Source organism: Phoca vitulina, unplaced genomic scaffold (assembly GCF_004348235.1).
Source record: "Phoca vitulina isolate PV1807 unplaced genomic scaffold, GSC_HSeal_1.0 scaffold42, whole genome shotgun sequence".
Lineage (NCBI taxonomy): Eukaryota > Metazoa > Chordata > Mammalia > Carnivora > Phocidae > Phoca > Phoca vitulina.
The window spans coordinates 14,553,119-14,697,297 of record NW_022589745.1 but is presented as its reverse complement, the minus strand read 5'-3'; the positions used below and the strand labels follow the sequence as shown (position 1 = coordinate 14,697,297).

Here is a 144,179-nt window from a genome sequence, read left to right as displayed (position 1 = left end):
AGAGAGTTGTGAGGTTAAACAAGTTGACATAGGCAAAATGCTGAGATCAGGGTCTGGAACATCGAAAATATTAAATAGAAAGCTATGGCTACACACCGGCCTTGGCCTCACTTTGCTAATGACAACAGCGAACACTGACAGGGTGCTCCCCGTCGACACAGGTGCTACACGCTCTGCCTGCATCGGCTCATTCAACCCTCGCAGCCCTACATGGTAGGTCATGTTGGATCTCTTTTGTAGGCTGCTCCAAGGTATACCGCTAGTAAGTGGCAGAGCCGGGAGTTAAAGCAACTCTCTGGACATCAGAGCTGGAGTCTGCAACCATCATGCAGTATTGCCTTATCCAGGTAAACACTGGGCTCTACCCGGGGCCGGAGATGGCGACCTGCTGTAATTTGAAAACCCCCCTGGGCTAGCGCAAGACAGTATGTTGATTGAGAAAGTAACAAGCAAATACCATCTGTAGGACTGTTCCACACTATTCCTACGTCCTTAATGGTTCTAAGTTATGCATCTCCTAAGAGTCACTTTCCCCCTTTAACATCAACTTATTGATTGTCTCTGTGTTTCTGCTCATTTTTTGCCCCAGCGAGTTGCGGTCCTCTAGTTAAATTCAGCCAGCTACTCAAAGACATACCATTGTGGATAAGGGAGAACACAGTAGCATTTTTTATAGTAGCAAAACCCAAACAAACAAACTGAACCCAGAACACAATCTTAAATAAATAAAAGTATATCCACAATATGTCTTTTGGGATCCTGTTGAAAATCAAGAGGTAGCTTTTATATATCTATATATTTCTTAACCACACATAAGAAAGACCATTCTTTGGGTATCTTTAGGCATGAGCACAGGCTCCTTTTGTCTTTCTCTTTAGCCTCTCATCTCATGCCACCTGTGGAATTCCCCTCTCTTTAGACTTCAGTCACATGACCTTTCAGTCCCTCAAACAAGCCACACAGCTTCCTACCCCAGGGCCTTTGCACATATGTCTGCCCCTCCACTCTGCCCAAATTTCCTCTCACCTTTGCTCTTTGCCTTATGAATGTCTATTAATTTTCCAAAGGTCAGCTCATACTGCCCTTTTCCAGGAAGGCTGGACAGAGGTCCCCTGGTGCACACTCTCATAGCACCTATGTAATTAATGGTTTCATGTTAGTCAACCTGCTGGAAGGTAAGCTCCTTAAAGTCTGGAACCTACTTTTCTGTCATTTTTACCATTGTATCCCCTGTGACAGGTATAATAATTTGTAAGCTCAATAATGAATAAAAAGCTCAGACGTTCCTTAAAGGTAAATATTGTATTTTACCCCTAGAACTTGGTACAACTCAAACATTAGTGCTTAGAAAGATGACCAGGTGAGAGTTTGAGTTTGGAGTCCAGGGATCTGCCTTTCCGACATTAACCCCATTTGGGCCACACAAACAGATAATATCTTGAGCACCATGATAAAACAAAGAGAATGTGTGTTTTAGAGTCGAGATCTGATTTCAAATCCCACTTACTTATTAATTCAAAAAGGTTTTTTGGGTGCCAGACCCTGGACTGGGTGTGAAGAGACAGCAGCAAACAGTATGCGTGCGTCTTCAAGAACTTGACATTTGGAAGGGGGCATCTCTGGAGGCAGTGAACCTCCTTCATGGTAGGCATTCTAGATGGTTCACAAAATTCTAAGACGTTTCTGTATTCTCTCTCTTAGACATGCAGAGAGTGGTTGATGGTGCCCTCTCTCTCCTGCCTCCTTAAGACTCCTCCTGAACTTGGACACACATGCTTTTTTCTGTATGTTAATGAAATTGCAAAGATCGGAGATTAGTCCCTCATGATATGGCAAGGGCTCAGCAAACACTAAAGCAATAAAGCTGAGAAAGCGGGTGACAGCACAGAGTTTCATAAGTATTAAACGTTAATTTGGGGCTTTTATATGAAACCCCCAAAGGTCCTGATAATAAATTCTCATTCTCTTTTCCGCAGCCACTCCTCCTTCCCCATCCCAAACTCTTCTGCACTTCAAAGCTCCCTGGGCCCCCAGAGCAGCTCTCTGGCCATGAGCAGGGCAGTGAGTATGGGAACTGGCAGATTTAGAGCCCTGTCCTCTCCCCTTTCAGTGTGAGACCGCCTGTCAACTTGGGTCACTGTCCTCTGGATGAAGGCACATTTTAAAAACACCCTGAGCCAATGACTCTAGACATGTTGGTCTCCTGTTAATATAGGATAATAAATTTCTAAATTCGGCAATGACAAATAGCCCTTTGCAAGTTACTAATACTTCATAAAACAAAATATTTCAACTTTTGTTTCATTCCTGGCTTTCTCTTGCCCTCTTCCTTCCATTGTTCTGTCGTTCTCCCAGTTTTTCTGGTCCCTTTTTACATCTGTCTTTTCTCAGGCTCTCTTCAAAGTGGTAAGCCTGGTTGTTAAAATGTTGTGCCAACTATTCAGTTGGCTAATTGATACTCTGATAACCTCTTGAAATTCCAAATGGGGTTTTAAAAAATTGCTTGTCTTTGTTGTGACCATTGTGGCTTTGCTTTGCCGAGTTAAAGGGGGCTTTGTAATCTGTAATTTTTTTCTCGAAGGCTATGTTTTATTTGCTTGCTCCTTCCTTTTTGTCCTTTGTTCCTCTCCTAAGCTTTTTCCCCACCTCTTTTCCTTTCCCATTTATTCTGAAGCTTCTCCCCTGCTGCTCACTCTCCCTTCTCTTCTGTTTGTCTCCATCTTCCCCTCCTCTCTCTTTCTGGTGTTGATTTTCTCATTGGTGAGCTTTCATATTACAGGAGGAAAAAAGGGTTCTGCTATTTCATTGGAACCCCTACCAGACCAGCTGTGGCTAGAAGCTATCAGGGTTTCCATGAAAGGTTCTTTTAAAGTTTGTTTAATGTGACTGAAGGAAAAAAAAAAAAAGAAAGAAAAGGAAAAACCTTTACAAGAGAGGACAGTCTGGAATCCTTAAAAGAAGCATGTAAAAATCGCTTATGCAAATGTACATTTCCTTTATACAGCTAATGTCAGCCTAAATGCTTCTCTCTGTTGTCCTGATTCAAGTTCCCTGTACGTGTGAGTTCAAGGACACATGCTACATTTAAACTCCAGTCTCTCCTTTTTGAACGTATGCATCCTACAAGTCCTAGCATTTGCTCTTTTAAGCAGACGTCACTAGCACTTTCCTGCCTCTTCTTAATTTTCCGTGTTTTATAGCCTTCCAGGGAGAGAGGAGCCTGACTGCTTAAGTACCCCTCAAGGCAGGATGGACAGCGTCTCCAAATATCTAACAGATGTCACGCCGTATCTCAGGATGAATCCATTATGGATTCGGAACTCTCGCTATGGGAACTTCGGTCAGGTTTCCTTTCATACTTGTGAGGAGGAAATGGACTGAGCATCGGTGAGGGGACAAGACAATAACAATAAACAGACCCGGGCTTAAAGTGAGGCAGCAATAACAAAAACCCTCCCAAGCCCCCTTGACGGTGGCAATCCCTCCAGCGCCAGGTTGCAAATCACTTTCTGTTTCCTTCTCCCTGAGCTCACACACATTCAGAGTCACAGGATCTGAAAATGTGCCCGTTTGCATTCTTGTTCAGGGAAATATTTGGATAAGAGAGGCAGGACTACAGAAATTCCAAGTCATCTTGGAGGAAGTTCTCAAAAGTGACGGTAGGTTGGGCTGGGAAGCGAGAGGGGCGAGTGAAATCTTTGGTCCTGTCTGATCCGAGCCACTCACAGCCTCGAAAGCAGGCCCTCATGGCAACAGGCACCAGAAGCGTAGTTTCCATGTTCGAAGCAGAATCCATTGCCTCTCCCCCTCCTTCCAAACCTGCAGTCTCCCATCCAGTTTACCGAATCCATCACTGTCATATGCATTATTCTAAAGCTCTTTACTCTCTCCACTGCCTTGGATATTTTCAGGAAGTTGGTGTGATAAAAATAGAGGAATTAGTTTATCCAACATTACGTTTCGAATGCCTGCCTGAGGACTACAGAGAACAGTGAGCAATGGTGGTGCCCAGTGCAGCAGGAAAATGGTCATGCAAACGAATACAAGGAAATGTGAGAAGTGCCGTCACAGAACTCTTATGTGGTGCTATCATGGAGAAGAAGAGACGAAGTATTAACTCAATAGGAGGGGTGAGGGTAGGGAGTCTCAGGGAAGGCTTCATGGAAGAGGTGACATTTGAGCTAAATTCTCAAGGGTCGGTAGTGTTTTCTCAGATGAGGAGGCTACTCACCCAAACATAGACGTATGAGAAATCGTGGTATTTAATGAAACGGTGATGAATTCTAGGTCAAAGCACAGAGGGTACAGCGTAAGTGTATTTGTGGAGTTTACGGGTAAAGTTCAGAAGATGACAGGCTTTGTACACCATGCTGAGGGTTCGGATGTTATCCTACAGGAGAGAGAAGCCTACTGTTCGGTGGTCTCTCCTGACTTACTAAACGAAGTTGCAAATATTTAGCCTGATATTCTGCATGCTCCAGAATTGGGATCCAATCTGTTTTTCTGACTTGATTTCCCAACATTCCTTTGCTGGGAGAACACATCAAGGAATGCTAATTGCTCTCCCTGTTTTCCCAATTCTCTCTCATGGCTCAAGCTTTCTGGTCTGCATTGACAAGCCTCTTAACACTTCTGGTCCAAAGTCTCCCGTGGCCCAACTACTCCGTGCTCCTTGGTCATCACCCGAATTGAGTAGACTCTCTTTGTTCTTGGAGATTTCATATGATCCGGAATTTATTTCTGTTATTTCATGTATTTCTACAGTACGCTCTATTTGTTTGCTAGTCTTCTCTCCCTTCCAGTCTCTTTATTAACTAAGAGGTAATCTTATTGAGAGCTGAGATTCTCTTATTCGTATTTCTATCCCCATTCATACCTCTCATTATAGTTGTAAAGTAAGTTTATTTTTTTCAAATTAAAGATTTTTACCTCGGCTGAATTTCCCTAATTACATGAAATAAAGTGGATACTTAGAGCACATAAGTGGAGAATCCAAACCAAAGTGTCTGTTTTGACCATGATATACGGCCATTGCTAAGTAAAATCTCATGACAGTATTAACTTAGATGAGATTTACTAATTGAACAAAGGAAAACACATATAAAGTTTTATGCTCCCAAATATCATATCCATCAGTAAATCTTGGTTATGTTTGGCACATCTCAAAGAGCTCAGTGGATTGTAAAGATATTATCGATAAGATTCTATAAGCTTATATCCTGCTATTAATTTTTATACCAAATTCCTATCAGCTTTAATGAGAATTCTGATTTTTTAAAAAAGACTATGACTCCATAAAAGTTTTAAGTGATTTTGTTTTTAGTTCTCTGGTGAGGTATGTGTACGTGCAACAGAGAAAAGTACTTTTGGACATATTTATGGACCATATGTATTTATTCATCTAGAGACATTTGAGTGAAAACTTCCCTCAAAGACCACAAACATGAAACATTTGTGGTCTTTTATATTACATGAATGTTTGCACCATTAACATTTTATTCCTCAGTGTGACTATCATTATGATTTTATATGGTGTTTGAGCTAAAATGAGGACATCTATTAAAAAATAGAATTGTTTCAACTCTACATGGTTCTTAAGGATCAAAGTTATAGCCATTTGACTAATGTGGAACCAAACGATGAAGAGGTGAAGCTAATTGCTTGAGAGCACACAAGGTAATTTGGGGAATGTCTTTATCTGGAAAGACTCTAGCACAGCCCTCAATAGTGGTTCAGTCCCACTTCCAGTTGGTTTGCCTGGCCATCCCGAGCCCCACTGATCCTCCTGACTCTATATTGCCTCTCTGGCTCTGTGTCTCTTTTCTGTTTTGTGGACACTGGTCATCTCCCCATCTAGACTGTAAGTTCCTTTAGAGATATGAAAAGTGCTCATGTTCTTTGAGCACTTAATATGTGCCAGCTGCCAGGGATGGTGGATGGAATAACCCGGTACAGTACCCTCGCAAAGTCTGTTGGCGAGACAGGAAGGTGAACCAACAGCTGTAGTCTGGAGGGAAGAGTGCTTTGTGGAGAAAAGCATGGGGTGTCGCTGGCTCGCAGAGAGGAGTCTGCTCACACGCACAAGCTATTTCCATGGATGCAGCAGAAGCTCACAGAGGGCAAGTAACTTGTCCAATGTCATGGCCCAGTAAATGGCACTTGCAGGAATTGAACCCCAATGGCAAAACCCCAGATCCTAGGCTTTTCTCTCTATCAAGTTACCCACCTTGTATACGTAAGGTGTCTTCAGTGGGCATTCAGCACATAAACAGCAGTCAGCGGTACATAGGAAATGGGTGTTTTATGGAGTTACTGAATAGGAGGTGACGTGGTTTCTTACTGTATTTCATACCAAATATTAAAGTAATGCTAAATGACTCACCAAAGCATTTGCATGTTTTCAAAAGGTGAAAACTACCCCAGAGGCATAATTTTCTAGAATGAGGGAGGTTGGGAGAAGGTTAGGACAGGCTATTACTCTATTTTTCTTGTGCCAATAAAATCGAAAGAAAGAAACAAACAAGGCCACTGTTACCCCACAGGGATGGAAGTGGGGCAGAACCGGAGTCTTGCAATGAGTGATGGGGAGAAGGCCATTGCAAAATTAGCATGGGGTCGGCTGCTTCTATCTCTATCAATTTCAGCTCTGTTTTTGTGGGTATCGGGGAAGATTCCAGTGCAGGGTGCATTTTGGACATAAGTGGCCCATTTTTTTTTATGGCCATTGCTCCATCATTAACCCTCCCACTTAGTCCTGGAAATGCAAAGCCCAGCATCTTCCATCTGCTCCACGTTATTTATGATGATGCCTCCAATTATGTCCAATTGAGTTGCTGTCGATGATTAAAGGTAATAGGTAATAATAACTTGGCCTCATCATTACCACCATTATTATTAGGTCATTGATTGCAATAATTTCTAAAATTACCCCTTGGAATAAAATATGTTAAGCACCTGGTTTATCCTTTTTAGGAACATCTGCTCTAAATGTGTGATAGTGTAGGACTGAACGTGTCTCTCTCAGAAAGGAAAGCAAACAGTGTTGACATTGGGAGTCTTGTCTGTGCTGGTATGAATATATTGAGAGATGATGAGAGGACGAAATAATGATCAGTCTCAAGTTCAGTGCTGGAATTAGAGCTATTTAAGAAAAGGGGGAAGAAATACATGCGCGAACACACATGCACGCACGCTCACACACACACACACACACACACACACACACACACAATTCCGAATATTCTGCAGCTACTGCAAACTTTGCTCCTTTAGAAAATTCACATCTTCGCAGTGGCCCAAACTGGGCCATGTCTCTCCTGGCCAGAATAAGCAGGCCATCGGGTGTGTGGTGAGTGGGAGGGATGAGGAGGCAGGAGAGATGACAGAGCCATATATGGAGGTGGGGAGAGAGGTGGTCTATAGTAAATCCTTTGAGGAGGATTCTTTTCCTAACACCGTGTTCCTGCCTAGGTTCTGGAAATCTCACCACTGGCTTTTCATTCCTTTTGATTAAGTGTTGCCTTCTTGAGGCTCCTCTTTGGGAGTGAGTGTCTGCCATGAGAATGGGGAGGTGCACTGTGTGTTTATAATGCTCACGCTTTAATTCAAGACATACTTCCCATCTTTAAGGGTTGGAAGTCACTGTGGAGACAGACACTGCATCTTGGTGGTGCAAACTACTAGGGATATATAAGCTCTGGAATAGTACTTAAAATATAGCTATTTCAAGCTTTTAGCCTGCCTACCCTCTCCAGTGTGGTAGCTACATGTGGCTATTTGTAGTTAAATTAAGGAAAATGAAATAAAATGAAAAACTCATTTTGTCAGTTGCACTGATCCATTTCAAAAGTTCAGCATCCAGTTGTATCTAGTGCTACCATTTTGGTCAGTAAAGATGTAGAACATTTCCTTCATAGTAAGTGCTATGGAACAGTGCTGATAGAAAATTAGAAATATTTATTAAGTAAGGATTGAGCGTGGTGAACATCTGCTAGGTGCTAATTGCTGACTTGCCATAGGAGCCCCAGAAAAGTTTGGGTAACTGAATCACGGATAACCCATCACAGCTCTGTAAGACTCTTAAAAAAAAATCTTAAAAAAAAAAAAAAGGCGAACAGGATATACGCCTCTGTTACCAATATATAACTAAATGAGTGTTTAAGAGTGATCTGCTCTCATATTCGTTATCTCATTTACTACTCATAATAGCACTGAGAGAATGGATAACGCCCATTTTATAAATGAATAAACAGGCCCAGAGAGGTTAGATAATTTATCCAAAGCCACACAGACTACCAGTGGCAGTTAGCTTGCCATAATAAGGCTAGAGCCAGTCAGCCCTTTAAAATCCTATTTCAGTGCCTTCTCCAAAATATCCTACATACCTACATGGAAATATATACACACACATATGTATGTATTTACATTATATATGTATTTGTATGTGATATTTTATACATGTATTATATATGTATTTATATATTTCACAGATAATATATGTTACATATCTAAAAATGTAAATATGTACTCTTTTCAAAGGAAGTATTATGCCTCAAATGAACTCAGTTATATCATGAGCGGACCACATGCAAATTAAATCTGGAAAATGAAGAGAAAAAATTCTGTAATTTTAAAAATTCTGAATTTAGTTGCTCTGCCAAATCTCTGACACTGGGTCAACAAAATGCAATTCAACAGCTATTGATCAAATGGTGATTTAAAAATATTCATTGAGTTCAACACAAAATAGACTTTCTAATTTCATAAGTGTTACCACATTTTGGAATCACAGCGGTGGAAGTTTAACTTCCTTTTTCATTTAAATCTTTAAGTTTTTCTCTTGACTTTGACCAGCATCAGTTCTCTGCCATCAAGCATGGCTGTGAACTGCTCTGCCCAGATACGGGTGGCTCCCGGACCCCGGGGCCATGATGCCTCTGGTTTTTCAGGGGCTTTGCGTATAAACCTTCTGATTGCATTCACAGAAACCAAGGAATATATATGTCATTGGTATACAAGTACTTGTGGAACTTCTATGTGACTCCAGGGGTATGATTTGGCCCTGGCATCCAGTCCCTTTAATACTTTCAGGGTCTCCGAAGAATGTCATATTTCAGGAAAGAGCTCTAGTCACGTTGTATCATTAACTTTATATGGAGTGTTGTGGAATAACATTTAGTTTGATTCTGATAGAATAAAGGTGTAAATCCACATGCATAATTTAAAAGTAAAAAATCCCTTTTCTGGTGCCACATAAATACATGCCAGGTGTGAAAGGAGAACTGAAATGGTCTCCAAGGATGTTCTCAAGAAGGCGGCTGAGCTTTCTCCAGCAGCTACTCCCAGCCCCTGGGGCACCCCTGTGAGTGGCCGCCCCTTCTCACAGTGCATCTGATGCTGCTCCTAGGGATTTTTCAGAGATCCCCTTCATTCTCCTCACCCGCTCATTCTCAACCAAAAGTGAAAATCGAAAGTGAATTTCTGGAGGCTCAAACTGGGACACCTTGCCGTCTTTATTGGGTTGTGATGCAGAAAGGACAGAGAAGATAGTTACAAAAGTTCTCTATTAGCTTCTGTGCTAGGCTGGTTTACGGGAATCATTTCCTTATTTGCAAAAGAGTTTAAGCTTCAGCTAAGAGTGGAATGCTAAGAAAGTCAATGATAAGATGGAGATTTCTGGACTATCATTCTAAAACAGTGGATGAGTAGTTTGGCCGACGTGGAACCATGGGATACAGGTGTATCAGAAAGCATCTGTGTCCACATCCTCTTCCTCTGTCCTCCGTCAGGCATCCTTGTCTTTGACATGGATTTCTATTTCTTCTAGCCACGTACAGAGGCAGTTCACTGCGTACTTGGGCCTACCCTCAAGAAGTATGATGGGTAAAGTTCCCTCTGGCTCCTCCAGACTCTCCCTTCTGGACCCTCTTTCCCCCTTCTTAGGGTCCTCACCTTCTTTCTTACCTCACTGTCTTTCTACTTCTCTCGGTCACCCCTGTCATAGAAGGCAAGAATATAAGGATTTCTTCATAGTGAAGTGTTAGGGACTTACCAGGGCCTTTACCTGGGAATGTCAGCATTTAAAGGGATAAACCAGCAAGGGAAATGATTTGTTGAAAGCAATGAGTAAAGTCAGGGTTTCAGGAACTGTATAGACCATGAATATGAGAGAAGCTGTGGGTGAGGATGTTGGCCAATATTGGGAAGCTCCCATAAATGAGATTGCTGTCTTCTAAGCCATTGTCTGGCTGAGGGGAGGGGGCTTCTGTGGGGCCCAAGCATCAGTCAGGAGGACCTGGATGAAAAGTCTGGAGTGGGGGAGGCCCACAGCCACAGAGCACTTGGAAGAAGAATAGGAACATGTGGTCCGCTTGTGATCTGTGTTTACTCGTCTGTCTGGTGTGTCTGAAGAGAAGGCACAGGACAGCCAGAGGTCGGCGAGTCAAAACCCTTTGAAGACAGACCCAGCTTCTGAAATGGATCTGGCATTCCTTCGCTGGCTCAGTGTCCCACAGTAGTCTGCATCCTTCCCAGCCCATCACCTTCTACATGTGTCCCTGGTAGAAATGCAGGTGTGCAAAACTGTGATGTTCTTGAAGTTTCTGGAGGCAAACACTTACTCTCTTGAGCCCCTTTCTGCCCAGTAGCAGGAACTTTAGTCACTTCTTGGCAGGCTTAAATTGAAGCCCAGTCATTCAGTGTTCTTCCCCTCATCCTTTGTAAACTCAGAGTGGCACCTAAGTGTTTTTGGAGGGGTTGGTATGCAGATGATGGCATTAGGGCAAGGGGCTGGCATAGTTGTCCTTGACTTTTGTGGTCACCAATGAGGTTTACCTCATGCACAATGACATTGACCTGTGTCTCTCCTGCTGGTGTCCGGGATCTATCCAGGATCTATCCATGGCCTCAGGTTTGTCCCACCCATCACTGCTGCTGATGGCCCCTTACCAGTCTTCCCTCAAGGACACAGGGTATGTTTGGATGCTCTCCTGCCTCCCTAGGGCTGGAGGACATTCAGAAGATGGTCTTAGTCTCCTTCTTTCTGACTGGTCCCAACTTTCCCTCCTAGTTCACTGCACTGAGGTTGGACAGGTCACATCGGAGAGGCTCTCCACTCAGCCTGCTGGACAGGAAGTGAGATTCCATTCCCCTGTGGTTACATTTTATATCTAGTTACAGTTTTTATCAGCTTCCTCTGGGGCTAGGCCGGGCCATATATGAAGGGAAGATGGAAATATGCATCCTTCCTCTGAGATCTGCAACAACTACTAAATCTTGCCCCCTTTTCCAACTCAATTCTCTTGTTCCTCCAGCAGTTCAAAGCTATGTAATTTCTGGAGAGAAATCTGTCTTCTCCCTTATACTACTATTTATAGTATAAGACTTGTATTCTGATTCTATCCAAGTTGTTGAAGACTCAGAAAACCTTTTCTCTAGCATAAAAGTCTGGCTCTCACAATGAAAACCTTGGCTCTCAAGGTTATGCTCTGTTTCTAGAGTATATTTTAGAAATATAAAGTCAACATCTGATTCTTTCATTCTCTGCATTTTCTCCTTCCCTAGAGCACTGGGTTCAGTTCAAAAACAAAAGTCTAGGTTTCTAGGGATTGATGCTATGAAGAAAAGTTTGTAATAATGCATTGGTTACTATTTCAGAGAATTACCCTGCTATGCTCAGAATTGCTACAATTTACTTTGCTCATTTTAGCACTGATCAGATTTTCATGAGCATTGGGAAAGGAAGGTAGACCATTAGGAGTACCAAGGAGATAAAAAAAAAAAGGAAGATTCCAAAAAATGGATAGTGAGTAGACATTGAAATTATCTTTATGACTATGGATCTTTGTAAAGAGCATCATGAAAAAAATGGGAGGCAAACTAACCCTACCATTTAGTGTCCATATCACATTGACAAGACTTACTAGTTTCTTCATCCATGAAATGGGTATAATACTTACCTGCCTTGGGGCATAAGTCGCTCAGTTGGTTAAGCATCTACCTTCAGCTCAGGTCATGATCTCAGGGTCCTGGGATTGAGCCCTGAGTTGGGCTCCCTGCTCAGTGGGGAGCCTGCTTCTCCCCACCACCCCCCCACTGTTCGTGCTCTCTCTCTCTCAAATAAATAAATAAAATCTTAAAAAATAATACCTGCCTTGTCTTCAGAAGTACATGTGCACATAGAAATCTGAGGAGGTATTATTTTTTAATAAGTGTTGTTCTGTGTAGAGCAGACATAACTAGGCCTAACAATGGTTGTATGAAACATGATAATTAAGGAGGACCATGTTCCTTAAATGATGGTTGATCTCATTTTCAACTTTAAGGACAGTTACTTTCTTGACAATCTCAATATATCTTTTTCTCTCTCTTTCTCTTTCCTTCTTTTCTTTCTTCCCCCAGGAAGAATTTAGCAATGCCCACTGTAATATGGTCATTGCATGGTATTTGTCTCCAAAGCTGACATGCAGCTAGAGTCTGTTGTGTTGGACTTCTGGCTGACTTATCAGTTACTGGGCACTAGAGAATGATGAGAGCTTGGTAAAGAGGATGTACCCCACAGTGGATTGTGGGGAGTAAAAATAAGAGGGTAATAATATGGTCCTTGCCCTTGAGAGGTTCCAGGTTCTACTAGGGAGACATTGTTTAATCATTTATTCATTCAACAAATATTTATCAAGTCCTCTCATGTGCCAAGCACTATTCTAGGTGCTAAGAATACAGCAGCAAACAAAATTTGCATTTCAGGGAGACTTGACCAAAATGCATAAACAAGAGTATTCAAAATATAATTAATGGCTATTATATGGTCTGAAGGATCACTGCTATAGGAATGACTGTGGAGGTATTGTTTCCAGAATACAAACTTCAAGGAATTACATTTTGAACTGGAGTTTGAAGTTTGGGAGAAATCCTTCAAATGGTAGGCAGGAAGAAATAGAAGGAAAAGACTCAAGAGTAAACATGGTTATTTTGGAGACATGCGGGAGCCTTTCTTTTTTTTTTATATATATATATTAACATATAATGTATTATTTGTTTCAGGGGTACAGGTCTGTGATTCATCAGTCTTACACAATTCACAGCACTCACCATAGCACATACCCTCCCCAATGTCCATCACCCAGCCACCCCATCCCTCCCACCTCCAGCAACCGTCAGTTTTTTCCCTGAGATTAAGAGTCTCTTATGGTTTGTCTCCCTCTCTGGTTTCATCTTGTTTCATTTTTCCCTCCCTTTCCCTATGATCCTCTGCCTTGTTTGTCAAATTCCACATATCAGTGAGATCATATGATACTTGTCTTTCTCTCATTGACTTATTTCACTTAGCATAATACCCTCTAGTTCCATCCATTGTTGTTGGAAATGGCAAGATTTCATTTTTTTTTGATGGCTGCATCATATTCCATTGTATATATATATGCCACATCTTCTTTAAATTCATCTGTTGTTGGACATCTAGGCTCTTTCTATAGTTTGACTATTGTGGACATTGCTGCTATAAACATTGGGGTGCAGGTGCCCCTTTGGATCACTAAATTTGTATCTTTGGGGTAAATGCCCAGTAGTGCAATTGCTGGGTCATAGGGTAGCTCTATTTTAAACTTTTTGAGGAACCTCCATACTGTTTTCCAGAGTGGCTGCACTAGCTTGCATTTGGGGGAGACTTTGGAGAAGATTGGGACATTTGACTAGAGAAAAAATGTGGAAGATGGAGAAGTTTAATTTTAATGGGTTGGGAGTAAAGGACCATGGAATGTTTTGGGTGTGGTGGCAATAGGGTGTTGGGGATACAAGGGTGATGTGATGAATATTGTTGTTAAAGAATATGGATTTGGTGTATTAAAGATTCAGGCCACAGAAAGGATTGCCCATATGTTGTCATTCCCAAAGGTCTACTGCATGCCATGAAAAAGATTGGAAATTACCAGGACAATTGTTTATTTGTATAATGGTGATAAGTCTGGATAAAAAAATGTAAATAAATCCCCTGACATCCAGATTATTTAATTAATTGGACAATCTCATTGTTAGCCCCATCTAGTTTATACAGATACATTTAGCTCTGTACAACCACGTTCATGACATTCATATGTGGGTCAGTTGATGTGGATTTAATGAACTGATTTATGATTTTTTACTTAGAGTTACCAAGTCATGTTTCCATAGAACACCAGGGACTAACAATAGGAACTTCAACTTCTTAGGAAAAGTCTCACCACACACAGAGTAAAAGGGCTTGTGGTATCAACTTGGAAGCTTTTCTTTTGCTTGATCCAGTGGCCAAGGGCAAACTGGTGAGCAGGCATTATTTTTCAGAGACCCTTAAGGAACTTATCATTGAAAAGCTAATCACCCTTCTATTGAGAATGTAGACCACAGCAGCCATGGTGTTTATAAAGCCTTCATTGTATTCAGGGAGGAGGTTTCCTTTGCCACTAAAAACTAGGACTTGGTTAGGGATAATGTGGTTCAGGTTTTCCCATAATTGTATGGAAATTCCCTGGGTGACATGTATGGGTCTGGGAAAGATCAGAACTGACAATGCTCGATGACTTCTGATTTTCCAGTCCATCAGAATGGCTGGTGGTGTCTCCTTGGCTATCTGCTCATCAAGCTTTAAGTTGGTAAAATCCTTAGCAGATAAAACAGTGCTTCTCACTGTGTGCTGTCATTGAAATCTAAAAGGAGTAGAATGTGTGTTTGGTCAATGGAATTGGCAAACAGAGCAGGCTTCTGGGGCATCTGGACATTGTTCATACTGAAACCTTTTATTTGTTCATTTGGAAACGAACAACCAGGAAAGCTTCTGCATTTGGGAGATATTTGCAAAACGAGTTCTTTCAGGTTGGGTTTGGCTACAGTCCCATGTGAAGCAGTCACACTTCTTACTTCTTACTCAACGGATTGTGGATAAACCAGGAAAGCTTTGGCTCCTCAAATTGTTTGATCTTTGTTGCATTGCCCGTTTTTGCAGATTCTGACATCTGGAATGAAAATTAGAACAACACATTTAATATTTCTGTTTAATGTTCATTATTGGTCTCCCCTGAAGATTGTTATTCAGGATTGGCTGCCAAAGGCCTGCTATTCTAATTGACAGAATTCTTATCCAGCATTCTGGTTATTCTTTTCTCTCCCTGAGTAGACCAAGAAAGGAATAGTGCACTTCTTCAGTTTTCACTGAAAACAGTAAATTATCAGAGCTGTGTAAGTTCACATTTGTGCTGAGCATTTCATAAATGTTTGTTGAATGGGCCATTCTAGAGGCTTCTGGAACGTTTCTATGTAGAAAGTTCTTATTTACACTCTAGGAATTTTGGAAAATCAATATTCTAAACCCCAGACACATCATGTTATACATCTTGTTTCACTCAATTCTGTGAAGTTTAATCAACAAATACTAGACATGTGTCTCCAGATGCTATTGGGAATACAAAGGAAAAGAAGGAATAACTTCAACTTTTGAGGTATTGTATTAGTTTGCCATAACAAAATACTTTAGAAATAAAATACCACATAATCAAACAACAGAAATTTGTTTTCTCACAGTTCTGGAGGCTAGAAGTCCAAGATAAAGCTGATGGCAGATTCGGTTTCTTCTAAGCCTTTCTCCTTGGCTTGTAGACCACCACCTTCTCCTCTGCCTTCACATTATCTTACCTCTGTGTGCAGCCATTTCTGGTGTCTCTCTGTGTGTCCTAATCTCTTCTTAGAAAGATACCAGTCATTTTGTATTAGGGCGCACCCTATAAACTTCATTTTAACTTAATTACTTCTTTAAAGGCCCTATCTCTAAATATAGTTACATTGTGAGGGACTGGGGGTTAGGCTTCAACATGAATTTGGGGGACACAATTTAGCCTATAAAAGTACTGTTTAGTGGTAGCTGAGAAGCTATACATTGAATGACTATTATGCAAACATAGAATCAGCCAAATGTAGGAACAAAGTTCTATGGGGATTAAGAGAAGAGAGTGCTCCCATCTGTTTGGGAGAACTGGGGAAACCTTTATGGATGAAATGGTTTTGAGATGGATATTGAAGAATGGATTTTAAAGAATGAACTCTTAAATTGAATTATATGAAATTGCCATTTTAAAAATCAAAACAGTCAAATATCAGCAATTTCATATGGTATAACAACATGTTTCTTTTCATACTACTGGTATAGGGGAGGGATTGGCAGGCTTTTTCTATAAAGAGCCAGATAGTAAATGTTTTAGGCTCTGTGGGCTCCACAACTACTCAACTCTGATATTATAATAGGCAAACATCCATGGACAATATGTAAACAAATGACTATGGGTGTGTTCCAATAAAACTTTATTCACAAAAACAGGCCGCAGACATAATGAGTAAGTAGAAGAGTCAGGGCAAGAGTGCAGGTCCCCTGACTTCCACACTAATGTCCTTTCTTCTATGCCATGCTGATTTTATTTCCTAGGAACTAGCAAGATTCTAAGTAAATATGAGAAGGTGTTTTTTTTTTTTTTTTAATTCAAAAAAATCCATTTGAGAAAATAAAACCTAAAACTGCCCCAATCCCCTCCAAAAAAAGAGAGCAGGCTGGATTTGGCCCTGGGCCATCATTTGCTTAGCCTTTTCGTAGGGGAACCTTTAAACTTCCTAACTCTTCAGTTTGTGGAAACGCGTCTTCCCGGATGCCTTCGCAGCCATGAGCCCGGCACGGAGCTCCTCCTCTGGGATGTGCGGATCCCCTCTGTTCCAAAGCAGAGCCTTCCAACATCCAGAGACTGCAGAGAACAGAAAATACCTTGGCTCCAACTCAGTGTTGTCATGTGGTAACAGACCACAAACTTAAGCCACTTCCGTCTTGTCCCTTAACTCTTGGCACATGTGTGTTTTGTTTCTATTTTACTGGCTCCTGAGTGGAACTGCAGAAAGACTCGTGGCCTCCTTTCATCCAGCGAGGGAAAACAGGCAACCACCTCTCCTCACAATGTTCTTGGTATCCCTGTTGCGGAAAGGGCTCTTTCACAATATCAGATTTTTCCTGATGACTGAGAATTTCCAGCAAATACAAACAATCCATTGTGTGTGTGTGTGTGTGTGTGGCGGGGAGGGGGGAGGTGGTGGATGTACTAAACGTACATAGATGCTTCTGTCTTTCACGGGGAGGACGCTGACAATAACGTCACCTCCTAGAGAGGGCTAGGTGGCATCACTGGGGACCCCTCTCCTATTAGTTCTTCACAAGTGTTTAAAGAGTGGCTACCCCACGCCTTTCTAGAACTGGAGGTAGAACTGTGACCAGGCAAGGCAAGATTCTTTTTTTCATGGAGCTTTCATTCAAAGGGGAGAAGACAGAAAATAAACAAGCAGAAAAGTATATAAATCATATAGTCTCAAATGGTAACTGTCATTTCTAAAGAAAATGGAATGGGGTAATGGGCTGCAGATTGCGGGTGGCTAGTTAAGGAATGGCAAGGGCTTCGAACAGAGTAGGGGCTGGCCATGTGATGAGCTGCCTCCGAGCATGACAGGCAGGGGCAAAAGTGAGGCAAGGCTCTGACCTGAGGATGGGTGTGGTCCCAGAACAGCAAGGCCATGGCAGCCTTGAATGGAATGAGCTGGAGGGAGAGTCATGGAGAGCAAAGTTGGAAATCTGCTGTGAGACAGTGAGGCTCCAGGACACCCCGAGTAGCAGGACTCCATCCCAGATCCCAGTGGCCTCAGACTGAATGCTTTAAAGTCCTTGTGTCCTTTTCATAATGTTGTTTTTTTTTTTCTTTTCCTTTTCTATCAAGTTGGCCCTGTTTCTAATCTTGGAATGAGAAATTAGATAATTAGTCTTATTAAAACCTGATACAGAAGATCAAATTGGGCTCCAATGAGGGTGTGAGAGACTCTTCTATGATAAAGTTCATGGAGAGTTTGAGAGCCCCTCGAACACTCAGTGTCTTTTCATACTGACCTCTCACTGTGTCTCTGCTAGGTAAGGCTGCTGAATGTCTGACTTTTGGGTGAGAGTGAAGAAGCTGTAGGAACACAGTCCCCTTCCTTTACAGGCGTATCTCCCACACTCCTGTGTCTTCAGAAAGAAATCTACCAGATTTCTAAAGGAAAACCATTGTCATGTACAGTAATTACGCCTTCTGGATTCCAAGTAAGCAAGAAAGACTGTGGTAGCTGAATAGTGGGCTTAATGTCCATTTTGTTCTCCTCCTTCCTTTTTCTCCTTGAGTTCATATGAGGATTCATTATAGAAAACATCTTTCTATTTCTTCTAATGCTGTTAGTAAGAAGAAGATAATAAAATCATGTCTGTTTCTATCTTTATGGAAGAAGCAGCAGTTGAACAGGGCATGATTTCCATCAGGATGAGGAAGATGTAGAAGGTGAAAAGGCTTGCAGCCCTTAGAGCCTGAATGTCTCTGGGCCTGAGTATCCTTCCCTGTTGCTCTTTTCTCCCTCATATTCTTGTACCATGATGTTATACCATGGGATCCTGCCAATACTGATTTTTCCTTTGCAAATTCAGCTTTTAAAGCTCGATTTTCACTGTATGTGTTCAGGAGCACTGAAGACCAGAATACTGTTTGGCAGGACCAACCTTGATATCACCACCAGGTGCAGGAGACAGCAGCTGTGAGTGACCTCAGGGACACATCATAACCCCGCTACATCCTCCCTATGCCCCACCCTGAAATCCTATCACAACAGCTATAATAACTGACTTCAAGTTTTTGTCTCACATTAAAATGTAAATATGCAGGGGAAGAGTAATGCCTTGCACTTTCTCTACACATTTATCCCTTAGGGGGAGTTAGATACTTTACTGACATTAGGTTTTTATAGGAGGAAAAGAGGAAAGTGTGAGAACACTAGAATGCCTGAAACTCAGGAAGTTGGGGTTGAGATTGGGGGTGGTTTCTGGTGCAGGTGAAAGGAAGATTTGAGGGAGATGGCTCAAAAAGAGAAGCCAGAAACACCAAAGACAAATTCGGCTAACTCCACAATGATCTAAAGCTCTGGCCTCAGGAAATACCATTGGGCTAACTCTTCCCTTCCTTGGCTCATTAATCTTGGTCTCCTTGCTTTATATTGTTTCCTCCCCTCTGCCCAAGGCACCATGTCCTAGCCAAGGACCTCGACCCCTGTGTGGTACAGTTTGCTAGGATTGCTGAGTCTGAATTTCAGAATCATCTCAAGACTTGGTGCATTTTTTCTATTGTTTAGCTCCCCTTCAGTACATATTATAAATAAAAGCTATCCCAACCCAGCTGACCATTTTCTGTTACTACTGTCCCTTCCTCCAGGCAGGTAATCCTTTTCCAAGTCACAAAGCTCTTCCCTGTCTCATCCATCTCTGTCTGGAGCCAGTTTTGTATCTTGCACCCTACATTACCCACCTTCAATGACTTCTCCTTGACCATTAATCCCAGATGTGGAATCCTGTCAAATCTTATTTAAAATCAAAGTACTCTTTATACAGCCACTAAATCTCCTTCATCTTTCATGACAGGGATATCTCAAGGAAACTCCATCCGATTTGTTCAACATGACCTCCTCTGCCTGGGTCCCTGCAGCCTTCCTTCAATAAAGTGGGCTTTTCCAGGTGTTCTCCTTTCACATCTTTTAAGAATGCTTCTAAGAACTCATCTACTACATCCCTTCTATTCCTAAACAAACCAGATGTTACCCAGGCTGATCTTCTATCTCCCTGCTTGTCTTAAGAGGGATCTTAAAAGAAATATGAAGGATGGATCTGGCTATTTTCAAATCCTTGGGAATTACTTCCAAATCAATGAATTTCAGTTACTGCCTCTTTACCTTGTCTGCTCTTCCCATGATTGTAAATTAAAAAAAAAAAAACAAAACAGCAACAACAAAAAGATAAATAGCCATGTGTTTTCTACTGTACTATATGATGTACTTATATTAGGTCATAGTTTTCTGAAGCTTGCCTCCAGGTCAGTTATCCTCAAATGTAAATTTGGGATTTGAGGCAGCTCAGTACATTCCTCTCAATACATAACAAGCCTCAGTTCAGAACCAATTGAGAGATGAACATAGGTAACCTAGAATACAATATCACCTTTAACACTTTGAGTGAGTAGATTGATTTTCTATTGTTTTAATCCTGTATTCAATACACTTTTTAACTCAGTCTCCGGAACAGTTGGATAATCACAAGTTTCTTCCCTCGGGGCAAAACCTACCCCATGGAGTGAAATATACTCTCCTAGCAGCAAGCAGATCCCAAAGAGAGGAGAGAGATGCAGGGTGTGAGCCAAGTTCACTGCTCAGGAAAGGCATTTCTCCCTAAAGGAGTAGAATACATAAGGCATGGGGGAGGGGCCAAGGGAAGAATTCCTTGATATGGAGGTTCAAATGGTGGGGAATAGGGTCTCCAGGAATGTCAGGTTGTATAAGAATTAGCTGTTTGTTTTAAATTGCAAGATTCCACAGGCCCAATCTTGATTCGAGATCTGTATCCAAATATATAAAAGAATCCCAAATGATCTGATGCAAGAGGTTAGTGAACCCCACTTTGATAAGATATTCTCCATAAAAGGGATTATATAGTCGAATGTTTTAGAAACACTGGATTAAAAAAAATCAAGCACATTACTTTCTCGATTTATAGTATTGTAGATGTTTGAGAGGAGGGCGCATGGTATTTTCCAAACTTTTTTTGACCATACCTATTAATCACTTGAGGGACACTACTATACTGTCTCACACAGTTTGGAAAGCATTGAGTTGAATGTCTACAACAAATGAAGTAACAATTATAATCTGAACTGGTTAGAACACACCTGAAATTCACTTTGTGGTGCTATTACACTTGAAGGGAGTTGCTGAAAAGAGGAGCATGTTGAAAGAAGAGCACGTTGAAAGAAGAGCGAATAGGATCTTCAGATGTTTACTAATCAGATCCCCTGAACAACAGTGGAAAGAGACTTAAGACTCCTAGACTAAAATGGAAGCTCAAATATGCATATCCAAAGTCACCCCCTTGTCAAGACCTCACCAAAGCCACAGGGAGGAGATTCAGAGAACTGGGAAATAAAGAGGAAGAAAACAATTATATTTGGAAGCTGGAAAGCATACAGAAAATCCCAACTGAGCTAGTAAACCAAATAGTTGAATCCCAAACCAGAGTAGTTACCTATCACAGATTCCTCAGAATGCTCAGGATGGACAGCTCCAGTTACCCTTGTAACGGGGCGTCATGGTGGGAATAAAAATAAATAGAATTGGGTAAAAACCATTGGCAAAGCAATCAGATTTCTAGCTCTTCCAAAATCTGTGCCATTGGCAAACTGACCCTCCCCAAGCCCACAGAGGACTAGATGTTTATTCTCTGAAGAGGGTAAAATGGAAGAACTTTGAATTGGGGGTTGGCTGGCAAAGATGTTGGTGTAAAAGAAGATGGAGTGTCCCGCTGAAGACAAGGAGATAACCAAGCTCTATACACATCAACATTGAATGCTGCATTCCCACAAATGCACCAAGCAGGAATCTCAAGGAATATACTTCAAGGAATCTGATCATCCCCCAAAGAAAGACTAAAACCAATGCTTCCCTGCAAAGAGCCAACCAGATTACCCTTCAAGGGGAGCTCAAAGTCAACAAACCCCATTCAAAAATGGCTGCAACAAGATTCCCAGTCCCTCATGCAGTTCCAGTACCTTACTTACTTCTCCCCATTAAGAAGCGGTATCTATTTCTCCTCCTCTTGAGACTGGATGGGATTTTGTGACTACCTCAATAAATGGAATATGTTGTGTGATTTTGTATAATAGGTCATAAAAGGTGATGTGGCTTCTGCCTGGCCCTTTGTCTCTCTGGATTCTTGACCTTAGAACCTTGCCATCATGCTGTGAAGAGCCCAGACTAGTCCACATGGAGAGGCCCCCTGAAGAGGAACTGAAGCCCTCAGCCAAAAGTGAGCCTCAACCACAAGACCCATGAGTGATGGATTCCAGCCCCCACCTTTGGAAGCTTTCAGCTGAGGTCTCTGACAATGTAAAGCAGAAAGACCATCCTTGCTCTGCTCTGTCCGAATTCCTGACCCACAGAATCCATGAGCATTATGAATGGCTGTTTTAGACCACAACTCTTTGAAATAAGCATTAATTAAATATTTAAAGAGTTAAACTTAAAATAATTATTTTGGAAGTCACATTCCCTAAGTGTTTCAAGATCCTTAGGGGAAGCAGTTTGCCATCTTGGCATTTGGAAGAATGGTGTTTGTGTGTATATGAGGAGCAGGGAGATCAGATTATGATGGAAGGTAAATTGGTACAGTACTCTGTGTGATCCAAAATTCTCTTAAGAGCTTTTCTGGAATTTTAAACTATTTTCTTTTTTCTTTGAAAAAAAAAAAAAACATAGAGGATGAGACATGAACTCATTACAAGAATAAGTTTCAGGATTTCATAAAATGAAGAGAAAGTTTTGAATAGGCTGAATAGGAATTCAAAGACTACTTATAATACATTCCAGAGCTCAGCAACTTTTTTCATATTGCCTGCTGGTTAGGATTATATTCATCACTGCTACATTCAGTTACAGGTGGGGACATTATTTTGGAAACCTCTCTTTGTATTGTCTTTGTAACCTAGATCTATTGCCCATGACATTTTAGCTATTTAATAACTCTACTGTTCCAACAAAACTTCCCCAAGGAGTACTTCAAGCTCCCAGTGTCCACCAACCTAAGCTCTCCATAGGAGCAATGAAAAACCACAGGTGCGAGAAATCTGAGGATTCTTTCTCTGAGGGGTCTCTCTTCAGTCAGTTCTGTTTTTGTCTTAAAATAGATCTTAAGCTCTCAGGAGTAGTTAATCTTAGAAATTCAGAAATGAACGATTAACCCCCAAAGATTAAGTGATTATCTAAATATGTTAATTCCATGTGATTGTTAATTTATTACCTTCTATCCTCATGATGAATGACAATCTACCTCGCAAACTTCATACCAATTATTTTCATCAGATGAAAACAAAAATTTCCTTGTGAGTAAGGAAAATAAGTATCTTTTCTCCAAAATGAAGAACAGAAAGACAAAACCATGCTCATGTAGCTTATAAAAGGTGTGAAAGAGACTCTGAAGTTCTATGACTTGCTCATGTGGTGTGACATTTTTCATTTGGAAAAATATTGTTTTCAGCTTGCACTTACTGTAAAAATAGGATTCTGATATTTATAGAAATGAAAAATCTTTTTTTTCCTTCTTTAAAATTTTTTCAGTTTAATTTGCTTTTTTTAAAATTTAAATTCAATTAGCCAAAGTATAGCACATCATTAGTTTCAGATGTAGTGTTCAATAATTTATCAGTTGCACATAACACCCAGTGCTCATCACATCACATGCCCTCCTTAATGCCTGTCACTCAATTACCCCATCCTCCCACTCACCTCTCCTCCAGCAACCCTCAGTTTGTTTCCTATAGTTAAGAGTCTCTCATGGTCTTTCTCCCTCTCTGATGACTTCCTATTCAGTTTTCCCTCCCATCCCCAATGGTTCTCTGCCCTGTTTCTTATATTCCACATATGAGTGAAACCATATGATAATTGTCTTTCTCTGGTTGACTTATTTCACTCAGTATGATACCCTCCAGTTCCATCCATGTTGATATAAATGGTAAGTATTCATCCTTTCTGATGGCTGAACAATATTCCATTGTATATATATATATACCACATCTTCTTTATCCACTCATCTGTCCATGGACATCTCAGCTCTTTCCACAGTTTGGCTATTGTGGACATTGCTGCTATAAACATTGGGGTGCAGGTGCCCCTTTGGATCACTAAATTTGTATCTTTGGGTAAATACCTAGCAGTGCAGTTGCGGGTCATAGGGCATGGAGTTTCCTCAAGAAGTTAAAAATCGAAATGAAAAATCTTTATCAGCCTTCCTTCTCCTAAAAAGACTTAGGGTTACCGAATCACTGGCAAACCCTATTGAGTCAAGAGATACTTGCTGTATGTCAGTTTTTGCTAGACTTTTTGATTGGTCTGGAGAGACAAAGACAAGTTAGTTAGACGTGGAATGTGCCTTCAAAAAGCTTACAGGCTACCAGGGAGGTAAAAGCAATTAAAATATAAGGTAGAACATGAGATGGACTATGTGGAAGGTAGAGACATACTGAGTGGGAGTGAAGAAGAGGGAGAGAAGCTTTGTTGTTGTGGTGAGAAAGGATGTTGGGATAAAGGGGAAGAGGAGTCAGAGAAAGGCAATTTCATGATGGAAGTGAGCTCGAAGAACTCACGAAGTATTGGTTCAAATGAACAATAAAGATTGAATTTGGCTGGAACATCCAAACTAAATGTACATCAGTATCAGTGGGGTCCATCTAAAAGGGGAGATTCCTAGACCTTACACCAGATTTAAAGACCCAGATTCCATAGGCGAGGATATGGGTATCCATGGTTTTTTTTTTTTTTTAAGTTTTTTTTGTTTATTTGACAGAGAGAGACAGCGAGAGAGGGAACACAAGCAGGGGGAGTGGGAGAGGGAGAAGCAGGCTTCCCTCAGAGCAGGGAGTCTGATGCGGGGCTTGATCCCAGGACTCTGGGATCATGACCTGAGCCGAAGGCAGATGCTCAACGACTGAGCCACCCAGGCGCCCCAGTATCCATGTTTTTAAAAGGCTCTTCTTGGGACTCTCACTACAGCTGGATTGGGGAATCTCTGGACTGAAGTGCAAGGTTCTTAATGAGGAATGTTGGAGACAAAGTTGGAAAGGTTAGTTGGTGCCAAATCCTAAAGGGCATTGACATCCAGAATGTATATGGGCTTTATTCATTAATTAATGGGGTACTAAGAGAGACCCTTGAGGAATGAAATAAAAATCAGAATGGTGCTTCAAGAACAAGGATCTTCTGTTGTATCTAGGATGGATCAGGAAGGAAGGAGACCAGAGGTAGGGAGAGTAAGAAGGCACTCCCTATAATTTCTTAGGAGAAAGTAATGAAAGCATGAACTTTTGGAGTAGCAACAGCAGGGCTGGGGAGGAAAGCATGGGTGGGCTTCTAATCTCACTCATTCTTGTCATTTACTTGAGTTCCTGTGATGTCTCTTGCTTTGATGTTGCTTCCTGTTAAAGATGCTCTCAGTAAACCCTTAGATATTCCAACCCAAGTTCTTGCTTTTTGGTTAAAACACATTGTGCTTAAATGTATGAGATTGTATTTGCTGTCATTATTTTAATAAGAAAAAAAGTATGTTCAGGCCATTGAGTCCTCTGGACTGCAGGATGCTTAAAAATGTCTCAACTCTGGGTGCAACTGATTCTTTGCCAAATGAGAAAAGGCAAAGAATGGCAGAGCTGTTTAATTTTTGTATGTGTCATAATTATGCAATGTGCTGGGCACATATAAAAATTCAACAGCTCCAGCCAATTCTCATAGACTTAATGAGCCCTGATTACTCAGGTCTTAGATCTCACAAAGTAGTTCCTTTGGAGGAGTAAGAAGGAGCCTACGACTTTTTATAGGAATCACCTTGCTTTGAATACATTGTGTCTATTTGGAAAAAGCTGCAAATATTTGGCATATTACTGGTTTTTCATATGAATTCTTGCAGTAGGTAGAAACAGCTTTCCTAGTTTCTCTGTATAAAGGGACATAAGTAAGAAAAAGGAAAAGAGAAATGCCATGTTCTTTTATTTTTTTAAAGTTTTTATTTAAATTCCAGTTCGTTTATATACGGTATAATAGTTTCAGGTGTACAATATAGTGATTCAGCACTCCCATACAGTACCTGGTGCTCATCACAAGTGCCCTCCTTAATCCCCGTCACCTATCTAACCCATCGCCCCATCCACCTCCCCTCTAGTAACTATCAGTTCTCTATAGGTAAGAGTCTGTTTCTTGGTTTGCCTCTCTCGCTCTCTTTTTTTTTCCTTTGTTCATTTGTTTTGTTTCTTAAATTCCACATATACGTGAAATCATATGGCATTTGTCTTTCTCTGACTTATTTGACTTAGCATAATACTCTCTAGCTCCAACCATGTTGTTGCAAATGGCAAGTTTTCATTCTTTTTTATGGCTGAGTAATATTCCATTGTGTATATATACCACATCTTTTTTATCCATTCATCTATTTATGGAGACTTGGGCTGTTACCATAATTTGGCTATTGTGGATAATACTGCTATAAACATAGGGGTGCATGTATCCTTTCAAATTAGTATTTTTGTATTCTTTGGGTAAATGCCTAGAAGTGTGATTGCTAGGTAGGGTATTTCTATTTTTAACTTTTCGAGGAACCTCCATACTGTTTTCCACAGTGGCTGCACCAGTTTGCATTCCCACCAATAGGGCAAGAGGGCTCCCCTTTTTCTGCATCCTCACCAACACCCGCTGTTTCTTGTGTTGTTGATTTTAGCCAGTCTGAGAGGTGTGAGGTGATATCTCATTGTGGTTTTGATTTGGAAAATGCTATGTCCTTTTAAATGGAGACATCAGAGGAAGACAAAAATACCTGTCTCAAAAATGCATTGGTTTAATAAATTCAGTTTAAGCTTAACCCCCAAAATAAAAGGAAAAATGCAAATTAATCTTGAGAAGAACTTAAAATTACCTACTGTGATCTCTACGGTACCTGTTATGGACTGAATTGTGTCCCCCCCCCCCAAATTCACATGTAGAAGCCCAAGCCCCCAGTACCTCAGAATATGACTATATTTGGAGAAGGGGCCTTTAAAGCAGTGATTAAGTTAAAATGAGTCTGTTAGAATGTGTCCCAATCCAGTCTGATTGGCGTCCTTTTAAGAAGAGGAAATGTAGACGCACAGAGATGCTCACAGAGAGAGGGATGACCATTTGAGGACATGCAGGAAGGCGGCCGCTTGCAAGCCAAGGAGAGAGCTCAGGAGAAACCACACGTGTCGACATCTCTATCTCCAGCCACCAGACCGGGGAGAAAATACATTGCGTGGTGAGGCTGCCCAGTCGGTGGTATATTGCTATGGTAGCACTAGCAGACTAACCCGGTGCCCCATGCCCAGGGGAAACCTGAGGGCTCAGGTGGGAGGCCCACCGTGTACCACATAGGATCTAACTGGTGGCGGTTGGTGTGAATGGATCTGCCACCCCCACCACTCAGCATCCCAGATCCCACTGGTGGAAACCAAGAGGAACAGGTATTTTCAGGGTCTATCTCCTTTCTATCAGATCTGTTCATGTTGAAACACTAGGGATGGAAAAGACCAAAAGGAGAAGATATTCAGAGGCTCTCTCCATGTGAACACCTGTGTCACAGCTGAGATGAAATGGAGATTGTTACTAAGGATCATTTTTTGGGTCATTGTAGACTGTGCCCCACCCTTGCCTTTCTTTTTGGGGAGAATTCTTCTCTTGGTGTTTGAGCTCTTACCTCCCTCCCCACTTGACCTTGGGGAGCCCCTTCACCATGTATTTAGCTTTTATCTCTCTGCCACCCAATTACTCTGTTTCTACTGCCACTTTGTCTTATCTTTCAGAATGTCCCTTTGATCCCCAAGCCCACATTTTCCCATGAAGGTTTCCTTCTCACTGACTCTGCAACTGTGAGCCCAGCCCAGCTAGTTAATGAATGTGCACCAGTAATACCAAGTTCCATCAAATCTAGGACACCATCAACTGAAACAGTATTATTTTATACATCAATAAAAAAGAATAAATGCTGACAAACAATAACACATTATCAACTGTAAGGTGCTTTAAATTCCAGGGTAGTTCAAAAGTAGTAGTAGTAGTAGTAATAATAATAATAATAATAATAATAATAATGTGCCTCTTAGAATCAATGGCATGAGATATATAAGCAGGAAAATAATATTACTTGAGAACAATGACCAAATGCTTTTTTAAAAAAACATATTGCAAAACTTGGTAACCAGCTGAGGTCAGCTGAAATCACCACGCTGTGTTTCAAGTTTGTAATACATCCCCTCATTCCCCAAATGTGGGGGGGACAGAGAGGGGCAGGGATGTTCAGTGTTTTCCCTCAGGTTTCTGTGACTTGTGGGTCACTTATGTCCCTGAGCTCACTGCCCACCTTGCTTTTCTGCTACCCTTTGCTTCTCATGCCCCATGGCTGTTCTCTTTTCTGTGTCCCAGCTGACCAGAGCCTCCTTTCCTCCATACTTTAAAAGATTTCTTGCATTTCATTTTTATATGTATTCAATTTTACTATAGGTTTGGGGCAACAGAGGTGGTTAACATTGCAGTACTTAAAAGTCTTTCTCCCCTTAACACAAAGAATGTCCTTCCGGCGGATACCTCATGATGTCCCCCAGCCACAGTTTGGTTTTCTTTTCACCTCCTCCTTCCCTCTCCACTGTTCTCATCCACCCTCAAGTTTCTCCTCTGTCACCAGAGTAGTTTAGCCCTTCCTCTGACTTCCTGTCGGCTTCAGGGGCTCTGTATCTTCTTTTTTCAATCTAAAGCAGCTTATCAATATATTTCCCCTTAGAAAGAAGTAATGGTAGTCCCCCTAGGAGGCAAAAGCAGGTACATTCCCTTGTGTCTGCTGTTTGTTTAGTCTAGTAAACAGACAGTAAGATACACAGATCTTCTGTATTTTTCAGTTGGATGAATTTTGACAATTGTATCCCTCACCAAAAAGTCCCCTGTGTCCTTTCCAATGAATTAACAGCCCTCCTTCCCACAGGCAACCACTTCCTGATGTCTATCACCACAGATTAATTTTGTCCACTACTGAACTGTGTATAAATGGACTCAAACAGCATGGGCTCTTTTGTGTCTGAATCTTTCGCTTAACATGCTTTTGAGATTCATTCTTGTCATTGCGTATTCCAGTCCTTCATTTATTTTTATTGCTGACTATGATTCTGCTGCATGAATACAGTGCTATTTGTTTTCCACTTCTCCTACGGTTGAACTTCTGGGTGTTTTTGACTTGTAGCTATCATGAACAAGGCTACTGTGAATATTCTCATCCAAGTGTTTTTGCAGACTTCTGATTTTCCGTTGTGATTTTTAAATTTACAATATAATTTCTCTATTGCCCAAGAAATAAGTAAATTTCCCTGAGCTATCATTAAAATCTACAACTAATGTCATGTGTAGTTTCCCAGGACAAGCTAATAAAGGCATGAATTCAGGGTCAATAGAGAGATTTTCATGAATATCGAAAGTTGTGACTGTTGTGTTTGAGACTTTCCAGAGGCTCTGCCTTTCTCTGAGTGATACTTCCATTGTTGGAGTTTGCATGATCGCCCTTGCTATCCAAATGCTCATTATCTGAGCTCTTGTTATCTAAACTTGGGGACTGAATAGATTTATATACTTTTTTTTTTTTGAGATGATCTGACATCTCTCAATATCTCAACCCTCATTCCTGTCTCTCTGAGGCCCAGGAGCAGTCTGATTTGGATACTGTTTTTCACAATGTGTGATGAAAAATTTGCAGACCTAAATGGAACTTTCCAATGACAGAATTGCTAAGCTTCTGTTTAGCACCATGCTCATTCAAGCTCTACCCATCACCCTCTTACGAAGAACCTAGCTGTCTTCGGTCTTTGGAAACCTCCGTTGTCTAACTGTGCAAGGATAAGTTACTTTGCTTTTCCAGCCCTCAGTTTTCCTCTCTGTATTATGGAATTATAATTGCATCATTGAGTTGTGGTGAGGAATACATGTGACTGATGATCTATGGGAGCTCAGGGTACTCAGGACTTTGGGGAGGACTCATTCTTGTCTCTGGTTAGTCTCTGCCCCTCTTGACCCACTCTCCCCCCTTCACCCTGCTTCCCCACACTCCCAGACTGCAACACCCAAGCTACCTTCCCTGACAGGTACCAACTGGTTTTGGCCAATGAGAGGCACCAGTAAGGGATTGAGGGCAGGGAGGAAATAGAAGTTTGGGTTCTTATTCCCCTGGAGTCCTCCCCTACCCTCCACATGAAGCTGTGGGTCCACAGTGACACCACACTTCCCACCCAGATCCATGACTGTCGCTCTGGCTGGATCCCTTGTGGCCTGGAAGTTGTAACAGCCTCCTATTACATATAGTCCCCGAGAGCTCCCATTCTTGGTTGATTCCTTTAACTCTCATGCCTTTGAGCACAGTCTTTTTGTTAAAATCTCTTGAGCTACTCCTCTAAGTGAGCCACCTGTTTTCTGCCAGGGCCCTGACAGGTGCCCTTTCCTGGGCGTGCGGGGGGTGGCGTTAGCCCCGGTGTAGTTTGCTACTTAAGAGACTGTATCCCGGTGCAACCGCGGCATGTCTTAGCCAGAAGAAACCACCATTTGGAACCTGGCTCCGTGCAGGCTTAAACATTTTGTTTATGTGGTGAAAGTAAGGAGAATGTCATTCTTGAAAAGAGATTTCTTTTTTTACTTTTAGCCAAACACTCTTTCCCTCCCTCCCCTCTGACACACACACCTTAAAAAAAAAAAAAAGGATGCTCTGGCTCGTATTTATGAGGGAGTTAGGCATGCAGTTCTCCTTTCAAAGCTCTTCACGTGGAAAGGAAACCGGCCCTGACATTTACACAGTCCAGGAGAATTCCAAATAGAATTTGGACAGATTGGGAAGTTACCATCTTGAAGTGTGTGGGGAAAACAATCCTGGTGGGAAGATGTGGTGACATATATGAGACAATCCATGGACGTCAGGAATGCGCTGCTCTGTACGTGCCGCCGCGCTTTGCGATCCAATGGGATTGCCAAAAATATGCATATGTTCTTTACGATATCACATGAGAAGGCCATCCAATTAAAGCACTCGGCAGTAAATGCAAGGAGGATAATTTCTGAGTCTATTTATGATTGCTTAATGTCAACAAAAGGGTCTTTTAAACGCAGCACATTCCTTAGCCTGCACTCACCGATCATGCTAAACACATCCAAATGCACGAACTATAAAAGGAGGAAGAGGCCGGACCGGCACACCAAGCTCTTTGGTTTCTGCATCTGGCCAGCGTCCACTGGGAGAAATGTAAGTCAGAGTTTACCACATGGATTACAAATGTGCTGAATTGCAAGAATGATTATTAAATGAAAATATCCATAGCACCTGCAGCTTGTCCCGGAAAATTCCCCCAGGGTATTGTGGGTGCTTTTTTAAAAAAATTTTTTTTTGAGGAAAAAAAGTAAGACACGGCAAGATGCAAATGGGAACCCCAGCTGCTTCTAGTAGCAGCTCTGTTAATGTTCCTGAAGGGCTTGCGGAAGCAATTCGGGCTGTCGGAGCTGCTTCCATTCCCATCACAAGCTTGGTGACCAAGGAGTGACGGAAGTATCATTAGCCTCTTTCCTTTAAGGTTCGGGTGATCAAGACAATGAAAATAATGCTATTAGGAGAAGGAAGGGAGAAATGAAGGGGGGGGGGGATTCAGAGGAGAGATGAACCGTGAGAGACTATGGACCTGAGAAACAAACAGGGTTTTAGAAGGGAGGGGGGAGGGGGAATTGGTTAGCCCGGTGATGGGTATTAAGGAGGGCACGTACTGCATGGAGCACTGGGTGTTATACTAAAACAATGGATCATGGATCACCACATCAAAAACTAATGATGTATTGTATGGTGACTAACATAATAAAATAAAAAACAACAACAACAACAACAACAAAAAGAAAATAATGCTAATGTAAATGGCAAGGGCTTTAAACAACCAAGCACATCAGTGCAGAGGGAAGCATGAGCGGGCCCCAGAGTTCTGGCCAGTGGTACTGTTTATTCTGTCATAGGTCAGGGCATCTTCTGGAAAGAGAAACTGAGTGGCTATGTGGATTTTGTTGATTTAAGACATGAGTGTGTGTGTGTGTATATATGTGTGTGTATATATATATCATATATATATGTTATATATATATATCACATTCTGCACATATGTAATATTTGACCATGTTTCAATTAGCTTCTCTGTGTGTGTGTGTATGTGTGTGTGCACACACATGCATGTGCTCATGTATGCACATGCATGTGAAAACAAAAAGAATAAAGTTAGGAGAAATTCAGTGAAGTGGTTAATTTCTGGAATGTGAAATCAGAATACCTAGCGTCGGTTACCACCCTACCCCTGTAAGTACCTGGACGAGTCACTTCACCTTTCTCAGCCTCTCCTCCCCCATTCATAAAATAAGAATGATTGTTGAACCCATACCCCTCTCACAGGTGGATATAAAGATCAAATAAGGTCATTGGTGTGAAAAGGCTTTGCATATGTTACATTGCTAACTAATTATTGGTTGTTATTACTAGAAAGAATTCCCTGCTGCTAAAACTCTCACACCTAAGTATAACTCTATCAAATGTGTCAGCATAAACATGGTTCACACATACCTGGAAATTGGAATCTGATCAGAACCCTTCACCATGTAGGTAACCTTTTTATGGGTTATCTATTAGTAAAGAGAATGCATACATTCAAGTTTCCTTCTAGGATTGGAAAATCGAAGGTAAATTGATGTAATACATGTTTGTAACTTTTTAAAAAAGTGAGCTTTCATAACACAAATGTGACAGAGTTCTTTAAAGAGCTCTAAAATGGGGGCACCTGGGTGGTTCAGTCAGTTAAGTGTCTGCCTTCAGCTCCGGTCATTATCTCAGGGTCCTGGGATGGATGGAGCCCCAAGTCAGGCTCCCTGCTCAGTGGGGAGTTTGCTTATCCCTCTCCTTCCACCCTACCTCCCTGTTCATGCTCTCTCTCAAATAAATAAATAAAATCTTTTTTTTTTTAAAGAGCTTTAAAATGTGTTTGCGCCCCTTTCTTGCCTCCTGCCCCCTCCCATCCTCTGCCAGTAAATGCTGATTCCTGTGGTGATCCTGGACCGGGGTGTTAGTGGTACTCATCTAGATAATTGGTGGAAAGAGGGCTGACATGAACCTAAGAAAAGCCGAGTGGACTTGCCTTATAGAAAAGCCAGAAGAAAAGCAGAGGAATGGGAGGAAGGTGAGAGCCATTGATTGTTGAATTTTGGGAGCATTTTGGGTGGTTTTGAGATAGAAAAGATATTTGGTTAAGACGGTCATGCCACGATGAGTGGAATTTTGGAAAGATGGCTTAAAGCCAATTCTGAAGATTATTTTCCTCTACATTGTGCACTACCACTGCCCTTTGCCATTTTCTCAGTCTTTAGGAAGTTATTAAAGTTTTCTGCAATTTCTTTTTGAATGCCAGTCTTAGATCGCTTCTAAATTTCATTGTGTATTGAGCTGGAATATCAGAATCTCAGTTTTATGTGGGTTATATAAAGATAATAAAAAAGTGACCATCATAAGAACGTCAACATAATTTTTGGTGTTGAATAAATAGCAAGTTATATTTTCAGCTATCAAGATTCTGGCATTTTTTAAAAGACTTTATTTATTTATTTGACAGAGAGAAGCACAGTGAGAGAGGGAACACAAGCAGGGGGAGTGGGAGAGGGAGGAGCAGGCTTCCCACTGAGCAGGGAGACCTATGTGTGACTCGATCCAGGACCCTGGGATCATGACCTGAGCCGAAGGCAGACGCTTAATGACTGAGTCACCCAGGCGCCCCGATTCGGGCATATTTTGATGAGCAATATGAGGTAAAATGAAGGTAAAAAAGAAATTCACAAGACATATATGAATTTATCTGTATCTCCATAGCAAAATGTTGAATGACTAAAGCCTGAGGAAAAAGTCCCAAACTCGGGCCTATTGAGAAGTTCGTCATCCAGTGCAGACCCTCTGCATGCGTAATCAGACATCTGTCCCTGCTCTGCATCTGTACCTGTCTAAAGGGAGTCCTGGACCCAGGGTCTGTTTTAACGGAATGAAATTGTTGGGATAATCTACTTCTATCCCCTAATTTAATATAGTGAACATTCAGGCACAAAACTTTGAGGCACTAACCCAAGGTCAAATAATTAACTAAGGGCATCTGACCCACAGGTTGTGTTCTTAGGACCACACCAAGCTTCCCTGCAAAGTATCCTAAAAGGGATGCACCAGAGAGGTAGGTGATGGAGAGTCAACAGTCCTGCACACACTGGAACCACCTCAGCAAATGTGCCTGTTTTCTCCGCTGACCTCCAACCACTAAAGAGCATCAGGAAGCAAGCTGCTGTGGGATGTAGTGTGGCCTCCTGCTGGGAAGGCTTCCTTCACTTGATGAATCCATTTCTAGGAAAGAGCCATCTCTGTCTATCCTGCACAGGGTCTACAAAGTTCTGTTAATCTCCCTGCCCATTAAACTGAGCTGTCACGCCTGTAATGTTCACCTCTACTTAACATGCACACACAATATTAGACAGCAGGTAAGCTTAAGGCTCTTACAATGACTGCATATGATAACACATAGGATTCCCTTTTCCTTCTTTCTTACAAGAGATTGGCAAAGGTCTGACATGACATGAGTGTAATGTAGCTGGAAAACCATAGCTTGAAATTCCTAGATGATATGAAATTCCTTTAAAATCTTCTTCCTATTCCTAAGAATTTATTTTCTTGACTTACTTAGAAGAGCCTTGCTCATGGAATTTAAAAGAGAAAGTCCAAACACACTATATTTCCTGACTACAACCAAACTGGAAGCATCATGTAAACATATAGCTCTTATATTTTAGTTTTTCTTCTCTGAATTGCAATCTTCCATCTCTGAGTTATGTGCTAACCAAAATGAGAACCGTGGGAAGAAAATGCATGGCTCTGTTCAATTCTGAGTGTTTGAGTATTGGCAGGAGTTAGGATCAACAGGGTCGCAGGAAATCATGCAAAATCATTTTGTCTAGCTGCCTTGCCTTCTACATCCACTCTCTATTATGCATGCCTCTTTAATTATCAAAGTTCCCTGGAAATTACCTCTGGCTTTTAAAGGAAGCAGGAGACTACTCCTGCCTTTGATGACCCAGTCTAGCATCCAACAATACTCACAGAAAAATACATGTTTTTCTTATATCCAACCTGATTTCTAAATATAGATTCCTGCTTCTGGCTATGATGCAGTAGCTTGTGACAGACTTATCTTCCTGCCAAGAACAGCTAGAAGCTTAATTTTTAAAAGTGTCCAAAGGCATGAGGGAGCTACTGATATAACAAGGATTTGAGGGGCCAGATGCTACAGAGAAAGGAAGTTCAGTGAGGTGAGCACACTGATTTCCTACTCAGGGCACTGGGCAATTTTTGGTGTGGAGTAAGAGGTTGAGAAGCCAGTCAGGGAACCACTTCTAATGGGCAGGGAAGTGGTAGAGCTTTAGGAAATATTAAGAGCTAGAGAGAAAAGAAGTTTGGATTTTCAAGGCGACTAAAACTTGAGGGTCAAGATTCTGAAGAGAAGAAAGGTGCAGAGAAGTGACACCAGGCAATTGCCAATTAAGCACATAGGGCAAGAGGCTAAAAGGCTAAGCAGAAAGCCCCTGAAATGCAGAGTGGAGCTTTTGGTAGTTATGTGATGCCAAGAAATAGAAAAATGGAATATCCAACTTGGAAATGAAGAGGTGACCATTGCAGGCACTTCAGGCTCTCAGATGGCACTGCTGGAGGATTATACTCTCTAGAGGTTGGGGCCAACCAGAAGTAGACCAAGACTTCCAATAATGGAATTTAGTCTCAAATCAATTCAATCTCTGATTGGATTGAGATCATTTGTCCCTGCCTGCCTTCCAAAAGAGAGGTTGAATCCTCTCTGGAAGAAGATGACATCATCCAAAGCATCAACAGAATTTTGAACACAATATCTGACATTCAGTTAAAATGATCACATATGCTGAAAACAGAATTGAGAAGTAAATAGATCAGAGAAACAGACAGATGACCCAGATATTGGAATTGTTAGATATGGGTTTAAAAATAATCATGATTAATATGTTCAAGAAGATAGATGGCTATATGGAGAATTTCATCATAGAACCGGAATCTGTAAAGAATAATCATATGGGAATTCTAGAACTGAAAATTCTAATATCTGATATTAAGAAATTAATGGATGGATTTAATGGCAAATTAATGCTGAAAGGAGCTCAGTAAGCTTGAAGACAGGTTAGTAAAAAATATTTAGAGTGAAGCATGGAGACAAAAAAAGAAAAAAAGACAAGAATTGTAGAAAAGAATGTAAGAAACAAATCTGCTGAAAAGTCTAATGCCGGGTTTCTAAACCTCTGCACTATTGACATTTTTTGAATCAGTTATTTTTTGTGGGGGTATGTTTGCCATGGGGCAAATAAATATATCATCTTCAGTTGAGAGCTATGAGTCTAACATAATATGATGGCAGAGGGAGAATGGGACAGAGGTAATACTTGAAAAGAAATGGGCAACAATTGACTCAAAAAGTTATAAATCTAACACCTATATGTATCATAATAAAACTGCCAAAAACCAAAAATAAAGAGGAAATCATAAAAATAGAGTTAAAAAGATCCATTACTCTTGAAAGAGTCACTTTAAGACCACTCACTTCTCAATAGAAATGAAGGAAACTATGCAACAGCAGGAATGGTATGTCTAAAGTACTGGGGGGAAAATGCCAACTTAGAATTCTATAGCCAGCAAAAATATCATTCAAAAATGAAGAAGAAATAAAGACATTTCTGACAAGAGCCAACAGATCTCATTCCCAGCAGGAAATGACCTACAGAAAATCCTAGAGAGAAATGCAGGAAGAAAAGAAGAATGGAAAGAAATATTGACTCTAAAAAAACAGTAACAATCATGCCTTATGGGATTTAAAAGATATGTAGAAATAAAATATATGGTAACAATAACACGAGATAGGAGGATTTGTATAGAAAAGACCTAACACAGCAGTTCCAAGACTGCTCTCCTTAGAAAGACCTGCTTGTAAGGTTGACTACATAGGCATCTGGGAACTTAAATTTTGGGAAGATCACTACCATTCCCTGAACTGAAAAAATGGCTCACTGTAGCTAAACTCTTTGTACAAATAATACAGTTCATGCTGAACCTGCTTTCTTTCTGGAAGTCTGGAATGTTGTTAAGTGTCTATGTGACCAGTACCCAATCTGTACCTTGGGTCCTGAGTCTCTGATGAGCTTCCCTAGTGGATAACCATTTGACATGAGTTGCCACAACTTGTTGCTGTGGGAATTAAGCATGTCCTGTGTGATTGCACTAGGAGGGGACTCTTGCAATTTTGTGCCTGGTTCCCTCCAAACTACCACATGCCCCTTTTCCCTTTGCTAATTTTGTCTTGTCTCTTTTCACTCAACTAAATCAAACCTCTGTGTATAACTATATACTGAGTCCCGTGAGTCCTCCTAGTGAAACACTGACATCAAGGATGTTCTTGGGAACCCCAGTTACAGGTTCTATTAACCTTCAAGATTCAAGATTTCCAATGCTCTTTCAATGTCAGGGAAATGGTGAAAGTACAAATTCATATTAGTTTCTAACAAATCAAGAATGTATGTTACTCAAGATAACTACTAAAACAAGAGTAAATAGGGGTGCCTGGGTGGCTCAGTTGGTTAAATGTCTGCCTTCGGCTCAGGTCATGATCCCGGAGTCCTGGGATCAAGCCCTGCATTGAGCCCTGCATCGAGCCCTGCATCAAGCCCCAAATCAAGCCCTGCATTGGGCTCCCTGCTCAGCAGGGAGTCTGTTTCTCCCTCTGCCCCTCACTCTGCTTGTGCTCTCTCTCTCTCTCTCCAATAAATAAACAAAATCTTTAAGAAAATAAAACAAGAGTAAATAAATGTTAGTTAGCTAATTGGGTGGGATTTGGAATAATAACAAATATTTGATTAAGCCAAAGGAAGGGAAAAAAGAAGAAAAAGGGAGCGTAATTAATGGGGAGAGGGAAAACAAATATTAATATGGCAAATATAAATCCCAAAATTTTAGGAATTACATTCAATGTACATGGTCTATATATCCTATTTGAAAGATGTATCTGTCTAAATTTTATAGAATGTCCAGCCATGGTCTGCTTAAAGGAGAAACACCTGAAATATAAGGGACAAATGGTTGAAAGTAAAAAGCATGGAAAAAACCAGTAGTTTCCTGGCACCATCTCATAAGGACTTACAAGAACTGATGGTTAAATATTCAGGAATTTTGTAAGTCAGTTGTTAAAATTTTGGTTGCTTGAGATTGGCCATGGTGGGAGCATTCACCCCCTGTAAATCTGCAAATGTCACAAATTGGGGCTTTTTGATTTTTGGAGAGCCAGTTCACTGGTACCTCACTGATGCAAACCTTAATTAAAGGAAAGCTGATGCAGCTATGCTAATAATCCTTTTTAAGGCATTGTAAAGATATAGAAATTCACTTATTAATTATAAAATAATTAAGCCACTAGTAAGGTATAACAATTTCAAATTTGTAAACACCTAATAACAGACTTCAAAAAATAAAAGGCAAAAATGAACAGAATTTAAAGGAGACATATACAGTTTCACAATCATGATGGAAGACATCAAAACACCTTCCTCAGTAAACTCTAAATATATTGGAAGGATTTCCTGCCTCTGTGACCCTTATGGCATGGAATGGAAGTATTAGAATTTCTCATCTATGATCTTCACATTTAATTCTGAAGAAAAGGTATCCCAAATAGAGGCCATCACCCCACTCAAACTGTTCAGCAAAAGAAATTTTGGATATTTGATATGGATAATGACTATTCATCTGTTTCTTCATCATTAGTCAACATTTATTGAAAGCCACTTTGTGCATTCCCTGATTCAGTTGTTGATTGTGCCAGGAGGAGCAAGATACTGTTCTTATTCTCAAGAATTTAATCTAATTTGAGATGTAGACATATAAACAAATAATTGCAGAATAAGGCAATAAATATTTGATTATCAGTTGGGCTACTTCTCTTTGTAATAATAAAATAATAAAAATAATAAAAACTCTGACACAGATTGGTTAATGTTATTCTAGAACTTGTGAATTCCTATAAATCATAGAAAGTTAGAGACCTTTGAAATCAACTAACTGAAGTGCTTTAATTTTAACATTAAAATATAACACAAAAAATACATTAAAGTTCAGAGTAGTGAAGTGATTTACTTATGCCTATATAGTAAATTAATTGTCATACCTGAGATAAAAATACCCTATTCTTTATCCAGGACTATTCTTCTTATACCATACTGCATACTTTAGTTCCCTTTTGAGCCCATTCTGTCTTGAAGTAAAGCATGCAGTTTCTTCCGTCAAACAAATAATCAAGCTGAAAAGATGATGCAGATGATTATGCAAGCTTTTATATGGATTTTCATTCATTCTGAAATCTTTACACATTCATAACCAAGTGCAATTAAGAACACTCAGGGCAAATAATATATTGATTCACTTATTTATTCCACTATCAAATGTTTATTAGTATACTTATGGATAAGATACTATACTAAGCACTGGAGATGATGGTTTTTGGCTTGCTGATAAATTCATTTAAAGAATGACTTCACAGAATGTATTATCTGGGGAAGGGGATGAATGAACACATATCAAAATATTTATAATAGTGATAAATGATGCCATAGATGTATGCACAAAGTAAGTGTATATAAGAGGAGATAAGACTGATTTTGAATAATCTTTTATGGCCCGAAGGCTTATAAAATCTGGTAAATATATCACAAACTTTGTGGAAATAAATGTATATGAGAAATGTATATGAGTCTGGATGTATGTATGAGAAGGTGGCTTAAGGCGACTGTAAAAGTGACACAAGAACTATACTCAATATTATTAACATAAAAGTAGTCACCAGATCACTGGAAGTTGGTAGAAACACAAAGGTAGTCACTAGCCCTTTGGTAAGACCAGAGTGAGAGTACCAGTATAGCCTAGGTAGAAGCCTGTTTATATGGAACAATAATAGAGATCTACTAACACCCTCTTTGGACAAGCTGAGGAGAAGGGATTATAGGACTCTGAGCATCCTCCTTGTCCTAGTACCTTTGTAAAGTAAATAGTGACAGGTGGTTCTTTAAAAATATTGTATCATGTGACCCTGTTATTCTGACCGACAACTAAAGATCAGTCCTCTAGCCAAAAGTAACCATCTATTAGTATACTATTCAATATGGTAGCCACATGTGGCTAATGAGCACTAGAAATGTGGCTAATATAATTGAGATAGTTTCCAGGTATAAAATACACATAGGATTTCAAAGACTTAATATGGGGTAAAAGAAGGTAAAATATCTGAATAAATTTTTACTTAGTACATGTTTAAAATGTTAATAATTTAGATATACTGATTAAATAAAATGTTATTACAATTATTTCACTTTTTGTGTTACATTCTTGTTTTGGAGCATTTGCTTTATTTTTTTAATTAAATTTTTAATTTTAATTCCAATATAGTTAACATACAGTGTTATATTAGTTTCAGGTGTACAATATAGTAATTCAACAATCCTATACATTACTCAGTGCTCATCATGATAAGTGTACTCTTAATCCCCATCACCTGTTTCACCAATCTCCCCACCTATCTCTCCTCTGGTAACTGTCAGTTTGTTCTCTGTAGTTAAGAGTCTGTTTCTTCATTTCTCTCTCTCTCTCTCTCTGTTTTCCTTTGCTCATTTGTTTGGTTTCTTAATTCCATATATGAGTGAAATCATATGGTATTTGTCTTTCTCTGACTGACTTATTTTCTCTGACTTATACTTTCTAGTTCCATCCATGTTGTTGCAAATGGCAAGATTTCATTCTTTTTATGGCTGAGTAATATTCCACTGTGTGTGTGTGTGTGTGTGTGTGTGTGTGTGTGTACCATATCTTCTTTATCCATTCATCTGTCAATGGACACTTGGGCTGCTTCCATAATTTGGCTATCATAAATAATGCTGCAATGAATATCAGGGGTACATGCATCCCTTTGAATTAGTGTTTTTATATTTTCTGGGTAAATACCCAGTAGTGTGATTACTGGATGTTAGGGTAGTTCTATTTTTAACTTTTTGAGGAACCTCCATCCTGTTGTCCACAGTGGCTGCACCAGTTCATTCCCATGTTACATTCTTGATGTAGCTAATAGAAAATTTAAAATGTCATACACCTCTTATATTGGATGCTGGCATTAAATGTCTGTTGGACAACACTGCTGCTCTCTCAGCTGCACCAGAAGCTCATGAGGGGTCCTGGGCAATGACTTTGCCTAATAGAGGAGCACCATGCTGATTGGTGATGAGTAGCCAGTCATATTCTTTCTCTTGGGGAGTTTTGAAACATACACACAGAGAAACATAAAAGAACAGTGGGGGTGGAGAGAAGCATGCAGAGAAAAGGAAGTTGGGTCGAAGAACTGTGGGGCCTCAGGGTAGGGAACAGTGGATGACCATCCCGGAGGAGACAGGTTGAGAGAATCATCAGGATTGCTCTTAAGTTATGAATGCCATTGTGCTTTCAAGGGGTCCAGTGTGTGGTTTCCATATTTTATTTCTTCCCTACATAGTCTTATGATAAGTCCTGTCATTTGAGGTCCCTTAGTGTTTCTCTGTTCCTTGTACTTCTGAAGAACTTAACCCTTAAGCTGAGTAATAGAAAGGACCAGAGAAGTTGGTATTTTCCTGGGAAGGAGGAGGAGAGGAGATTTTTAAGAGCAGTGGAACCTCTCTTCATCTCACAGAGCATACCACCTGTGCTTACAAGGGTACAAGCAGAGGCGTGTGAGTGCTTAGTTAATGTAAGTGCAGAGTACATCATCATCATTATTGTTTTGATAATTTTTTGCATTTTTTTATGAGAACTAAGTTAACACAGGTACAGCACCACATATAGCACTCACTGGGGAATTATCTTCCTTTGAGAAAGAAAGTGAACAAGACTCAAGGTGGCTAGAAAGAGGGTTAAATTGAAAGTGAATAATTTTTTAGCATAAAAGTGATCTAGTTAACACCGTCAAAAAACAAGTGTCTTTCTGAGGAACTGCATTCTCCACTCTTTTTTTTTTTTAATTAACATATAATGTATTATTTTTTTCAGGGGTACAGGTCTATGATTCATCAGTCTTACACAATTCACAGTGTTCACCATAGCACATACCCTCCCCAATGTCCATCACCCAGCCGCCCCATCCCTCCCACCCCCCTCCACTCCAGCAACCCTCAGTTTGTTTCCTGAGATTGAGTCTCTTAGGGTTTGTCTCCCTCTCTGGTTTCATCTTGTTTCATTTTTCCCTCCCTTTCCCTATGATCCTCTGTCTTGTTTCTCAATTTCCACATATCAGTGAGATCATATGATACTTGTCTTTTTCTCATTGACTCATTTCACTTAGCATAATACCCTCTAGTTCCATCCACATCATTGCAAATGGCAAGATTTCATTTTTTTTTTTTTAAAGATTTTTTATTTATTTATCCGAGAGAGAGAATGGGAGACAGCATGAGAGGGGGAGGATCAGAGGGAGAAGCAGACTCCCTGCTGAGCAGGGAGTCCGATGCGGGACTCGATCCCGGGACTCCAGGATCATGACCCGAGCCAAAGGCAGTCGCTTAACCAACTGAGCCACCCAGGCGCCCCAAGATTTCATTTTTTTGATGGCTGCATAATATTCCATTGTGTGTGTGTGTGTGTGTGTGTGTGTGTGTGTGTGTGTGTATATCACATCTTCTTTATCCATTCATTTGTTGGTGGACATCTAGGCTCTTTCCATAGTTTGGCTGTTGTGGACATTGCTGCTATAAACATTGGGGTGCCGGTGTCCCTTCGGATCACTACATTTGTATCTTTGGGGTAAATACCCAGTAGTGCAATTGCTGGGCTATTTTCAACTTTTTGAGGAGCCTCCATACTGTTTTCCAGAGTGACTGCCCCATCTTGCATTTCCACCAACAGTGTAGGAGGGTTCCCCTTTCTCCGCATCCTCGCCAACATCTGTCGTTTCCTGACTTGTTAATTTTAGCCATTCTGACTGGTGTGAGGTGGTATCTCATTGAGGTTTTGATTTGGGTTTCCCTGATGCCTAGTGATGTTGAGCACTTTTTCATGTGTCCGTTGGCCTTTTGTATGTCTTCTTTGCAGAAATGTCTGTTCATGTCTTCTGCCCATTTCTTGATTGGATTATTTGTTCTTTGGGTGTTGAGTTTAAGAAGTTCTTTATAGATTTTGGATACTAGCCCTTTATCTGACATGTCATTTGCAAATATCTTCTCCCATTCTGTCAGTTGTCTTTTGGTTTTGTTGGCTATTTCCTTTGCTGTGCAAAAGCTTTTTATCTTGATGAAGTCCCAATAGTTCATTTTTGCCCTTGCTTCCCTTGCCTTTGGTGATGTTTCTAAAGAAGAAGTTGCTGCGGCTGAGGTCAAAGAGGTTGCTGCCTGTGTTCTCCTCAAGGATTTTGATGGACTCCTGTCTCGCATTTAGGTCTTTTATCCATTTTGAGTCTATTTTTGTATGTGGTGTGAGGAAATGGTCCAGTTTCATTCTTCTGCATGTAGCTGTCCAATTTTCCCAACACCATTTGTTGAAGAGACTGTCTTTTTTCCATTGGACAGTCTTTCCTGCTTTGTCAAAGATTAGTTGACCATAGAGTTGAGGGTCCATTTCTGGGCTCTCTATTCTGTTCCATTGATCTATGTGTCTGTTTTTGTGCCAGTACCATACTGTCTTGATGATGACAGCTTTGTAGTAGAGCTTGTACATTCTCCACTCTTGTATATGAATCCTCTTAGAGCTAAGTCAGCCTACACTGGACCACTAACAGCTATGTGCAAACTTTTCTCCATGTCCGTTGTTTTCAGAGAGTGGTCCATGGGACGGCAACAGCTACATCAGCTGGAAACCTGTTAAAAATGCAAATTCTTGGGCCCTCATTTCAGATCCACTGAATTAGAACCTCTGGGGGCCCAGTAATCAGTTTAACGAACCCTGCAGGTGACTAAGGTACATTCAAACTGGAGAACAACTGCTCTGTATCTTTACTGATGCAGTTTCTCCAGCCTGAGATGCTCCGTTGGCTTGTCTCTCCATATTCAATCTCTGAAGCTAGCCGCTCACTCTGCTTTCTCTGGGAAGTCATCCTAAACTTCCTGGGGCCAAAGGAAGTTTGTGTTGTCTTGCTGAAATGTCAACACACCTGAGCTAATTCATATCCAATTTTAACTTGCTTTCTAAGTGGTTTCATGTGTGTGAAACAGTGAGCTTGAACACCCTTTGAGGGTAGAGTTTTTGCAACCTCTCTTCCACCTCTCTGTAAGTCCCCAGTAGGTATGTTTTCTGCACTGAATTGAAATCACGTAAAAACTCCTTTGTCTTTGTATGGAAAATCATGTTAATCCCCTTGAAGATCAGGAGTGACATCCAAAGACTGCTCTTTTTGTCTTCTTCTTGCCTGTGATGAGGACGTCTAGGACCTAGGTGAATGGATTTTCAAATCCTCTTAAAAACTTCCTTCTTCACTGAAAAACATGCCAGGGAAGCCAGCTTTTTTTCTCCTCTTAAAACACCGGGGTGTTATTGCAGCTTCAGAAGTGTTCCTGAATTTTTAAGAGCGCCTCTGAGAATAGGAGATAAGGCTTAAAAGTCCTCAGTAATTTGCCTGCTCCCTTTAAGACCTTCAGAAACTCTTTAGGTACATTAAAATGTTTTCCTTTAATTTTTAATTTTTGTTTTACGATAAGGCTAATTAAGCAACACCTGTTTGGAATGATATAGTTGGTGCAGGGTCAACATTTCCATTGGTTTATAATCCAGCTGTGAAAACTCAATTTGAAGTAAAACTTGGGTGTATAATATCCAAACCCAGGGGGATTCAAAAGAAACACTAATATACCAGTGTGCATATTAGGGGGCAAAACAAATAGAAGCAAAGTGGTTTCAGGTGCTCTTTAGCACTCGCGTAGTGTGCAAACAGTTTTTACGACCATGGTTTGTAGGCCTTCAGCTCCTCATGGAGGTGGGATGCCTTTGGGTATTTAAAAGGAATGAAAACAGGCCAGTTAGTCTATGTAAAATATTAGCTACTGTACACGCGTGGTAATGAGGCTTCTCTCATCAGAGGGGTCTTAAGATGTGAAATGACTCCTCTCATTTTTCTCTGGATTTAAGACCCCCTGGGGGCATCCTGATGTGACAGATGACAGTATGTCTTGAAGACCAATGGGCTGCTTCTGTCCTCCCTCTTCTATTGGGAGGCCGAAGCAGAGATTTATTAGCATGTCATGTAAAGAAACTGGAACTTGGGTTCAGGCTGGAAATAACACTGTGGATAAGAACTTGCCCTACAGTGGTTCTCCAACACTTTTTAATACCTAGAGAGAGACCAATAAATAAAACAGATAAAAGTGTAGCTGTTCAGGTTGCATTAGGGGGAGAGCCTAGAGCCCCCAGCTGCTCGGCTTAGACACTCAAAAGCCTGGAAGAGGCTTGGGTGGGACCTCTAAGGAGTGAGACGGGTAGTTGGAAAGTTACTGTCCTGTCAATGATAGAGCAGGTAACCCAACTCTAAGCTTTATTGTGATCCACTCTTTTTGGAGAAGTTTGGCCAGTTGACGAGGGAGATAAAATAAGTGTTTAGAGGTTTTGCTTGCAGATACCTTCAAGAAACTCTAAAGCTCCAAAGAACTGTTGTAGAGGGGGTTCTGACTTCAGCAGACCCTGAGAAGTTTCTTATGTGGCACCTTTTTTTAAGTTGGTGAGCCCAGGATTTTCCTTAGGGAATGGAGATGGGAATTCCTTCCAAGTACATTGTTTGTTTGTTTGTTTGTTTTGAGGGGGCTGGGGAATCAAATAAAATGATGGATTTTAGATGATTTTGCTATTAAATTAAAGCCATCAAGAGAGTCTAGGGCAAACTAGAATATGAGCTACTATACCAGAAGTATGGTATACTATTACTATACTAGAATGAGAATATGAGCTACTATACCATAAGGCACAAAAGAGAGAGAATTTTTCCTGGAACCATTCAGAGAAGTCATATGGATCACATATGAGTAGAACCTTTACATCTTCAATGTCCTTCCTCTCCTCATGTTTCTCACAATCAGACACTCATGCTACCCATGTCTCTCCTACGTTTTCTGTCATTCTGGAGAAATACCTGCTTAATCTAAAGGAAAAATGGATCCTTCAAGCTGGGCAAAATGTTAAAGATTATGCTATCAGCCTTCTTATTTTACAGTGGAAAATTCCAACTTTAGAACTCAGGTCCTGGGGTTCCCAGGCTAGGTTCTTCTGAATAATGGTGGACAGTTATGTCCCTGCAGTGGATGAGGATGTTGCCACCATGAGACTAGCCATTTCTCCCTGGTGTCTCTTGCTCTTTCTCTGGGATTATGGAGAGCCAGAGGTCTCCCAATCCTAGACTCCACTGGAGAGCAAGTGGCTGGGCCATTTCTTGAAGAACTTGTAGCAGGCAGCAAGCAAGGGTCCCATGTCAACTCTCGTCTAAGACACATGATGTTTTACCACCTTCAGTAATCTCCCGCCTGACATCAAAACCTTCCCTTGAAGGTTGTAATAATTGAAAAAACAAAAACTTTGAGTCCAGACACTCTTGGACATTTTGTTTAATTATAGGTAAAAATTGGTGTCAAAGTTATGTATTTGCTATGGTTGGATTTTAAGTATCTGTAGATCCAACACTGGGGCCAGTGGTACTATGTACTTCGCTAATCCTTCTGTGCCACAGTCTCCCCTGCCTGCAGGTGAGTTTGGCCAGGTGTTTTCCTCACTCCTCTTTCCACCTTTCACCTTGACAGTATAGCTCCTTGCAGTAGTGACTGTAACGGTAGGAGGAAAAGGGAGAAGAGAGGCTGTGCAAGGCACCTTGCATCCAAACTTGCTAAGGCAGTTGTAATTGCAACTCTGTTTGGTTAGTCCTGGAAAAGATGTTAGAAACCATTGCAGGGATGTGGAAATAATAATATCTTGGTACCCAAGTACATTTCCTAGACTGTTTTTTGCAGTCGGGAATAGCAAAAAACACTGTCAGGTGATGTGTGCTGATTTTTTGCATTTCAGAAAAATATGGTTCTTGTAGATAAGCAAGGAGTAAAGACCTTCAGATGATTATGGTATAGCTTGTGCGTTTGAGGTTATGAAGCTAGGAAGAATTCAGGAGAGAAGATGAGGGCAATGAATGGCTTTTGTTTGCAGTTTGACAACATGGTGATGGCTGGAGAACGCTCTGGAGGCCCAAAGAGCCATCTGTCATGTGAGCTCAACAGCAAGCTAACCCCACCTGATGGGAGGGGAATGGAGGCAACGGAGGACTGCCAAGCCTCCCACCCCCTGGGAAGAAGCATGCATTGTCTCTTGAGAGGTTAGGAGCCCCTTCTTTCCACTGGGCTTCCCCACATTTATCTCACACAACTTACCAAGCTGGAATTTGACCTGTGCAGCCCTAATCCCTTTTCCATGTGATTCTTCTGAGATATGGCTCCTACAGAGCATTCCCAAAGCCAATCACACTGTCCTGTGACTCTAACAAAGAAGCCTCAACAATGAAATCAAGTGGTTGGTGCCTAATAAGGCAGCTAGTGGAATGAACTGAATTCATTATAATCAGCCCAACTTCTTCATTTTATTAATGCTCAAATCAAGGTATGCACGTTGGAAAAGTGAACCCTGGTTTCCAGAGTGAGTTAGTGGCAGAACAAATCCTGGAGCCCAGATCTCCTGCTTGTCCTTTCCTGAGACTGGACTCATCCTACAAGCATCCCATAAGCAGATGATTCTTGTGCAAATACATATTCCTGGGGAGTTTCTGTGAAAAATGCCAGGAAGGGGCTTTTTATGAGCCATTTCCTCAGGATGCGCTCTAAGCTATTAAGCCAAAGCTCTAAGCTATTAAGCCTTCTGATATTCATATTGACCACACTAGAGTATGGTGATGATACAGAGGAAATTTTGTCTCCTTTGCTGTCCTTCTGTATTTATCAAGAGTTGGGGCTGAGGATGGTGTTCTACGTGGAGGAAAAGCTAAGCAACTTAGGAGTCAGTTGATCTGAACAGAGTTTATCAGTTATTGCCTGTGACTAAATATGAGATGTTTAACAGGTAAAAATGAAAGGACATGGTAACCAAATGGGTCTAGGAAAGAGAGAAGTATAGTAGGAGTCCCAGATAAGGCACTGAGTTGTTTTGCCTGGAACCTTGAATAACACATGGAAAATTGATGAATGAACAAAATAACGTCTCAGGATTAAGTGCTCTATTGTGTGCTTGGAACTCCAAATGTTATAGTTTTATCTGAAATAAAGGAGAAAATTGTGAGGATTACAGGGTGAGTTAGGAGGATCTTCCTCATCTTCAAAACAAAACAAGAGGTGGAGCCTAATCCTACCTCCACCCCCATCTCACACGGAAGTGTGGGCTGACTTGGTGGTGAGTCACTTCCAAAGAATAGAGTTGGGTAAGGGAAAGCAGAAACTTCATAGTGGAGAAGCCACTACGTTAACCAAGTGATCAAAATTAACATCATCAGCGTTGTCATGTGGATTCCATGTAGCGCTGATATGAAGTGACAAAGAGGGTACCTCTGTGGTATAATTTCCCAAAACTCATAAGCCCAGTCTAACCATGGGAAAAACTCAGATTGTGAGGCATTTTATGGGCCACCTCAAGACTACCAAGGTCATGAAAAACAAAGAAAGACCAGAAGATATTGGGAAGATATGAGAACTAAATGCAACGTGGTACCCTGGATTGGATCTTGAGACTGAAAAAGGACAGTGGAAAAGCTGATAAAATCCAAATAAATTCTGGAAGTAAGTTAATAGTAATGTACCAATGTTGGTTTCTGAGCTTTGGTAAATGTACCATGGTAACGTAAGGTGTTAATATGGAGAACTGGACTGTTGGTGCAACTTTTCTGTAATCCAAAATTATTCCAAAACAAAATGGTTATGAAACATAAAACAACAGGGGTGCCCGGGTGGCTCAGTCAGTTGGATGTCTGACTCTTGATTTCAGCTCAGGTCATGATCTCAGTGTCGTGAGATTGAGCCCTGTGTCGGGCTCTGTGCTGGGTGTGGAGCCTGCTTGGGATTCCCTCTTCCCTTCTCCCTCTGTCCCTCCCCCCACCTCTCTAAAAAAAAGATTAAAATAATAATAATAAAACAAGCCATTAACCAACCAATAATTTCCTTTGGCCCTGTCTCTCTCCTTTCATAGTTGAACCTACCAAAATACCACATTCACTGCTCACATTTACTGTCTCTCCCAATTCATTCCCAAGTCCACTTCTTTCTTGTTTCTGCTCTCCAGGACTTCACTTGTGGTATAGTTGACATAATTAACTACTTTCTCTTTGAAGCTCTATCCTCCTTTGGTTAGCGATTCCCTAGGGTCTCATGGACAACCCTCCTGTTTGCTCCTACTCTCCCTGCTCCCTGGATGATCTTACCTTCCCTGTGTCTTCATTTTTCACACACTGTATATACCAATGACCTCCTTTTTCCTGAAAATTCTCCTGCCTACTAGAAACTCTTTTTGATTGTCCCACAGGCACTCATTCAAAATGTCCCCAAACTAAATTGCTTTTTCTCATTCCCCTTTCTTGAAAAAGTCCCTCTATTCCCTACCTTGGTGAATGGCATTATTGCTCATCCAGTTGTCCACGCCAGAAACTTGAGCGTTTACTCAAGTCATTCCTTCCCTCATTCCCCTTGACTCCTTTAAAGATCTCTTAGATCTGTCCTATCCTCTCAGTCTCCACTTTGCCACCATCTATTCTCACCTGCCCTACAGTCCCCTGGCTGGATTCTCTCCCTTTACTTCTGCATCTCTTCAATCTAGCCTCTACCTTTCTAACAATACTTTTAAAACAAAAAGCCTAAACACGTGATACCCCTTCTTAAAACCTTCAATGACTTCCTATCACTTTGAAAGATCTATCCAGACTTCTCTACATGGTGTTCAAGGACTTTCATCATCTCACTCCCCGTGCCTGTTTGGTTTCATCTTCTGCTCCTCGCCTGTTTCCTGCATTCCAGCACAGCAAACTCCTTGTACTTCTCCAATTCTTGGACATATCATACCTCTCCCTCTCTTTTGACTTTTGCTCACCGAGAGGGTCCTTCCTTTGCTACCACCCAGAACAGACCAGTTATATGGCTAAACTTCTTGCCTCCTCCCCTGATAAATTGAGGCACAGAGAGATTCAGTAACATGCTCAATCTTCACTGATGAGCTGTGGTCTTCTCATTGAGCACCTTGAGCTGATGGGAGGTTTTCATTGTTGGTTGGTTTGTTTGGTAATGAATTCCCAGAGAAGTAAAAGGGGTTAGAGCATATGGTCTGCTGGTGACCAGAATTCTTTATGAAGGGAGGAAGGGAAAATGGGATAAATAAGTGGGCCACTCTTTAGAAGTTTGAGACATGTGAGATTAAGAGAAAAAAGGCAAAATGCTCTCCAAAATGGCAGCCTAGTCCCCAAATTTAAAACATTAATTTATAATGATAATCCCCAGAGAAAAACATCCACTCTGGCAAGGGATTCCCAAGTTGGAGTGGCTGATGGATGGCCAGGGGACGACTGCTGAGATGAGGTATGACGCTGTCCATGGAGAGGAGGGTGGACATCGGTGAATTATGGGCTCTAATTCCAGCTGGGGCCGCGAGTAAATAACAAAGTGCCAGAGCGAGGCTCCAGATGGTTTGTGTAGTGAGTGTGACCAGAACTCCAGCGAGGAATTGGAGCCTGGTAATTCAAACCGGGCCTGCCTTTTTATGTGTAGCAATTCACAACCTTGCCAGAGAGTGTCTATTGGGTGTGCTGGTGGCCCCTTTACAAAAACAGGCTTCCTCAGAAATAGCTGATACCAAAATTTGTAGGCCATGTCAGATGCTGGCTCAAGCCCACTGCTTACTGGAAGGTGATTATCGACAAATTTTGGGAAACCTCAGGCTCAGATCAGTAAGCTTGTATACATGTCAGCCCGTGCCATCTATTGCATGGTGAATGTTCTAGGCTGGAGGAGGCAGAGCTGGGATAAAGAGGTAAAGTAACAATTCTTTTTAACCCCCTGATTTTATCATGCCTCATTTTATAACCCCCTGTTGTGTCTATCTTGATTAGATAATAATGAGGACCTTCCCCCCCCCCCCCCCCCACAGAACTGTGTGAGAAACATGGAGGGCCTCCAGAAGCCCGTTCCATCTGTGGATCACAGGTGCAGTGATCCAGATGACAAGGTAAGCAAACTTCTCCTGTGCCTCCTATCTGTAAGTCCCGAGGGGCTCGAGCACCTGCAGCAAGCAAGGTGGGACAGGACCCCTGCTCCACCATCACCTGGAGGAGAGGAAGTCTACAGGGCAACGTTGACCTGCCTGGAGGAGGAGATGGGACAGGAGGCAGCAGGGAGGGAACACAAGCAGCAGACTGCCTCCTGGGGATGGCAGACAGGATGAACTATTTAAAGACAGAGTCCCAGGTTGACATCATTGATGCGCAGACATGCATTTGTCTGAGGATGAAGCACAGATTCTTTAAGTTGGGGAGATATAGTTCTTTGGTTTGTTCTGTCATTCACAAACTACTTGAAGCATCTATTTCCTGGAGGATCAAAAAAAAAAAAAAAAAAAAAAAGGAATATAGCATATTCCCTGCCCTTAGGAATTATTGAATCAACACACAGTCCCGGAACACATTCAGTTCACTCCGTGCTGATGTAGGCACTCAGAGAAGGGAGTGACTGTCCCTCATAAAGAGCTCACAGACTAGTCTGATAGACAGATTTTTAAAAATTGTCTTGATAGAGGTCATTTTAGGAACACAGTGAGTCTTCCATGGAGGAACATTCAATCCTCAGTGTATTGGAGGAGCCAAGGAGGGTTTTCTGGAGGAGGTAACATTGCCGCCAGGGCTTCGGCTATTTGAGAGGGGGAGGAGGTGGTCTCAGAACAGGGAAATGCACGGTCAATGATGAAGAGGTGAGAGAGGACCTGGGCTGTGCCTGGCTTTACAACCCTGAAGCGGAGAATGCGCTCAAGAACGGGCAGCTGAGGCAGCCGGTGGGGCCATCTCAGGTCCACGCCGATGCCTGGGGCTCTACGCGCAGGTTCCCAGGAGCCCTGGGTAATTCCGTGGGGGGGGGCATGCTATGTCCAGAGATGTGTTTTGAATCCCTTGTCAGTTAAGTGGAGGATAAGTGAGGGACACAGGACCGGAAACCCAGGGGGACCAGAGAATGAAGGTAATATGCCCGGTGTTCCCTTAGCTTGTGTTCTCGATCTCTGGCAATTATACAGATACACAGAATACACAATTTTCAACAACTGCGCTGAGTGGCTTAAAAGTAAAATGGCTTGTCCATCCTCGTAGATTTCCCAGGCTGCTTTCGGCAGGATGGGAGGCCCATCTGCTTCTTTGGCTTGCAGCACAGGCTAAACCTTCCCGCCTCATCCTACAGGCCATTGGTGGCCTGCTCCTTAGGTCCTGGGACAGGAGACAGCCCAGTCACCAAGGGTCTTCCTGCGGCAGGGAGGCAGAGGACTTGGGGCTGGCTGCTCCAGCGCTGGCCTGGGCTCTTCTCTTTCTCGTGCCGAATTGCTGGAGAAGTGGTTGAAATCAGAAGCAAAATGCCACATTGCACGCCCACTGAAGTCTGGGCTCGAGGGAAAGGAAAATGATTGCCAGAGTGTTAGCTGTTCCTAATCCACTCCTGGACCTTAAGCTGTCTTGAACAGAGTTGCCAAACAGCTTGGTAGAGACTGGCCTTTGGGTGGGTGTGGGCAGGGAAGGGGAGGGGAGGGAGGGGAGCATTGGCTCTTCGTCTCAGTTACTTGTTAGAAGCGGCTCCCTTCCCAAGAGGCTGGTGTTGCTGGTCTGCAGCGGGGTGAGTTTATGACTTTGTGGGAAAACTTGCTGTCCGATATGCCGATTTGACTGGAGAGGCAAGCATAGGGTTGTTTAAATTGACTTGGAGCTTTTAGTCTTCCACTTGTTATTTTCATTGGGAATTTCTTGTAAGATCAAAATCTCCTGCGGAAGTCTTGGAAAGGATATCATGAAAGAATGAACCTCTCTTTCTGTGGATTTCTGGATGGGGTTCGGGTTTTCACATGGGAGAGTCTGTGATGGGATGATGATAATTCGGATATCGGGCAGTGATCAAGCACCATGGAAAAAGCAACATCCCGGGCTCAGGAGACTGGGGTTTGAGCCCCAGTTCTAATTCATTAGTGCTACCTTGTATGAGGGCCCTCATTGCTCTGGGCCTTGCTCACCCCGGGCAAGATGAGGTGTTGATTCTTGGACTCAGATTTTCCAGCAGAGCAGAATGAGGTCTGGAGAACTGACAATATTTATGCAAGGTCTTGGAGTGAGGAGATGTCAGAGCTATGAGCATTGCATTCTATAATGAAAGCACTTAGTCCCATTAAGGCACCACGTGTGCTCTGCTGTGGAGCAGGTCACCCTGGTTTCCCCTCTTGTGTGGGTGCTAATGAGAGCCCAGGTGGTAGCTGAATAAGACAGCAGAGGCCTTCTAGCTTTTCCGCTGGGTACTGATTTCACAGGGTGAGGTCAGGAAAAAGCACGGGGCAGAGAAGAGGAGATGGTAAGGGAGGGTCTTCTTCTGCCCTTGAAGAGTGAGTGAAGAGCTGGTTCCTAGAATGTGTCTGCATGCTTCTTTCATTCACTTCTGAAACACAAAGAGCTCTGTCTGTGACCCTGGCAGGACAGCAAGTCTTTTTATGATGACCACAGCGATCTAGGTTGATCTATGACTTGTTGCCTTGAAAAGCACAAGCCCAAAGTCAGACTCGGTGTGTTCTCACTGACACCGTGGCCTCCAGCCAAGGAAGGGCTGGAAGGATGGTGTGGACCACTCCGTAGACACCCACTGGGGGGTGTGGGTGAGGAGGGCCGAGGCCCCGCCCCTCTCAGTAGTTGCTGTGTTCTTGGAGGTTCTCTGTGGGAAAGGAAAGGAACAGAAATTGGTGCAGTTAAGGCAAAATTGAACGTAAGAATCTGACTGTTACTTCATATGAAGAAAGAACAGAGTCTTCAGAAGTTGAGTCTTCAGAAGTAAAATTTGCGTAGTGCTCGACTCTTTTCTATTTTAATTTTAGCTTTTAAGTAATATATTTATGGAGTTTATTCACAAAAATAACAAATATTTATAAAACAGTAGGTGCCACTTTGTTTTAATTTACAAGGTTAATTAAAGAGCTAAAATCCAACCCGAGGTCTGGGCTTTGAAGCACCATACCCTACTGCTTCTCTGAAAAGCAGAAGTCAAATAACATTATAAATCTTCTAATACAAAACAGCGGTGCCTTGCTCCAACCTTCCCCACCCCTGACTTTTCTCCTTCAGAAACAGCCATGTGTATTCCTTGCTGTTGTTCCCTCTGGAATGTTCTTCCATATCTCTCAGGATCAGGTTTATGCTGACTTTTCCTCAATGTTTCCATGTTAGATATTATCTATTGACTTTGTTCTATGAAAGGTGAGGATTTCGCTCTGTCTATGCCGCCCTTCTGCCCCTGCCCTAAGCACAGCTACATCTCCTCTCCCCATTCCACCTTTATATTCAAGCCACCATTTTTAATCAAACTAATATTCAGTATTTGATGGTATATAATTACGGAAATGTTAATAAAAGATGAGCTATACAATATACGATTATTCACTATGTTTCTCTACAACTATCTGTAGTCAATAATTCCTTCTTCTGTTTCATATTGTTATCTGCATAACTAATTCTTCCAATGGGGCTATCGAGCACTTCTCAATATGAACAATATGAACAAATACTTCTGGCGACCTTTCAGACTTTGTTTTTTCTTAGAGTTATTCCTTCTAGCACCGTCTGTCCCGTCCTTTTCTTGCCAGTCAGGATTGTTCATGCTCTAGGGCTGATGCATCACTGGTATCCTAGGATTTGTCTTGATCATCATCCTGGGAATTTCCTTCATCTGCCTCCTAAGCTGGATCCCCGGCTTCCTGGATCTCATATCTTCCTCTTTCTTAGGTTATATCTTTATATTGGGGGAATCACATCTTCCAGTAGCATCCTAAGGAAAAAAATACAAGGCAAAAAAATGTTGTAAGACCTGGCATGTCTGAGAATATTTTTATTCTACTTTCATGTTTGATCGTAGTTTGACTATAGATTTCTAGATTGGATATAGTTTCCTGTTAGAATTTTAAGGCGTTTCTCTACTTTCAATTGGCTCCCAATGCTACTTTTTGAAAAGTATGAGGCAGTACTTTATTCCTTATTCTTTGTGTGGGAAAAATTCTTGGTATGATTTTTCTCTCTGGAAAGTTTTAGGGCTTTTCTTTATCCCAAATATTATGATGATATGCCTTGATGAATCTTCTTTTTAATTCAACATGCTGGGCAGGCAATAGTCCCTTTTGATCTGGAAAGCCATATCTCTTGGCTCAAGAATATCGTGTGTATGTGTGGTTTTTATTTTATACAGTATGTGTTTTTACAGTTTCTTTCTCTGACCCTTCCTTCCTGTTAGCTCATCAGTCAAATGTCAGTCTTCATGAGTTATTCTTTAATTTTCTAGATTATTGCTTTCCTTTTCCATCCATTTTTGTGTTATACTTTCCAGATTTCCTTAAATTTAATTATCTATATATTCTATTGAATTTTAAATGCTAATTTAAAGTGCTATAAGATTTTGAGTTTCTGAGTTCTTTTTTTTAAACTGGTACTTACTCTTTTCTGCCTAGATTTAATATCTTTTCTTAAATCTGAGAATATTCATTCTTTTAAAAAAATGTTTCCTGATTCCTCAATTGCTTCTGCTTCTTCTAACTCCCCCCTCATTTTTTTTTTTTTTTTGGTTTAGATTCCTATTAGAAACTTAATGCAAATGTCTTAGTGCAAGCGAATGGCACAGAGATTTTTTTTTTTAATTCCAGTACAGTTAACATACAGAGGAATAATGGACCACTCCCGCAGAGCAGAAGATATACCATGTGGGCAGGAAAGGGGAAATTTCTGGGCTGGGAGGTGATAAGTGTTCCAAGGTAGGTAAATTTTGAGTTGTGCCCTGAAGTCAGGGCTAGGGTCTGTGGGTGAAGAGGTGAATAGAACATTGCAAGTGGTAGGAGGATTCAATAAATGCTTGGGAGAGAACTCACAAAGCAGCAGGCAAGAAGGAGGGGAGAGCTCTCTTGAGCCTGCTTGGGAAGATGAGACAAGAGAAAACACCAGAAACAGATGGTAAGGAAGCTCTCTTGCCAGAAGGAGAAATGTACCCAGAAATCTAGAGGCATGTCTCCTTCAGTTTTGTAAGGAGCTGAAGGGGTACTTACGTTTTCTCCTGGCTTCAACCCCAGAGGTTGGGAGATGCCAGTAATGTTCATCCAAAGGCTGGAACCAAGCGGAAGCAGCTGCCTGAGCTGCTGTAGTTTCCCGCTGGGCTTTCTGGATGGACCGAGGTGGGTTCATTGTCATGGGGAACATCCCAGGAGAGGAAGTAAGTGCACGTGTCAGCAAGAGCCGATGTGCGGTTGTGAACATCTACTGAGGGTGAGCAGAGAGGTCCCTTGAGGGCCCTTGACAGATGGGCTAGGGGGAGCCTAGCGAACTGAAGGAAGATCAGTGGGCAGTGTAAGTTGGTCGGGAAGGAGAAGGCGTTCTTCTGGGCCCTCACCGACATGTGGGTATGGTAGTGGTTTGGCCATATATATCTTAGGAGGTTTATTATTTTTCCTCTTCTAATACTGTGACTATGAACAAGTTGCTTTCTTTGCAGAGGTTTGGTGAAAACCAAGGAGCAAACTTCTGGTTGTACATGGTAAATCAGATAACTGATCCCTCCCCAAACTCAGCCTGAAACCCTAGCACTCAGCTGCTCAACTCTCCGATTTCACCACATCAGTGTCCGGAGTCCTGCTTAGAATCATAAGAGTCAATATTCACATACTTTGGCAGAGCGTGTAATTAATACTTGTATTAGTGGCAAAAGGAGAGAGAAATGAGTGTTCTTTTCTTGTTAAAGGCAATCCAAGAATGTTTGTGAGGTAGAGCGGGCTTGGTGAAGAGAGTCGTTTGTTGAATGTCTAATTTTCTAGGATGTCCAGATTCTTCTGTATTTCCAAATAACTGCTCGTAGCGGCTGCCACTGATGCCCCTCCTTCTCTCCCAAACTCGTTTTTGAAGCGTGGAGGTGATGTCAGCTCTGTTGTTTGCAATCACAAACCTCTCTACACCATAGTTCATATAGCAAGAACTCAGTCTAAAAAGGATGACGATCTGAATACTTAATTATATAACCATGGTTTTAGAATTATGATTTAAAGGAGTGGAAAGTTGCCCAGACAAGTGAAAAAAAAGTCACAATAAATAAATGCAGTATTGGATTCTACTACAAAGTATAAAATAAATTTCTAGGTTTATAAATTAATGATTGAACAAAACAAATGGGGGAGAGGAGACACATGTCTCTTGTAGAATTCCAAATAATTTATGTAGACAGTCTGCCCTCAAGGAAGTGTGACTAGTGACTTCCTTTCAAAGAGTACAGTATGGAAAGAGGGGAAAAGATAACTTTACAGTAGAGAAACCTGACAAACACAACTTTAGCCAGGTGATCTGGGCTAATGTTCCGAGTGGCTCCAGGAAGTTACTTCTACCATAAATAAATAATTTAAAAAAAAATAAGAATTGGGATGCCTGTGTGGCTCAGTCGGTTAAGCATCTGCCTTCAGCTCGGGTCATGATCCCAGGGTCCTGGGATCGAGCCCCGCATCAGGCTCCCTGCTCTGCGGGAAGCCTGCTTCTCCCTCTCCCACTCCCCCGGCTTGTGTTCCTTCTCTCGCTGTCTCTCTCTCTGTCTGTCAAATAAATAAATAAATAAAATCTTAAAAAAAATAAAAATAAATAACAAAAATAAGAATTATCAGCAGCAACAGAAATGGGCTATTTAGCCCACAAAATTCTATGTTGTATACTAGCTTTATAAGAGAGTGTAAGGTTCAAGAATCTATTATAAATAGTTGCCTGGACATTTTTAAATTCCTCATGGACTCTAGTGTGGGAATTTGCAACAAAGTAAATTAAATGGTCAATGAGTGTTTATTTAACTGGCTAAATATAGTTCCCAACAGTTTCATTGGTAGAAATAGTAGTTATCTTCTAAATGATATATCTTTCTAAAACACATATCATAGGGTTACTTTTCATTGAGAATAAGATTGACGCTGTTACCAGGACATTCATGAATCCTTTAAAATCTGGCTTGAATGACCTTGCCAACCTCATTCCCTATGTGTGACTGTACAATACTCATTGATTCCTCCAAAATTCTTGAACTTTGTCTTCGCACTTGTTTATTTTCATTTTCTCAACCCAAAATGTTTTTTCTCCCTTGTCTGATAAAAATCCTTCAAAACCAAATTCAAAGCCAATCTCCTCTGCGGAGCTCTAACCGTTTGTTTCCACCCAGAATTAACTCGACCCTGTATTTGCGGCGCTTTAGACCACTGTGGGTTCTAGTTAGGCATCTATATTTTGCTCCCCATCCCACCATTCCATGCTTCTTGAAGACACACCCTCTTTCCTTATGCTTTTTTGAATCTTCTGTTGGCCTTAGTAGGGACTCACGCATAGTAAGTACTCAAGAAATATCCATTTAATTCAGTGATTCTAGAATTGGGGTGCACAGTAGAAGAACATGGAATGCTTTTAAAAAATACCAATGCATAGACCGGAATAATTAAATTAGAACTTCTAGGAGTGGATCAATATGCTAATAAGCTTCAATACGCTAATAAGTTTCCTCAGGGGTTCTAATGTGCATCCAGGTAATTGAAGTGGGCAGGGGGTATCTCAGAAGTGAGAGGGGCACTGAGGCAATTTAGCTCTCGCAGCCCTCCCCGAAATCATAGTTCTGCCCTTGATCACCAACATCTCTGAAGACTCATCACTGCACCTGGAAAAGTTTTTGGCTTCACTATGACTTTGAAGTGAACTTTAACTTCTAAAGAAATCTGTGATGACACAAAAGGCAGGTAAGATATATAGTTGAAAGATCAGCCCCCACATGTGGAAATGGTTTGTTACACTCTGGAATGTACCTGTGAAAAATGCAGCTTTGAAAATGTTAATAGCAGATGCTTCTGTTCATCCCCGTGCAATTTACTGATTATGATGTGCGATCACTTCCTCTCAAATTCCAAGTCACTTGTCTTCTGGAGGTGTTTCCCTCAATCAGGACTGCAGTGCTAACATGTGGATTGGCCAGACTACCCATTAGATACAGGGATACTTTTCTGGAGGCCCGCTGCGGGCTCTCGTGAGTTGCTCCCTGTCCCGTCTTTACAAGTGTGATGGCTAAGGTGAGAGCTGTTCTCTCTGAGATGCCAGGATACTTAGTTCCTACAAAGCAAAGCTACTGGCCCTCAGGTCAGCAGTTCTCCAACTTGAGCATGCATCTGAATCACGTGGAGGGCTCATTAAAACACACGTTACTGGGCCCCACCCCAAGAGTTTCTGATTCAGTAGGTTTGGGATAAAACCCCGAGAATTTGCATTCCTAAGTTCCCAGGTGATATTAATGCTGACCACACTTTGAGAACCAGTGTTCCAGGTAGTAGAGCCAAAAGGTAATGATAAAGGATGGAGTAGAAAAAAGTAGAATTGATTTGGTTTTTAAAGGGGTATGCATTAAGGTTACAAATGCTTATAAAGGCCGAGGAGAGGAATGGCTATGATTCTTACTGTTTTAAGGATTATTCTGTGGCTAACCTATGTTACCCTCTAGCAACAAGGAATAAGGAGTAAATGTGTACATGATTTTCAACCACAGGCTGCTCTGAGTTATGAGTTTGTGGATGAAGTTACGCCATGAGATGAGAATTTAGAGGGAGGTTATGTCTCTGCCACAGAATTTTTTTTTTTTTAATCACAAGTGTGAAGCTTTATCACAGTATAAAACAGACTTTTCTAATAAGAAAACCAACTTTGCTGACCACGGCCCTTACCAGACACACAAAGCTCCCAGCCTTTGCCTAAACTGCTAGAAGGGCAAGCTCCCGGCTGCATCCAGAAGGATGCACTGCAGCAGGAAGAGAGAACAGAGTAAAAATAAAGGGGGGGTGGTGGTGGATGGTTCTCTTACTTACAGCTCACGTACTGTTTTGTGTCAAGTACTGTTTGTGTCATGTACTGTTTGTGTCAAGTCATAACTCTCTTCTAGGGTATTGAATGGGTGCTAAAAAAGCCCACAGACAAAAAAGATGAATCAACCCCGTGTTTTCTCGGTGCCCCAACAGAACTCACTGCTTGCTGTGGACACAGGAAGTCCCGTGTTAGGCTATGACTGGGAAGGAAAAAAATAAGTCCAAGAGATGACCCCATCCATCAAGAAGCTACAGACTATTTTGTGAATTCAGGAAAGACAGAGCTGACAAACCAAATGCATATTGGTGGGGGGAGAGAAGTAGGGTGTTGGGGAATTGGATTCCTGTACAGAGTAAATAGCTAAGCAGATGCCTACCAGATCCTGAGGCGAATCTCTAGATTTCTGGTGACAAAAGACCAGGACTTTAGGCTTGATCAAGGTTGGGTGAGGTCTTCAAATACCCTTTTCAGCTTTTCTTCTCAACTAGTCCCCATAAATACCTACCCCACCGTTTCCTACCCAGTAGCATGTAGAGTGTTCCCTGGTATAGAAGATGGGGTGGAAGGGGCTGCAAGCTCTAGCACCAAACAGCCATGGGATTTGGGAGAATAGTTTCTATACTTTGGCCACTGGGGGGGAGCGGGGGGAATGTATGTAGGGCAGGGAGGGGAAGAGCAGAGCCTGTATGGGCTGCAGGAGCCCTTAGGAATTTCAGCTAAATTCTTCAACTGTACGGGAGTCTCTCACCTTTCTTGGAGTTTAGTGCATGTCCTCAGAGTCAGAATCAGTGGGGAGGCCCCCATCAGCTCCTTCTCTTTCCCCTCTCTGCAGGTGAAAATACTTCTGTGCAACCCCTATTTAGGAGATCTTCCACATCTGTCTGTTTTTCGCCCAGCAGAGGGTAAAGGATCTTTTTAAATTATATTTTTAAATACTGGGGTGCTCTTTTGAGGACCCATTAGGGGAGATATTTAGATATTCTTTCCATTGGCACTATGATCCAAATTCTTGCCTGTTAAATGCAAAAAAAAAAAAAAAAATCCTAAAGAATTATTTCTTTAAAAGGACCCAACTTAAATACATCTGTGGAAACTAAGCATAATTTATTTTTAAATTAGGTTAAAAATGTTTGCAGTGTATGCCCAAACTTTTCCAGATGTTAAAACAAGTAAACACTATTAGATCAAATTTAATTTGGTTTGGTGTTTTAATCAACTTTTACCTTGATTTTCTTTTTTGCTTATAACAAGGTTTACTCGTGTGTCAGAGGTGGTCTTAAAAGTGTTAATTTTAGCTTTTCTTTACAACACAAATACACACACCAAGGCATTTTCTTATTATAAACTGAGTTAGATAAACTTTCAGTGTAGCTTTGCTTCATTAAACCAGGAAGTTTATACACCCTAACAAAAAAAATATGTATTTCCATTTGATGTTGGCATCAATAGTGGTACTGTGTATAATGTCGTTAGTACTGGTAGCTGGAATTCTCCATGGGAGACTGATGAAAGACAGATGACAATAAAAAGGGCATCAGAAACCAAAAATAAAATGTGAGATGTGGCTTTAGAAGCAAGGGCACTATTTCCTAAGGCAGAAATTGTTTCTTGGGATGTGGCCTTGGAAGCTCGGAGGGGACAGAGATTGGGGTTTCCTATACAACATGGCAGTCAGTGGAGGAGCTGGACCTGCTCAGGGAGAGCAAAGGGTGTTCCCATCTTCCAAATTTGCAGGGAGGAGAGATGATTTAGGGAATGTGTGGTGCTTTATGTTATTTTTCAAAAGTAGTTTTCTGAACGGCTTTGAATGTCATGAAATGTGCTGATGAAGCTCCTGTTTGGGGGATTGAATGACACAAATTATAGTTTAGCCAAGTTAAATTAGAGGGGTGGGCCAAGGTAGGAGTTGACATTTGATCCTTATTATAGCAAGCCTTGTTTGAGGAAGAGTCTCCTGGATTCTATGTGTTAATAAAGGCACATGAATGCATGTGTCTAAGCGTGTATTTTAATTATGCATATCTATATGTAATTAAAAAATAATAAAAGGTAATGTTTTCAAAGTAGGATTTCAAAGACCCTTTGAAATGGTCCTTTTCATGCTAAAGATAATTTTGTCTTTGCAAGTTCTATTCCTGGTGTTGTTGCACAGATATGGATAATGGGTAAGAAGGAGAAATAAAAGCAACCAAACCAATTTAAATGAGTTACTTTGGAAAAGACAAAGAAGCACTTGCAGGAAAGAATAGATTATAAAGGTGTGAAGAGGTGGGCAAGAATAACAAGGTGCAGCTCAGGACAAATTTTGGGAAAGTTTTGGGGGTGCATTTTGAAAGAGAGAGAAAGACTAGAACATATCATTTTAGGATGAGAAGGACTTTGGGGTATAGACAGCAAAGGGAAGTATAAATAATTTTGTAGTGTGTTATGAACAGGTTTTGAAAAGCCTTACTCAGTGTTCCCAGTGAACCCCCAATTACCAAGCACTCTTCTTTCTCAATATTCTCATAAAACCCTTTTCTTTCCATGTGTTCCTTATGGCACAGTTGAGCAGTCCTCATTTTTGAAATCTTTCCTTGGATTCTCAGAAACTCTGCTAGATTGCACATTCATAAAATTCTGTAAAAATGCCTCATCCCCATCAACTAGGATTGCAGTTGGCGCATGTAACAGATAATCATCTTCAGTCGGTTTAGTTTTTCCACATGACAAGAAGTCTGGAGATTGGTAGTTTGGGGACAGTGCACTTCCCATCCTTACGGTATTTTTTCAAAATGGCTATTCCATCTCCACACATTAGAAGTGTGTTCTAGGTGGAAGCAGGGTAAAGAAGTAAGGACAAAAGGCATATACCAGCTGCATTTCTCTCTTTAATCAGAAAAACAAATTTTCTATATCTGACAGACTTCCCCTTAAATTCCAACCACAATTGTGTTTCCTGGTCAACCCCTAGCTGCATGTGAGCTTGAGAGACAAAGCATTTTATCTGTGTTCATTATTCCCCACTTCCCCAAACAAAACTGGGGTTCTATAAATAAGGGGGAGGAGGATAACAAATATTCAGTAGGCTATTAGTAATTTCTCCCATATCCAGCTTGTTATGTAAGGCTGGATATCCAGACAGAGGTTGGTGGAGACATTGACCAAGTTCTTCCCACCCCCACTTAGAAAAATAAATTTCTAGTCTGTGATTCTCACTGTTAGACTTTTCATGTCTTTCTGAGTGTACTAGATGATATTGCTAATTTTATATGTCCTGTTTTAATTAGATCAAGCTGGAGAAGGCTGTTTCCCCACCAACTGAGGCCTTTGTGCCAAACCAAGAAATTGAGGCCTCCCTGTTTTATCAAAGCAAATAAATGTGCTTATTGTCTATAACCCAAAGTACTGACTTTTATAGGTAAGAGATCTGCTTGTAGTAGAGGAGATCACTCTCATGGCAGACAAATGGGGAAGGGTGTCAGGGTTGGAACCTCCCTAGGCTTTTCCAGTCATACTAAGTAACTATGTAATCTGCTTTGCTGAAATAGAGGTGTACACAATTTTCCTCTCAATATCTTTTGATATGGTGGGCCTTTGAAATCTTATACTTATACTTTTTTTTTTTTTTAAAGATTTTATTTATTTCCTTAAGAGAGAGGGGAGAGAGAGAGCACAAGTTGGGGGGGGAGGGGCAGAGGGAGAAGGAGAAGCGGACTCCCCTTGGGGCAGGGAGCCTGATGTAGGGCTCAATCCCCAAACCCTGGGATCATGACCTCAACCAAAGGCAGAGGCTTAACAGAGTGAGCCACTCAGGCATCGCCCCCAGCCCCCCAAAAGTCTTAAAGTTTCTGGGTTTTAGAAACTAATGCAGTCTCTGGTTCTTAAGAACAAAGAACTACCAAGGGGAGTTAGCTGGAAAAGGAAACCAGCAAGAATAAAACACCTAGAAGGAGTGGTAAATTAACACTAGCACCAATAGGCACTTTTTCCTTGGGGACTTTCATCAGATTCTGGCCCAGAGAAAGGCTTGAAATCCAGGCTTGGTTTCTGGCAGAAGGCTGCTACAGAGGACAGAAAAGCAACAAAGATTTTGGTGGTCATCCGCAGTTGGAGTGTCAAAATTTGGAAGCCTTTCACAGGTGATTCATAACCCCTCAACATATGTATGAAATTTCAAAGCACCAGTTGGGGAAGGAAGCTACGGATCGGATTAAGCTTTAGTTTTCCAGAGTAGAGGACAAAAAGGATTAAAAAGCTATTGTGATTAAGACTGTGGCGTTAGCACAAGCAAAGACACATTCAACAATGGAACAGAATAGAGAACAGTCTAGAAAGAGACGGGTATGTGTGGTCACCTGATGTATGACCCATTTTATTGTTCTACCCAAGATTCTTAATGTATTTGTTAGATCAATCTTGAGAATCATGTTATTCAAGAATCCTACATGCTTGCTTTTTTTTTTTTTAGAGTAGGATTATATTATTATTTTTTTATTATGTTATGTTAATCACCATACATTACATCATTAGTTCTTGATGTAGTGTTCCATGATTCATTGCATATAACACCCAGTGCTCCATGCAGTACGTGCCCTCTTTAATACCCATCACCAGGCTAACCCATCCCCCCACCCTCCTCCCTTCTAGAACCCTCAGTTTGTTTCTCAGAGTCCATAGTCTCTCATGGTTCATCTCCATCTCCGATTTCCCCCCCTTCATTTTTCCCTTCCTGCTATCTTCTTCTTCTTTTTTTTTTTTTTAGCATATAATGTATTATTTGTTTCAAAGGTACAGCTTGCTTTTTTGGATCAAGGTAGTTTCTGAGAGAAGTATGTTAAAATCACCCTTTCTGACAGATTTTGATAAAATGTCCTTTATAATTAAGTCATATCGAATTTTATATATTGCAGACATGTTTGGATAGGAATATTGTAAATGGCCATTTCTTTATCCCTCTTTGTTATACCCTGGTAGGTTTTCTCTATTCTGTCTTCCAAGGAATTGTTCTTTCTTCAGAATATCCTGTCTAGCTTTTTCTAATTTTTTATTTCAGTTCTAATTTTCAAATGGTTTTTAATGTCTACCTTTAATCTTCCATAGTTTCTAATTCTTCCATGATGTTAGTTTCTCCTTTGGCTCTTTGAGAATTTTAAACATCCACTATTTATTTTAAAGTCTTTTCCAAATACCTCAATCATCTCTATATTGTCAGGAGTAAACAGTCCCATCTGTTGCTGCTCTTGACTTCCTTTCTTGGCACTGGGATCCTCTTTCCTTCATTTTTCCTCCTCTCCCATTTACTATTGGAATGATCAAGTTTTTTTTTTTATTCTACCTTGTCTCATGCTCCCTTGGGTTGGAAGTTTTATTTTATGGTTTTATTTTTGAGATGGTTATACTTAAAATTTTAACATACATGATTAATGTAAAATGTCATTCATAGCAGATCTGCATCACTTCAAAACTACGGGGGAACACTTAAGTCTCCAGCGATGTTGGAAGCTTAAGTGGTAGTGAAATTTCCCTCACATCATAAACAACTAGAAACGTGGATAACATATATGAAATAACTGTTTTCGGAACCGTATTGTGTTCCCTGAGAGAAAGAAAAGAAACGAAATGAAAGTAATGAGGATCCTGGCTTTCTCCCTGGAGACATTTTGTGTTCTGAAGCACAGGAGGGAGAACCCAAGCAGAACATGGTGATTTTGCTGAATCTTGGAGACAGGAATTAGAGTAACGGAAACTGATGGAGTTGGAATTCAATGGGCAGAATACAGCCCAGGACAAAACCACAGATGGAAAGAGTTGCAGAAGTATGCACAGGGGTTCTCTTGAATATTTTCTTGAATACTAAGCTACATAGATAGAGTAAGATGCCATGAGGAAAGACAAAGAGCAAATATTGGAGAGTTGTCAGCTGAATAATTCCCAGAGCTCAACAGACAGACTTGGGAGAATTAAAGTTCTAACCAGCCAGAGTGGAGAGACCAGGTTGATAACCCAATTCCTCAGTAGGTTTTGTTTCATGAATGATGACTTTTAATAAAGTAGCTGCTTTAATAAAGTAGCTCTCATAATTACAGTGGTTCTCTCCTTTGTTCTGGTATACTGTTAATGCTTGTGTTAACAATGGTTCTCTCCTTTGTTCCTGTATACTGTTAATAAAATGGTAATCATCACTGAAAGGGCCAACTTCAAATACAACTCCTATTATTTCTGTTGCCATCTATATGTCATGGGTCCCATGTCTTCTATTTCTTCTACCTAGATTCAATTATCTATTTGACATCTCTACTCAGAAGCATCTCAAATGGATGGAACTCATCAAATCATGCAAGAATGAGTTAAATTAACTATTGTGCTATCATATGTAATTTATTAATTCTTTCACATGTTTATGTTTTATCTCTATCTACACTGAAAATCTTTGAGGTCAAGTATCTAGGTTGTATCCTGGCTATGTCACTTCCTGTATCCCCTTGAGCAATGTTTGTTTTCTCATTTATATATTAAGGACTAACACTTCTCAGATTTGTTTGAGGACCAAAATTTAAATGAGCTAGTGTGTGTTCAGTGCTTTGTAAATTGTAAAAGATTATGAAAGTGTAGGATATTATTACATTCTGGCATTCCCCAACAGCACAACCACCCTCTACTTTCCCTAACACCCACGAGAGCGCTAGGCATAAAGAATGTGCTCAATAAATGTGTGAATACATGTGGATGAGCCATTTAGACATTGTATGATAAGACTGGAGGGATACTCTTTCAGTGTTGGTGGACCCAATTCCAACTTGGGGGAGGGGGTTCCCCTACACATAACACCAAGTAATTATCAGACACCAGAAGGTTGTCTGAGAATTCAACTCAATTCTGACACTATTTACCTGGAGAGAGCATCAGTTCCCACAGGTTAAGGGCTCGGTCCTACAAGACTGCCTTCCATCCCCACTTCAGATGCCAACACAAGCCCCAGGCTGTTACCTGTGATTCTGATCCCCAGCTATGGATTGGAGGCTCCAATGACCTCCTCCTTAGGTTTGATTAATTTGCTAGAGAGACTCACAGAACTCAGGGAAATACTTATGTTTACCAGTTTATTAAAGGATATGAATCAATAGCCAGATAGAAGAGATGCATAGGGTGAGGTATGGAAAAAGGGCTCTGAGCCTCCATACCCTCTCAGAGTGCACCACTCTCCCTAACCTCCACCTGTTCACCAACCAGCAACCTCCCCAACCCAGTCCTTTTGGGTTTTTATAGGGGCTTCATTACATAGTCATGACTGGCATCAACCCCCAGGCCCTCTCCCTTCCCCAGAGGTCAGAGGGTGGGACTGAAAATTCCAACCCTCTAATCACATGGTTGGACCTCCTGACCACCAACCCCTTCTCCCCCACCCTTGAGTGGGGTACAAAAGTCACCTTAAATAACATGACAAAAGATACCTTCAGAGCCCTTATCACGGGAAATTCCAAGGATTTTAGGACCTGTGAGCCAGGCAAAGACGAAATACATGTGAGAAATATACTTTGATCATCCAAATGACCAAATATATATTTCTTATAAATCACAGTATCGCAGACACTAAACCAAGACTAAGAGGAACTGACTCCATTATCATCTGTACCACTAACTTCCTGTGTGAACTCAAGCAATCTCCTCACTTTTTGACACATATTTTTTAACCCAGGTAACCTCTAAGAACTCTTTCTGTTCGGCTAGTCCTGCTTCACAGATCTCAGAATGAGGCCCACATACCGCCGGTACTGCCAGATCAATATGCTCTTTCCCTGTGTGTTCTACTTTCTCCGCCCTCTCAGCTGAGAAACTGGAGGGTGATAGTGGACACTCCATTGAAATCTCCACAACAGAAGGAAAACAAATGTGCAATGCCCTTTGACCCCTCCTAGCCTACAGTGCCAGTCCTGGTCTTTCAGTCCCTATTCCTCACAGTGGACAGCTGAGGAAGCACGGTTGGCTATTCTGTAAGCTGGTCAACAAATTTCTTGATGTAGGAAGTTCTTTTCTCTTTCTTCTCTCAACAGGGAGGGGCTGGGACCTGTTTCTGCCCCAGGTACTCAAGGTGGAAATGAAGGTCCCACAGGCAAAGGGTCTTCCAATTCTGGGGCTATTTCCAAAAATAAGGTTACTGTGATACCCCAAATCAGCAGGCACAGGACAGAGCAGTCACAGTTGATCACTGGCCTTCTACGTCCTTGTGGCCTCCAGCCAGAAGACTGCAGGGCCCCTGAAGGCTGTGTGATGTAATGTGTTCCTCAGGGTCCTCGCCAACATTTTTACACTCACCATACAACACACTGCCTCAGGATGCCACTTACCTCCAGCACCTCCCAGGGCTTTCAGAGGGCACTGGTGACATACAGATGGCCCTCGAACTGTCTTCTCTCAACTGCTGTTTCCTAGCAGCTCTGCTTTGGAACTTTTCCCATATGCTTCAAAAGTATCCTTCTCTGCTCTGTTTTTAAATTCAAAAGCTATAAAAACTTTTCTTTTCTCATTTAGAGGCAAAAAAAAAAAAAGTTTCATCTGTATAATCCCCCCTCCCCCTTTATCTCTACTATCTCTCTTCTCCCTCTCAAATATTACCTGTGATCAGGGATCTGGAAGCCTTTAAAGCAGGAATGGAAAGAGGAAGCAAAGTTGATAGGAAAAAAACCAAAGATCACTGCATTTAGATCTTGGCCCCAAGATGCCAGCCCCCCAAGAAACTTGGGTTCTTGGCTACTAGGTGTCCTGTACTGATATTGACCCAAGTGGGTCTGAACCCAAACTTAGGGCCCCACAATAATCTAAACCTGACAGCAGCTTTGGTGCTATTCTTCATGAGCAAAAACAGAGTTCTCTTTGGGGATTTACACCTAGACATTGAAACACATACATTTCTGATGTCAATGGCAGGCTGGTGGTGGTTTGGGCAGTGGGGGGTGACGGGTGTACAGAGAGATGGAAATTAGCTGGAGCCTCCTGAAACAGAGTTGAATGTACCAGAATTAGTCAAAGGACTGAATTGTCTGGTGTGGCTGACATCCTGCAATAATGGAAAGAGATGATGAAGAATTAATTTTTTGTAGGGGTACACTACTCAGTTGTGGGTTACTTTTGTGCATTGTGTTCTTCATTAGATAAGAAAATTGTAAATAGAGGGTGAGCCCTTTCAGAGAATGAGTTAAATCTATTATTTCCTGTATCCTCCTAAGCTAGACAGAGGAAATGTAGTAGATTTTAGCATATGACACTCTCAATTCACTTGATGAAAAAAATGTTCTGATCAAAGTTAAAAAGAGATTTCCTATTATTACCTTGTTGTATTCTCAAACTAGAGATTAAGGTCCCAAACTCAGAGACTAATGACTTAATGGGCCCCTGTTTCTTCCCTACCTGAATCTGATAGGCAGAGTTGTTTCCTTGTGGTTGTTGTTGTTGTTTTAATCTACAACTCCTTGCAAAAAAATCTTGAAAATATTTCTAAATTAAGATATCAAAACTAACTCCAGATGAAGTAGAAAACTTAAATAGGAGTAGCATTGTAATCAACATAAAATGTTTTTAACAAACTACACCACCTAAAAGGAAAATGGCCATAGGCCTGGAGTTTTTTCTAGTGAATTCTTTCAAGCTGTCAAGAATAGATTTTTTAATGTCCTATCTAAACTGTTCCAAATGATAAAAATGAAGTTCTTAATACACTTTTAGAGCCCAGAAAACCTCAATTCTAAAATACAAAATAGAAAAATAATGCTATAGATCAACCTTACTTGTGAATATCGACTCACAAATACCAAATATAATATTAGCTAATTAAATTCAGCTGCATGTGAAAAGAACTACATGCTACCACCGAGTGGAGTTTATTCCAGAAATAAAAGGATGTTTCCATGTAAGAAATCAATTGATGTAATACAATTTGTTATTAGGTGAGATAAGTGAAGCCATGTGGTCATTTCTTGAGATGTTGAGAAGACATTGCTACAATATCTATTTCTATAGCAATAAAAAAAAATCTTTTAGAAAACTTAATGGTAGACAATTCTCTCTTTTTTAAAGATTTTATTCAGTTATTTGAGAGAGAGAGAGAGAGCTAGCATGAGCAGGGTGGGAGCAGAAGGAGAAGCAGACTCCCCTCTGAACCCAATGTGGGGCTCAAACCCAGAACCCTGGGATCGTGACCTGAGCTGAAGGCAGCCGCTTAACCCGCTGAGCCACCCAGGCACCCCTGATGGTAGGCAATTCTTAACATGATTTTTAAAAACCTTAAAACAACAAGAATTATTATATTTTATAGTGAAAGCTAAAATAATACTTCTTAAATACATAATGACTACTCTGCCTTAATTATTAAGGCTTTTAAATTACAGCCAGAAAAGGAATCAAGTGCCTTCCTCCATGTACTTTATCAGTGTTTTTATTGTCATTTTCATCTCTTTCCTCTTTTGTGAAAACTCTATTTGAGTCGAATTTGATGTTATTGTACTAAATGTAATATATTATTTTGGGAAAGAATAGAAATATTTATGCTATTATCTTTCCAAGGATGAACTTGCTCTATTTTTCCATTTATCCAGGAAGCTCTGTAATTATTCCCATAAATTCCTTAAACACATACTGTTAGATTTATTCCTAAGTACTTTTTAATTTATTGCTATTTTAAATGGGATATTTTATTTCCTGTTACATATTAATCAGACACTGTTCATTCATAAGACTGTATTAGCCTGTTAGGGCTGCCATAACAAAATACCACATCCTAGGTGGCTTAAACAATAGAAATTTATTTTCTCATAGTTTTGGAGGTAGAAGGCCAATATCGAAGGGTTGTCATGGTTGGTTTCTTCTGAGGCCTCTCTCATTGGCTTGTAGATGGCCATCTTGCACTGTGTCCTCCCATGGTCTTTGGTCTGTGCATGAATACCCTGGTATTCTCTTTGTGTGTGTTCTAATCTCCTCTTCTTATTATGACACCAGTCATATTGGAGTAGGACCCATTGTAACAGCCTCATTTTAACTTAATCACATCTCTGAGGGCTTTATCTCCAAATACAGTCCCATTCTGGGTTGCTGGAGGTTAGGGCTTCAGTGTATGAATATTGGGGGAATACAATTCAATTATAACAGTAGTCTCTAGGAGCAGAGAAGAGAAGAAGCTTTACACCTAATGACTGCTATACAAACATGGAATCAGACAGCAACAAAGACCATTATTTATTTCTGAATGTTAATCTTTCTTATTAAAACTAATTATATATATTAGCATTTCAAAATGGACCATCACCTTGTCTGAAAATAACATTTCCTCTTGTCCTTTCCACTTATTATTCCTTATGTAAAAACTTTTCTAGCCTTATTGCATTGGCTACACTTTCCAGGGCAATGATGAATAGAACCAGTGGATGCGATTATCCTGATCTTTTCTTTGACTTAACAAGGTTACTTCCAAAGTATCACATTAAATGTGTTCCTTGTGGTTTGGATTGATAGTATTTATCAAATTAATATAGTTACCTTTTTTTCCTGGTGTAACCAGCTTATTGAACAGGCTGGATTCAGCACAACACTGGCAGAAATAAATTTTCCTTTCCTTCTCCCCTCATCACTCTTGATTAACTTAGCTCTGTTGAATAGTTCTTTCTTACCTGGGATGAAAGCATGGTCAGATTCCCTAGTTCTGCCAGTTGTCTCCAGTCATAAAATGTTCTCCAGTTACTTTAAGGTTATAAATAGTCAAGTCCAGTTTAATAATAAAACTCCAGACTTTAATCCAACTTAAAACCCCCCTGCTGCACATGGGGTGCGCCTCAGGCTGTAAGCTCCATAGTGAGAGAAAGAGGCACAGCTGCCTCCTCACTGTTTCTTCACTGTTCCCTTTCTCAGACTCACCACTTGGTGTTTTGGCCTTTCCAGGATTGGTCTAGGGTGGGAGGATTTAGGAAGTCTTCCTTGACTGTCATTGCTCATCTCTGGGTATGGTGGACATTGAAAAGCTGACTTTCCTTTCATGGAGTGCTTTTGTGGCTCTTTGAAGTGATGCTCTCTGTGGGTTTCTTGCATTTAGTGCCTTTCACTCAGGCAAAGCCTTCACCACCCGGTCTTTTATAACTTCCCCCCAGGCTGCTGGTTTCCAGTGGTCCACTACTCACTAGGGATATCCTCATCTCTTCCTTCAGTCCTTTTAGACAGGGTTCCTTTTAGGATGGCCCATGCTTGGCCCCCTTCTGTGGGACTCTAAGATGGCCCATGAGATATACACACTCATTCCTATTCCCACCAAACTGGGGGAGCAGCCGCTCACCCCGTGAAGTACTGTCTCTGCTACCCTGAGGCACCTCAAGATACAGCTTCTTTCTTTTAGACTTCCCGAGGCAAGCCCCCATGATAGGTACCAATCCTAAGTCCTCAAATTAAAGGGCACATTCAGATTTTCCAGGGGCTCTTTTGAAATTCCTCTCATTTGGTTTGAGGTGGAGATGAGTACCTTCTTCCTCTCCACAATGCATGCATATCAGATTGCACAGCACAACTGTCTGACTTTTCATCCTTCTCAAAAGGACAGAAAAGGAATTTGATCATCCCTTCTCCAAGTCCCTCTGGGATAAATTGAGAAACTTGCTTTAGAATGTGAAGGTACTCGAAACTTTTTGCTTTGTTCTAAGCTTTTGGAGCCTCACCCCTAACCTAGAGATAACAGGAAGGATCTGATGTCACATTCCGTTATGCCAACATTTTTTCTGTTTAACATGAATGAATATTAAACTTTAAATGATTATCTTTATTTATTGAGATGATTATGTAATTTTTTCTCTTTAATTATTTAGTGGGATCATTTATATCGGTGGATTTTCTAATGCTGGACCATCCTTGTAATCCTGGGAAAGACTCTACATGTTCATGTGTTATTTGTGCATATTGCTGCGTTTAACTTGTTAATATTTTTTTTATTATGTGATGTTAATCACCATACATTACATCATTGGTTTTTGATGTAGTGTTCCAGGATTCATTATTTGCGTATAACACCCAGTCCTCCATGCAGGACGTGCCCTCTTTAATACCCATCACCAGACTAACCCATCCTCCCACCCCCCTCCCCTCTAGAACCCTCAGTTTGTTTTTCAGAGTCCATTGTCTCTCATGGTTCAACTCCCCCTCCGATTCTCCCCCCTTCATTCTTCCCCTCCTGCTATCTTCTTCTTCTTCTCTTTTTTTTAACATATAATCTATTATTTGTTTCAGAGGTACAGATATGTGATTCAACAGTCTTGCACAATTCACAGTGCCCACCATAGCACATACCTTCCCCAATGTCTATCACCCAGCCGCCCCATCCCCCTCCCACCCCCCACCACTCCAGCAACCCTCAGTTTGTTTCCTGAGATTAAGAATTCCTCATATCAGTGAGGTCGTATGATACATGTCTTTCTCTGATTGACTTATTTCGCTCAGCATAACACTCTCCAGTTCCATCCATGTCATTGCAAATGGCAAGATTTTATTACTTTTGATGGCTGCATAATATTCCATTGTATATATATACCACTTCTTCTTTATCCATTCATCTGTCGATGGACATCTTGGCTCTTTTCACAGTTTGGCTATTGTGGACATTGCTGCTATAAACATTGGGGTGCACGTACCCCTTCAGATCCCTACATTTGTATCTTTGGGGTAAATACCCAGTAGTGCAATTGCTGGTTCATATGGTAGCTCTATTTTCAACTTTTTGAAGAACCTCCATACTGTTTTCCAGAGTGGCTGCACCAGCTTGCATTCCCACCGACAGTGTAGGAGGGTTCCCCTTTCTCTGCATCCCCACTAACATTTGTTGTTTCCTGATTTGTTAATTTTAGCCATTCTGACTGGTGTGAGGTGATATCTCATTGAGGTTTTGATTTGGATTTCCCTGATGCCGAGTGATGCCGAGCACTTTTTAATGTGTCTGTTGGCCATTTGGATGTCTTCTTTGGAAAAATGTCTGTTCATGTCTTCTGCCCATTTCTTGATTGGATCATTTGTTCTTTGGGTGTTGAGTTTAAGAAGTTCTTTATAGATTTTGGATACTAGCCCTTTATCTGATATGTCATTTGCAAATATCTTCTCCCATTCTGTCAGTTGTCTTTTAGTTTTGTGGACTGTTTCCTTTGCTGTGCAAAACCTTTTTATCTTGATGAGGTCCCAATAGTTCATTTTTGCCCTTGCCTCCCTTGCCTTTGGCTATGTTTCTAGGAAGAAATTGCTGTGGCTGAGGTCGAAGAGGTTGCTGCCTGTGTTCTCCTTTAGGATTTTGATGGACTCCTGTCTCACATTGAGGTCTTTCAACCATTTGGAGTCTATTTTTGTGTGTGGTGTAAGGAAATGGTCCAGTTTCATTCTTCTGCATGTGGCTGTCCAATTTTCCCAACACCATTTGTTGAAGAGACTGTCTTTTTTCCATTGGACATTCTTTCCTGCTTTGTCAAAGATGAGTTGACCATAGAGCTGAGGGTCCATTTCTGGGCTCTGTATTCTGTTCCATTGATCTATGTGTCTGTTTTGTGCCAGTACCATACTGTCTTGATGATGACAGCTTTGTAATAGAGCTGGAAGTCTGGAATTGTGATGCCGCCAGCTTCGCTTTTCTTTTTCAACATTCCTCTGGCCATTCAGGGTCTTTTCTGGTTCCACACAAATTTTAGGATTATTTGTTCCATTTCTTTGAAAAAAGTGGGTGGTATTTTGATGGGGATTGCATTGAATGTGTAGATTGCTCTAGGTAGCATTGACATCTTCACAATATTTGTTCTTCCAATCCATGAGCATGGAACGTTTTTCCATTTCTTTGTGTCTTCCTCAATTTCTTTCATGAGTATTTTATAGTTTTCTGAGTACAGACTCTGCCTCTTTGGTTAGATTTATTCCTAGGTATCTTATGGTTTTGGGTGCAATTGTAAATGGGATGCACTCCTTAATTTCTTTCTTCTGCCTTGTTGTTGGTGTATAGGTTCAGATTTCTGTGCATTGGTGTATAGGTTCAGATTTCTGTGCATTGATTTTATATCCTGCCACTTGACTGAATTTCTGTATGTGTTCTAGCAGTTTTGGGGTGGAGTCTTTTGGGTTTTCCACATAAAGTATCATATCATCTGCAAACAGTGAGAGTTTGACTTCTTCTTTGCTGATTTGGATGCCTTTGATTTCTTTTTGTTATCTGATTGCTGTGGCTAGGACTTCTAATACTATGTTGAATAGCAGTGGTGAGAGTGGACATCCCTGCTGCGTTCCTGACCTTAGGGGGAAAGCTCTCAGTTTTTCCCCATTGAGAATGATATTTGCTGTGGGTTTTTCATAGATGGCTTTTATGATATTGAGGTATGTACCCTCTATCCCTATACTCTGAAGAGTTTTGACCAAGAAAGGATGCTGTACTTTGTCAAATGCTTTTTCTGCATCTATTGAGAGGATCATATGGTTCTTGTTCTTTCTTTTATTAATGTACTGTATCACATTGATTGATTTGCGGATGTTGAACCAAACTTGCAGCCCAGGGAGAAATCCCACTTGGTCGTGGTGAATAATCCTTTTAATGTACTGTTGGATCCTATTGGCTAGTATTTTGGTGAGAATTTTTGCATCCATGTTCATCAAGGATATTGGTCTATAATTCTCCTTTTTAATGGGGTCTTTGTCTGGTTTGGGGATCAAGGTAATGGTGGCCTCATAAAACGAGTTTGGAAGTTTTCCTTCCATTTCTAGTTTTTGGAACAGTTTCAGAAGAATAGGTATTAATTCTTCTTTAAATGTTGGTAGAATTCCCCTGGGAAGCCATCTGGCCCTGGGCTTTTGTTTATTGGGAGATTTTTGATTACTGCTTCAATTTCCTTAGTGGTTCTAGGTCTGTTCATGTTTTCTATTTCTTCCTGGTTCAGTTTTGGTAGTTGATACATCTCTAGGAATGCATCCATTTCTTCCAGGTTATCTAATTTGCTGGCATATAGTTGCTCATAATATGCTCTTATAATTGTTTGTATTTCTTTGGTGTTGGTTGTGATCTCTCCTCTTTCATTCATGATTTTGTTCATTTGGGTCATTTCTCTTTTCTTTTTGATAAGTCTGGCCAGGGGTTTATCAATCTTGTGAATTCTTTCAAAGAACCAGCTCCTAGTTTCGTTGATCTGTTCTACTGTTCTTTTGGTTTCTATTTCATTGATTTCTGCTCTGATCTTTATTATTTCTCTTCTCCTGCTAGGTTTAGGCTTTATTTGCTGTTCTTTCTCCAGCTCCTTTAGGTGTAGGGTAAGGTTGTGTATTTTAGACTTTTCTTGTTTCTTGAGAAAGGCTTGTATTGCTATATACTTTCCTCTTAGGACTTCCTTAGCTGTATCCCAAAGATTTTGAACAGTTGTGTTCTCATTTTCATTTGTTTCTGAGAATTTTTAAAACTCTTCTTTAATTTCCTGGTTGACCCATTCATTCATTAGTAGGATGTTCTTTAGCCTCCATGTATTTGTGTTCTTTCCAACTTTCCTCTTGTGATTGAGTTCTAGTTTCAAAGCATTGTGGTCCGAAAATATGCGGGGAATGATCCCAATCTTTTGGTACCGGTTGAGACCTAATTTGTGACCTAGGATGTGATCTATTCTGGAGAATGTTCCATGGGCACTAGAGAAGAATGTGTATTCTGTTGCTTTGGGATGGAATGTTCTGAATATATCTGTGAAGTCCATTTGGTCCAGTGTGTCATTTAAAGTCTTTATTTCCTTGTTGATCTTTTGCTTAGATGATCTGTCCATTTCAGTGAGGGGGGTGTTAAAGTCCCCCACTATTCTTGTATTGTTGTCAATGTGTTTCTTTGCTTTTGTTATTAATTGGCTTATATAATTGGCTGCTCCCATGTTAGAGGCATAGATATTTACAATTGTTAGATCTTCTTGTTGGATAGACCCTTTAAGTAGGATATAGTGTCCTTCCTCATCTCTTATTACAGTCTTTGGTTTAAAATCTAATTTGTCTGCTATAAGGATTGACAGCCCAGCTTTCTTTTGGTGTCCATTAGCATGGGAAATGGTTTTCCACCCCCTCACTTTCAATCTGGGGGTGTCTTTGGGTCTAAAATGAGTCTCTTGCAGACAGCATATTGATGGGTCTTGTTTTTTTATCCAATCTGATAGCCTGTGTCTTTTGATTGGGGCATTTAGCCCATTTACATTCAGGGTAACTATTGAAAGATATGAATTTAATGCCATTGTATTGCCTGTAAGGTGACTGTTACTGTATATTGTCTGTTTTCCTTTCTGGTCTACGTTGCTTTTAGGCTCTCCCTTTGCTTAAAGGACCCCTTTCAATATTTCTTGTAGGGCTGGTTTTGTGTTTGCAAATTCCTTTAGTTTTTGTTTGTCCTGGAAGCTTTTTATCTCTCCTTCTATTTTCAATGACAGCCTAGCTGGATATAGTATTCTTGGCTGCATATTTTTCTCATTTAGTGCTCTGAATATATCCTGCCAGTCCTTTCTGGCCTGCCAGGTCTCTGTGGATAGGTCTGTTGCCAATCTAATGTTTCTACCATTGTAGGTTACAGATCTCTTCTCCTGAGCTGCTTTCAGGATTTTCTCTTTGTCTCTGAGACTCATAAGTTTTAGTATTAGATGTCGGGGTGTTGACCTATTTATATTGATCTTGAGAGGGGTTCTCTGTGCCTCCTGGATTTTGATGCCTGTTTCCTTCCCCAAATTAGGGAAGTTCTCTGCTATAATTTGCTCCATTATACCTTCTGCCCCTCTCTTTCTTCTTCTGGGATCCCAATTATTCTAATGTTGTTTCGTCTTATGGTATCGCTTATCTCTCGAATTCTGCCCTCGTGATCCAGTAGTTGTTTATCTCTCTTTTTCTCAGCTTCTTTATTTTCCATCATGTGGTCTTCTATCTCACTGATTCTTTCTTCTGCCTCATTTATCCTAGCAGTTAGAGCCTCAATTTTTGATTGCACCTCATTAATAGCCTTTTTGATTTTGACTTGGTTAGATTTTAGTTCTTTTATTTCTCCAGAAAGGGTTTCTCTAATAACTTCCATGTTTTTTTCAAGCCCAGCTAGTATCTTTAAAATCATCATTCTGAACTCTAGTTCCGACATCGTACTAATGTCCATATTGATTAGGTCCCTGCAGTAGGTACTGTCTCTTGTTCTTTTTGTTGAGGTGATTTTTTCCGTCTTGTCATTTTGTCCAGAGGAGAATAGATGAATGAGAGAACAAAATGCTAACAGGGTAACAACGTCTCCAGAAAATATACACTAAACAAATCAGAAAAGACCTGAAACCAGGGGAAAAGAAAGGGAAAGAAAGTAAAAAGAAAAAGAAAAAGAAAAAGATAAAAACAAACAAAAACAAAACAAAACAAAACAGAATATGATCAAATATGATCAGGCTGGTGCATAGATCAGTGCCACACACCAGATTTTGGGTGTATTTTGGTCTGTTAGGAGAAAGTGCCTCCTGAAATTTTAAAGAAAGAAAAACTTATATATGTACAAAAATAAGGGTTAATACGATGAGGGGATGGAATATGACTGTAAAGATGAAAATTATAAAAGATTTTATAAAAGGAATTGATAAGAAGTTGGTTGAAAAAAGAAAGAAGAGGATTTTTTTTAAAAAGGCGGGGAGAGAATGCGATCAGGCAGGAGACTAGAACAAAGCCATACACTAGAGATTTAGGGTATATTTTGATCTGTTAGAAGAAACTGTATCCCAAAATTTTAAAGAGAGAACAACTTATATATATATACCAAAAATAAGGGTAACTACTATGAAGGGATAGAATATGACTCTAAAAATGAAAAATAAAAAATGTTTTTTAAAAAAGGGATTGATAAGATGTTGAGTGAAAAAGGGAAAAAAAATTAAAAAAAAAAGACAGTTAAAAAAAAATTAACTTTGAAGGACTAAAGAATCAGGGGGAAAAAAAGCCATGAATTACATGTGCAGTATTCCCCTAGCGCTGGAGTTCTGCCATTCTCATTGATCGGTAAACTTGGTCTTGGCTGGCTGTTCTCGCTGATCTTCTGGGGGAAGGGCCTGTTGCCGTGGTTCCCAAATGTCTTTGCTGGAGGCGGAATTGCCCCGCCCTTGCCAGTCTGGGCTAAGTAATCTGCTCGGGTTTGCTCTCCGGAGCTTTTGTTCCCTGCAAGCTTTCCCTACAGCTTTGGAGGACGAGAGTGAAAATGGCAGCCTCCCAATCTCCGTCCCCGAGGAGCCGAGAACTCGGGGCCCTGCTCTTCAGTGTGCCCCCAGAGAAAAGCAGTCAATCATGCCCATCTCCCCAGTCTCCGGCAGCACTCTGTGCTCACCCGGCCTGTGACCGCGCGTTTCTATTTCTGGCACCCGACCCCGTGGATTCTCCAAACCCAGCAGATCCCTGCGGTGCGCTCCTGTGCTGCTCCGCCCGGGGGAGGAAGGGGAGTCTCCCCGGATCTGCCACTTGTTGGGTCCCTGCTGGAGGAGCAGTGGCCTGACTGTGCCGCGGATCCTGGTTTATGGCAACCCCGAGCTGAGAGCCCTCGCCTCGGCTCCGTCTCTGCAGCCGGCTTCCCCGCTCCGATACCTGAGAGCTCTGCCGCACACAGGCACCCCCGGTCTTTCTGTGACCCCGAGGGTCCTGAGACCACACTGTCCCGCGAGGGTTCCACCCCCCGCTTAGCCACCGGAGTGACGTCCCTCAGCGGAGCCGACTTCTAAAAGTTCTGATTTTGTGCTCCGCGGCTCTATCACTTGCCAGAAGTGGCCATCGGAGGCCCCCTCCCCCGCCGTCTATCCTGCCGAATATTGCCTCGGATTCACTTCTCCGCACGTCCTACCTTCCAGAAAGTGGTCGCTTTTCTGTTCACAGAGTTGTTGCTATTCTTTTCTTTGATCTCCTGTTGAGATTGTAGGTGTTCAGAATGGTTTGATCCTATCCAGCTGAATTCCTGGGACCAGATGAAATCCAGGTCTCCTACTGCTCTGGCATCTTGCTCCGCCCTTAACTTGTTAATATTTAATTCAGAACCATTACGATCATATTTATAAGTCAGATAGGTCTATAATTTCATTTTCTTATACTGTTCTTGTCAGATTTTTGTGTCATGGTTATGCTAGGCTCAGAAAAGATCTTGGGGGAAATATCTGTCTATATTCTGAAACAATTTGTTTAATAATTATTATTTCCTTGAATATTTCGTAGTCTTACAAAATAGCCTCAGCTTGATGTCTCTATGGAAGAGATATTTCTGACTACTGACTCAATTTCTTATCAATTTCTTTGGTAGGCATCAATCTATTGAAATATTTCTTGTGTCTTTAGTAAATTATTTTCATTCATATTTTTTCCAGGAAGTTGTCCATTTCATCTACATTCTCAAGTTAATGGGACAAAGTTATTCCCAGAAATTTTCAAGATTACTTATATCTCCCCTGAATCTGTACAAATGTTCCATTTTTTGTTCTTAATATTGTTTATTTTTCCCTTCTCTTTTTATTATTTATTTTGTTGGAAATGTGCCATTTTTATATCTTCTAAAAATGAAAGCATTTTCTCTATTATTTCTATTATACTGAATTTACCTTCTATTTGTTAAATCCTCTCTTATTTTAATTTTTTAAGTTCTAGTTTCTTTGAGTTTTCTGCTTTTTTTATAGCTTCTTTTTTTGAGTACCCACAATTTTTCTTTTTTTTTTAAATAAATCATTTGAATGTATAAATTCCCTTCTAAGTACACTTTTCCTGCAAACCACAAGCTTTGATATGGTGTGCTTTTTAGTTACTTAGTTCTAAATATTTCACTATTTACACCATTATTTTCCCCTTAAATCCATGAGTTATTTAGGAGTGTATTTTTAATTTTAACACAAATAAATTTAAAAAATATTTTTTAAATGTTAGTTTCAAATTGAATAAAATTGTGGTTAGAGAATGTGATCCTTTATGATCTCAAGTTTTTATTGTATTTTGAGTCTTTTTGGCTCAACACGTGGTCGATCTTTATAAATGTTTCCAGGGTACATAAAAATAATGTCTATTCTTTATTTGTTGCTGGACAGGATTCTGATTACCTATCAGATCACATTTTTAATTTTATTGTTCCCATTTTTATGTTCTCACTTATTTTGTACCCAATTGATTTGTCTGGGTCTGAAAGAGGTGTATTAAAATAGCCATTTTGAATGGGTGATGACTATTAGGGAGGGCACTTGTTGTGATGAGCACTGGGTATTATATGTAAGTGATGAATCACTAAATTCTACTCCTGAAACCAATATAACACTATATGTTATCTAACTAGAATTTAAATAAAAAGTTGAAACAGAATTAAAAATGAAAAATAACATAGCCATTTCGAACAGTTTGATGTGCCTTAACATGGGCTTCTTTGGGTTTATGATTCTTGATTTTCATTTAGCATCTTGTTTCTGCAAATTTCTGTCTTTCATCGAGTTTGTATGTTATACTGTTTGATATTATCTAAGAGATTCCCCAGGGCCTTGTTCTTTTTAAATGTTTTCCTCTCTGTTCTTCATCTTGGATAATTTCTATTGCTCTCTCTTCAAGTCTACTTACATTTTTTTTTTTTTTTTGCTGTGTCCATTCAGCCATTAAATTCATCTAGTGATTTTTTTTTTAATTTCTGAAATTATACTTTTCAGATCTAGAATTTCCTCCCTTTTTTTGTCCCTATTTATATTCCATGTTTTTTTATTTCTCTGCTGAGATTATTATTCATGAAAAGCCTGCTCTTTTACTTTTCACTGAGCATACTTATAATGACTTTAAAATCCTTGTTTGTTAGCTCCAACATCTGGTTTATCTCAGAATAGGACTCGATTGATTTTCTTTTGAGAATGTATTCCTTTTTTTTCTTTGTATGTTAGATTTTAAACATGTTGCTTATATTTGAGTGGCATGCAACTTTGGGATCATGTGAAAGTAGGACATATTTATAGCTTGTATCTTGGGCTCCCCTCAGGTTCTGCATTCTTGGAGGAGATGGTATGAGGAAGTTCACGTAGCTCTAGGTAGATATAATCAAACTCATGTCAATTAGATATGCTTATGATGTGACTCTACTGTGTGTGTGTGTGTGTGTGTGTGTGTGTGTAGATACAACTTTTAAAAACCACTTGTAGGGGTGCCTGGGTGGCTCAGTTGGTTAATCGTCTGCCTTTGGCTCAGGTCATGATCCCAGGGTCCTGGGATGAGTCCTGGGCTCCTTGCTCAGCAGGAATCCTGCTTCTCCCTCTGCCTGCTGCTCCCCATGCTTGTGCTCTCTCTCTCCCTCTCTCTGACAAATAAATAAATAAAATATTTTAAAAACAAGTCCACAGAAGTGGAATTAAAAAAAAAAAACCATTTGTGTGTCACTCTCATCATTGAAGATTACACAGCACTTTCTAGCCTTTATGTCACAACCACCCTTAAGGTAAACTATGCTTCCCAAATGTCAAAAAGTTGGCCTCAAAACAGCCCAAGAGACTGTCTTTAAAATTATGATGTTCATATACAAAGGCAGATTTGCTGTCAATTTTTGAAAATTCAGCTTATGACACTCAAGTTCTAAATGTCAATTATGCATCAAAGAGGTGAAGCCAAAATGATTTTGACTTGCAGAGGATACTGCCAAACACTCCCTTATCTAACTGAATAGAAAGAAGAAAATAATGCACTCATGTCAGTTTGCTGCTTTTGTGATTTATCTAGAGGATTTATTTGCAATACTTCAATATTGGTACATCTAGGTGACAATTTTTGGCAGAAGACACCATTTCTATGTGAAAAAATTCTATTGTTTTTCCTAGTAATTTCTCCTTTATACTGAAGCTGGTACATTAGACTCACTTATTTTCTTAGAAAAAATAGAGATAATTGTCTAAGTTGGATGATGATTACAGAGAATCCATTATACTAATTCTCTGTACTTTTGTTTATGTTTGAAAATTTCCATAATATGAACTTAAAAAAAATTACTTCTTTGTGGTTAAGAAATGGAAGCCCCTGTTAAAAGTTCCAATGAATTTCTATAGGGAGATGATTATTAGTATAATGGTTCAGAACATAGCGTTTTGGGCATAAGTATGAGCTTTGGAGACTGCCAAATTTGGATTCTGACTCTGTGTGACTTTGGGAAAATTAATTAACCTCTCTGTGCCTTGGTCTCCCCTTCTCTTCCTCTTCCCCTTCCCTTTCATTTTCTTTTCCTCTCCTCTCCTTCTCATAAAAGTGCCAAAGAGCCCTCAACTGGTAGTGGGCAAAGCACTGGATATGACATTATGCCTGAGGTCAGCTGTGACTCCAGTTTTATCAGTCTCAATGCGTGAACTTGGCCACTGAGGGCCAGTTTCCCATAGGCATAATGAAAGGCTCAGATTGAATGATGCCTGAATCTATTCTCTGTAATACAGATGTTGAGTCTGTATGTGGTCAACCAATAGACAACCTTCTTCCCTATCTGGATTCAAAATGGAGCAAAAGAATGAAGAAAACAAAAGAAACAAAAGAATCAGTGGCTATAGAAACAAAACATTGCCTGTAAACTTAATAAATACTAAGTGGAAAGATATGGTTTGGTGTGAGATGTGAGAATCCTTTGGGTTTGCTAATGATTTACCCATCTACTCACAGGCCATGCTGGATCTCTATTTCTTTGAAGAGGAGCAGAGAACAAGTGCCATTTGGCTGCGTTCTGGCCAAAAAGGGGTGAGCAGAAGTATATGTGGGTCAGCCAGAAAGTCTTCATGACACAGAGGAACACACCCTCTTTCCTTCCTGCTTCTGCTCTCCTACAATGAGCTAATGACGTTTGGGGGTTTTGAAGCTATTTTACACTCTGAGGTTTTTCCTAATATCTTCTGATTATCCTTTTAATAACTTGGGATCTGTGGTATTATCTCTCTTTTCATTTCTGACAGAGTTTTTGCATTTCTCTTTTTTAGATCAATCTTCCTTGTTTGTTTTTTTTTTTTAACAATTTTATCAATCTTTTCAAAGACTCAGTTTCTTGATTTGTTGATTTTTCTCCCTTCTTACTTTCTGTTTCATTGATTTCTGCTGTTTTTATGCTTTTGGGGGATTGATTTTGTTCGTGTTTTTAACTTCTTGAGGTGAAATTTTAGATCATTAATTGTAAGACTTTCTTCTTTTCTAATCTGTGCATTTGAAGCTATAAATCTTCCTCAGCATTACCATTGGTGCCTCCCATAAATTTAAATATATTGTATTTTCAACATTATTTTGTCAAAATATTTCCTAATCTTTGTGATTTCTTACTCAACACATGGACTATTTAGAATTGTGTTAATTATTTTCCAGATGTTTGTGTGTTTTCTAGATTTTTTTTTTATGGTTATTCATTTCTAGTTTAATTTCAGTGTTAGAGAGCATACTGTGTATTTCCTGGTGAGGCTTGCATAGTTTGGAGAATGTCTATTTTGTAGTTCTTGAGTGCAGTGTTCTATAAATGTAATCATATTGATTAATGATGTTGTTCAAATCTTCCATATCCTCACTTATTTTTTTGGACATATTCTGTCATTTACTTAGAGAAGTATGTTTACATCTGAAATTACGATTGTGAATTTTCTTTTTTTATTCTGGCAATTTTGTCTTATATATTTTGAAGCTATATATTAAATAAATATATATTTAGAATAGTTAGATATTTGTCATAAATTGCCTCTTTTTATCATTATGAAAAAAAAAATTTGTAGCCCTATTAATGCTTCTTGCCTTTAAATCATTTTAGTCATTCCTTTCTTTTGGCTAGTGTTTGCAGAGAACATCTCTTTCCATTCTTTTATGTTCAAACTATGTATATTCTTATATCTAAAATATGTCTCCTATAAACAGGATATCGTTGGGTCTTTTAGATTTTTATTCAGTATGACAATATTGCCATTAAATTGGACTATTTCATAGATTGACTTTTAATGTAATTACCAATATATTTGGGTTTATGTCTATCACCTTGCTTTTTAATTTTTTTCCATCTCTTCTTTGTTCCTCTTTTCCTGCCTTATGTTCTACTTTATTTCCTTTGTTAACATTTTCATTATATTATTGTATTATTTCATTATCAACTTCTGAGGTTATAACTTGCATCTGTAATACATTATAATTTAAATTAGCTCTTTATTGCTTCATAAACAACACAAAAACTTTGCAACAGTGTAACTCCATTTACCCTTTTCTTTACCTTTGTCCTATGGTGGTCATATATTGTGTTTATACTTTGGGTCTACTGGCTGAAAATTTTGTCAACTTCCGTTTGTCTGAAAATATCTGATTTCTCATTTATTTTTGAAGGATTTTTCCAGCTAACTTGAATTCTAAGTTGGCAGTCTTTTAGCTCTTTAAATATATTATTTCACCATTGACTGACTTCCATAGTTTTTGCCCAAAGGTCTACTCTAATTTGTATCATTGCTCTTTTGAATGTAATTTGTCTTTTTATCCTCCCCTCTGGTGGTTTTTATAATTTTCTCTGTATCTTTGGTTTGCAACAGTTTCTTCTGTGGATTAATATCCTTTATCAGTTATGTAAAATAATTGGCCATCATCCTTTTTGCTGTATCCCCAGTCTACTCTCTTCCAGGTCTTCCAGTTACATGCATACTAGAGCATTCAGCTGTGTTCTACACATCTCTTGAGCTCGATTTTGTTTTTCTTTTTAATTCATTTTTTTCCTCTGTATTTCAATTTTTATAATTTCTATTTACCTGTATTTGAGTTTATTAATTCTGTCCTCTCCTAAATCGGGTATGCTCTGAAGCTCATCCAATGAGATCATATCAGATCACATGTTCCAAGTTTACAATGCCCATTTTGGTTCCCTTCATAGATTTTAATTCATAATCTATTGAAATTCTCTGATTTTCTTTTATTTTTGTCAGTCCTTTCTTCTAATTTATTTAGCATACTTAATAGCAATTATTTTTCAAATCCATCTCTGCTAATTCCAACAAGTGAGTCAGCTGTGGGTAAGCTTCTGTTGTCTATTTTTTCCCTTGATCATCAGTCACATTTTTATCTATCACATTTTTATCCTTCATATCTCTCAATTTTTAATTACATTTTGGACTTGTGTATGAAAGAACCATGGAGACTGAGTTACTGTTATTTAGTCTCAGAGAGGGCTTACCCATTCTTTGTTAGGAAGACAGAGTGAGGGAGTGATAATCTTCATTTGGTTAATAATTGAACTGAATCAGTGCTGGGTTGGAGTTCTAATTAGAATCAATTCATTTTTCATTTCAAATTTCATGAGTGTTAGACCTGTCAGATTTTATTTCAGGTGTCTCCCAGGATTTGGGAGTCTAAGCCTCAAGAGACAATAGGAAATCTTATTCTGCTTTTTCAGTCCAGTCCTTCAGGCTTCCTCATTAGCCTAGCACCTAGTTTCATGGGGGAAAGTGACCCTACATTTGAAACTTCTCCAGATTCTAATTCACCCTTCCAGCCCATGCAGACATGAGAAGCTCTGCTGGTTTATCTCTTTATCTAGTAGAATTCTTCTGCCTGATCTTCACCCTGTGCTCAGACTCAGTAAATTCCGCTGAGGTGGAAAACATCCCCCGATCTCTTCTTACCTAGGAAGCCCTCACTGGAATTTAATTTTTGTAAACCTCTTTGCTTTCACAGCTCTCTTGTGTCTTTTAAGAATATTGTTCTTGTAATTTAACCATTTTTTCCTTGCTTTTATGAGGTGAGCAATGATCTATCACTACTTCCTAGATCCTAACCTTAAAGTGCAGACCCCCTATGTTGCATTTTAAGTGGCTTTGAGAATGGAAGTCATATGATGAGCTTGGGAAATTTGTAAATGTGGTAGGCAAAATAGTGTCCTCCCCAACCCCCAAACAATACCCATATCCTTGCAAACTGTGTATAAATTACCTTACATAGCAAAGGAGATTTTGCAGATGTGATTTAGTACCTTGAGATGGGAATTATCCTAGATTATTTGAGTGGGTCCAGTGTAATCACAAAGATCCCCAAACATGGAAGAGGAAGGCAGCAGAGGAGATCAGAGTGATGAGACATGAGAAGTAATCAACCCACCATTGATGGCTTTGAAAACAGAGGAAAAGGGACATGAACTGAGAAATGCAGGTGGCCTCTGGAAGCTGGAAAAGGCAAGGAACGAAATCTTCCGTAGATACTTTGGAAAGGAACATAGCCCTACTAACACCTTGATTTTATCCCAGTGAGACCTTGTTGGACTTCTGATCTATGGAACTATAAGATAATAGTATTGTTTTATGCCACTAAGTTTTTTGTAACTTGCTAAAGCAGCAATAGGATTCTATTACAGTACGGTAAGAGCCTAGGACCCCAGTGACGGTTTCCCTGGACTGCCTAACCCTGAACTTCTTTTACAAGAGTGAGAAATCATCTTTCAAATTTTTTGAGCCACTGGCATTTTAGGGCTTTCTATGATGAGCACCCAAAACTAATCCTAACTAAACAGTGGCCTCCTTTTTAACCCAACCCTCCTGTATTATTGATTCCATAGTCATCCTTTGAGACTTACCATCTCCATTAAAACGCTCTCAAAAATTTTTCCTCTCCATACACTATCTTGTATTATTTCAATTTTGTCTCTTCAACTTATAAAACACTTCACCTATTATTCAATTGTAACATGACCTCCAAACTACTGAATAATTTACTTTCTCCCATCCTTAGATCTCTCCTTTTTTTACTTCCCTCTCTGTAATGCTTAACTTCCACATACAAATTCCTTAATCATTTTCACAATATCCTGATTTTTTTGGCATTATTTTCTTTTGTTATTCCTGCTGGCAAAACCTCTGCCACTGCTGAGTCCAAACTTCTCTGTTTGATCTGGGACTCCAGAACACAGCTGGAGAAAAAGAACACAGCTTAACAGAGTGTGAGGTGTGTGTGTGTGTGTGTGTGTGTGTTCATTACTATGGTCCGGACCTGCATGTATATTTACCACCTTGGCATCTCCATGTTGGTGTCTCCAAATACTCATACTCAAAATATCCTAAATTGAGCTTAAAATCTTTATCCCACACACCTGCTCTGCTGCTACTGTTTCCTACTTCAGTAAATGGTACAACCAGCCATTTAGTTGTTTATCTAGAAACCTAGGAGTTACCTTGACCACCTCCCTTTTCCTCCATAACTAATCAATGTACCAAATGCTGTTGATTCTACTTTCTAATTATCTTTCATATGTATCCATGTATCTCCCTCCATGGTACAAATCCTTTAGCCAAGCTTCTTTCATCCTTTACCCATGTTTCTGCATAGTCTACTAATTCATATCTCTGTGTCTACTCTTGCCACCCAACTGCAACCGCTGCTTACCCAGAACCCTGGTTGTTTTCTTTGACTTTGTATTACTACTACTACTACTACTACTACTAAAAGATGCAGAAAATCAGATATAATAATAAAATAAAAACCATATTGATGTACCAAGATATATACCTGTGTGTTACTTTGAAATGGTTCAGAAAAAAAAAATTACAGGCATCATGACATTTTGTCTCTAAATACTTAAGCACACATGTCCAGAAAAGTAAGAATATGCTTCTACTTAACCACACCATTTCTATACCTAAGAAAATTAAAAATAATACCCTACTATAATTTAGTAACAAATATTTAGTAAAATTTCCCATATTGTCTCTAAAATTTCTCTTATTGCCATTCCTTATGAAGCCAGGAATAAATCAAGGATCATTCTTTGCATTTGATTGTTGAGTCTCTTAACATTTTTTATTTTTATTTTTATTTTTTTATTTTTTTAAAGATTTTATTTATTTATTTGTCAGAGAGAGAGAGCACAAGCAGGGGGTACAGCAGGCAGAGGGAGAAGTAGGCTCCCCGCTGAGCAAGGAGCCTGATGCGGGACTTGATCCCGGGACCCTGAGATCATGACCTGAGCCGAAGGCAGCCGCTTAACTGACTGAGCCACGCAGGTGTCCCTCTTAACATTTTTAAAAAAAATCCTCTCTCATCCCCACCCCCACATACACCTTTTTGATGACATTGAATTTCTTTCTTTCTTTCTTTCTTTCTTTCTTTCTTTCTTTCTTTCTTTTTCTTTCTTTCTTGTATTAATGCAATTTTTATTTTTTCTTTCTTTTTTATTATTATGTTCAATTAGCTAACATATACTACATCATTAGTTTTTGATGTAGTGCTCAGCGATTCATTAGTTGCGTATAACACCCAGTGCTCATTACATCATGTGTCCTCCTTAATACCCATCACCCGGTTATCCTATCTCCCCACCCCCTTCCCTTCTATAACCTTCAGTTTGTTTCCTGGAGTCCAGAGTTTCTCATGGTTGGTCTCCCTCTCTGATTTCTTCCCATTCAGTTTTCCCTCCCTTCCCCTATGGTCCTCTGTACTATTCCTCATATTCCGCATATGAGTGAATGAAACTGGACCATTCTCTTACACCATACACAAAGATAAACTCAAAATGGATGAAAGACCTAAATGTGAGAGGAATCCATCAAAACCCTAGAGGAGAACATAGGCAGTAACCTCTTCGACATGGCCACAGCAACTTCTTTGAAGATGCATCTCTAAAGGCAAGGGAGGGGCGCCTGGGTGGCTCAGTCGGTAAGCGTCTGCCTTCGGCTCAGGTCATGATCCCGGAGTCCTGGGATCGAGCCCCACATCGGGCTCCCTGCTCTGCGTGAAGCCTGCTTCTCCCTCTCCCATTCCCCCTGCTTGTGTTCCCTCTCTCGCTGTGTCTCTCTCTGTCAAATAAATAAATAAAATCTTAAAAAAAAAAAAAAAAAAAAGGCAAGGGAAACAAAAGCAAAAATGAACTTTTGGGATTTCATCAAGGTAAAAAGCTTCTGCACAGCAAAGGAAACAGTCAACAAAACTAAGAGATAACCTACAGAATGGGAGAAGATATTTGCAAATGACATTACAGATAAAGGGCTGGTATCCAAGATCTATAAAGAAATTCTCAAACTCGACACCCCAAAAAACAAATAATCCAGTCAAGAAAAGGTGACATTGAATTTCTAGGGAAAATAGGCCAGTTGTGTAGTGTAATGTTCCATGCTCTATACTTGCCTGTTTCCTCATGTTGATTAGGGGATTTTTTTTTTTTAATGCAAATTTGCTCAGCAGCACTCCTGCTTCAGTGGTTCCCAGTCGCTCCTAAGACCAAGTCCACAAAACTTGGTGAAATCTGCAGAACCCACAGGGACCTGACCAGGCTTCCCCCCGACTCCCTACCTCCTCTTGCTCCACTCTCTTCCTGCTTATTCTTTTCCAAGCCCTCTGGCCTCCTCTCTTTTTTGCAAATACTGTTATCTCCTTCCACTCTGAGGACACAGGGCATCATTTCTGTCTGGGAAGCTCTTTTACCCCCACTTTGCCTGCTTGGATCGTATTCATACTTCAGGATACTTCTTTAGGCAAGTCCTTTTTGACCCACAAAACTGGGATATACCTCCCTTTGTATATGTCCTCAGAGGTCTCAAAAGTTTCCCTCCATGGCACTTAGCATAGTTTCATTTAATTAGTTATTACTAATGATTTCACATCTACCTCCCTCAATGGACTGTAAATTCTATGAGGATAAGGGCCATTCCTATCTTGTTACCTTTGGATCCCCAACACTCATTACAGAGCTGAGCTCATAATAGCTGATCAAAAATTTGAGCACTTTTCTTACTCTCTCTATGCCTAAATTACTTTGTCTATCAAATGTGAATAATAATAATGCCTTCCCTACAGGCTTTTAAGCAATAAACAAGATAAACCCAATAAAGCTCTTAACATAAAAACTGGAAAATAAGAGGCCAGGAAATAGAAATTCATGGTAATGAATTTAATACTTCTGAAAAGATGCCATTTTTCAGAATTATGAAAGGTTGACTATGTAGAGATCATGTGCCATTTGTACATGAACAATTTGTAATTTAGTAGAACGTTAATTCTTAAACAAAGTGGTTCAACTAAAATGTGTATTTCAATTTCTCTTGTTTGATGGGCTCAGCTGTCACACAATCCTTCTTTAGTCAGTATTTCAGAAGAAATACCTATAATCTGTGTTAGGAGAATAAGAGAAAAGAAAGTAAGAGATGGTTTGCCATTGCATAGTTTAATTAATTTGTGTATTTATTTGATTGCCAGGAATATTACATTCATGGCAATTCATCAATATTTATATTCACTGATTATTTTGACACGCAATTGACTTTTCTCTTGGAGAAAAATAACACCTTTCAAACTTAATTTTGCACTGTGCCAAAATCTCTTTTCTTTTTTTTAAAGATTTTATTTATTTATTTGAGAGAGAATGAGAGACAGAGAGCATGAGAGGGAGGAGGGTCAGAGGGAGAAGCAGACTCCTGCCGAGCAGGGAGCCCGATGCAGGACTCGATCCCGGGAGTCCAGGATCATGACCTGAGCTGAAGGCAGTTGCTTAACCAACTGAGCCACCCAGGCGCCCCAAAATCTCTTTTCAACTTGAGTGCACAGGGACAAATTAGCGACTTTTGAAGATAGATGTACTCCATTGCACACAGTTGTTGCCCTCGATTTCCCTCTCCTCAGATAGGAGAATTTGCAGGTAGCCTGATGCCATTGCTTGGCACTGGGGTGCAGAATCCCAAACATATGAAAGAGTTAAAAACCAGCTCCCAGTAATGATTTCATTACCTCAACTCCATTTGTAATGTAAATCCTTCAGAGGTGCTTTCTATTCTTAGAAGAAAAGTCACACGCTGGGGGGAGCGTCACCTTCGCAATCAGCACCCCTTTTAGCTCCTAATGTAGAACATATGGTGGTTGAAGAGGTTACAGAGTTACAGAAATGTCATTACAGAATTTCTCTATGTTCACATGTATCATCTGTCACGTAATTGTTTGTTTTACAGCCCATACCTATAATGGGCTAAGTGGGGACTATTTATATCAGTTAACAATGAGTGCCTTTAATTAGTATTTCATGCAACTGGAACATGTTAAGAAAGCTGACACAAATCTGGCTGGGTTGGGAGATTCCATGTGAATTTCATTATGGAATTGCTAAGATACTGCAGTTGCACAGGTACCGAGGTTTCTGCCGCCATAAGCGCTCTGGAAGCTCACCATGTGTGAAAATGACAAACCATCACATTGGGTCTCTGCTGACGGGCATGTGGAACTTGTCCACTCTGTACCCAAACCCCAAATTCCTCATGCTAGCCCACACAGGGGCCTGTGCAGGCATGCGGAGAACATGTTACAGAGCCCGTGCAAACCTTGGGAAAGAATGCCGGAAAAAGAAAGAATGAGCAAAGCCTCCGTGTTACAGGTGCTTAGTGCTAAGTGAGAGGTTGGCAGTTGGATAAAGTATTTTTGTTAACCATTTGCAAATGGCTTCATTTTTCCCATTCTCATTTTTAGACCCTTTTATTGAGTCAAAGACACCTCATCGACATCCTAGATGCACTAAAGCAAAACTGGTTTTGGTAGACAATGAAGACATATTTACATGTCTAGACCTATAAGAAAGCGTCTCCAATTAAGATATTGAAGAAGATAGCCATGTCAGCAAGCCATCCTTCAATTCCTTTGAAAAGGAATCCCCACCTTATAACTACAATAGAGGCTGGCGGGCCATTCTAAACAAACTCTGAGCAACTCCACGTGCTGTGCCCTCTCTCCCTTTTAGGATTTTGTGAGGTATGCACAGTATATCCAATCTGTCATCTTGGTTTACAGAATCAGACAACATTTTCACATGTTGATCTCAACTTCAGAAAGAATGCTAATTGTTTTGTCAAACGAAAATGAATTTTTAAACAGTGAAGTTTTATATATATATATATATATGTATATATATATATATATATATATATATATATATATATATATATATATAGTGATTTATGACTCAGTGGAAAAACGATTCTGTTTTTTTGACAATGTGGTCAGTGTTACAGAAGTTAGTAATAGACTTTCCAATGTTTCCTGTGAAATCTTTAAAGTACTGTTTAGTCATAACTGATGGAAGTTTTCTGGGGGGCATATCTTGCCATCTGAGGCTGCTCATGCAGGCCAGAGTGTCTTTGCTTGGTAAATATACCCAGACTACCGAACATCTCCATCAGAGAAAATCCTGGAATCTGAACCACTGGAAAATTACAAGCAGGTTTCTGCTTCCGGTGAACCAAAATGCACAGATTAGGACAGTGGTTGCTAGTGAAGGCACATCGCCCTGCCTGACAACAAACTCTGGGAGGGGGGGAGCGGGAAAAGTGGGGCATATTCATCACCGTTCTCCTCAGTGTTGTTTCCTGGGACAGTGAGGGGCAAACACCTAGTGCATGAGTCCTTACCACATCTTTGGCCATGACTGTGTCCTCGAAAGTGTTTTGCTATGGCTTTTATTCATTCTCAGAGAAAGCCATGGGCTTCTCTATCTGTGTCGACACCTGGATCTCTATGTGAAACTGTATCTCCTCTCATACCTACCACATCAAAATCACTACGTCCACAGGAGTGATACCTGACCCCTGACTTTAGACTACGCCTTCACTTTGAGTCTCTTTAGGTCTCTGGATCTTAATTATCTCACACAAGCAACAAACGGTTGATTGCAAATTTTTAATACCATCAGCAACTTTCAGTCCCCCCATAAGTCTTATCCTAATTATGTTTACTGTTGTACTTAAATGATGGTTATCATCTTTCAGTGTCTGCATTTATATATAATGTGACTCTTCCATTTCTCTTTCTATGTAAGTGGTATCCATAGTAATTTTTACACTTTCCATCTCACTTGAAATTAGATATGAAGATAACTTTCCTTGACTTTTGTATTTTTTTCTAATATCTTTAGCATTTAACACAAATGCTTTGTTTTCTTTATGCAGTCATATGAAAAGGTTAAGTCGATGTTGGGAAGTTTTATTAAGGGAATGTATCGTATCTTGCTGCCTTTAAGTCAAGATAGAGAATATAGAACAAAACAAAATAAAAATTAAATATTTCACATACAGAATGTATCCAGGCCTATATTGAGCTTTGGGGGCTCTGAGGTCATGTTAAGTCCCCTACATCCCATAAGAGCGCCTCCAGGGTTCATGTATTCTCATTGAAAACAAAGTCTGGAGTTGCAGCCTGCATAGGATGTTATCTGAGTTTTATTGGGTTTCTGGGGACATCAAGATAAATGCCACTGTGAAACTTGCCAACTGGATGCATACAAAACAATGCAGGGAGGGAAAGGGAGCAGGTAATATCATCTCTGAGCTGGGAGTTCCTGGTCCAGGGGAGGAGTGTCCCTTGCTGGGCAAGTGGACACCAGGTTAGCATTGGAGAGGGCTGCAGAAATGGGGGTCCACCCAGGAAACAGGCCCAAGCCGCTAACCTGAATGCTTTTTGAGAAATGAAAAGGAGGATGAGATATACAGGGAGGGCTATGGCTCAGGACGGTGATGGAGGCAGCCCAAGAATTAGCTCTGCTGCTACAGCGATATGATCTACCAACTAACTGGGTCCCTTTGCATCCAGCAGGCATCTTTGCTATTTGCTGACCCAGCTGGATGGGAAAAATTGTCAGGATGTTTTGTTGGGAAACCCTAGGCAGACTAGAGAATAATGGTGTCATGGAAAGGCTCTCAGTAAGTATTTGTTTCACTGAGTTTTACTCCATTACTCAGATCTCACCAAATAAAATATTCTAGGCGAATGCTGATCAAGATAAAAATATATACCTACAAAGAATCTAAAATAACTATGATGGCACACAGAATAGCAGAGCTGGATCATCCATATTAATAAAATTCAAAGACTTTTAATTCTGAAATCACTGAGAGCTGGATATTGGGCAAGTTTGTTTTCCATGTAAAGCAAGAAGGGATTAGGTTATGGCTCCTCTCTTCTTACTTTCTTATTGAATAAAATAAATTGAACCAGGAAGAGTTTAAGTACCATCAAGACAGAACCATACTAACTTGTTTCTTTTGCGTGTGTTTGTAAATGTGCCTACACATCAACTAGATGCAACGGGAAGGAAGAGAGTATAGTAGATACCAATAAAATACTTTGCCAAAAATAGTCACTAGAGATACAGTAGCTTAAAAATGAAATATGCCTAAAGTAGCAGAAAACTATGGCAACCAATGTATTATATGAGGTTGCATGATTAAATCTAAATGTGTGGATTCAATTATAATTGCAGATGTAGGAGCGGGTACATTGGCAGACAGACTTAGCAAGTTCAGCTTGCAAAATAAAGTAACAAAAGCTGGGACCACACCATGAAAAGAGTTTCTTTCTGATAGCCTGCTGCCCCAGGAGAATAGTTATTGGGAGGTAGGCAGGGACTAGAACAAACCAGAATATGATTAGATATGATGATTAGATGATTCTTTGTATAGTTACAGGAGTGTATAACAAATATTTGAAATACCAAGTATAACAATGTCAATAAGGAATGCCCTCCAGGTTAGTTATTCATGTGCTGACTTAAGAGAGCAGAGCTCACCACTGTCTTTGCCACTCTGTTGGAATAATTTATGACACTCCTGGGAGTGGAGACATAGAAGGATATGTGTGTGTGCCTACATTGATAAATGGCTTCTTTGATGGTATGCCCTGTTTGGGCTGGGAAAGCCAGGGGCCAATTTGGGTTACGGAAAGATTAGTTTACTTATTTAAAATCCAAGAATGTCCAAATAAGTTAAGAAGTATACTCATGCAACACCACTGAAAAGTCATTTAGTTTTTTTGAATTGAAGTGTAGCAGACCCCAGCTAACAGATATTGAGTGCTTACTGTGGGCCAGACAGAGTTAAATGTTTTACATTTTCAGCTCATTTATTTCTTACAGCAACCTTAAGGAGTAGACATTATTGTTATCTCCTCAATTTTATAGATGAAGAAAATGAGACCTAAAAAAGTTACTTCCATAAGGTCACCCAGCTAGTCAGGCGAAGCATCAGGGCTAAATCCAGGCCAATCAGACTCCGGAGTATAGGTTCTTTCCTACACTCTGTTGCTTCCCAGAAGGCATCCATTCCCAGAATTTCCATCAACCATGAAATTATAGAAAAAAATGTAAATGAGAAATGTGGTAGACATGGCCCCCAAAGACATCCACATTCTAATTCCTAGATATTGAGTGAATATGTTTCCTTACCTGACAAAAGGGCATTGCAGATGTGATTAAATCAAGCATCTTGATCTGGGGGAATTATGCTGGATTCCCTGGGTGGGCCCAATGTAATCACAGGGTCCTTATCACAGGAAGGCGAAAGCTTCAAAGTCAGGAAATGAAGATGTGAAGTCTGAACCAAAGGTTGGAGTGATGGCTCTGAAGAAAGAAGAAGGGGCCGTGAGCTGAGGAATAGAGCTGGCCATGAGAATCTGAAAAAGGGAAGGAAAGGTTTCTCTCCTAGGATCTGCAGAAGGAATGCAGCCCTACTGGCACCTTGAGCTTGGCTTAATGAGCCCCATGCTGAACTTCTAACCTGTATATAGAATAAATGTGTAGGGCTTTAAATCTCTAAACCTGTGGTGGTTAACACCCACAATAGGAAGCTAATCCAGGAAACCTCATCGAAATTCAAATGTAAAGGAGTTCCATAGAAAAAAGTCTAGGCCAAATTTATGCAAATGGCATTCTAATGGTGATGCACTGAGAAAAATATTCTTGGACTTCCCATCCTCTGAGAAGCAGGTCAGATTGCATAGAATCAGAAAAGATCATGACTTACCTTCACCACACGTGCCTTCCTCTGGATGGTATGGATTCATCTGATCAGAGCAAATAAACCAGCACTAAGCCAGCAAATGCCAGGCCTGTGCCCTAACCTGGAGCTCTCCCTCAGTCAACAACGCTTTCTTTTTTTTTTTTTAAAGATTTTATTTTTTTATTTATTTGACAGAGAGAGAGAGAGACAGCTAGAGAGGGAACACAAGCAGGGGGAGTGGGAGAGGGAGAAGCAGGCTTCTGGCTGAGCAGGGAGCCCCATGCGGGGCTCGATCCCAGGACCCTGGGATCACGACCTGAGCCGAAGGCAGACGCTTAACGACTGAGCCACCCAGGCGCCCCTACAACTCTTTCTTTACGTGGACTCGGTGATGATGATTAAGCAGCCCATGACATAATGAGGGTGGAGTAGGGTAGATCTCAGCATATTGTGTTCTGAGGTGCTTTGTTATCTATGGAAACTAATAGATTTCACATGTGCAAATAATAACCAGCTAGAAGATAAAAAGAAAGAGAAAACCTGTTTATGATAGCCATAGAAAATGGGATATTTTAGGAATAAATTTAGGAAGAAGTGTTCAAATGCTATATGAAAAAAACAATAGTCATTCTTTTTTTTTAAGATTTTATTTAATTTAGAGATAGAGAGCTCACGAGCAGGGGCAGGACAGAGGGAGAGGAGGAGAGAGAAACTCAAGCAGACTCCACACTGAGTGCGTGGAGCCCTATGCAGGGCTCGATCTCACCACCCTGAGATCACGACCTGAGCTGAAACCAAGAGTCAGATGCTCAATGGGCCGTGCTACCCAGGGACCCCGAAACTAGGATCATTCTTGAAAGATCCAAAAGTAGACTTGAATAAATGGAAAGATACTGCTCATTTTTGCTCAGGACATCTCAACACCATCAAGATGTGAGTTCTTTATAAATGAATTTATAAAATTGATTAATTCCCAATAAGCCTTGATTAAAGCCTGGTAAGAACTGGACAAGGTGATACCAAAGTTTGTATGGAAAAAAACAAACCTGCAGGAGTAACTAGGAAAGCCCTGAAAAGGAATAGTCGTGAGAAGGGAAGTAGCCTTCCAGATACCTAAACATATCACAATACCTTGATACTCAAAACGGCAGTAATGGTGTGCAAATAGACAGAAAAACCAATCGCAAGAATAGAAAGTCCAGAAATGGGTGAAACTATGTATGATAATGGTGGTTCCTGGGATCACTGGGGCAAAAATAACCTTTTTATATCATTATGTTGGGGGAACCTGGAGAGTCATTTGTAAAAAGATAAAGCTAGATCCATTTCTCACAATACACAATGAATCAAAAATGTGAATGTAAAGAAAAAAATGAAACTCTACAAGTAGAGCCAAAAACATAGCAGAATTCCTCTATAACTTGGGTGTGGGGTTTCTACGAGTTGCTTTAGTTTATCCTGTTACTTTTGATATTCCTGTTATCTGTTTTAGAAGCTGCTCTTGTATGCAATATGTTTGGATTTAGTTTTTGTGACACAACCTATGAAACTTTTACTAGATTGTTTTGTTCTATTTACATGCGTTAGTATAATTAATATTATATACATATTTTGTCTTAATTCTGTCATCCTATGATTTTAGTTTTTAATGCTTCCTGGAATCTGTTAGCTAAACTGGCTACAGCATAGATTCAATTTTTCTATGTCTGCTTTTCTTTGCAAATACTGTGACTTTCAATCAGTAGGCTCAATAGTTCCTTTATCCCTTGAATGTTTTCTTTATTAGGACTTCAGTATATACTTTTTTTATGTACAGGGTTCTCCACTTGAGAGACTTCAGTCATCTTCAGGTTAGATGGTATCACCCCCTTTCCCACTGCTTTTAAATTGTAACCTTTTCTCCCTTCACATTCAGTAGGATTATTTTAGACTTTTCCTTCGTGCCAGTAATTCACTTTGAAGTAGTCAGCTCTGTGACAAACTGTTTCTAATTAATTATATTTTCTATATCACAGAAATCAATAAATCATGCTATGTATCATAGGAAATACATATCACAGATATGTATCTCTATATTTTTATCTTGTCTATATATCTGTGATATAGAAAATATAATTAATTAGTCTTAAGTGGTGTCTTGGTCCTTGGTTTCTTTCCTTAACTCTACAAACTCCTTTTTCTTCTTATTCTGTTGTTTGAACATCTCATCTCTGAGGTCATCTTGATTAGATGCTGTTTTTCTTTTGCGTGTGGTGCCCCTTTATCTCTCATATTATCCTCAACCTCATCACCTTCTCTTTCTACAGTGTGTTTGCGAGCTCTTCCTGGCCTTTTGCATGCTGAAGGGGAGCAACTCTGTCTAGCCTTCTCTTTGTATTGATACAACGTGGGTAAATTCTCTTCAAGTCCTTTCTGATCTTGGCTGTGAACTGTCTTTCCCTTGAAAGGTGCATTTCACATGGGGTTTTCTGTTACCTAAAGACCAGAGGAGGGAGAAGAGGGGTCAGCAATTTGAGGAAAACCCTCACCAGGACCATGTGCTGCCTTGGTTTGCAGTTGGATTCTATTCTCCCATCTTGGGTTTCATGAAACTATCTTCCCCACCCAATCCCACAGAAAATTTTGTACAGGAACAGCCTCGTGTTGTTGTTGTTGTTTTTCAAAGATTTTATTTATTTATTCATAAGAGACAGAGAGAGAGAGGCAGAGGGAGAAGCAGGCTCCCCGCTGAGCAGGGAGCCCGATGAGGGACTCAATCCCAGGACCCTGGGATCATGACCTGAGCCGAAGGCAGATGCTTAACCGTCTGAGCCACCCAAGTGCCTAGCCTTGTGTTGTTCTATCCATTAAGCTTTTCAGCATTCCCTGTAAAGGGAGGAAGCAGGAAATTATTATTTGTATCCAAAGGACGAATAGAAAACTGGAAGATCAGAAACAAGGGTTTGTTAACGGATGTCATTAAACTGTCACATTATGCCAAACGTTTTCATTGTTAAATTTGATATTAGTAAAAAAAAAAATTCATTATACTTGAACTGCAGGCTCGACTTTTTACTTTGTAAGATTTCCCGAGCTTGCATGGTCATTACGAATTAGTCATTACAATTTTTAAGTGGAAGAAAGTACTTGAAACAAAAACAGTTTTAAATGCGAAAGGAATTTCCCAAAAGAATGTATGGGCAACACTTCTGTTTAATGGGGGATGCGGGTGAATTTTAATACATTTGTTATCCTGGAGTGGAGATTCCAAAAATAAGACTGCCTAGAGCTGCGGGCATCCTAAGTGTCCCGCCCAGTGTTCTTGGGCTACTGGTGCTTTCTCTGCTCGCAGGGCCCTGCGTCCTCTGCTTCAGCCAGGAAGTTGCCTGGCGGCGTTCCCTCCCCCGGTTTCGCCTTTCTGATGCCGGCAGCCATTTCTACATCGTCCCAAGCGAGCCAGGGAAAAGCGATGGTAAAAGCGTCGTACTTCGGGTGGCCCAGAATCTTTTGAACGCCTGTCCTGTGGTTCTCCCACGTAATGGGTCCTGTCTCCCTGAGGTAGGAACTAGAAATCAATTGTTGAATCTTTATGTAGCCAAGGCACAGGACTAGGACTCCAGTTACTGCCAATTATGCTCGCCACCCTGGGCAGCAAGAGTTGAAGTTGGACCTCCTAGTGAAATCTGTGTCTTTGCCACACTTTTCACATGCTGCGGAAGACGAAGGCCAACGTGGACACTCTTCCTGGTCTGGGAGAATCAGGGAGCATGGTGGACACACAGACTTTCAGATGCAGAGGTGGCAGGGGTCCTGGCGACAGTGTCTGTGGTGCAGCCCCCCCCCCGCCCGGCGTGGGGGTGCCCCACAGCACCTGGACATGGAGATGATGAGATCCCCGCGCAAGCAGTTCGCCGATGTGCGTGGCTATCGCTCCAGGATGCATGGCAGCCAGCCCGAGTCTCTGGCTCTCCTGCAGTGGCTGTGGGTTTCCTCGTGCAAACAAAATGTCCCCCTTAAACTAGCCAGAGTGACTGGCTGCGCTTGGATTTTGGAGCCAGTGTGAAGAATCCATAATGTGGGGAGGGGCAGCCCCGCCAGGTTCTCAGCGCGCCACTTTCCCTACCTGCTCTAGCATATTTATTTTCCCGTTGTATTTTCTCCAGTTGCCATAACTCCTCACTGCTCTACACAAATGGCTTGGGCTAGGGCTGTCAGATTTCAAAACTGAAGATGCTCGCTTGCACCGCGGACTGTGTGATTTGGTTATGTGAAATGTCAGGGAGGTGAGTGTATGGGCACAAAACAGATTAATGGTACAGAGTGTAGATTAGCGTTTGCTTAGGGCTGGGGACCAGCTGTGAAGGCACCGCTAATGGGTACTAGCTTCTTTTTAGAGTGATGAAAATGTTCTAAACAAATCATGGTGATGGTTGTACAGCTCTGTGAATATATTAGAAACCATTTAATTGTAGACTTTAATTGGTTAAATTTATGGTATATGAATTATTACTCAATAAAGATGTCAAAAATTAAGACACCCAGTTAAATTTGAATTTCAGACAAACAAGTTTTATTTCTTTGTCTGAAATTCAAATTTAACTGGGTGTCCCGGATTTTCTCTGGCAAATCCACTCTAGATATTTATGGTGTCCTTGCTTTCCTGTCCCACTTCACTTCAAGTAAGGATCACCAGAATGCAAACCCCAGAAAGTGTTTTATATTTTTTATTTTTTTAAGATTTTATTTATTTATTTGAGAGAGAGCACGAGCCAGGGGGAGGGGCAGAGGGAGAAGCAGACTCCCCACTGAGCAGGGAGCCCAACTGCTCCATCCCAGGACCCTGAGATCATGACCTGAGTTGAAGGCAGACACTTAGCCTACTGAATCACCCAGGCACCCCTTGTATTTTTCATTTTTATTTTTAAAATTCAGGCTCTTAGCTGTACAAAACAAAATTATGTGGGCTCTTGGAAACTTGTGTCTTATTATTTCAGTGGCCACCAATCTCACCTTTCCACGATTGTTGTTTTCATTCCCTGAAAGGATCTGGTTTAACCATACTCAAGTTTCTTTGCATGGGTTCTCTCCACCTTCCGTAGGGTATGGAGGGCTGAAAAAATCCCCAAGTTCTTTACCTAACATATCTCATATATATTACTAATATAGCTGATTGGAGGAGGTTTATTTCAGTGGTCTGATTGGTCTCCCTAGCACTTCCTCTAAATTACACAATCTTGTGTAGTTTGCTGGCATAGTTCACAATCATGGGCCTTCTTTGCAAAGGGCCGCCCTCTGCCACATGGTGAAAGATCATCTGATTGCTTGCATCCTGCAGAAACTGACACCCAAAATAGAGAGGTAATAACAAGATTGTTTCTTCCAAACTCATTAATCAGATAATTCACCTCACATCTGTGGGAAGGGATGAGTAAGGAATTTGCATCGGCCCCAAATATTACTGTAGTGAAAGCTCTTTCTTGGGAAAATATAAAACTAGAGAAATAGAGATTTTTTTGGAACTATGAGGAGTGGGGATAAAATAAATCTAGAGAAAGGTGTACACTAGGAGTCTGTTTTTGTACATATGCATAAACACAAATCTTGGAAACTAGAGGAATTCTGCTAGATTGCCTTTAGGGAAGAATGGAGAGGGAGTGGGAATATCAGTTTTGAATTAAAAAAAAAAGACAGGAATAGGAGAAACTTGTCATGATTTTTAATTTGAGGGGGTGTAAATATGGGTTTCTTTTTAATATTTTATGCAATAGATTCATGTACAATGAAGCAGCCTTTCCCAGCAGTGCCAAACATCCATTTTCTTGCTTCTCTTCTTGTTCCAGTTTTTGGTCTCAGAGGTACTCACAGGTTAGTGTGGTTTTTACCATGGGCCTCAGTCGGTCCACGTCTTAGGAGTACTGGGTGAGAAAACGACGGGGCTGTCAGGAGGTTTAGAAATTGATAGGCAACTTTTATGCTGTCCATGTAGGCTGCATCCTCTTTGGTGATTACTGATAGATTGAAGCTTTTTATAAGTTCCCAGTTCATGGATCCCACCTCACCCAGCTTTGGGGCAGCCTCATTCCAAGTAACCACTCTTGTACCCTTCATCTGGGTTTCAGAAACAAAAAGGACCTCAAAGGAGAGTTTCTCTCTTCCTTATGGTGGTAGATGGGTTAACTTAGCTCTGACAAATGCCTTCTCCATAGCGAAAACGAAGCACCATCTGTCCGATTTCATGAGATGGGTCTTCTAGGGAAAGATCTACCAAGCAGATTGGTCTGGGAAGCCCGGAAAGACTCCCTATGAGTACTGTTAAGGCAATGTCCAAATGAAAGCCTTTTGCCTCCACCCTTGCTTTTTTCGTCCTAATTCAGAACAGTTGCAATTTATGTTCAGTTGGGAAAACAGAAGAGAATTCACTAAACCAGAGAACATGGGGGAGGGCATACCCATGTTCTTCTGCTATGAGTATACAGCAGACCTCTGAGATGGAGGACAAATCATAGCTCAGGGTCTCCATGTCCTCACCTATAAAACAAGGGGTTTGGTGAAATGGCCTTGAAGAGTCCTTCGAACCGTAACCTCTGCAAATTCTACGAAGCTGCATCTTTAGAGGCTTGGCCTCTGATGCCTTAGCACTTGGCAGCTGCTTGGAGGGGCCTCGGCATACTCTTGAGACAATGTTGGGTGACATGCTGTCCCTATCTAGACCCCGTCATTGCTCCGACCAGCTTTGATGGTGTGCCCCAACTTAGAAGCTGTCCCACTCCTGAGCTCTGCTCAGCATTTCTTTTTATGAAGACTATTTGAGTGTTTCTGTTATACATCCTGGTTGCCATGCAAACTTGGCTCGCAGAAGCCTGAAACAAACCCCAAACACCTCCTTACATACTTGCTTTATGACATTTTATTTGAATGCCAATATAACAAGTTTATAGTAAATGGAGGATATGGCAGGAGACTAAAATAACACCATAGTCTTTGAACACTCTAATCTGAGCTTAATAATTTTAAGATTTTTAGACATTTGTAACTCAACCTATGGGCAAAATCTAGTAGTAATGGTACTTGGGTAAAGATGTTATGCATGGAGCTCAAAAAGATTGTACTGGATCAAATAACACAGTGGTTCCAAAGGAAACTAAATCTTTTTAAAACCCTCAAACATCAGTTTAAACTGTTAACTTTAATTTTATTTTAAATTCATGTTAAAGTAATTGCATCAAGCTGGGATTAGGTACCCTCTTTGACTCTCCTCTACAGAGTTAACCATTTCACGTATTCGAAACATAAATATAGTTATTTAAAAGGGGAGGAGGTTAAAAATAGGCTGGAGGTTTCTGCCTACTGTGGTTTTGCAGAAGCAATCCCCCTAGGTGCTTCTCCAGCCTGACCATCAGTCACCCATTTCTCCATTTGTTGGAAGACAGAGCATCCATCTGAGCAAATCGCTGAGTGGGGAGACCACAAAACAGTTCTCAAGTCCATGGACAAAGTGACATTTTAGCCAGCACCTTGCTTGTTAAGAATGGGAGTGTTCAAAGTTGGTTTGATGATGTTCTCAAGGCAATAATTCTTCAGGGGTGTGGCCTTGCAGCGTAGAGAGAGCACTGGGCAGGGAGTCACCCTGACCAGGCTTCCGGGGCCAGCTCAGCCAGTCTCTAACATCCTAACTTTAGAAAGTTTATCTCTCTTAGTTTTAATATTCCAAACCATAAAATTAGGGGGTGAATAAAATCTCAAGAGTCCTGTCAAAGCCTGACGTTCTGGGCTTTTTCATTTAGCAAAACTCTCTGGAGGTGAGCCGCAAGAAGGCAGCCATCCACATGGAGCACTGTGGAGTGACTATTTCCCTTACTCCTTTTTATTTTCCTGTGACCCCAGACTTGGCCACATCAGGAAGTGGCCGGGAAGTGCCCGAGTGCTCTGATGTGGGCAATCTCTGGCTGCTTTGGGGCCAGTATCTATGTCATTAGGTGGGAAAAACAGGGAAACGGAACAAAACAGTCTTCCAGCACCGTCGGGAAGGTCTGGGAGCCCCAGCAGAGGAGCTGCTGCTGAGTACATTAGAGCCCAGGAGAGCAAACCAGCAAGAGGAGTGTATGCAGGAGGCTGCAGGACGGACTCACGGGGTCAGCTGTGAGTGGACACAGCGCGGCCATCTGAGAGCGAGGCCAGGAATGCAGGAGAGCAGTCCCGCTGATTGTGAGAAACAGCCCAAGTCAGAATAGAGGGGCACTTCCTGACCTTGGCCATCTGGGACCAGAATCCCGTTCTTTCCCATGCATCCACTTCTGTTGGCCCCATGGCACAGTGTAAATGTGAGTGAGCTCCCAGAAGGGGGTCAGAACATGATGTTTACACCTCAGCATTCCAAGTTCTGAGTAAGTGTCTACCTATGCTGGATAAAGATCATTCCTTGGTAACCAAGTGCCTATTATTCCATTCAGAAGAATTTCCACATAACTTCCTTTAGTGCTTTTAAAATGTAAGTGCCCACGTGTGATCTTGGAGGCACTTAGCGACCCTGAGACTCATGCTTCACATAGAATCCAAAATATTTTCTTTTCTTTTTTGAACACAAACATAAAGATTTGAATTGGTAACTTTTTTTTTTCAGTCTGTGGCCCTCAACTTAATTTTCCCAAATAACTTTTTGTTCTCCTAAATATAGAGGAGAGTCACCTACAGTGTGGCTTCAGTATTTTATTTTTTTGATTTTTTTGAATTTATAAAATCTAGAAGAAACGGAATAGAAGTCTTATCTCAATTTCCTTGTTATAAATGGGGATTTAAAAATTTAATTGCATCAAAAATAAGATAAAAAATTTTAAAAATATATGCTATTTTACCAAATGGCATATATTTCATGTATCTATATAACTAAAGCTTTTTTTGGCAGAAAAACAAAATTATTAACATAGGGTTTGTTTAGATTTTTTATAATCATGTGTAATCATTATTTAAGATTTAAGTTAAGCTTTTATTCCTTTTTTAAAATAGTTAATACTTACCCCACAAATTATGTACTTGAATTTCTTATGAGCTTGTTTGAATTTCCGCTCATAGTGTAGGGGTCCAGACTTAGACAACACTATTCTGTATTCCCTATGATGAGACATGAGACAGCACTTCAATAAAGAAAGATTACTTTTGCAATGGACTTGTGGATTTGTTTAATTTTATTCCTTATTGTAGAAATTAGCTGTTTTAGGGTCTTTACAGATTTTATACATTGTCTATAGAATAGAGTTCTAGATGATTCTAGAAGAAGGAGACCATTCCTCCTTAAAGAGCACAATGAGTGTTTCAGGTAACAATGCTGGCTGACACCTTGGTACTTTGTGAATTATTCGGCCTTTAGTAAGCTCAGCTTTGGGTGACTGGTGTGTGTCTGGGGGAAAGGGGAAAGGTCTCTGCCCTCAGAGAATTTTAAATCCAATTAGGAAAATAAGCAATTAAGAAACAGTTAAAATTATGTTTGGGATACATGAAGTATATCCTGCTCTTGTAAAACGGTGAGGTAGGATAACCTCTATTTCTCCAGGCTCTAAAAGGCCAGTTTTGCATCGTCCCTCATTTTCTTCCAACTACTAACATTTTCCAGGAGACAAGACAAAGGAGGTAGGGGGCTGTGATGGTTAATTTCATATGTCAACTTGACTGTCCACAGGGTACCTAGATATTTGATCAAACATTATTGTGGGTGTAACTGTGTGTTTCTGGATGAGATTAACACATGAATCCTTAGGCTAGGTAAAGTAGCTTGCCCTGCCCAAAGTGGGGGCCCTCATCCAGTCAGTTGAAGACCTGGACAGAAGAGAAAGGTTGAGTAAAAGGGACTGCCTCCTGCCTGACTGTATGAGCTGGGACAGTGGGCTTTTCCTGCCTTTGGACTTGAGATGAAACATTGGCTCTTCTTGGGTCTGCTGTTGGTCAGCTTTCAGATCGGAACGCATGCCATCTGTGTGTACCCCTGTTTCTCAGGCCTTTGGACTCAGACTGAAACTAAACATCAGCCCCTGGGTCTCCAGCTTGCCAGCTGCAGATCTGGGGACTTCTCAGCCTTCATAATCACTTGAGCCAATTCCTTATCATGAAACTACATATGCATAAACCTACATATGCATAATGCATACATGTATGCATGTGTATGGGTGTCTATCTTCTATTGGTTCTTTTCCTCTGCAGAACCCTGACTAACACAGCAGTCTTGCCCTTTAGTTTATCAATGTCCAAAGTACATTTTAGGCATTTTCCAAAAGGGAAAAAATTAGAGGGACAGAAAAGTATCTCTCTTTGCAATTAGCCAACCAATTCCAGGGCAAACTGAGCCTTTCCAGCTTTTCCAGCCTTCCCAGCCCTGTCCAATGGCTCCCTCATTCTTCCCTGAGCTGTTGCTGCCTGGGGTATCCAGCTGTCATTGCCTAAAGACTGTGACCATTCCTCCCAGTACAAGCCCACAGGCTGGAGTCAGCTGCTGTCTGCAGCTTCACCAAGTGCTATTTGGACCTCATTGAAGGCAGCGTCCTGGGAGTGCATGTACCACACTGTTCTCCTGACCACCCAAGCTGCACCCTACCCAGGATCTTGGTGTCTTCACCTACAAACCCTCCACTTGACAGCATCCTTCCTGGGGACCTTAGGTTCCCCAGGCCCTTAAGGGCTCAGCTCCGGGGTAAGGAAGCCAGTGGCTCTCAGATAATGGGACACAGCACCCGGAGAGACTCATTACATGCCTCAGGCACTGGTTTTGCACAGCAAGCAAGAAGTACTAGGATTTATGGAGAAACTGTCCGTTAGAGAAAAGATGAGTACCACCAGTTCAAAGAACTTACTTGGTTAACCAGGGTAAGTTGAGGCTTGGAAAAGCCTAAAGCTTGCCTGATTTGGGAGGCCCTCTTTAAGAAAAAGAATTCAAAATTGCAAAAACAAAATTTGATGTGAATGTGATATTTATTTGGAATAAGAAAAGAAAGAACAAAATTTACGTATTTTAAAGAACTGACAAATATAACCTGTGTCACAAAATCCAGAAAAATAACTATTTTTAATAATTGCCTGATATACCTCCATAGTGAATTATCCCAACATTTTTGGCTACATACTCTTTGACGACCTTTTCATGGAAGAAAAATTTTGATATATAGAGAATAAAAAGATACTTTAGTCTTTCCTCTAGCATGATGGACCAAAATTTACTTTTTTACCGTTTATAGTTTAGGCAACTTTATTTTAGCTTTATAGCTTGCTATTGGTAATACTGTAAATGTTTAAAGTTTAAGAAAACCTTCATCAAGTGTCTCTCATATAAGAGTTAAAAGTTGAAAAACTTTCCCACAGACTAGCTTCTAGCTCCAATTATGTGGTTTTGTTTGTTTGTTTGCTCTACCCACATACTTCTGGTGGGGGTGCCTCAGAACTCATGCATAGCCCAGCGGCACCTCTGGTCTTCACCTTCGTGTTACAGTGCATGGTCGTTCTGCAAAGGGGGTGTAGGAGACCATCCATACATAATAGGAAATGGCTGATAGTCAAAATGAAAGAAGCAGCAATCTTAACTAATCTCAGTTAAATATCTTACTTTTTACAATTTTACAAGAACACACGATAAGATTATAGATTGCTTGACTGCTGCCAGGATCTTGGAAAGGCCCGGGACAAGTGAGAGGAAGCTTGGCCAGTTTCATGCTAAATCTTTCCCTGAACAGTCCAATGAATTGGGGGGGGGCGGTGTGTGTCAGACACCTGCTCTCAGGCTTTTTAGTTATTCCTTATTTGCAATCTGCTTCCCTGAGTCTGATGTCACCTTGTCCGGGAAGACCCTCCTTGAATTCCCAAGACCAAGCTAGGCGCCCACCCTGTGTCCTTCAGTAGCACCCTGTGCTCCCCTCTTTTGTAATACCCACCATGCTTTGTCATGCCTATCTCCCCCAGTCAATTAGAAGCTTCACTAAGGACAAGAACTGTGACTTCTTCACCACCATGTTTCTGGTGCCTTCCAGTGTCTAGTACTCAGTGAAACTTGTGAGCTGTACATTGAATGAATGAAAGAATCAGCAGTTGCTCTGGTTGTTCCTAAAATTTGGCCACCATACCAGTGATCCATCCTTTGGTTTAAGGCCCCCTTGGGGAATACTTTGGCAGTGACTGCTCATTCAATTCAAACTTGAACTCCATCTCTGGAATTCATTCTTCCCAAATTTGTTTGACTCTTTGCAACCAGTGCCCGCCTCCTGCTGCCATCCCCCTCCTGAATGCAGCCGGGGTCCATGAAATAAAAATGTCTACAAGCCTTCCCTTCTGACACCATCTTTTGCTCTTGTGCACTCTGTATCCTGCACACTATTTTCACAAACGCGTCATGAAGATCCTTCCCATAAATTTGGCAATGCAGTATGAAAGAGATCTTTTGTTCTGTGTCATAGAAGAAAAGAAGCAGGAGGAGGAGGAAGAGAGGAAGGAGAGAAGAAGGATGAGGAAAAGAAAGCAAGGGAGGACAAAGAAGAAGGGGGCAGGAGGAAGAAGGGATCAGTAGGAGAGGAGGAGAGAAGGAGAGGAGGAGAGAAGGAGAGGAGGAGAGAAGGGAGGTGTGAAGGGATCTAGACAACATCACGAAGGGACCTGGAACAAGTAGGAAAGCTTTATAAATCCCAATCCAGGGCTCTTTGCACTATACTGTCTTAATCCAGGGCTCTTTGCACTATACTGTCTTTTTAAGATAATGCAATGGAGTGTCACACTGGGAACCATTCATCTTCAGAACTTTAAGAGAGAGTCCTAGAAGCCACAATGGTTGATGAAGCTATTTAGAGGAGATGGGATTTAAATGGAGCCTTAAAGTTTGGATTCCTGGGGCAACAGGGATGTGCAAACACTTGGAGACCATTAGAACCCCTGCTAGGTAGGCATTCTTGCCATCCACACCCAATACCTTTCCTTTCCAAGAATAGGAACTCACAATCACATCAGCATAGCAAACTAGCCAGTGTGCAAAATGTGCTTTGAGTGACCAGATGTCTGCACTATGTGCAACTTGTCTTTACCCAGAAGCAGTGAGCCCATAGTGCGGGGCATTCTAGTTCATTAAGTGTGGCTATGGCAAGTATGGAATGTGCAGGTTGCTTGTTGCCCTTGGCCCTTCCTTTCTTCTACACATCAGTCTACAGCAGTAGCCTGCCTGCATCTCTCGAAGGAAGATGGAGAAACACAATCCACAAGGACAGTTGAGGCCCCCACAGGAACATAGAATTGCCTCGAAATACAAGGGCTCATGAACAGTTTACATCCCCTTTGGAAATCCCCCTAAACTCTCTGCCTCCCTAGTTTCCTGGTACAAGATCTAATAAATCTGTACACTCAGCTTAAACTTAGTGCCAGCCCTCATAATGGAACGATTACATGTGTTTTGTGTGTCAGAGACCTGACAGAAAGATTATACAGCATAGTGAAGCCATCGTTGGGGTTTTGGCAGGGGAAGAAGGAGATAAATATGTGTCCAGGGGAGAAAAGTGGCAGCTCATGGATTTGCCGCCTCAATGTCATTCAATCACTCAGCAAAAATGTATTAAGTTTAGGTCAACATGCATTTATCAAGTGCTTCCTATGTGACAGGCATTGTGTTACGTCCTGTGAGCACAGAGGTGCACAAGACACATCATTTATCCTTGGAGCTTATGAAGAAGCCCATCAGAAGAGACAGGAATGTAGGAGGTGATTTCAGGATAATGTGCTAAGTGCAATGACAGAGGCTGTAACGGGAATGATGGCGGGGTAGAGGAGGTTACTCAGCTCAGCCTGGGGGATCGGAGGAGGCTTCAGCAGGAGTCTGGAGGGATGAGTCGGGTGAAGGGGAAGGAGAGCTACAAGCGCAGGAAACAACTTGAATAAAAAAGTACAGAAGTGCAAAATATCCTAGTACACATGTGAATTAGGAAGGGGGGAAGTGAGAGGGATGGGCAGAAAGGGACTAAGGAGAAGAAGTCAGATGTTACTAGACTGGAAAAGATTGATGGGTGCTGTGAGGGATTCAAAGATGAAGTATAGACAGTTCTATCAGGGAACTTACCAACTGGCCAAATTGACAATTAAAGATGCATTTAAAGTTACAGCAAAATAAGACCACATTATAAAAGATACCAAGCCCAGGGCGCCTGGGTGGCTCATTCGGTTGAGCGTCTGACTCTTGATTTCAGCTTAGGTCATGATCTCAGGGTCGTGGGATTGAGCCCCATGTTGGGCTCCATGCACAGAGGGGACTCTGCTTGAGATTCTCTCTGCCCCCCTCCCTCTGCCCCTCCCCCACACCCTCTTTCTAATAAATGAATAAATATTTTTTTAAAATAAAAGATACCAGGCCCAATAAGAAGTGGTAAAGTGCCAAAAGCCAGGTAGAGAATTTCACGGAATCAGTTTGTAAGAGGATGAAGGCACTTGCCGGGGGGAAGGGCTCAAGGAGGTTGACACTTGAGCAGAGGAGGATCATCTGTGAGTAGGTTGGAAAGAAGGGGAGTGGCATTTCAGGCAAAGAGAATACTTTGATCAAAGACTTGGGGATAGCAGTGACTCCAGTCATTTTAGGATTGCACAGGAAGGGTGACCATGGTATGAAAACATTTTCAAAAAAAAAAAAATTAAGTCTTTGTATATAAAGCATTCCAAGCAGGAACAGTTGCTTCCCTAGTAGATCAGGCTGGGGTGGGATGGATGGATGAAAATAGCCACCAGGGGCTAATTTGTAGAATTACAAGAAAGAGAAGTGATGGGCAATGGTTTTGTCACGCCAATTCTAAGCTGTATTCAAGAAGCTCTCCCTTCTTAAACAATCGATGGGAATGCCCGTTTCAAAGTAAGTGAATATGAATATGACTCTGGATCAAAGAAAGGAAAATGATAGAAATCTATAGAGAGAAGCCTAATACATGTAAGTGCTTACAGTCCTTCCCCTATGGCCTATTAAAGGGGACAACTACACCTAAGGTGACTTTGTTTTGCATTGGAAACCAAGACAATTTTATATGGGACAAACGCTAAACAAGACAAGATGCCAGGAAAACTACTGGAAACCAGGGTAGTCTAGGCAAACTGGGATATACGATCCCTGTAGTGGTCAGAGTCCAGTTGGGAGCCAGTAACCATGCTAGGCATTTCAACAGAGAGAATTCAATAGAGAAAATGGGTCAAATGGATGGAGGAGTATAAGGAAGTGCAGTGGGAGCACCACAGTGACCCAAAGATAGTAGGGTGGGGAAACTGAGGCAGAGGTTGGGCTTATCAGAACCTAGAAGCTCAGAGGAGGGACCTTGCAGAGCTGGAGCTCAGCCCTCTGGGGAGGTAGCCCATCCCTACTGCTTCTAGAAATCTCAGGAGCTCAGAAGAGGAAATCCATGGGTCAGGGGCTCAGTCCTCCCAGTCCATGGGGGGACAGTGGCAGCTGGTGATGGCACCTGTCTGGGGCATGATGAGGCTGTGGCTTGGGAGCTAGGAAAGAAACTGGAAACTGGAGCCACCCGGGGAGACGGAGTGAAGGGCAGTGCTAGGGTAACACTGACAGAAACGGTGAGCCGACTGCCTCCAGGCTTCCCCCCACCCCCAACACACACAAACCTAACAGCTGGGAGAGGAAGAATAGGGCTTGTAGGGTCCTAGCCCCAGCACCACAGAGTGGGGTGTAGGAAGGTGGATTTGAAGCCGAGTGATATCGGTGTAATAACTCGCACTGTCGCAGCAGGTTGAAAACGGTCCTGATTTTGAGGAGGGAATTCACCTAAAAGACCACTCCATTCACGAAGTTACAAAACCACAATCTGGTCCCTGCAGAAGAAGGAAATAACCTTGATCAGGTTTTCCCTCGGTGCCAGGAGCTTTACAGATGTTGGTTCATTAATCAGAATCATCTCAAAGAGCAAGCATTCACCTCGTTTCACAGATAAAGTTTCAGGTGGTTAAGTAGCTTGTCCAAGACCAAGTAGCTAGTGAGACGCAAGGTCAGGACCCAACGCCCAGCCTTTCTGTCACTTCTTGGTCTTTCTGTGGTGGAAGCTGCTTCTTCCCAAGGCTGAGACCCAGGATCCTGGATGGAGGGACAGTGGCTGGAACACTCCTGGAGACCACTCTGCCACCACCTGCCTCTTGAAAGTTCAGGCCTAGGAGGTCTTCTGCCCTCGGAGTTCATATCTAGCCAGCATCCAGCCTCACCAAAGTGGTTTACTCCTGCCCAGTGCTGGCCTCACTCCTGTCTGAAGGAGCCAGAACTTTGAATGAGCTCGCCACCTCTTGGAGGGAGCATCATGCTGCAGCCAGCCATAGATACATTGTGTGATGTCCGGAGAGTGTTTGTCTCTGTCCTTGGATTTGCATGTCTTATAAATTCAGCCTTACTTACCAGGATGACATTCTCGCATAATAGGCTCTTCTAGCCCGAGAGCCAAAAATTGCAAAGGCAAGAGTTATTTTTTTGGCCCGAATCATGTCTCCAGTGTTCACTGAAGATGGAAGTAAATTGTGCCTGCATTTTCTGGAAACACTGGCACTGAGGTGGGACCTTATTGAGGAATTCACCAAAGCCCAAGGGAGCAGAGAAGATAAATGCTACCAGGCGGTTACAACTGGAGCAAAATTCAAAAACAATAGAATATCAACTTGAGATCATAGCGGGCTACGGCGAGGGTGACAGAGAGCCAGGGAAATGACTCGGTGCCCAGATAAATGAGGACGTGGATAATGGGGGATGGCACTATAAACACTGCTTTGAAGGGAAGCCCGAGGGGCAGGAGCTCAGGCAGCTCTCCTTATCCAGGGACTCCAGCTCAGCCCCAGGGAAGAGGGAAATGCAGTTGCGGTTTGGCAACCTGCCCGCCCCGATGCCCGGTCCCAGCCTTCCCCGGGGTTTCCCCGGGTGGCCTGCGAGGGCCAGGTATGGGTTCATCCTGTCATGCCAGGGGTTTTGCAGAGAGGGCCTTGGGGTCTTTGGAAAGTGACTTACCCGGAGCCACATGCCTGCCAACTTGGCAGCTGTTACCAGTTACACCAGGAACATCTGGCCTGAAGATTGAAGGAAAAGGGACACTTGTCTACAGAGAAAAAATGTTGAAGTATACATTTTGGACATGAAGAAATAAGTAATGACATTTAATGTTTTCATAAAGCTGCTGCACTGAGCAGCAATCATCCAAAGCCCAGGCGCAGTCATCCATCGTGCATCCGGAGACCGCCACGTGCCTGCCCGGGTCACGCAGGGCCTCTTCCCCGGGACATCGCTGCCTGCTCCAGGCTTTGTGCCCTGAAGGTGGAGAACAAAGGGAGGCCCTGGGGAGACCCCTCACTCCCAGACATCACTCACAAAGATGGGGAGCAGGGAGCAACATGGAAAGAGTACCCACTGGATTGTGTCGCCATCATGGTACTGGGTAAATAATATTTGAAGGTTCGAGTTTCTCATCTGTGAAATGGAGGTGTCAAAGACGAGATGTTTAAGGTTCCTCCAGGAGTTGATAACTCTGTGCTTTTTGGAAGAGAGGCGATTCCATCATTTCTATGCCAGTCCTGTAGGTTAAACATGATTCTTTCCAGACCCTGCTCTTAAAAGGCACATCTCCCTTGATGTGGTGATTCTCGCACCCCTCCAACCTCAGAATAAGGGAAGGAGTCATATGGGGCCAGCCGGAGAGCTGTGAGCTTCTGGAGGAGCAGACACCTGGAGAGGGAGAGGAGGGGCCAGCAACCTGCCCCCATGTCCCTGTGCGGCCCCTGCTGGTGGCTGTCCCCATGGTGCCACCGGCCATGGCACCTCACACCTCGACTTAGGCATCTCCTGCGTGTGATTTTATTTTATTTTGTATGTTTATTTTTTTAAAGATTTTATTTATATATTTGAGAGAGAATGAGAGAGAGAGAGAGCATGAGAGGGCGGAGGGTCAGAGGGAGAAGCAGACTCCCTGCTGAGCAGGGAGCCCGATGCGGGACTCGATACCAGGACTCCAGGATCATGACCTGAGCCGAAGGCAGTTGCTTAACCAACTGAGCCACCCAGGCGCCCCTGCATGTGATTTTAAAGAGGGGGGTTGAAAGAGAAGCTGAGACATACTTGCTGAAACTTGGTTCCTTTTTGTTGGTAGAGTGTTGATGAGGATGATATGATAACTTCACTGAGTTTAGCAGAGATTGGGGCTAATCAAACAAGAGTGCATATTTAAGAACTTTGGGATTTATGAGAGAGCGACCCTTCACGTAATTTCAACACACCATCCCTAATTGGGGATGCCTTTGGAATTTCAAAACATTATCTGTGCCAAAATGACACATCAGTGATGCATTATTAATGTACAAATATCATCAATAATGTGTATGTTACTGTTGTAAGTTCATGTCTCACCAAAGAAGATCCTGTGAGCCCCTTCCTGTTTTCAACTAGGAGGTGGGAAGTAGAGGCAAGTACCGTTGCTCCCAAAATACCATCAGGGGCTGCTACATCTCTCATCCCCCATCTCCTCGAGCAAGTTCTGAAGGCTGCCTGTCTTACAGAGAAGCTGTGCCCAGCTTAACAGTGGGTGCTCTGCTCAAGCACCCTAAACTCTGGAGAGCCAGGAGAGGACAGTGACGATGGGGAAAGGCCAGAATCAGTTTACTGGCCAGCCGATCGGCCCACACTGCTTACTCTTGGGCCAAAGCAGGGTTTGTGGGTCCATTGGGCACCTGTGGTTTGGGGCTACAGCTTTTCTAAGCTTTAGTCTATGGCTCTTTGATTTGATTTTGTACATCCAGGAGCTTTTCCTCTCTATTCTAGAAGCTGAGATTAAATCGTGTGTTTGGGGCAAAGACAGTGAGCAGGGCTAGAGCCTGGGCATCAAAATGGTGTGCACTGCACCTACATGATAGGTGACTCAAATTGTTAGTACTCACACAGACACTTCCCATGGTTTTTAAAATTAATAGACACATAAAGTGAGTTGTTGCCAAACCAAATTGGAAAGTACTGTCAAAATGAAAGAAGAGCATTAAAAAACAAAACAAAACAAAACAAAACAAAACCAACCCTATTGCCTAGAACCTGCTGTCCTGACCCCAAGTAACGCAGGGAATAAGCAACTATTGTGGTGTTTCCATTCTGCTCTCTGTTACAAAGTCTGGAATGTGCAGGGTGAATGGACAAACCAAGGACTCCCCACTCGGCCCACAACCCTTTCCTTCTCCTTGCAGCTTCTGATAACACTCATAGACCAAGCTATAAACTCTGTGTACCTAACTTTAGAGGGCAGTTTTGCTCCTCCGTTCTCCTGGGCATCTGTATTCCCAAGAGAACTCTCCTGCAGAAGTGACGACGTTTTTCTCATGGGCTGAAATGGGTGTTTTTCCTCAAGACCCAGGATGGCTCTCTCATGGGACAAATCCCACATGTTGGCAGCATGGAGCTTCCTATACAATGCGAGTGTCGGAACCCAAGCACCTGCCCCAAATCTCTCATCATCCTATAACATGCACGAGGTGGAATCTTAAAATTGAGAAACTGAGAAGGCTTTTGTTAATTATCAGGTAAAGTTCTCTTGCAGGTAAAGAAAAGGGGGCTTATGAAAAGACACCCCTACCCCAGTGTGACTCTGGATAACTTTTCAATCCTTGGAATTTTCCTTAGCCAGACCCGTATACCATGGGCCAGAGTCCTCCTTTACCAATGGCTCTCAGTATGTATGTGCTCAAAAGACCACCGACGTCCAAATCATCTGTGGAGCTTTGAAACCATGCAGACACTCAGGGCCCACAGCAAGCCTCCCAAATCAGAAACTCTGAGGATGGGACCCAGGAATCTGCACTGTGGAAAATCTCTGGGTGTGACTCTGTGCTACAGGATTTTGAAAAGCACCTTCTGAAACCAGTAACATGTTAACTGCCTGTCAGTTACCATCCCAGCAGGAATTAGCTGACCGGCCAGCTCCTAAATGGAGCTGCAGAGCTGCGGGTCCTTGGTTCATCCTTCCTTTCTTCAGTGGGTGAGTTTTGTATCAGGTTACCCAAGACTCAAGTGCCCCGTGTCAAGCCTTCCACTCTGGTGTTTCAAGCCCCCAGTCACTTTGTTGCCTTTGCAGGACCAGAAGCACTGAGAACCAAACTTTTTCCATTCATAGGGTTTTGCAGCTCATCCTTAGATAGCTTCTCAGAAAATCAAGAAAGAACAAACCCCGCTACTACAATTCATGGTTTATCTTTTTTTTTAAGACAAATCTTTTGAAATATTCATTATAGACTGAATTTTTGGCAAACCAAGTCACGATTCCTGAAAATTCTTTATCTGGAATACGTTGATAATAACACTTTAGTTTTGCATTTTCTCCCCACTTCTTTACTGTTGACACATGATATGAAAACTAACACCCAATATACCAAAGGAACCCAACCGTTAGTCATTTTGAAGTGAAAAATCATATGCTAATATATTTCCCCTTTTTGTATTTTGGATCTGTTCAAAGTGTTTCAGCAGACGTTTTATCTTCGGGGAAAAGGCTCGCATGTAGGGAATGAACGGGATGCATGATCAGCAAGTGGATTTGCCTGGAGCAAACTAATCACCTGGGAATAAAGGGAGCTACAGCAAAGCTCGAGTTGTCAGGGTCCACACAACCTCAGGCTGAGACCACGGAGGAAGGGCGCCTGGCCCTTGTGGTTGGTTAAAACAGGGAGTGTGGTTTCCTGCCCCATGCAGATATTGCACTGCTCTGTAATGCCACTCAGATCCACAAATACCGCTTGTTCCCCCTCCTATGAAGTCTGATTTCATAGAAATCAGAGCAACAAGGGCTCTTCTAGCAGAGGGGGTGGCCCTCTCACAGCTCGCTGGTCACTCTGGATTTGCTCAAGGGGCCAATATTATGGAACATTCTCAATTCCAATCTCTCACCCCTCCCCCTCCCTAAAGCTGGTACTTGGGTTTCAGTCATAGCAGGGGGAGGAGGACCACCACTTATTAGAACTTCATCTAGATGCCTTTCAAGTTCCCAGGGCAAGCGCCTCTCTCCTAGTGGGGCCACCACTCGGGACTCAACACTACTTCGGTGTGACAGTCTATACTCAGGAAGCCCTCCTGCCATAAACACTAAAGAGGCAGAAGCCCCCAATCTCCTTCTGTCCAGTGAATACCCTTATTCATGCATCAAACTGAGGCGTCCCACAGCTTCACGTCACCTAGGGAGGGTTGGCATTGACAGCCTTGGTAGTTCTTTGGAATGTCTGAGTCGGGTCCCATTCCTTTCCTCCCCTCATTGCAAGCTCAGGATGTGGAACTGGGAGATGCTACCTCTCACTGGAGCAAAGAGAGTGATGGGTGGTAGGTGAGCGAGCCTTCTTCTAACAGTCTGGGGTAGGTGCAGGGAGAGTGTCTTTCCTTCAGTCCCTAGCTTGTTTTCTCTGCATCGATTCTCAAGTGTGAGGAAGGTGGCCACAGGCCTACAAGAACAGCACAGCCGAAGCTCCCAAGGATCTCCTACCCTATTTTCCTCCGTAGGCAGAGGTCAGACTGAAGAGCACATTATGGGGTATATTCTGAAGACTTCTCTCTGTCCTTATCCAAAAAGCTGGAGCTTTGATGACAAGGAAAGCAAGCCTCAAAGGTGCAGCTTTGTTGAACTCATGACAGAGAGTAGAACGGTGGTTACCAGGGACAGGGGGCGGGGGCTGAGAGAATTGGGGAGATGTTATTTAAGGGTACAAACTTGCAACCAGTATAAGTTCTGGAGAGCTATTACACAATATGGTGATTATATGTCAACAATACCGCATTATAAACTTCACATTTGCTAAGAGACTAGACAGTAAGTGTTCTTATCACCCCCAAAAATGATAATTATATGAAGTGATAGAAGTGTTAGCGCTATGGTGGTAATCATATTGCAAACTGTAAATGTATCAAACCAACACCTTATACACCTTGAACTTACACATCGTTGTATGTCAATTACTTCTCAACAAAAAATTAAAAAAAAAATTAAACGATGCAGCTTTGATGCCAAGGAAAAAAGAGGGTCCAGCTATAGTATTCTGTGAAGGAATTCAGATGGAAAGGGAGCGACAAAGGACCTGGACTCTAATGGCTTGGGAGGAAGCACAAGGGTAGGGAAGCATCATGTGTTTCGGGGAAACTGATTACAGAAGCAGATTCCCTCTCTTCATTCCTATGGTTCTTAATAAAGCCAGAATTAGAATCCGTGGAGGGACCAAATAGTTCTTCCCAGGACCAGAAACTAATGGTGATAGATAGTTGCCAAGGATTTCCAATTATTTAAAAACAAAACAAAACAAAAACTCACAAATCTGGTTTTGGAGCAGGGAAAACCAGAAACCTCGTGGCAAAAGGGAATTCGTCTTTTGTTTGTTCCTTGGAAGCGCAAGAGTGTGCGTGGTTTTAAACGAGGAAAGGCGAATTTCGTAACTCACATAGGAAAATTTAAGGGGAAAAAACCCACTTGTAGGTAAGATTAAATAGAACTGGATTTGAGAGTTTGGGAGGAAGGGGTGCCGGGAGATGCCACTTGCTTGCCAGCAGGTGGCGCGTTTTCTTTAGGATTGCTTCCCCGAATCTCTCGGTAAAACTTCGGGGCCAGACTAGCTCTGAGTCCCTTCGCCGGAAATCGCTATGCAGATAATAACCCTCCAGTGTCTGGAAATGTTTAATTACCGCGAACGCTGATTCCTCCAGCGCCGACCGCCGCGGATGTAGCCCGTTAAAGACGCAGCGCCGCGGGTATGGTAAGGTAATTCTATTCCCAGGGTTTCACCCTGCCTATACAGAATTCAGTTAAAATAACTTCTCTTCACCATCCTCCGTTTGATTAGACACTGCTTCGTTTCTAATACATTTATTTCCACCTTTGGATAAGAGGAAAAGTTCAGTAGTCTTAGAAGGTAGATGTGGTTAAGTGTCTAAAATAATTCTGACAACTCATTTGTACAAAAAGTGTAAACTCACTACACCTTTTACACACATTTTACACTTGCTCCTCACAATATAAGGCATCATCAACATTTCATTTTACAGATGATAGTATGGCCAGGACTCATGCAATTTCACATGAATCTTTGTGCTTTATACATGTTCTTCTTATAAAACAAGGGTAGATATATGCATACGTGTATTGTTACATTTAGTAAGGTGACAAATAGTTACAAGATATTTACGGACTCAAAGAACTTACGAAACGGGAACTGCTTGGAAAAACAGTTCACTTTCCCTTTCAGTTTTGATACTGTAACTTGTCTGTCGCTGTCACAATAAACACCGGCTCTTGGGTTCACCTGGGATCTATTCTGCTAAGACTCTGGAGTTGTTTGTACGTTATCAGAGCGTGTTATCTGTACAAGTGTGTGTGGATGTCGTGTTACTTACCTCCCCTGCTTAAAAACTACCCCCTCCCCAAGCTGGATTTTGACCTGATTGATCGTAATGGTTCCAGAGGAACTGTTGAGCCATTACAATCCATCATCTAAATGATTACAGAGGGATACCTAAATCTCCGGGTTATTTGAAAGCTCTGTACATGCGTAAAGGGGGGGTCAAATGAGCAGAGCCCCAATTGTCCACAAAGTAGTTACAGGAAAGCTTGCCTTGGAAGCAAAAACTCGTAAGTGCTAAGTAAATAACTTTTTTTTTTTTTTAAATGAGGTCATTTTTGTGTGGCTGGGGAGTAGGGAGAAGTGGGGTTCATTTTTGTTTTATCCAAAACACACCCAAAGCCACAGAGGCCACGTTCTAGTTAATTTTCTGGAAGCCGTTCAATTTTCACTCTGCAGACAGGCTGGGGCTCTTTCCTTCCCAGTAAGCAGGGGTTTGGAGAGAAGCTGGGGCCGCGGCAGGGAGACCTACGGAGGCTGTCACAACCCCAAGTGTGCCCAGAAAATGTGGCGGCGAGGGCTCGCTGCGGGACTGGGAGCCATGCAAAGACCGGGTAGCTCTGCAGTCCCGGCTATGGATCTCCGCTGGACCCCACCTGCACTGGCGGGGTGTAACCCGGACCTGGAGGCCTGGTCGCTAGTGTGGGGACCTTTTCCGAAGGATGCTCAGTTCCAACGGAGACTGGGCCCCCGTGGGCCCCCGCGGTTGCGCCCTGCCGGCGGTGAGCGGGCGGGAGAGTCGGAGGGAGCCCCGGCGGAGTTTGCGGCGGGTCTAGCTGCCGGCGGCGGGAGCTTGCAGGCTCAAAGTGAGCAGAAGCTGCAGCCGCGGGTGGCGGAGTGCGCTGGTCGCCCGGGAATGGGATGGGTGTCCACACAGGAGTTTCCTCACCTGCAGTGGGCTCCGACACCATAGGATGGTTGGGTTCTGGCTACGGAAGACGTTTACTAAATTCCAAACGTGATGTCCTTGTCGGTCCTAAATGAATCCGACTTCCCTAAAAAGTAACATGGGAGACTTTAGGTGTCCTGGGTCCTGCCCTCCTCAATCCATCCAAGTCGGAGTCCCGTAGCACTGCGACCTGCTTTAGGTTGATCAGTTTCTCTTAAATAGACCTCCTTTAAGCTGATCAGTTTCTCTTAAATAGTCGGGGGAGGGGATCCTCTGCTGTTCCTCCTCGAATGGAGGGCAGAGGGGTTCTTAGCTTTCTGGGCTGCTTCTGCTTGCCCTACTCAGGGGGAACCAGAACCTGGTTGGCTTCCAGTGGAGACTGAGGCCATGGTTTGTGGGTCACCGCCTTGGGAGCTTGGATTGGGGTGGAGGACTCCAGCAACTAGCAAATCTTTCATTTCATTTCTGAGGTTTCTGGGTTTGTTCATTGTCAGAGCAAGACCTAGAAGGAGCATCTTCCAAGCCAGGTATCTGAAACAGGCCCATCTTTGCCCCAGCTGTGCCAGAGTCCCACAGCTCTCACCTTGTCTTGTCCTACCTTGCAGACCAGCTCCGGGGGGAGGCAGCCAGAAGCCTCTGGGAGGCAAAGCCCGAGATGCTGGGCTATGAGGAGCCAGCTCCAACCTTGCATCCCCATCTTGCCCTACACCTGCTAAATTCCAAGATTTGCCCTGAGTCCAAATCAGTTTTCCAGGTACGCTGGCAAAAGTGGCATCAAACAACCAGTTGCATGGTCCTTTCTTCAGAATCCCTAAAGACTCTCTTTCCAAGAGCTCTTTAGGGATCCTACTACCTGGAGATTTCTACAAGTCCTTGAAGCATGTTGGCCAAGGGCCCTGATTCAGAAGAAAAAGGCAAATGGAAAGATGGAGGAAATACAGTTATACTGTGTGTTTTGAGCAGGAGATGGAGTTTGTACACCTGGGAAGCTCCATCCCACCTGAATGTCCTCTTCGGAGCTTTTCCTAAGCAATCTGGACAGCCAGACAGCCAACTGTGGGGGCCTTTCTTGGATGCTTTCATGGCTGCTAATGGAGGTTCCCAAGCTTTGTCTCCTAGGAAAGCCTGAGACTGGTACAGGCAAATTCCCTGGACCAAGGTGGAAGCGAGTACAATCCAGGAATACCCTGCTGGGCTTTCCTTCCAGGCCTTCCCCTCCTCTTAGAACTTGCTGCCATGGAATCTCAGGGAAAGGAGTGATCTCAACTCCTTTCTGCTCCCAAGGGGCTGCTCCCTGGCCAGAATGTCGCCCCATGCTGGCAGCTGTTGGATTCCAACTGCATAGGCAAACTTATGTGGGCCCCTGACTCAGCACTAACCTGTGGCAGGGGATGAGTGCAGTCCCTTGGGACAAAAACTGCACCCCCTCTCCCTCCTCCCCACCCAAGTCAAAGTTACCCAGGGGCTGGAGGCCAGGTTCTGTCCTAAAGGCCTGTGGATAAGACAAGGGTCTTTTTCCAACTATGTCTTTTGGGGGCATTTCCACTATCATTTCCCTAGGTCAGAGAATGATACCCTAAAAATGTCACATCAGACTTGCAGAGCGAAGCTGGACAAAGCACCATTTCCTCCCCAGAGACACAGAAGTAATACGCTAGAGACCCACTGAGGTGCTGGGTGGATCACTCAGCAGCAACCTTGGGGCAAACCTTGGGAGTGCAGTGGTGTAAATCTGGACCCACCCAAGCCCTGGGAAACCTTTGCCTCCTCCTGAATCCAGGGCTGGTGTTCCAGAGAGGTGGCAGCAAGAGGTCAGGGCTGGGGTCAGCTGGAGGTCAGCTCTCAGAGCCCAGCAGTCAGTAAGGTATGGGCACTCTCCCTAAGGCGGAAGCAGTGAAGACAGAATTTCTTGCAGACAGAATCCTGACCCCTCCTTAGGTCCCAAATGCCACCTGAACCAGCTCCTTGGGCTCAGAGGTCCTGAAGCTGAGGAACTTTGCAGCTTGCTCTCCAAACTCCCAACCTATCCTTCCAGAACAAATGAATACATGATTGGAGGGTGCGACAGTGCCTTAGGGTGGAATCCCAGAGGGTTTTGGAATCTAGGACAATAACTTTCTTGACCTCCTTCCCCCACCCTCCACCTCTGATCTTTCCACCGAACTCCACAACCCGAGTCTGGGGTCAGCCCTAGGCATTGGGGTCTGGGCTGCCCTGGGGGTGAGCACTCCGTAGATGTCCAGGAACTGCTCCATACCCAGGGCCCTACGCCTCTGGGAAGGGATTCTGGGAGAAAGGGCGACTCTGCCAGGGGCCAAAGAGCTCTGGAGTCCAAGCTACAGGGCGGGGATCCCGGTGTACCCCCCCAACCTTGCATAGGCTGTGTCCCAGGCATGCAGGAATAGGACCGCAAAATGCGAGGTTTCAGCCTGCTCTCCTCCGCTTGAGGCTGTTTCCTCTAGCACGCCAGGGGTGCCGTGGTGGGCCTAACAATGCAAAAGGGGTCGCACCGGACTGAAAAGCAGGGGACGCAGGTCGGGAGAGGCCGGGGCCAAGTGAGCGCGGCTGCCAAAGTCTGCTGCCCCGGTCAGCAAAACTTTGTCTCTCAGTGCGCAGGCGCAGGGCAGGGTTGGGGGACAGGGGAGGGAGGGGAGGAATCCTGAGGCAAAGGGAGGAGGGAGGGAGAGAGGGAGGGAGGGAGGGAGGAGGGTGGTGGATTAAAATAAGTAGGCGGCTCGGTGCTAAGGGATGAGTGAGTCGGAGCTCGGTCTCTCCCCAGCAAGTTCTCAGCCGCTCCCGGTTCAGACCCAACCAGGGAGCCGCGAGCGGGGCTCACCATCCCCCGAAGGGCAGGACTCCGGGGCAGTCGAGCGCTCCCGCGTGTCGGGCGCTCCGAGTCCCCGCAGCCGGAGAGGAGCCAGGACTCTAGAGCTCCGGGGGTGCCTGTGGAATCCAGCGCCTCTGGCTTCCCGGGTCCCCCGCAGCGGAGCCCCAGAGACGCCCTCAGCCCGGGACCGCCGCGGAACAAGGTAACTGCAGCCCTGGGAGCCCCTGCTCGGCGAGGGGAATGCGGGCAGCACTCCCGGGTCCCCTGTCACAGTGCGGCGGGTGTCTCCTCTCTCTGGGTCCCAGAAGGAAGCTCTTCTTGCCAAACGAAGGCTGCAGGACCTTTGTGAAAGTGAGAGCAGCTGCAGCCCAGGGTGGTTGGGGGTGCTGACTCGGGGACTTCCCGCGCGGGGTCTTCGGCCTCTGACCTCCGGGGAATGAGGGGGCGGGCCTCCACTCCTGCTCCTCGTGCGGCCAGGCTCCATGGAATCCGGGGCGAGATGCCTGCGGATTTCGGAAGTCAGCCTGTGGGCCCCCCTCTAAGAAACCGAAGAAACTTCAGCGGGCACAAACTTTCCCGAGATGCACGCCTAGCTCAGTCTGACCTACTTTAGCGGACGAAGAAGGAAAAGAGAGTGGATGGATGGCCATGGCCGCAGCCGACGGCGCCAGGGACAGGTGCATGCCCCAGCCAGGTCGCGCTCTACGTGCAAGTTTTCTTTTTTCCTATTTCGGAGTTGCGCTCAGGTATCAGGCCGGCTGGACCGGGAGCGCAGGGCCTCGTGCCTGACCCAGCCTTGCACTTGAGCTCTAACTTTGGGGTGTTCTCTATAGATAATTGCTCTGTGTAGTCAAGGCCTGGGGACTAACCCGCCACTGTTTCGGTGCAGGGAAGCGTGCAGGGGGGCGCGAAACACTACTTTCCAATCGGTGACCCGCACGCCGAAGTAGCGGAAACGCTATGGGTGCCGTGAGTGTCTCCGGTTTGGGGCTTATAAGGGAAGGATTCGTTTCCTCCCCGGACTGTCCCCTAACTCAGCCTTCGGGAGAGAAGGGGGAAGTCGGAGAAGAGAGGAAAAGAGGTGAGGGGCTGCCTGCGGAACTAATTTCTTTCCCGAAATGTCTCTGATCAGAAGAATGAAAACCCACATCCAGTCCTTTTTCAGCAGCTCGCGCAGTAGCGGGATAGGCTCTCAGGGTGTAAAGTAGCTCCGAGGGTTTCTTTGTTGCCACAATTTGGTAAATTTCAACCGGGCGAAGAGCTGCGCGCTGGCTTTTGGGAACAGAAACCACGTGCTAAGCTAGTTGGTCTCCCAGGATCACGGCCTCCTAGAGAAGAGAGGGGCTGACAGGGACAGGGGACTACCAGTGGGTTGATGTTCTATCCCAGGCTCCTCAAAGTAATCGCGGTTTCATTAAGATTGGGGAACAGATCGCTAAGGACACAGCGGGAGTTTAAAAAAATGCCGCGGGATGGCCGCCTAGCCGAAGGGTTCGTTCGGTCTCGTTTGTTGGGAGAATTCAACAGAAGTATCCGGTGGTGGTTAGTCCTCCCACCAGGGGTCTGGACTCCTGTCACCGCGAGTGTGTTGGGGATTCGGTGTCAGGGATGATTTTCTGGGGCTGCTGCTGGGCTCCTTCAGGCGCAAGCTCGTGGAGTTCGCTCCGTTCTCATTAATGCAAGCAGTTAACTCGCTCACGCTCAATTAGCCCCGAATAAACCACTTTAATAGACTCTACACACTTCATTAATGCCCAGCGTAGGGCTGGCTGCAGACCTGAGATTGGCGCTCCACCGCGCGAGGGAAGCAGCGCCGGCACTGCGCAGGGGACCCAGGCTCGGAAGCGCGAATTGCTTCTGCTGCGTGCAGTCGGGATCTTTACCCGCACCTCCCAGGTCCCGAGGCTCAAGCTCCTTGCCAAGTGGCCGCCTGGCCCGGGGAGAGGTGTTTCCCCTGGTGTTTAAAAATCTAAAGCGTTCACACACGAGTCGCGGGGGTCAGGGCAACAGGGCCCGGAGGGGCTGGGAGTTCGTCCATCCTCTCCGGCTGGAGAGGCGAGTGTGAGACTGTTTTTCTCTTAGTTGACCGCCTGAAACCGGATCGTGCATTTCGCCCATTCTTGGTACTAGTGTAAGGAGCCACGTTTCGAACGAATTTCGTCCCCGGGAAAATCGTTGGCGAGAGCCTGGGGAGCCCTGGCCTCGGAATGCGGCAGAAAATAAGAAACTGGCTGCGCTGCTGAAGAAAATAAATTGAGTGTTGGGGGAAACAAGATCGGGCAGATAGCCCGGAAAGGTTGGCTCCCAAGAGCAGTGATGGCTGCAAACGCCCCCTCCCCCCACGGAGCCCCAGGTCCTCTCGGCTCCTGGGGGTAGGCGAGGAAAGGCCAGGTTAGTACCCGACGTTGGTGGGCTCCCCACCGGGGCACCGAGCGGGCTCGGGCCCTTGTGCAGCCCAGAGCCCCAGCGCCACCGCCGATCGCTCGGCTGGGGATAGGTCGAGCGGAGAGGAGCAAGCTGAGGCCCCGGTGGCGCCCGGAGGGCCCCGGGGAGCCAGAGATAAGGATCTGATTTCCAGCGCCTGGAGGGGAAGAAGAGGTGACAGCAAATCAAAGAGCGCTCACCTCGCCTAAGTCTGGGCCAACGTTTGAAGTTGGCGAGTCTTCTCTTTCTCCCTTCTTCCTCCTCTCTCCTCCCCAACCCCAAAGGGCCCCTGCTTTCTCTCTGGCCCCATTCGTATTTTGCTTCGCCATGTCTTAGTGCTCTAGGATGATCCCGTCGCTCTAGGATCACGGGGCCAGCAGTGATCCAAGCAGCAGAGAAGACTGGTCCGAAGGCCCTGGCTTTTCCAGCGGGGTGGGCACTCCTGCTCCCAAGGCTCGGTCACCGCAGAGTTGTGCCTCCCCTAGCCCCGAGGCTGAATTAATTGCTGCCTTGACGCTGGGTTTTCAGACCATTGCTAAGTAACTTGCAGGGGGAAATTTCTGCAGGCTCTCCATGTTTTGCACTTTCCACCCCCAGTAGAACCTCTGTCCCTACCAGCCCACTTATTCAGCCAGTGACCTCTCTGCCAGCTTCCAAGGGAAAGCGTTTCTGGGTCAGGATTGTCCTTACTCCTTCCTGAATGGGCAGGGCACTCTCCCATTAAAAGCTTTGCTGCAGTGAAAGGCTGCGGAGTCTCTGACTGGGACTTTTGGCCTTGGGCTGAGGGTAAGCTAGGCCAGGGAAGCTGTCTGCGTGGTGTCAGGGTCTGTCCCTGGAAGGAGCAGAACAGTGGCCTGCACAACTCAGGGAGGGGGACTTACTGAAGGTTAGAGGAACAAGCTGATGAAGAGAAGAGGGGGAAATGAGGAGTAAAGGAAGAAGTGGGCAGCAGAAGTGAGACAGGCAAGGAGAAGGGCTCCCCAAGTACCCTGCTCCCACAGTGACTTCTTAAGTAGCCTCCAGCTCAGAGCCCAGAGAGTTCAGCACTTGGGCTCCCAAGGCCCCACATGTACTTTCTACTTTCCTTCTCCATTTTTTGCTTTCACTGGACAGACTGAAAATCGCAGGAATGTCTGGGAGGCTCAGGGATGAAAAGTCTCTCTACAGAGCCCTGATCTGTCCACGGAGGCTGGAGACCCTGACCAAGCAGGCCAGGAGATGCCCGTCTGCTTGGTCACTTCAGCTTCCCGGCCTTGCATTCCGAGGGGCAGAGATCAAAGCAGCTGAGGCCCAGCCTCAATTCTGTAGCCCATGGGCATACCTACCTGCCCAGGTGTCACTGCACCCAGAAACATCCAGAGAACCCAAAGACACCGCCCCCTTTTTTATGGGGTAGGGAGGGCACTGAAGCTCCCTCATGTGTGACGGCAGATGTTTGAATGAGTAAATGAATGCGGGTGTCTGTGTCCTCGCTGAAACAAAGGTGATCCCCAGGGGCTAAGGTAAGGAGTCAGTCCAAAAGCAGAGAGGGTGTTGTCCACAGGGCTCATTAATAGTGAGGCAGAAAAGCAAATTTGACGTCGAAGTTGAGAGTTTTGAGGAGAAAGATGACATGACTTCTGGAAGCCAAACTGAAGATCAGCTAGTAGAGTTTAATGCACGGGAAGCAGGAGACATACAGATTTGTGTGTGTTTGTATGTGTGCTCTCTCTGTGAGGCCTTTCGTGGGTTTGGTGCGATCTCCTGTGTGTGTATGTGTGTGCGCACGCATATGTGTGTGTGACCACATTCGGGCCAGTTCCTGCATTTTGTTGAGTAGCACAACACTGATCATCTCCGTTTATCTGGGATACACCTTGTCAACTGCTTCAGAACGCGTGAATCCGCGTTTATCTGTCATTGCGCGTTTCTATGTTTGTTTATCTGCACATGAATGTGTAAGTGTGCTTCCAAGTTCCTGTTCTCTTTGCAGGAGAGTGCAATTCTGTGTTGACTCAGGCTTGTGTGGATGTAAATTTCCACACACCAGTGTCCCTGTGTCCCTGCCTTTCTCAGGGCTCTGGACACTGGAGGCCTTCACTTAAGTTGGTTGAGTTCCATGGGATTTAGTTTCTGTAGCAAGTTGTGTGTCTCTGCGAAGGCCATTTGGAGGGAGCCCTTGCATCAGAGAGGGTTCCATCTTCTCTGTGAGGGCAGTGGGTTCCCTCAGCGGGGGTCTCAGATGCCCAGCATCTGCCCTGGGGGGCAAAGAGGGTGTGGCTAGGCTGGAATTCAGGAGGAGGGCGACCTACCCTGAACTTCTCTTTTTTTCTCCCTTCTTTTTTTCTTCTTTCCTTTGCAGATTGAGATCAAGACCCCACTGCAACTACCACAATGGGCAGCAAAACCTTGCCAGCGCCGGTGCCCATTCACCCATCCCTGCAGCTCACCAACTACTCCTTCCTTCAGGCAGTGAATGGCCTGCCCACGGTGCCCTCGGACCACCTGCCCAACCTGTATGGTTTCAGTGCCTTGCACGCTGTGCACCTGCACCAGTGGACGCTGGGCTACCCCGCCATGCACTTGCCGCGCTCCTCTTTCTCCAAAGTGCCGGGCGCCGTGTCCAGCCTGGTGGACACGCGCTTCCCACTGCCCGCCTTTCCCTGGTTTCCTCATGTAATCCAGCCTAAGCCCGAGATCACCGCTGGAGGCAGCGGCCCCTCCGCACTCAAGACCAAGCCACGCTTTGATTTTGCCAACCTGGCTTTGGCTGCCACGCAGGAAGATCCATCCAAGCTTGCCCGGGGGGAGGGTCCTGGGTCCCCCGCTGGTGGGCTGGGTGCTCTCCTGGATGTAACCAAGCTGTCCCCAGAAAAGAAGCCCACAAGGGGACGCCTGCCTTCCAAGACCAAGAAGGAGTTCGTCTGCAAGTTCTGTGGCCGCCACTTCACCAAGTCCTACAACCTCCTTATCCATGAGCGGACACACACGGATGAGCGGCCCTACACCTGTGATATCTGCCACAAAGCCTTCCGGAGGCAAGACCACTTACGGGACCACAGGTACTGCGGGTGCCCCCTCCCCAAAAAGCTGTCTGTCTCTGTTCTCACCTTCCTCCTCCCTAATGAGGCGGTTCTTGAGCCCAGCTCTGGCTCCAAGCATCAGAGTTCCTGGGAATTCTCTAACATAGCAAAGGAAGCCCGACAAGGCTCAGGGATAGGTTCTTGGAGCATGGGGTGGAGAGAGCCTGGGAAGAATAAGTCAGGTCTCCACGAGCTCCAGACGGGCAGGCACAGCTGGCCTCACCCTTCTCCCATCTGCAGCGCTGTCCACTACAAATTTCTGCAGTGATGGAAAGCTGGACCCATGACACATGTCCCCACTGAGCACTTGAAATGCACAACTAGTGTGACTGCGAGATTAACTTTTTAGTTTTACTGAATTTTAATTTTAATAACTACATGTGGCTAGTGCTGCCCCAGCTTGGACAGCACAGCTCCAGCAAATTGCCCACCCCCCCAGGTCCCCTCGTTCGCCTTTATTGTTAACCCGGGCCTTATAAGGAAACCGTGCTTGTCCCTCTGGGGAAGGCAGGGGCGGGCCTAGCTGGACCTGTGGACCGATCCGATGGATCAGACATTGCCTATGGGTTTCCTTCACCTCCCTACTCGATCCACAAACTTCGCATTTTGCCCACTCCACACTAGGTACCCCCCGCCTGCCTCCCCCCTTTCTTTGGAGGGCAAGTGCCTCATTGCTGTGGGAGGGGATCTTGGATAACTGTGTATAACATGACATCATTTTGCAAAGATTAATTTCTCTGTTTTTGCTTTCAGATATATCCACTCCAAAGAGAAGCCCTTCAAGTGTCAGGAGTGTGGGAAAGGATTCTGCCAGTCCAGGACTCTCGCTGTCCACAAGACGCTACATTCACAGGTGAAGGAGCTCAAAACCTCCAAGATCAAATGCTAAAGAGAGCCTCCGGGTCACCAGCACCCTGGGTCACGCTGCCCCTTCCTCCAGAGGGACCTGAAGCCAAAGGCGACTCCGGCGGGCAGCGGGAGGGGTTCCCGGGACCTTTCCCTATCCCAAATTTGTCCCCTGGGTCCCGGGCGCACGCGGAACTCGAGAGCCCCGCCCCGAGCCGTGACCCCAGCCACCCGGGCGGCTCCCCCAGGACGCGGCTAAAGTCTTGGCCAAAAGGCGGTACTCACGTGGCGGAAGGGAAACTGCATTTAAAAAAAGAACGAAAGCTCCGCGGAGCCGCAGCGGCGCCTCTCCCAGAAGTATTACTTTTTCTATTGTTATTTTATACGTTTTCTTTATTATTATTTTTTTTTCTTTGACCATATAAGCTTGTAACTCTGCCTGCGGAGAGAGAGGGGAGAGGGAAAGAAGTTCTGCGCGTTCGCAGCTTTCACCCCCTCCTCCCGTCCCCATCCCCACCCCGGGGAGCCTGCAAAAGTGTAATCCATGTATCTGCTTCAGCAGCCCGGCCCTGGGACCGCGGGGCCGCGGATGCCCCCTCCCTGCGCCGCCGCGCGGCCGCGGATCCTTGGCCCTCGGACTCAGACGGCGGGGCGGGGGGGCCTGGGGCCCTGGGGCTGGAGGGGGCCCGGCCTCCCGCGCCCCTGCTCCGCCGCCCAGTCACCACGAGCGAGCAGCCGGCTAGGAGCAGGGCGTTGTATTGCGATTGGCACTTTATGCTGACCATCGGTAACGGACATTTATCACTGGAGTTTTTTAAAATATGAAATAAACGGTTATTTTACAGGCATTGCAGGATGGGTATTTTCCCTCCCAAACACAGGAAACTGGGAGGCTCCTTTCCTCGAAAGGAGCAGGTTTCCCTACCCGCTCCAACCTGTCCCGCTTCCGGACCCCCGCCTTATTGAGGTGCTAGGGTTGAGATGGATGGAGAAGCCTCCTCTCTCCCTGTGTTGGTCTACCTCGGATCCCGTCCCAGGTTTCTTTTCTTACTTCACTCCTCCATTTCGGTCTTAGGTCTCAGGGTCCCCAGTCCTCACCTCCAAACCGCTGGGGTTTTATAAAGAAGCCGAGCCTGCGGCCAGGCCAGGACGTCGGCCGTGAGAAATCTCAACGTCTCCGGGTCCCGGGGTCGCTTAGGGTCCACTAAGGGAACAGAATGGCACCCACCTCTCCAACCAAAGGCTTCCGTACTGACCTCCTGCATCTGCTCTGGTGAGGGAAGGGGGTGCCTTCACTGATAGCCTCAGGCCCAGTACTGTCCCCTGGGCCCCCATACCCGGCTGCACGTGCACAATCACCGCTGCCTCCCCCAAAGCTCCAAACCTACAGCCCTCTCTCCATTAGGATCCCCCAGAAACAGTTCTTTGGCTGGGGCTCGTCCCCTGCCCGGGGCACGGCCCCACGCCCTCGAAGATTCCCTACAGTTTTTAAAGCCTTGTTAGGAATGGCGGGGGCGGGCGCCCTGGGAGGCCCGGGAAGTTTAGGAGGAGAAATCTGAGTCCGCCCTCCACAAATTGAACCTTCCCCGGGGCGTCTAGTTTTCCCACAATTAGAGGCCAGGCCGCCGGGGGCTCTCCTGCTTGGGGCGGGGCGGGACTCCCCACAGCTCCAGAGTCCCGACCGCAGGGCGGCGCAGGCGCTGGCGCCCGCGGCCTTTCCCAAGCCGAGCGCGCGGCCTCTCGGGCTTCTGTGCCCGGCTCTCAGCGGCCGCGGACACGGCTGGGCCGAGCTTCCCTGCCGCGGGGACCCAATGCCCCAGCCTCAGGCAGGGCCCTGCGGGCCTGAGAAAGGAAGCCGGGGCCGTAGGAGTTAAAACGCTCTCGCCTTTCACTGCACCGTCCTCACCTCCTCCGGGCATGCCTCCCCGCCCAGCGCGGGCTGGAACTCCGCGGTTCCGGAACCCAACTTGCCCGTGTGGCCGTGGCTGGGCCGGCGCGGATGAGCCCGGTCCTCCGCGTTCGGAGCCACGCTGCCCCCTGCTGGACAGGCCTGGACGGGCGGCCCAGGACTGGGGCACCTCACAGTATCCTGCCCACAACTCATCTAGATGGACTCTCTAGATGAACTCTCCGCTGCAGGCCCTGTCCACCACTCCTCTAGATGTCTGGTCTTGCCCTCAAAACCTTCTTGACCGGTCCCACGGCCCACTGAGAATGAGGACAGTCCGGGTTTGAACCGGCCTGGGGGATCTCCCCTAGTGGAGCAAGATCACAGCCCTTCTTCCCCAGCTTCATAAGGACGCTCCCCAGGAGAGAAACGGAGTCTGGATCCCAGAGAACTGATTTCTGGGCGCAGAGACGGAGGGTTAGTCAGTGGACTTGGGGCTTCGACGGCTTTAGCCCAGCCAGTGCAAGCCGTAGTAAGGTGTGCGCACTTGGCCATGGCTTATGTTAAGGCCCATTGCAGGAGCCACATCGGTTCCTTTATTAGCTCCGTGAGGTCGGGGGACGTGGCTGTTCTAAGATGACAGTGCCTGAGTACACACAACCCTAGCGAAAGCTTTGGGCACCTCTGAGGACCTGTGAGAGCGCCTCCCTCAGTTCCTCTGTTCTTTCCGGGGTTCCATCTTTCTCAAGGATTTACTACTGCTTCAGCTCCCGCAGCCGCCACGTTAGCCACCTCCCACTCCCCCAGGACGTCCAGAGCCTCTGCAGTTAGCTCCGCCCCAAGGACCTCGTGAAGGCTATGAAATGGGGGAGGTTTGCAGGCGAGGTTTTTCCATTCTGGACCACCCCACCTCTGGTAACCTGAATCCCCTTCCTTCCGTCCTTCGTAGGCCCTGCAATATCAAGTGTGCATCCTTAAAGGATGGATTCCCAGCACAGGGTTTATAGCGAGGAGCTGGGAGTCGCGCAGCGTACTGTCCAAAGACCTGCACTGACTCACAATTCCTCCACCGTGCCTTGCCCTACCAGTGGCTCACTATCATCCTGCTGGACCCAGAAGCCACTTCGCAGCATAGCTCGCTGCGTCTATCCCCTGACAGTGATTTCATGGATTGCGCAGTAACAGCACAGCAAGTGGAAGGGCAAGCTGGGGCTGCGGGCCCCAGACACCGCACAGGCTACAATTCCCAGGCAACGTGGTTGGGGGCAGTTTCCAGCTCCCACTCTGTGGGTAGCAAGAAAAAGCAATGAGAATGCCGGAAATGCTTGGGTGGGTCTTACTGATTGCCCACGCGGCAAGGGGACAACTCCCCCCCCCCCACACCTCTAGAAGACCCCATTCCTCTGCCCCCCCACCTCCCCTGACCCCAGTTCTCAGACATTAAGCTTCTTTGGTCTCAGGTCCCCAGTGTGACTTAGGTCGGTTTTCAGGAGTGAAGGAAGGGAGAGGAGAGTTCAGCTGGGGCCCTCCCCCAAGCTGCTAGGCCAGCTGTTCCTGTGAGGGGGGGGGCGGGCGCTACTTGGCTGGACCTCTTTGCTGATGGGTAGAAGGCGCAAGAGACCTTCAAGGCAGCCTGGAGCTTCCTGGTGCTCGCTCTGGGAGATCAGCAGCGCTCTGGGGAAAGAACAGCTCGCAGGGGCTTCTCCCCAAGAGGAAGAGGTTAAGGTTCCACCTCCTCCTTCCGAATGTAGTCAGGGTTCTGCGGCGTAGGATGGACCGTTTTTCCCTGCGGACCTCTTGGCCGCGGGAGTCAGAGCTAACATAGGGTCGTGGGGAAGGGAGAAACGCAGTGGACTGGTCTAGGGCTCCTTGATAGCACCTCAGCACCAAGAACGTGGCATACCCAACCCCATCCCTGGAATCTTCGTGTCTCCAGAGCCGCTCAGAGGCATCCCACCCCACCTGCCACAGCACTAGGGCGCTGTGACGCCACACAGGCCTCCGGCAAGATACGCCAGAGCTCCGCCAAGTCTACAGCGGGATCTCATTTATGCAGTTCGATGACGTCACAGACGGGCGGTGATACTACGGCTCCCACATTTCCCGGCCCCGCCCTGCGAATCCTGCCAGAAACGCGCGGAGAATTCGTCCGTTCCCGGACAATAGGGTCAGACCCGAAGCGTTGGTAGGTGCCCTGAGTGAGGTAGAGTGCCCGGCAGCGTTCCCCTCCGGAATCTCGTGGCTTAGAATGCTGTCCGCGCGGGTAGGGTTTCAGAGCACCAGCCGCGGCGGGATACTAGCCCCGCCCACGTTGCCCCGGCCTACCCACCGCCTCCACCACTGCGCATGCTCTGCGCGCAGGCGCAGAAGGAACTCGTTGCCCAGAAACGCTGGCGCTGGAGTTAACCGTCCCGCGGCGGCGCTGGAGTTAACCGTCCCGCGGCGGTGCTGGGCGGTCGGTGTGGACTTCGGTGTCCCACTTTCAGGTGTAACGAACACAGAGTACCACTGGCCCAGCGGGCGCATCCTGCTATCGGTCTTTATGAGCCCTAGAGATGTTAACGCCGAAGAGGGCAGCTCTGGGTTAATGCGGGCTAGAGACCCTTGGAGTCTCTATGGCGCCTCGAATCCAACGCTGCCGTGGTCCGACGGAGGTCCCTGGGATTCGAGCCGAGAGGGAGTGTGCGGCCCGCCCCTGCCCTAGATCCAGTGCGGCCCCAGTCTTTTCTGGGTTTTTGAGGCAGAGGTCTTGGTCACCAGTCCAGCGGAGCTCTTGGAGGCACAGGCTTGGTCACCCACCCTGCCGGTTCAGCCTGGCTTTCTGGGACGCTGCGACAGCCAGACTGATGGTTGGGCTCAGGTTGCATATGTTCCAGATGAAAAATTCACTATGGACATGAGATAGGATGAGGGGGTCAAACCTCATGTCAGTGGTAGAGGAAGAATTAGAAGTTGCGTTTCCTTTGAGGCAAGGGGCCTGAAGACCCAGTTGTAGCTTTTCCTGCCACTTACAAGGTCAAAATCATACATATTTTCTCAATCATTTATTCACCACTCGAATCAACAACTGGGCCCTCATGTGTTACAGAACAACTTTCGCATTTATGAAGCACCATGTAAAGGTAGTAGAAATGCTTCTCTCAGCATCCTGAAGTAGCCTGCCTCCCAAGCTGCCTTATTCCTAAAAGAATCATCTTCCCTCTTTACTTTCTCATCACCCAGAGATAATGAAATGGGATGGAAGAAGGCTGTCACCTGGACTGGTAGTCATGAAACTTCCTAGAAAACTTGAAAGAAGCCGCCTTTAACTCCGTGGAGAAGAATGGATAAATCAGTTCACAGATTATTTTTAAATTTGCTTGAGAGAGGAAGGTGGGAGACAAAATGTAAGTGCCCTACTTACCACTCCTTTGTGGCATATGCCTAGGGTGAAAAATACAACTTGGGGCAGACTGAGGTGTCAGGGCAGGGGCCTATATATGTGGCAAGTGGGACTGAATAGGAGGTAGGGTGTCTTGCACTTTGCAAACACACCCAGCTACAGTCTTCTTTGGATATGTGCTTTCTTTGATTTGTACTAGAGTGTCCATGGCCTACGGAAAAGATAGTTGTACACTGTTGTTACATGGACAGATCTGCAGGAATGTTCCTCTTACCCAGCCACCTGAGCACTGGCTATCTGATACCACTCCTCGCCATTTTTCTTGGCCAATGCTAGTTCCAGCTCCAGTGATTAGAAAATAGAAGGACTTAGAAAAGTGGGGTGGATGGACAAATGGAGTGAGTTTTGTTTCTTATTTCTAAACATGGAGTTGGATCTTAGCAGCTAAGCCATTTCTGGGGAGGTGTAGGCATAATTAGTTTTCAATGTTTGGTTTGATTGAACTCTTGCTTGTGAGATAAGATAAGGAGTTTTGTCGTAACAAGGGCAGGGATGGGTTGCTTTTTGTCACTGGTAGGAGTGGGTACCACTTGGATACTGTAGGTAGATGGTAGCATGGGGACATGGAATAAAACTAGAGGAGATGGGGCAGGAATCGCTAGATTCTTCACCACTCAAAGGACCAGAGAGGGAAAATGAGCTTCTGGAGAATCCTTAAATAATGAGATTTACTTGGGAGGTTGGTTCACTTCTTATTAACCTGGGTCAGGAGCTGAACATGTCTGTGCAGAATTCAGAATATCTTCAGTATTTCACGGTATCTCACAGCATACGTAGCTCCTCCTGTAGGTCTGTGGTTGGTGAAGAACCAGGGCAGGGGTGGTGCTGTACCTGTCAGGGACAGTTTCTATTATGTATGGCCTTGTTAGAGAGACCAGCCCACACTGAAATATTTGAGCAGAGTCACTCTAAAGTGAGTGGAGTGGCTCAGAGAGTTCTTGTTAACTGTTAAAGGGATCTGTGTGCCATAGATCTATCTTTTAAATCTTTTATTTTCTATATTCTTTTGTTTTTTAATTTCTTTGTCTATTAATACCTAACTTTGGTACTTTAGTGTGTTAAAAACTCCCACTATGATGGTAGAATTGTTTTTTTGTTGTTGAAGTTCTAACATATATAACATGTTAAGATTTGTCTCTCCTTGACAGTTAGCAGTACTCACGGGAGATTCCTCAGTGTAGCATTGGGGACCATGTCAGTGACTGGGGCTTTACCACTTTGGGAAAAGTGTGAGGCCCTGCTAGGGCTTCTCCAGGCGGGAAGCCAGGCAAGGTTTTTTCCCCTGGCAAATGATGCTTTATTTTAACTATCATAAGTATGTATTTAACTGGGCCAGGGAGGATTAGGAGTGTTGGGGGAGGGCACTGGGTTTTGATATGTTTCCTCAGCTTTCTCCCCCCATATTTTAATTTAAACCTTTCCAGGCATACAGAACAATAGAGAGAAATTTATAGTTAACACTCAATCATCCACTACCTAAATCCCACAATTAACATTTTACTATACTTGCTTTATCACATTTCCTTCCATCACTCCATCCCTCAAACTTTTTTAAAATGAAAATTTGTAAACACGCAGAATAATTGAAAGAATAGGACAAAGAACACTCTCATCTCGTCTTCATAAAGTCAACAATTGATCATGTTTTGTTATATTTCTCTCTCGCTTTCTCCCTGAACCATTTGAAAGTTAGGTTCAGACTTCATTATATTTTAGCCCTAAATAATTCAGCACACATATTTTAGGAATAAGGGTATTATTCTACATTACCACGACATTGTTATCAATAATAATTTTGCCTAATATCATCAAATATCCCATCTACGTTAAAGTTTCCTCCAATTTTCCCACCAGTTGAATTTTTAAAAATCAGAATCCAATAAAAGATTTCATATTGCATTTGTGTCTTTAGCATCTTTTAATCTAGAACAGTTCTGCTTTTTTTAAAACCTGTAATTTGAATTAAGTATAGATTTACAGGAAGTTACAATGATAATACAGGGAGGTTCCATGTACCCTTCGGTACCCTTCACCCATTTTTTTCCCATGGTTACACCTTGCATAATGATAATACAGTATCATAACAAGAAAATTGATATTGGTACAATGTATGCATATAGTTTTATGCTATTTCCCCACAAAAATGGGAATAGGTAGATTCTTCTAACTGCCACCACAATGAAGATACAGAACTATAAAATCACCACAAAGATCTACTTGTATCAATATTTTAGAAGTCTGAGTGAATGTAGAAACCTTACCTCCTATTGTGGACTGACTGTGTTTCCCCCAAATCCCTATGATGAAATCCTCACCCTCAATGTGATGGTATTAGGAAATGGGGTTTTGGGGAGGTAATTAGGTCTTGAGGGTCAGCTCTCATGAATGGTATTCATGCCCTTATAAGAAGAGTCTTGAGGGAGCTTGCTTCCTTTCTCTCTGCTTCATAAATATGGGGGGACACAGCAAGAAGACAGCCATCTACAAACCAGGAAAATGACTTTCACAAGACACTGGATCTGTTGGCACCTTGATCTTGGACTTCCAGGCTCCAGAACTGTGAGAAATAAATGCCTGTCCTTTTAAGCCAATGAGTCTGTGGTATTCTGTTATAGCAGCCTGACCTAAAACACCAACTTTTAAGCCCTTTTATCCTCCCTGTTTATGACAGAATAGTCTTAAATATTTCCTCTACATACACTAACATCGAAGTCATTCGATGTTATATTTTTTGCTTTGACCATCAAACATAATTTAGACAACTCAAGAGGAGAGGGAAAGTCTATTGTATTTAGCCTATTTTGCCATGTTCTTGCTTTAAAATTTTTTTTTTTTCCCCTTCCTCATAGTTTTAGTTTCCTCCTTTTATCATTTCCTTTCTGTTTAGAGAACTTTTTAAGCCATTATTTTAGGTTAGGTCTGGTGGTGAAAAATTCTAATAATTTTCCTTCATCTGAGAATGTCTTTATTTCTCCTTCATTCCTGAAGGATAATTTCACCAGGTATGGAATTCTGGGCTGACAGTTCTTTCTTTTCAGCACTTGAAAAATGTTGTGCTACTTCCTATTGAGAGTTTAAAAAAATTTAAATGACTGTATTTTTTTTAATTCTGAAATTTCCATATTTTTTTATGTACTCTGTTTCTTTGCTGAGACTTTCTACTTTTCAGCTGTTGCAAGGGTTCATAATTGCTTATTAAAGTATTTTTATGATGGCTGCTTTCACATTCTTGTTGATACTTCCAACATCTTTGTGATCTCGATGTTGATGTGTGTTGGTTATCTTTTCTCTTTCAAATTAAGGTTTTCCTGGTTCTTGGTCTGACATGTAATTTCTGATTGTACCCTTGAAATTTTTGGTATTGTGTTATGAAACTCTGGATCTTATTCAAATCTGTTTCAGTAAGTTTCCTCTGACTTGCTGTGACATGGTGGGAGAAGGGGTGCTACTTCACCACTACCATGTGGGGGTGAATGTCCAGGACCCCCAGTTGGCCTCCCTTGGCACTCTGGAAAGAGAGGGGTGCCACACTGCTACTTGGTAGAGGTGAGATTTCAGGCTCCCCACTAGGCCTCCATGACACCACCTAGGCTAGGAGGGGAGAGATCCTTTTTGTTGTTCCCACATGGCTTCTGCTGGGGGTAGGGTGGAAGGTCTTGTTACCTCTCGGTGATGGTGCAAGTTTGATTGCCCACTCAGTCTTCTCAGATACACCTGGGTAGGGCAGGGAGGAGCCCACCTTTGCAGGCAGACAAAGACAGAAGTCCAGAGTCCTCATTCCGTCTTTCCTGACGGGTGATCTATGGCCCTTTGAATATCTTGTTGCATAAGTGAACTGGTATTGGCCTTATGGAACTATACACTAAGGGACAAATTTCTCCACAAATTCCCATTTCCTGGCATCACTTCTTTTATTGTTCTAACATGATCCTGGGTGTCCACTCTAAGGTATTGTGGTGTTTTTAATTTTGTAATACAAAATTCTCACTTTATGTATTGACATAAAATGCTCTGGGGTGGTATTTTATTATAAAGTTACAAAACTTTTGCCTACTCTCAAATGTTGGTATGTAGGATCCTTGTGGATTTAAAAAAAAACAATTGATATTTTTAAAGTAGCTATAATGTCTTGAATTTTGACCCAGGAAAATTGAGTCTTTTATTATTTTGTTTATGAAAAGAAAAAAAAAATCTAATGTATCTAGTGGCTGGGAGCATGGATTTCTTTTTTACTCTACTCCTGTGTCTGGTGTTCAGGTTATAATTTTTAATATAAATATTTCCATAGGATTTTAAACTTTTTAAAATTTTTGAGAATGGAATTTCAGAAATCTGTCCAAATTTTCCTAAAATATTAGGTTAGTTTCCTTAATTGTCCAAATTTTCCTAACAGGACAGGATTTTTTTTTCTTCTTGTGCCTTACAGATTTTCTTAGTGTTGCCTTGGTCAGGGAGAGAAATAATTACTGAAGCAAAAAACTTCTCTTCAGTTAATATTATTTATTGACTAAGACCTCTGACTTGTGCCCGATCATAGGCTAAGTGTGAACATCATGCAAATTGAGAGCAATAGTTTTTGCTTTTTCCAGATATATGTGGTTACAGCATAATGTTTACTTCCATGAGTCAGGGCAACTTAAATAGATAACCTAGATAAAAGGAACTGGGAAGCAGGAAGCCTGTGTCTTGGCACACATTTCATTGCTAACTTTGTTGGGTCGCCTTAGTCAAATCCCGTAACCTCTTAGGGCCTCAGTTTCCTTACCTGTCCATGAGAATAAAAGTATTTATCTTTTCTGACTTGTACAGCTTTGGTCAGGGAAAATTTAGATTTGTGCCATAAATATAGATAATATGGCTAAAGACTATCCACCTCTTTTTATTTAGTCTTAAAAAAGTATCTATAAACACTCATAGCTTTTCGGCTTCTTTTGGTGTCAAAATGTCTTTGAGCAAAGAGAATTCAAAAAGTGCTTGGGATAGCCATAAACATTTTACAGACTTAATTGACATAGTTGACTATGTCCATTTTTGCTATGAGTGAGCAACCACATTTATTTTTCTCTCCTGGATACTCTGATTCTTTAGTTGCCCAGCAGCTAGTTACGTCACCCATGCAGAGTCAGGCAGAAGCCTCACACGTGGTTTACAGAACTGTGTAGCAGACTTACGTGGATCGAAATAGCTATAATTAGAAAATCAGTCTCACATTTAGGAACTACGCAGAAGCATGTGGATATTCTGACTTGTCCCAGAAGCACAATAAAAGTAAACCAACTGGTCTTGAAGTAAGAACAATTACAAAAACACAAATTTTGAAAAAAATGAACACAAAGATTTGAATCATAAATATTTATTTCTAGAGAAACAAGGCAAACTCATTTCAAATTTCAGAGGAAAGCGTTCGCGGTAGTTAGACCACACCAACCATCCTGCTGTGTTGACATGGGGATTTGTGCATAGGGCCATCTGTAGGTGGCAAGATGCCCGCCGCCAACCCCATGGTAGGCAGGATCTCTTCTCCTGTCTTTGGACTGCTTCTTAGATGTGGCAAGGAATTAACGAAGAATCCCTGTAAATTTCATCTGCTGTTTGTGATCTTCAGAATCTGAAGTTAGGGAGTGAGCCAAAGCTAACTATGACATGAACTTTATCTGTGGATATTAAGGTCATTTTACAATTGGCTGCAGAGCACATGTTTGAATGGCAGAAAAAAATGTAAAGCAACGTCTCGAGTTTTCTCTGTGTGTGTCTACTATTGGCTTACTTCCCTGTCACCTAAATCACTCTGAGCCATATAATAGGTACGGGCCAGAAAGACACAGAGCATGAGTATCAGTAAGGATCTGTTAGTGTAGCCTGAGGAGGCCAGGTGAAATCCATTCTGACTTTTCCAGCTTGTTGGTTTCATTGTTTTCTACAATGGGTGATTGTCTTCAGCTCAGCCTGCTTGGCTGGCACCAGGTCCTTTGAGGTTCCCAGAAAATCCCCATGTAAATGTGCAGCCAGAAAGTTGGGTGCACAGCGGGCTTAATGTCTGGTGTGTTCCTTGGTGCATACTCTCCTGTGTCTGGGGAGGCGTGCCTCTAAATGATGAACAGAAATTGCCTTAATTGAAAGTACTTCTGTTGGCAGGATGATTTCAGAGTCTACCTCCCTTTGAAAACAAACTCTCACCTGCTCCCCAGGGGTCTGGAATCCCTCATTTTCTCATGAGAACCCTTCCTTCCTTAGCGAGAGCCGATGTTGAGATGCAGACCTAGGAGATATGCTAGGAGGAGATATTTTATAGAGCTACCATTTATTGAGTCCTTCCCACATGCAGAACACTGTGCCGAGAGATTGGCATCCACGGATACTATTCTTCTCATTTTTTTTACATGAGGAAATGGAGGCTGGATGTATATATCTGCACAAGGCAACACAGTATGTTATGAGAACCAGCCTTCAATTCCAGGTTCTTCAGACTCCAAAATTCATGAGCTCACAAGACCCTCTACTGCTTCCCTGTCCTTGAGGTGCACCGAGATCTCTAAGATTCTGATTGCCCTGCCCAGAAGGATGAAGAGTGCTGGGCTTTTACCTCTCCTGGGGAGGGAGAGACTAGGTAAGAGGGGTGGGCTGAGGAAGCTCTGGGCTTCCCAGGGGATGCTGAGCACAAGCCAAGGAATGATGAAGGCCGGCCGGGGTCCTAGCCTCTGCCTCCAAGCACAAGGCGGAGGCTCTGCTCCTGCTCCAGATTGCTCTGGAGCAATCTGCCAAGGGTCTCATTCAGGATGGAGCCCTCCTGGGAGAAAGGGAAATGGGAGCCTGTGGCTGATCCCTGCCTGCATGAGAGCTATTGTGCTGGTCTTCCATCAGCAGAGGGTGTGGCTTGTTTGAGACGGGCAGTGTGGTGTGTGAGATGTTCCTCTGCATTTCTCTTCATTTCCCTACAAGCCTGTGAACCTGAATAATGTTGAAGCACCTCAGCTGGGCATCACAAGGACAGATGGTAGAGTGGAAACTGAGGCCCAGGTGGGTCTCTGGGTGCTGTCCTGATGGGACACGGCTAAGCTTCAGGGGTTCACCTTGCAGTAGAGGCACCAATGATGAGTGTGGCTAAAATACAGCTGGAGAAGGCAGTAAGAGGAACTTAGGTCACCCAGACTAGACTCTTTCTGGACATGGCCTCAGCCTCTCGCCTCCACAGTCTGGTCCAGGGATCTCTCCCAGATGCTCATACAGAAACCTCGCTCATAGCACTTCTAACCCTGGGTCACTGTCATCTCTTCTAGATTGCAGGCTCCTCGAGGACCTGGGCCAGTTCTGTTTGTCTCAGCACTCCCTATGCCTTTTGCGGCACCTGAGCCTGAGAACATGTTCCTAGCCGAGCGGGAAGCTCAAGAGCCTTGGCCAGATTATAGGCGTGAGGAAAACTTCATGAGAAAAGAAGTTTTCTGTTAACAAGTTAACTGTTTCTGGAAAAAGCGTCCTTCCGATCATTTGAGAACCATGTGTATAAATTGAGGTAGAAGGAGCTGTCCGCTGCCTGAGTGATGGAGGCTGGCTGGAAGGGACTTTTTCAGAAAAAGGAACAGCAGCTTTGCTCTGAACAAATCCTATATTACTTTTTCAAATGGTAATCTGCTAGTATGAAGAATGTACCTTTTATTTCCGTTTTGCCTTGTATTTAAATGAAACATTTAAAATGACATCCTTGAAAATTGAGAAGGCAAATAAAGCGGTCCTGCTAATTTAATGAAGACCAAGCTGTAAATGTAACTTTTATGGGGTGTCAGCCACTCACTGAGGAACCTGGTAACCAGAGGGAAAGGAGGGGGCAGAGGTGTGTGATGACTCATCCCAAGAGTCCAGAACTTTTCCTAGTTTTCTAGAGCACACAGGATCTCTGCAGAGGAGGAGGGCTCTGCTGTTAAGGAATGAGCTAGAAACCTTAGCCCTGTGAATTGTCCCTTCCAATAGCCTTGTCTCTCTCCTCGATGAGACTGGAGAATGGCGTGGCTGTCAGAAAACACTCATCCCCCTGGGTTGGTGAACATCTCCCTCTGGTACTCTGTGCCAAGACGTCCATATTGAAGACAAATCCGATGCCCTCTGTGGTATGCGGCCTATCTACAAAGCTGGTCAGAGTGCAGCAGAGGGAGGGCCAGTCTGTCCTCCCGGGTGTCCTTTCTGTAATCCCCTTGTCACAGCCACCTCTGAAGGCTGCTTGCCCTGACAGAGGGGCCGTGATGGGCAGCCTGTCAAATAGATTGTGAGTGCATTAGTAGGATTAGCAGAGAAGGCTAATATTGCAGCATTCCGCAAGTTCATTCACAGCATCTGAGGCTGGGCTGGTCAGCTGTCAAACTGGGCAGGCACAGGCTCCAGAATTCATGTCACATCAGGGACTGGCCCTGAAATGGTCAGAGACACGACAGTCCCATGTGTTTGACTTGTGTTTATGAATTATTATTTCACAACAGAGCTTAATTTATAATATTAGTATAAAGATGCTAAGTATCCTTTTTTTTCCCATCTGATTGATAAACTAGCTGAAATACTTTAGTAGCCCCTCAAAACCAGATGCTTTGTTCTTGGCAGTTTATTGAAGTATAGCTGATTTAATTTCTGCTTGTTAAAGTAATATACCCTCATTTTGGAAAACTTGGGTCAGAAAAGTATAAAGGAGAAATTTAAAATACTCAGTTCTTTCACCAGATATTACCTCTCATGCCATTTTGATGTATTTTCATGTGGTCTTTCTTCTATGCATGTCAAGTAAAGTTGTGATTATATTGTATACTTGGTTTTGATTCCTTTTAAAAAACCAAATATTATATCCTACGCA

At 42.8% G+C, this 144,179-nt stretch overlaps 1 protein-coding gene across 2 annotated transcripts; it reads left to right on the top strand.

Moving 5' to 3' along the window:
- Positions 1–30,714: 30,714 nt before the first annotated feature.
- OSR1 (odd-skipped related transcription factor 1) lies at positions 30,715–130,854 on the top strand. 2 transcript variants are annotated; one of them, XM_032430081.1, is made up of 4 exons: positions 30,715–30,928; positions 50,942–51,019; positions 128,450–129,149; positions 129,924–130,854. In XM_032430081.1, the coding sequence occupies exons 3-4, from the start codon at positions 128,482–128,484 to the stop codon at positions 130,057–130,059; spliced, it is 804 nt and encodes a 267-aa protein (XP_032285972.1). In that variant the 5' UTR covers positions 30,715–30,928; positions 50,942–51,019; positions 128,450–128,481; the 3' UTR covers positions 130,060–130,854. The 2 variants fall into 2 exon arrangements, with proteins under 2 accessions (XP_032285972.1, XP_032285973.1); XM_032430082.1 differs by lacking the exons at positions 30,715–30,928; positions 50,942–51,019 and adding an exon at positions 123,616–123,886.
- Positions 130,855–144,179: the final 13,325 nt, after the last annotated feature.

Coding starts and splice junctions, on each gene's coding strand:
- OSR1 (XM_032430081.1), top strand. CDS start 128,482: ATGGGCAGCAAAACCTTGCCAGCGCCGGTGCCCATTCACCCATCCCTG. Junction 129,150..129,923: donor GACCACTTACGGGACCACAG/GTACTGCGGGTG, acceptor TTTTGCTTTCAG/ATATATCCACTCCAAAGAGA.